Source organism: Pinus tabuliformis, chromosome J (assembly GCF_031772625.1).
Source record: "Pinus tabuliformis cultivar Carrire ecotype Pingquan chromosome J, CPIR1, whole genome shotgun sequence".
Classification (NCBI taxonomy): Eukaryota; Viridiplantae; Streptophyta; class Pinopsida; order Pinales; family Pinaceae; genus Pinus; species Pinus tabuliformis.
The window spans coordinates 53,369,567-53,513,745 of NC_142295.1; the positions used below are offsets into that span (position 1 = coordinate 53,369,567).

Consider the following 144,179-nt stretch of genomic DNA (forward strand, 5'->3'; position numbering starts at 1 on the left):
CCCACCCAGTGGAGAACTTTCGGCCAGCTCATCTCAGCGAGGACATGACATGACTATGGGAGGAGAGGTCAGCTCCTCCGGTCAAACTAGAAAAGGGCAGTCAAGTATAAAACAGCAATTCATTGACATCAAGAGGAGGAGTGATCCAATAAAAGTGCAGCTGTACGATCACTTGTTGAACCTAGCTCCTAGCAACCAGCAGAGACTCATGTCTGCTTTCGATGTGAGCGAAGGCAAAATGATAATGAGCCACTTCATGCCTACAACTTTGCAGCCTCAGTCCACCTCGGACTATCTAAGAACCAACATGGAGGTTCTTGCCAAAGACATACACCCCATGGACAAGATTGAACTACATAAGCAGACTGGTGAAATGGTGTATGCCTCCCTGGCAGATGAAACATTGGAGAATTATAAACTGAAGAGCAGCCTGGATAACACAGCTTCTCAGCTGGAGTTAGAAAGAGCATCATCACAAGCCAAGGACAATAGGATCAAGTCCTTGGAAGAGGTAATTATAGAGATAGGGCATGATCCTAAAGATGTCAAAGGCATCCAAGAGCTCCTGAAGATAAGGGATGCAGATATGGCAGCCCTAAGAAAGAAAATCAAACTCCCGGCCACCATCCATCCACAAACAGATGAAGTTGCCCAGCAAAGGCAAGAAAAGGATGCTACAGATCTGCTGGTATCCCTATACAAAGAGCTGGTTAGGACTCAAGACCAGCTGGGACAAACTGAAGCTGCAAAGGCAGCACTACAGGAAACACTGAAGCAAAGAGAAGAGGGCCAACCCTCCCAGCCTCCTCCTGTGATAATAAATCTTGAGGAAATCCTTCCAAAGACTACTCCTCCTCCTCAGCAAACAGAAGCTACAGCAACAACTACAACATCAGAACAGGCTGCTAGCTTAGACATGCAAAAGCTGCAAGCTGAGATCCAAGCCATGGAATCTCAAATCAAAGAGCTGGATGAGCTTAAGAAAACCTTGACTAAGGTAAATGAAAGGTTTGACAAGAGCAAACAGAATGAGGCAGCCAAGGACAGAGAGGTAAAAGCTCTTAAGAGAAGAATTGCTGAACTAGAGAAGGAGCTTGCACTAGAAAAGGTGACAGCTGAAATGAAAGCAGTGCTATGGAGCAACATTGGAAGGTCCATTGCCAAACAGTGGCAATATATTGAGACCATGGATGAGCAAATGGTGCTCATCACTAAAGCAAACAAAGAAATACAGAGAGCCAGGGCGAGCCTTGGACACATGCCAGAAGCTGCTACTAGGATAATCAATACTCTGAACTATAAGACTAGCTCTCAATTAGCTGTCATGGGAATCACCAACAGGACAGAAACAATTGCTGTAGCCAAAAGAGTCATTACATTGAGGAACTTGGTTGGAACACTGGAGAGGAGGACACAGGATATGCAAACTGAAATCAACAGATTCCTGGAGAAATTCGTGGCACTACAGAACAGAGGCCTCCCCAGCATTTTAAGCAGTGTAGGAAGACTGCTCACCCTAGAGAATTACAATAAGAGAATTGATGCCCAGGCAGTAGCAGAGATTGCACAACCGCCCAGCACTTCAGCAGAACCAGGGCCAGCCACCGGGCAGAGTATGTATGACAGGGTGGAGAACCTGTTTTTCCTAATGAATGAAGTTGATCATCTGTTTGATACACCACCTAACTTCTTCAAATTTACAGAAGCAGATGAAACTCTGGGTGCAATCCTAGCACACCAACTGCCCACACAGGATGCCTGGAGAAATTTAACACAAACAGTTCTGTCAGGCCAGAATCAGTAGCGCTATTTCTACAGGCAAATAAGCATTATGCGCAGGCACAGTTTTGAGGAAAAGATATATACAGGGAAGAGGCAGAGGCTGAGCCAACTCAGCAGGACCATTGACTCACCACAAGCAACAGTCACAATCACAGGTGACAAGTCCAAGACACAGTGTACAAAGCATTGAAGACAGATTTTCCAGCATTTACTCAGAAAATCTCGACCGACTTAGCTGTCTCCAAAGGCTAAAATATCTTCTGACAGAGCATTAAAATGCCTGTACTCTGAAATCAATGCTGCATTAAATTTTGCCCATAATATCTTAAGTAGTTGGTAAGAAAGTAAAATCTGAGATAACTCAGGACTCAGATATTTTGTAAATGACCGCAAGTATATATTCACCCTTCACAGCAGTTGAAGGGGTTGTTGTTATTTTCTTTTGAAGAGCTCTAGCTCGTTGTAATATTTTCAGAGAAGTAATACAAAGGAAGAATGGAATTTCCAAGGCTTGGTGTTCTTTGATGTATTGTGTTGAAAGATGAATGTTACAGGATTCCAGGGTGTTGCATAAAACAGCAAGTATTCTCAAATCTCTTTGTTATGTGTTTTTTTGAGTCCTTTGTTCTCTTTCGTTGTTCAAATGTTTTACACTTGATAGCAAGGTGAAAGGATAGTCCCAGGATTTAACCATGTTTACCCTGGACTCAAACTGAGCTATCATACATGTTTTCCTCAGATACAGTGACAGAATTGTAATTCTTAATTGCTGCATTTCAAAACTGTGTCTTTTACTGTGACAGTCATTCTCAGGGATTCAATTTTTGCCCCTAAGACCTCTGTTTTCTCTTCTTAAAGCTGTCTGTCGGGAACATATTGATAACAAGTGAAAATTCTTAAATGCTTTCACTGTTTGTGTTACCTGTTTCCAGTCTTTTAATCAAAAAATCTGTTCTGTTAAGCACTCAAATGGCCCTGTAAGTCCCATCTTTCATCTCAAAGTTTCAAACACATATAGCCACAGACTCCATTGCCCAATGGTACTCAACCTCTCAGAAAACTACTTCACTAGAACCTAAAAGGATTTTCATCAACCAAAACATAAACAAAAACCAGTACATAATAGCTAGCCTAAAACCCTATCACAAACAGTTACAAATCATAAAGAGAGAGCCCTCTCTGATCACAGTTTGGCTAGAAACAGTGATCCAAAGATTGGTTAGTGGTTACCCCGGCCGTATTCCCTTGGGAGTCATAGGGAACAACCTGGGTGTTAACAGGTGGATAGATTTACATATCTTGGATGATTTGGACTCCCTATATTATGCCTATGGACTGCAGATTGATCTTCTTTTGGGGTAGCTTTATAAGGCACACCATTCTGGTCAAAAATATTTTCTAAGGGGACAAGGCCCTTAGGTATGTGATTGCTGGGTAGTTGCACAATGTTGTTTTTGCCAATTTTGTTTCTAAGCTGGGGCTGGGGGTTTTCTTCCAAGGCTTCATTCTCTTGGTCAATTTTCATTTTAGAGAATTCATCAATGACTTGCAAAAACCTATTCACCTCATCATCATCTTCAAAAACTTTCCAATTCTGGACATTATCAGGCAATGATGGTCTATATTTCATCTGAACTTCATAAGCTAGTTTGGGAGGCATGGGAGGGATAAACATGCTAGCAGACACAACAAGGGAATTAGCAAGCTGATATTTTACTCTAGGGATATATGAGATACAAAAATTATCAAAAGAATCTTTGAGTCTCCATACCTCATCTCTATATGCTTTCAACCTTGGGTGCTTTGCTTGAAATGTTTTGTTCACTTGCTGAATGATGAGATCAGCATCTCCAAACACCTTTATGTTTCTGATTCCCCTATCTTTAGCTATGTTAAGACCCAATATTAGAGCTTCATACTCTGCTATATTGTTGGTGACTTGGAAAGCTAGCTTAAAAGACAGATGTGTGCTTCCTTGATTTGGAGATATCAACACCACTCCTGCTCCTGTAGTTTCCCTTGAACACACTCCATCAAAGAACATCTCCCAAACCTGAATTTCTCGCTCTCCCATGACCTGGGCTATTGGTTTCTTGATCTTCATTGAGGCCTTATGAGATTCTTCAATTTGGAGAATGCATGCCCCAGAGTCAGTGTCCACATCATAAATAGGATGATTAGAAGGATTCTTCTCATCACAGATGATGTATGCCAGTTGTGCCTCTCTATATAATCTCTTGCTTTCTCCCCCAAAAACTGGGACAGTGGCATAAGATAAGTCATTTTGTAATGTCCCACCTAGTCTCTTAATCCATCCTCTGGACAACATCATGCCAAACTTAGGAGGGACATCTGCTACCACAATGTCCATTATCATGCTCTTCATGGACAACTGAATTAGGGTAATGGCCAGGTCTTTGATCAATCCCAGACATTTACCTTTCTTGAATCAAAAGAGAATAGATCATGATAAGCTCTAGTAATATCAAGGCCTAACTCTTCCATGACAGCTTTGGGCATTAGATTATGGTTGGCCCCTGTGTCCAGCAGGCAGTTGTGGAGGATTTTGTCATGAATGGTCAAGGAGACATAGAATGATGGGGAATTATCATCAGTAGGTTCAGTCATTGGACTAAGTACAACTGCAGTTTTTTCATCTTGCAAATTGACATAGTCAGTGGAGGCTTGCGTGGCTTTCAGCTCAAGAGCATCAAGGATAAGCTTTCTAAAAACTTCACTCTTTGCAATTTCTATCAGAGGCAGATATATTTTTAACTTCTGGACTTCTAATTCAAAGTTGAAAGGAGAAGGGGACTTGTCAATGCCTCTTAACTCTTGAGCTGGTGCTTTGAGGATGACTGGCTTAGCTGTTGGCCTTTTCTATTTGATGTTCTGGTGCTCTGTGGGGACAACAACTCTTTGGACAGGATTCTCCTTGACATTGCTTGGTCTCGACCTTAGATTATATCTTTGATGTTCATCAGTCTGCAGAACAACCTCTCTATCCCACTCTTGACTGGTTTGGTCCTGGAGTAATGATTCTTCATAGGCAGCCAATGTCAAGAAGGCAACACTACCCTTATCTTCCATGCAGTGGATTTCATCGTCTTCTTCGAACTGCTCCTCCTCCATGACTACGTTTTGGAAAGGAGCCTTAACCTTTTGTTCTTAACCGGCTTCTTTACCCCTCTGAATGATCTACAATTGATCATTTGCTCTTCTGAATGAACTTTGGTTTCCAGGAGCAAATGTGTTTAGAAGCCTTTCCTTTCCAGAGCTTTGCTCAACCTTCAGCTTAGATATCTCAACAAGCAATGACTCTATTATTTTAGTCATTTTGTCTAACTTAGGTTCTGAAGATGAAGCAGAGGAAGAGGAAGCCTCACCTATCTGCCTCCTTCTATCAGTATGACCTTTGAGCTTCTCTGCAGCGATGATATTAGATTCTACCTCTAGGGCTGCATCTTGCATTTCGACCAAAGTGGCACATCTTATTTCTCTCAATAGCAGGCAAAAATTAGAGTAAAAATCATTGGCATAGGTGAGTTTGGTAGAGGTGGGAGTAGGATTTACTTCGGCTGGTATCTTACTATACATACGATTAAATCTTTTATTAAAATCAGACAATGATTCCCCATTTTCCTTTTTGAGGTTTCCAAACTCAGTATGATAATATAGCAGGTCCTTTTTATCTCCCCATTGCTTCAAAAATACATCATCTAATGCTTCAATGTTTTCTATAGACCAAGGGGCTAGTTCTCTGAACCAATTTCTAGCCTCTCCATCAAGGCTTTGGATGAATACTCTGATCCACACATCATCCTCACTAATATCTAGGTTATCAGCATAACTATAAAAAGATTCAAGGTGTTCTTCAGCAGTTATTCCCTCTGTACCAGTGAACTTAGGCATGTATTTCTGATACTCTCCTGCAGGCATGGCATTCAAAGGAACAGGAAAGAGCAGGGGTCCATACCTAGTGGCTATGATTCTTTCCATATTTGTGGGTGCTTGTTGGCCTGCCATGACTGGGGTAGATGGACGGATACCGGCAGATTGAACGGTAGGGAGCAGTGAAATAGATGACAGGGACAAAGGAATATGATGGACTGTATGGGAGGCTTTCTTTGGACTGAGATCCAAAGGGGAACTTAATGAACAAGGAGCTTTATGAATCTCTAAGGGTATTTCTTCACTAACAATGCTAGGCTCTATATCTTCGAACTGTACATTCTCAACTATAATCTTCTCTTGCAGAGATACATAAGGTTGTTTAGGCTCCTTTTTGTGATGTTCTTCTTTTCTTAACAATCTTCTCAGGGGTCAGGAACTGGGTCAGCTGGTGATTTCTGAGGATTTCTTCGAGTATGCCTCACAAACTGAGCTAGAACTATAATGTGGAGTCGCCACTAGGTTGGTCCCCTAGTAGGGTCGCCAGATAGATGATTACAACCAAAAATGTGTCTAGACTTTGTCTATCATCAAAGCTGGAACTGTGTCATTCTCCCAGGGAAGCTGAGCTTCAATCTCCTCTCCCCGGAAACGGCACCAATTATGTTAGGATTCCGAGAAACTCTCCTAGGTTGTAGCTCGAAGATGCCTGATAACATATAAATTCAACTTATTGTTGCAAATGGATGAATGGAATGAATGATGCTTGTCCAAGCCAGATAACCACTTCTACATTGCTTCACTCCAAACATGCGAGAACACCCTCAAACTACAGGGCTTTAGACCACCAACTACTCACAGTTTAAGATTGGGTGAATATGGAGAATACTGACCACACCAACAAATGCACAAGACCATGTGATGGCCGGCTGCAACCAGTAAAGAAGTCTGCAAATCTAATCTACTAATGCACAGACAAGATGACAGCTCTCTGGCACCAGATGAAGAGAAACCTGAATAACTCATTCAATGATACATACAAGATTTTAACACAGAGATAGGATGACAGCTACTCTAATGCTAAACATCAAGAGTTCAGGAATACAACATATCAGGCACAACTTGGAAGAGAAGATAAATGGAAAGTGAGAAATTAACAAAAAAAGAATCTTGTATTAGCTAAAAATGAAGACGAGACACTACAAGTGTCAAAATAGTTACAGTCTCCAGAAGTTGAACCTTACATCAAAACATCAACCATCAACCCTGATTACATCTTGTTTGTGGGTATATATAGAGTTTCATTACAAAGGCACTTGGCCATTTTAGGTATGGAGGGGTCATAATTGACCACCAACTGCATTTAACTACTTGATGGAGTCTCTGAGTGCGTTTTCTTGTTTCAGTGGATGAATCTGATCTTTTCAGGTGCTCTGCTATCCTCTTAGGCAGCTGGAGTGCTCGTATCAATGAAGTTCCATAATTGTTTAATGTGGTTATCTACTTGTGCTCTATCCTTTTCCTCCTCAGCCATACTGTCTGTTAAATGTGGTTGTTGAGGAGCAACTGCGACTAGTAGTGGTAGGCCGGTCGCCTTCATCCTTCGGGCACATAGAGCAGTCAAAGGGCATGGAATGCATGGTGAGTGGACGGGTTGGGTGAAGGAGAAAGATTAGCCATCGGATCGGGAGGACAGATGGCGAAGATGAGTCGACTGGGCTATCAAAAGAAGCGGGAGTGGGATGAACTTAGGCCATTGGATCTCAGGCGGATAGATCCAACGGTGATCGGATGATGAAAGCGCACGACGGTTATCGAGCAGGGTCGAGAGATTACGTGGTAAGTGGTATTGGTCGCACCGCCTTTGGGGCGTTGGGTGGTAAAGGGCGAGGGTGTGTGATTCCATTCAGTGCGTGACATGTGGCGGTGGAGGAGAGAGGAAAACCACTCTCCATTGCGCGTTAACGTTTCATCACTTTGTGGGCGCGGGGAGAGCGACTGTCGTTGGATCTTCGGTGGAGATGATCGAACGACGGGGAAACGATCGTGCAGGTCGCATAGGCGCGGTTTTATGGGGTTGTGGGTTTTAGCGCTCGGGGCTTAAGAAAAAGTGGTTTTATATGGTTTTTAACAAAAGCACAAGAAATGGAGATGAAGGGAGGATGAGTGGGGCAACTGGAACAAGTGAGAGCGACCATTATGAGCTGTAGTCAAGCATGACTGAGAGGGCCGCGCCTGTTTCTAACCTTTAAAAATCAGAGTTATGTAGCAGAGCTAACAAGTACAATACTAAGAAAGGTTCCTTGGTATAATTGCTTGACAAAAATAATTAAGAACCAATGAGTGATGGTTAGGTACTCCATGTTTTTTTTTCTTTCCTTTGTGCTGGTGGTTTTGCATGATTCTACCTAATAACTTATTTATTTCATTAAAATGAGCTTTGGAGTATGCACTAGTGTTTATAATTGACTTATTGAGGGATAGGATTGAGACAATGGTGCTTCCATCCCACTGATGTATTGGATTTGGTTTGTTCAAAAAAGAAATGCATGTGAATCAAACCTTTGAAATAGCGATTTCACGTGTTTTATTATTACCACTTTACTCCTTGGGTAAATTCATAAACATAATATCTCATTAATTTAATGATGAAATAAAATCCATTAGAGGCAATCAATAGGGAAAGTCTATTGAGTGAAGTGAGTCACGTAGGATGAATATGCTTATTTGGTAGGTTCGAATTTGATTCCTCAACATTCTTGATTGGATTTTTTCCCTCCCATGAGAAGGTTTATCTCTCTATTGTTCTTATGAAACAGGCATCCAAAGTTGGGCTTCAATAGATATTTGATTTGTGAGGATCTTAGGGTTTCTGAAATCACTTTTTGGTCCTCTTGAGAGGGGTGGTTTTATTTTATCTTTGAATATTTCTTATAATTTTTCCATCTTTATCTCCTTTATTGTTGCTTCTAAAAATACATTTTGAGTATCGGGGTTCTATCACATCTTCAAATTATTTTTGTAACTTTATCTTATATGTTTCTTTAATTTTTTTCTATATGTCTTTTATTTTTTTCTATATGTCTTCTAGAATCTCAAGGGCTTCAATGCTATTTTTTTTGTGAACTAGAAGAATTGACAATTATTGTGGGCTCATACTCATTGACATGATTTCAATTCTGACTGCTATTATTGTTCTTGGGAATATGTTATGTTCTTTCCATGTGTCATGGGGTCCGGGGCAACATCCTAGATTTTTATTTTATTTTATGTGGACCCAATAATAGTTAGGTGGACCCAAAGATGGTGGGAAGACTTACCCATGGTTTTGTGCATGGTTTTTTTGGCACAATAGTTTTTTTTTCCATGGTATTTGTAGATCTGGTCAAGGGAACTATGATTATGTTTTGATTTAGGGTTAGTGGATTGGGGTTTATGAATGTTTAACATGTATATATATGTATTGTAACATTGAAAGGAATATAATGAAAATTCAATCTCATATTCCCAGTTTTGAGATCTAGGGGAAAATCTCTATGTATATTTGATTTATGTTCTTGCCATTGTATATTTTTCTATTTTAAGAATCTGTTTGCAGTTAATTTCTGTACAGGGTTAAATTCTACAATTATAACCTCTATCCGTATCTATGCAACCACACACTTAACACACAAGGCTAGTTAGAGGTTTGAACTAACGACACCACAAGAAGTTTGTCAATAATGCTCCCTAACACCAAATGATATACACCATGGGGATAGGGCTTAAATGTTGTTAACATTCTCTTTCGATAGTCATTCCTAAAATTTATTTGATTATTGCAACCTCTCAATCGAAAAATTTATTTTCCTATCATTAACCAACCTACATGAGTTCTACTTCGATTCACTAAATTGTTTTGAAGGTTTGTTTGAGAGAGGTTGACCCTCTTGAATCTTTGTCTAGTTTCTAGCAAAATTCTTGTGTTGATGACAAGAGTTGCACTTTAAGGTATGATGTTCATAGTATATAACTTGATAATGGATCCAACCATCCATACTAATTTGCAACTCCTTAGGGGGCCATTATCTAGATCCACTTACACAAATATTATAACAAAAAATACACTTTTTCTTTTTGTTCTACTTAGTCAATGTGTTGATGTACTTTATCTCGAGTGGATTTTCAGGCGAAATCATCTTAGAATGTTAATGGAACATAAGGAAACTTTACCTACATAGTGGTCTCTTTGATATCATTTTTAGGGTTAAATTCAAGAGACAAAAGTGGTACAAACATTCCTTTAGATGTCATGAAATAAAGTCCAAAATACAAAATATGGACCCAATCCTCCCTATTTTGAAATAGAAACGCAAAATATCCTATATCACTTGTAAACTAAAATACCTAACCTTGAATCTTTGATGCTTAATGCTCTTATATCCATATCTATGTAATTCTTTGACTAGGATAGAGGCTTATGAACTTTCCAATCAATGCACACTTAGAAATAATGAATAAGTTTTCCTTGGTTTTTGGACAAGATATCCCAGTAGAAAATGTGATTCCAATGTTTGATGAATTTTCTTTACAAAATAGAGGTTCCTTTGGTTATATTATTTGAGATAACTAGTAGATTAAATGCTTAAATCTTCAATTAGAAAGAGTGCCCCATTATCACTCCCATGTGAGGACTTGTCACCATCGCAATGAAGTTAAGAATTAGAACTAGGTAAACTCTTGTCTTAAATAATATTTTTGGGACTACATAATAGGTCGTAGTGGAATAAACCCCACTCACGAAAATAAGATTAAACAATGAATCTTCATGGATCTGGGCATGTGATTTCCATCTTGATATTCTTACATATAGTCCAAAAACACTATTATATTTCATTGTGATAACAAGAACATACCATGATTAAGGTAAACCCAAATCATGGGGATGACTTTGTGATATCCTTCATCTCCTTCCCTGGACAAATTAAGATTCTAACTTAAAGTTATTACTAAATATGATTCCTGAGGGATGAGGGAGGTTACGTGAGATAATGAAAGGTAAAGATGAAACCAGGAATATGGGGAAGTATTATAGATTTCATATATTAAACCAAGAGCTCCCTTCTCTATTGTTGCATTTCATTAAGATAAATTACCATTCTTTTCACCATACATTAACTTTGTCCTGTGTTTTTGGAAGATACTTGTGTTTCATGTGGGGAAGATGGGGAGGATATGTGTATTAAGATATTGATTGCTAGAATAATTTTCATGTAAAAGTGAGTTAATAAATAGATAAAAAATTAATAATTTAAATTACACAAATTTTGATTTATTTATTTGATTTCTTTCTTTTTAGCAAGTTAGAGTTATCATTTGATTTATTTATTTTCCAAATTATAACGATTTAGATCGTCTTAAATGATCCGAAACATCTCATGTCAGGTTACATAGTTAAATTTCCTTTTAGCCCTATGGAATTATGAGCTCTCACAAAATTAATTTTACATTCGTGGAGAATTACCAATCATTTGAAATGACGCGGCTTTCTCGACTTCTTAATTTACTCAATATTTACATTATATATTATGACTTATGTCAATTGCTAATACCCGCAACTATTCTAATTTTTGTACACGTTTCTTTTCTCTATACATTTATCTTATCCTTGTGGACTGTAGCACCCTCTTTTTCTTTAACTAGTTTGAATACATTTTGATTGCAAAATGACCCAATTTATTAACATATATTATCAGGATAAATGTCAAACTCTTTTCACTGTTTATATTGAATTTAATTCTATTTTTTAATGAGTTTAGCTTTAATGTTTATATTATAAACATGGGTGACTAAATGATAGAGTTAAATGATGTATTTCATAGTATTATCCACATACTTATAAAACTTTGAAATGATATATTTATCTATTTATAAGATGCATTATTCGATAGATATTGTTGTTATTATTATTTATGTTTTTTTAATGGGGTAGGGAAGTCATATACATTGGAGTGGGATTGCATCCAATATCATACAAAATATATATTGAATTAAAATATTATTATATGTCATGTGATTAATGATATATTTTTAATTTATGGTTATGTGACTATTTAGTGTATTGATTTCAATGTGTATTATCAAAAGGAATATGCTTTCTAATTAGTTTACAGAAGGATAATGAGGTTGTATGTAAGATGTATACGTTGTTACCATGAGAAGAGAAACAATGTATATAACTCCATTTACTAACACTCATTTTCTGTGTTTGGGTTGAGAAGTTTACGATGTTTTTACCTAGATGTTGCACATTGTTGTGAGAGTAGGTTGTGGATTTTCTCCCTCATGAGCCTTAAGTGAGGGACATGCAATAAGGTTTCATCCTTATTCCTCAATTACCATTAGTATATTAACAAGATAGTAACAATTTGAGTTAACTTGGACTTAATTATTTATCCCACCAAAAGTTAGATGCTTTAAGGGCATGCATGAACATGACCCTTTATACTTTATGGAAAAGTAATTCTTGAAGGGAATGGAGGAGCATGACACCCTTGGAATCAATTATAGTTATTATGCATACATGGAAAAAATAATTAACTAACATATATGTTTCATTTAATTTGGGAAAAATAAATAAATGCATGAGTGGTAGCTTTAACATATGTATCATTGCATATATATATATATAGACGGGAAAAAAATAATTATATTAAAAAATGGAATATACATGTTTCGGATTAATGGGATGCTAATGCCAAAAGAGCTTTGATCTCCCATATAACACATGTTCAAAAAATAAGTCCCCAAAAAAATGTTTTACAACCATGGTTGTTTTAAACATCATTTCATTATCTCATGTAGAAAAAATTAGAAACCTCATTAAAAAAAAAAAAAAAAGGGTTGTTTATTCCTATAAACCAATATGAAGGCGACACATAAAGGAAAAAGAAAGGAGTTGCATCTGAATTATTACATCTCTGCTTTATGTATTCTCTCCATTAAAAAATTCTTGTCGATTGAAAGAACCGACTCGCATCTTTAGGGTATTTTGGATGGCTTATCAACATTTTCATTTAATTCCCTATAGATGTGATTGAAAATATCCATTAAAATAATTGAATGGATTCCTAGATGATCTGTATGAGATTGGCCAAATGAGGATTTTCCATTACAATCTTTTTATTTTTGTTCTTGATAACCACCTGTTATTCCACAATGATATGAACCTTGTTTACACCCTTTTCTATTGTGTCTTCTATTAAAGTCTAGAGACCTAGAAATTCTACCTTGTTGTTTGATCTTCTACCCAGAGAATATCAAATATGCATGCTAACGAGTCTTTCAATCACCTTCCTAATTTCTTTATAAAGATGATCAAAATATTGTGCATTTAATTATCAACTCAAGTCTCGTATGGAACTTACAAATTACCATGCACTATATATAGGATACACTCTCTACTTCCATTGGTTTGTTTTATGGTTGTAGTATTAATGATTGATTTTGTAGAGAAAGACAGTTCACAAGGTTGGCAGGGTTCAACAAATTAAAAGTAAAGTGACTAAAAAACTACTTATAGGAAATAAAATTCACTCATGTTGAAAGGAAACACACATGCTAGAAACGAAACACACATGTTGGAAATAAAAGAAACACACTTATGAAAAGGAATGGGTTGCTTGTGTTGACACTCAGTATCGACCAACTTCAGATATAGTCACCTAATTCTTTCCAAGATGCTTACTATTTCTAATTAGAATAAAAAATCAAATCATTGTGTTTAAGGTCATTGACTTGAAAAACATAAAGGAATGAAAAAACAATCTTGAATGGAAGCACTAAAAATAGGTAACTGAAATTTGACATGAATAATCAACTGCATAAATATATAAACACAATATTGCATTATTAATCTAATTTCATGATAAAATTGAATCATATAACAAAAAGTTAATTATAGAAATAAAGAAAAATAACCCACATGAATAAACAATTATATAATTAAATTACACAACAAGAAAATAAAACCTAAATTTCACAACACTTTGTTATATTGGAGTAGGCTTGGTCTCCATAGAATAAGGTGTTGATATTGATAACATAATTAATTAAATTAACTAAGTTTATTAAAATTAATCAATATTACATAAATATGTAAGATAAATAGATATGAAAAGTAAAGGAAATTAATTAATTAATTAAATTACACGCTACAAACATTATAAATTAAAATTAGTACTTTTTCTCAACATCATTCTTTCAAAAGCATGGCTTGGTAGTCACTCAATGGCGGTGGATGCTATAGGAGCCTCATGAGGATTAGCAATAGCATGGAATGCACAGGCCATTGCACTCACAAACTTCCATGCAAACCATCACTTCATTCAAGCTAACTTCCATATCATAGGGACCAATGTGAACAATCACCTTTCCAATGTTTATTTCCCACAAGTTGTTGCAGACAAAACCACAACTCTGGACACGCTCACGCTGCTCAATGCCACTCGGGCCCATCCACTTTGGATTACGGGGGGCGACTTCAATATGATCACTAAATTAGAGGAAAAACTAGGAGGCCAAATCAGATTGGACAATGAAAGTGAGTACTTCAAGGAGTTCATTCAAAGCAATTGGCTAATCGATCTGCCCTTCAACAATGGAATCTATACCTGGAATAACAAAAGATCTGGTCCTCATCAGATTGCTTCAAGGCTAGATAGATTTCTGATCTCAGATAATGCTATCCACCTGGGAGGAGACCTCTCAGCCTCTATTCTACCACTTGCAGGTTCAGACCATTGGCCCATTTCGCTTCAGTGGCAAAGACCGAGAAACTCCACTAGAAGACCCTTCCACTTTGAATCTTTTTGGTTGACCCATCCAAATTTCAAAGATCTAGTTCAACATGCATGGAAAAGTTTTCTTCCCCCTGCAAGCTCCAAAATGTTTCAATTCCAGCAAAAGCTTAGGTTCCTAAAAGCACAAATCAAACAGTGGAACCATGCTACCTTTGGAAACATTTTTCAAGCTCATAGAGCCCTTGCTCAGGAAATGGAGAAACTCCAGCAAACCATCATAAAAGAAGGAAGGACTGAAGCCCTCATTGAACAGGAAAAGAAACTTCAGACACAGATCACAGAAAGAGAAAAACAAGAGGAAATCCTCTGGAAACAGAAATCACGAATAAGATGGTTAAAGGAAGGTGAGAGGAATACAAAATTCTTCCATCGTACTGCCATCCAGAGGTGAATGCATAACAACATCACCCAAATTCACAATCAGCAGGGAGACCGATTGGAAGATCATGGGGATATTGAAAAAGAACTCCTCAAGCACTTCAAAATAGTCCATCAAGAACCTGACATCAACAGACAACCAACAATTGACAAGATTCTCCCACATATCCCAAAGGTGATAACAAATGAACACAATCAATTGCTACTCCGTCTGATCACCTTACAGGAGGTGGAATCAGCTATGAAACAGCTTCAAGAAGGAAAAGCTCCTAGTCCAGATGGCTTTACCTCCACTTTCTTTCACAGATTCTGGGATGTTATCAAAGAGGAGGTCTGGCAGGTAGTCGAAGAGTCTAGAACACTTCATTGGGTGCTACCCTCTCTAAATGCAACATTTATTACTCTCATCCCCAAGGAGGAACACTCTAATACTCCGGACAAATTCAGGCCTATAGCCCTTTGCAATGTCATCTACAAAATCATATCTAAAGTTATAGCTTCCCGTTTGAAGCCGCTGCTTCCCCTGCTCATCTTGCCAAAACAATCGGGCTATGTCGAAGGAAGGCAAATCATAGATGGCATCATCCTCACCCATGAGATCATCCACTCTCTCAAGCACCACAAGAAAGTAGGTATGCTTCTAAAAATCAACCTCTCAAAAGCTTTTGATAAGTTGAGTTGGGTGTACATTCAAACGATGTTAACAGCCTTTGGTTTCTCACATGTTTGGGTACGATGGATCATGAGCTTAATCTCCTCAACTTTCTTCTCCATTCTGGTTAACGGAATTCCTTCCACCCCCTTTCAACCCTCACGAGGCATCTGTCAAGGGGATCTTCTCGCTCCATTCCTCTTCATTCTTATGGCTGAGGGGTTAGGCAGGACCATCAAACATGCCCTCTAGGAGCATCATCTTCGAGGTATATCCCTTCACAATTCCCCTGCCATCACCCAAGGATAATTCAACTCTTAGAATAAGATAACATAAAGGAATAAAAATCACTATATTTTTCTTCAATGAAACAAAAAGGAGAAGAGAAGAAATTTACTCTATAAATCAGCTAGAACCTTCAACAAATTTACAATTAGAGAGTAAATTCCATGGTCATCATTCTGATAAGTACCAGGCTTAATTCCATTGGGATGAGTTTTCCTCCACTTCCTATTATGACCAACTAGGCATTCTCAAAAACTTCTTTCCCCTCATCAAACTCTTGAAGAATATGAAACCTGCTCCAAGGAAGCTTATGTATGATGAACAACTCCTTAGTGAATTAAACATGTTGGTGATGATTGCCTCTTCCAGCTGATCTTGATTTGAATTCATCTTTTTATAGACGCATAGTTGGTGGCTTACACAGGTAAAAAAATATAGTACAGAATTCAATATTTTTTTAGACGCATAACTGGTGGCTAACACAGGTAAAAAACAGATTATAGAATTCAACACTGCTTTCTCGAGGTTTCACTTTTCTTTCAGGTCAACGTTGGTGTGGGTTTACTAGGACAAGGATTCATCATCCACCCTACAAAATTTTTGCACTGAGCCATAAGTTGATATATAGGGCAGGATGGTTCCATTTCTCCTAGGAAGAATTCCTATAGGGTGAAATTTTGTTTCCACTAATGCATATTTATTTGGAACTACAACTCACAACTCCCCTTTAGCTTGAAGCATGCACAGGCCACACGTTTCTTCCACTCCACTATAAGAACTGGATGCATGAAACAACTTGTAGATGCCATATGTTTCTCTTTAACTTGAAATACTCATCAATCACCCCTTATGAGATTGAGGGTAAATAGGATGGCTTGTTATTCTCCACAACAACCCCCATTCTAAGGATCAAAATAAATGACCCTTTATCCATCATGAACTTTCCCATTTTCATTGACGTTAACTAATTTACTATATACATCTCCAATCCACAAAAAAAAATCAATTTCATGGTTTCACATTCCCTCACAAGATATCAATCAACAAATCTATGATAAGTGTGATTTACAACTGCAAGTACAATTTCACCAAACCCTCCTTACTTTAAAACAATAAATGAATGGATTATTAGCCATTTTAAGAGAAAATGAATGAGACATGGGAAGATCATGTCTGTGTGGGTAAATATTAGAGGTTTCATATTTCAATTCCAATAAATTTGGGTACTCTACTGGAGGTTAATGTTACATAAATTTATCAACTCACAAATTCCATTTAGGCCATACCTCCTTTTAGTGTCATGGCATACAATACATTAAGAACTTGGCCTAAATTTCATAAAATAATGAAACTAGAATAAGAATGGAAAAATGTGATATGAATACCAATATTAATTTTCATTGCTTACCTGAAACACTGGAAGCATTCAGACACAATGATCGTAGATCATCTACGTCCATCCTAAACTCTTGATCACAACTTCTGTTAAAATGGAACGAATGAAAGTGAGAATCACTTGGTCAATCTCCTCCTGAAACTTCCTAGGCTATAAATTTTCTTTCTTTGGCCCAGCTTCTGTTTTCACTAGAATTGATTTGTGGATTAATTTGTGCGATTATAGATAGGCGTTCCATTTGGGAAAAATGTGGGTTAGTCTCGTTTTCGACTTCACTTACCAGGTAGAACAACAAGAGTTTCCCAACCTTATTTAGCCACCTGTCAAATTTTTAAAATGCCATAACTTCTTGATATTTATTGTCTTGCTCCCTCTAGTACCACTTCCATATTTCTGAATTATCAGGTTACATGGAACAAGCTAGATTCAAGTTAAAGAACTTGCTAATGCTCCCTCGTATGCCAATTTCATGATCTTATATTATCAGGTTACATTCGACAAGCTAGATTCAAGATAATGGTAGCCTAACGTAATTAATCTATTTTAATAAAATCGACTAATTGTGTTGTATATGGAGATGTGATAAAGGGTTTTATGTTTTCAAAAGTTGAAAATTTGTTGGGAAGTAAAGGGTGTAGTGAGCATTAAATCATCTCTCCAATATGAAGAAAAAAACAAAGAACTCTTATCTAGCTCCAAGAGAAATTAACTACTAAAAATATCACTGGAATGTAGATCCAAAATTTTGCTTACATGCTTACAGAACATGCTTACTACCTAAAAATCATGCCAATTCTACTACATAGAAGGGCAAGCTAGAGAGAGTGTGTCAGTTGAAGGGCAGACTATAAAACTCCAAAACATAAGAGGGTGCCACCCAAAGCAACCAACATTGAGCTAGAAGAGGGGAGTGTAATAAGAGATTACAAAGGAAATGTGATTATGACTTTTAGCTACGGACTTGTATAAGCTTCCAAAAATAAGAAAAACATATTATTTGTAATCACAAGGCTTAGTTTTTTTTTAAAAATCAAAAAAGTTAGAGGAGAGGCTTGAAAATGATATGAAATAATTTATTTTATAAAAATGTTTGTGAGATCATCAATCTATGGGACAAGGGGATTACACAAGACAATTTTTTCTAAATCTAGATATAGAAATCTAAGAGGAAACATAAATCTAAAATCAAAGCTAAATGACAACTAGCATTACAAAGATGGAGATCCCCCTATTTGTTTAAGAATAATAAGAAAAAGAGGTTTGAAAATGATATGAAATGAGTTATTTTATAAAATTTTCCATGAGGTCATCAATCTATCTGATGGGAGAATTACAACATGAGAGAGTTAATCTTTGAAATGTACATGGAGAAATCTAAGAGGAAACATGAAATCAACAAGGTTCATTTGATTTATTCTCTTAAGAGAAACACAGGGCATGGAAATTTTACAGTGAAATAATATAAAAGGGAAAGGAGGTAAGCTTGATTTTTTACCTTAAGAATTGTAGCCCTAGGATCCTACAATAGAAGACATACATTCTAAAACAAAAACTTTGTAACAATGAAATTGGCTACATGGGCCTCAAAATTGGAATACAATAGAATGTTGTTTGACTTTACATCACATTGTATTATAATCTGGCAGCAATCATGGTGAAAATAATAGATCCCTTTAGCTATCTTAATGGAAATTTTGTATCTGGTAGCCAATTGTAAATGCCCACCTTTCTTCCCATGTAGTAACTCTCCTAGGTTTCTGTTTGGCATGTACTCATGGTGTGTTCCAATGCTCATGTGGGTTTTGAAGAAGGGAATCCATGACTTGGTATCCAAGAAGGCACTTCTTCATGTAAGGGTGCCGCGGGCTATAGAAATGGTAATTTCGGAAGCCATTCATGGAGGAAATAGCTCATAGAAACTAATGATTTTCTTTTACACTCAATTCTTCAACAACATAGGAGTTTGGGTGATATTCTAGTTTCGGGGGATATTCTGGCAATCTTAAAGGGGCTATGTGAATTTAGAGAATGAAAGAAGGCCTTGGATGTATTTGAATGGATGAGAAACCATGAGGATCACAAGACAAATGAACAAACAATTGCAGTCATGATCAAGTTTTTAGGCATACTAGAGGCTCAATTCTCTAAAGCAACTGACTTGTTTCATAGTATTCCCCTAGAAGCTTATCCTATGACTACCTATGCCTATACCTCTATAATTTCTACTTATTCTTGTAATGGTATGTAAAGAGAAGTGATATCTCTATTCAAGAGAATGGAGGAGGGTGGATGTGAACTGAATTTTGTCACCTACAATGTAATGCTCGATGTATACGAAAAGATGCGTAATTCTTGGAACAAAGTTGCCTTTCTTTTTGAGGAGATGAAAACTCGAGGAATTAGACCTAATGAAGGCACCTACAATACCATTATAGTTGTATTTGGCAGAGGAGAGTTGTATGAAGAAAAATCCAATATTTTCAAAGAGATGAAGGTAGAGGGACGTCCCTTGGGTAGAATCGGATACAATGCTTTTCTTAATGTCTATGGGAAAGTAGGGTTGCATGGATAATCTCTCAGGATTTTCACAGAAATGGAGAACAACAAAGAGTGCCAACTTGATACTGTCAACTACAACGACTTGATTCCAGCTTAATTGTATTGTTGTATTATGTAATGAAGTTACTACTTTGATGGATACAATGGTAAGAAAAGGAGTGGAGCCTGATGTTTTTACATACAAAATCCTGATATCTGCATTTTGGAAAGAAGGAAGAGAGGAGAAATCCTTGGAGTTCTTCACACAGATGAAGAATGTAGGTTGTCATTCTATGTCTACTTTCAATGCTATCATTGCAATGTACAGAAAAAAATGCAAGATTCCAAAAGATGATGTTAGTGTTTGATAAAATGAAGTCAAGTGGCTATAACCCTAATCAAGTCATGTGGAATACTATGGTGGCTGTGTGTGGTAAAAATGGTATGCATAAGCATGTTGCTAGACTTTTTAAGGAAATGAAGAAAGTTGGATATATTCTAGATCAAGACACTTATAATACCGTGATTGGGGCTAATGGCAAGTGTGAATCAGTTAAGTTATCTCTAAAAACATATAGCCAAAGGATAAAAGCAATATTTTATCCTAATCTCTCTACTTACAATTCTCTTTTGAATGCATTAGCTAGGAAATGGTAGTGGAAGGAAGCAGAGGTTGTTTTAGTAGATATGAAGAATGGGGGTTATAAACCAAATGAAAATGCTTATGCTTCCCTATTGCATGCTTATGGAAATGGTAACTGTATAGTGCAGTTGAAGGCCCTTGCAGAAGATATATATTTGGAAGTCATTTATCCCAATTGGATACTCCTAAAAGCACCCGTGCTTGTATTTAGCAAGTGTAATTTCTAACAGGAGACAGAAAATGCCTTTATGGAGTTAAAAAGACGGGGTTTCCCCCCATACATGCTTACCTACAATACCATGATTGGAATCTATGGAAAGCATGAGTGAATTGATCAATCCCTTGACATGTTAAACAACATGAAACAAAATGGGTGGAAACCAGATTTATTTACATACAACTCCTTGATAAGCATGTATAGTAGAAGGAAACTACAAGAAATCAAAATCTATACTAAGAGATATGGAAGTAGTTTGCGAGAAGCCGAATATCATGCCATATATTATCATCAAACCATACTACAAACAGGGTCTTATGCAGGATGCTTCAAGGATTTTCTCAGAAATGATGGATTCATGAATAAGTCTTTCCATTGTCAAATAAAATGCCTTTGTTGTATGTTATTCAAACCTTTCAATGTTTGAGGAGGCTATGAATGTCATCAACTACATGAAGAAACATGGTTGCATGCCTAATGAGCGCACCTATAATGCCATTGTAGATAGTTATTGTAAGCTAGGCAGATTCCAAGCAACATATGATTTTATTCACAAAACTATAGAAACTGATAACAATTTTGACCATAAAGAAATATGTAGACTTTCTTAATGCATAATAGAGTGTTGAAAAATATATTGCTCTGAATCACTCTCTTTTTTCATGCATTGAGAGCCACTTCTAGATAACTACATTTTTTGGAGCTTCAAATGTTGTTATTTGACAAGAAGGATTGTGAACTTTAGTTGTGCATGTCATAATTTCACCAAATGTCATTATATATATTTATTCTTTCTTATGCCCATTTTTTGAGGAGTTTGTAAACATAGAAAATTTTCTGCAATGTGTACTTAATTTACATATATTCATGTATTGCTATGGACATGGTGATCAAAATATTCATGCTCGGCCTTGAAATTTATTACAAAAGGTTTTCAGTATTATAAGATTTTCACTCAGTCTATGTTGTAAGGATTCAGATGTAGTTTTCTACAAATGTTAGTTGATTGAAACCATAAACATGAAATACACTTTGGTTGGATTGACAATACTCTGCTTGCATCGTGTATTAAACTAAGAGGTACAACATAATCTATATTTTACACTCTTGGCTACCATTTCTATTTAACAAGGTGAGAGATTAATAGAGTCAATGCATAATACATGTAGTTTGGTTGAAAGGATGCAACTTATAGAAATTCAAGTTGTTTATCAATAAGTTGTTCAAACTTGAAACAAAGAAAGGTTTTCAATACACTGTGAAACAAGTGTTTTCTTTATCCATGTTTTTTTGGAGTTTACGTAGCTCTATGTGCTTTCCTTGCATGTGTTGTGCGCCTTGGCACATGTAGATTGTGATCTATATTATTATTCTTACAGTAATTTAATTATCATGTTTTTAATATTTGTTTCATTTTTAATTAACTAGTGTTAAGTTTAAATTTTATATGGAGGTTATAATTGAGCAATCATGGAATTTGTGGTGCAGTGATTCTGAGTCCATTCTGGAAAGGAAATATATTGGAGAAATCATGATCCATCTCTTGACCAAAATAGGATAATAGGCCACCTTCATTTAGGCACCAAATGAAGAATTGAAGTTTAGCTTGATACTCCCTCACTAAATTCCATCTGTTTTGGTCAAGATTATTTTGTGACCAACATAAGCTGATCCATATATCACAAGAAGCAACATAATCATAGGAGAACTTCTGAAGCAATTGTAGCCTCTTGGTCAATCCACATCACCATTTAATTTCCCAAATGATTTAAGATCATAATTCCACATGAGTGCCCAATCCTGCTGATCATGAAAAAATATGATTAAATTTATAAACTCTTATCAACCCTAATCCTACCTTCTTCTCCATAATTCGGTATACAAGTTTAAATCCTTTGAAATTTTAACAATAAAAATCATAGAAATGAGATCAAAAAATTACCTTTCAAACGTATCCATACACCTCAGAGTTCTCGAAGGTTGCAATTTTATCTTCATATGTGGACAACATGTTTTCTTCTTTGAATTGCAGCGAAAACCTCCAAATCCAAATCAGGAGATGGATATCTCAATTAAAGGTCAAAAAAAAAGAGAACCCAGATTTGATATAATAAATTCACGTTTAAAAATCTAATTGAATCAATAGGGAAACGAAGAATGAATATCATAGGAGGGTATGCAATCTGTTGCGAAATCATAAAATATTATGAGCAGAGAAAGAGCGAAGATAGTCCTAAACCTAGCAAGGGAGAATAGAAATAGGTCCATTTAGATTTTAGAATAGCTGCCAAATTAGATTTTAATAGGTAGTAAAATCTTATAAATAAATTGCTATGGTCGCTTAGGTTTTCATTAAGTTTTATTTTTATTTGAGCAAAAGGAGGTCATCTCACATAGAAGTTATAACTAATGATGTTGAAGATAAGTAATAATGTTACTCTAATTAGGGCATCAATAAAAACTATATGAGGTATCTCTAATATAAGTAAGTATATTCATATAAGGAGGGAAAATGGACATGAGATTTACACATAAGGGAAATATCTATCAATCTTTAAGGAGGTGAAAAATATGCTTAAATCTGTAAATAATGTTATCAATAAACTTAAATAGTTATAGGTAGCCCATTATTTTTGAGGAAGTTCACTTAGAGCTTAAAAATACCCTATTAGAAGCTAGCCATAGCTTATAAGGCCTTCACATGTGTTGTTAAGAGAGACATGGGATAAATTTGGACTAAAGGAAATAAGGGGTACAATAAGATCAATGTATATCACCTACTCAGATCACCAAGAATATACCCAAACCATCAAAATGAAACACTTCTATGAAATGAATTATGAAACACCATGGAGCAACTCATGTTAAAAATTATAGACAAAGCATCAAGAGTTAGAACGTAGTGTTTAAGTTAACACAATAAAAATAGTACACATTGGACATACTATCATATACCCATGGATCATACATATCCAACTAAATATGGCAGCTAAAGGAACCTCTTCCTACACCTAGTGTCCTAGATGGCTAAGGCGAGGTGTGATCAAACCAATGATACATACATGAATTACATATAGATTTGTATACCTTAGATGGAAAATTATCAATGTGACAAGAATCTTAGGGGTTGATATGACAATATGTTAATTTTAGTTAACAATGTATGTTCTATGCTTAGCACAATTACTTCAATGTTACTTAAGAAGCCCCATAGAAATTTATTAGATTTCCATTAGCAATCACATTAACCATTAATCACATTGACAGTAAAAGTAGACAGAACATAAAACAATATGCAGAAGACAAGTCAAGACAAGTGGACACCAGATTTGGCAGATGCTAGGGAAAAACCCCGATGTTGGGAAAACCCTTGCATCAATTCTTCTTATTATTATATCAAAAGTTTAGTAGAGAGAGAATACAAAAGTCAATTTGACTTGCCAATTTCAACGTCAAAACAGTTCGGTCAATTTATGCAGTCAAACTTCAACCTAACCAGAAAGTCAATGTTTGTCAAATTAGAAATAAATCATCTCCAAATAGCTCGGTCTTCCCCAGTCAAACTTGGACTGATCAGGAGGTCAAAGTGAGCCTAAAACAACTCAGTCAAACTTAGTGAAAGGAGAGAGAAAAACTGTTACAATTTTCTGCAGTCAACCATGAAGTGAGTGTTGGTCAAACTACCCATATTCCCTTGATTTTTGTGCCCAAAAATGAGGCCTAAAGAGACGGAAAAGACCCTCCAAAAATTGTAGTCAAATATTTTCAATATCTCCTTGGTCAAACTTGGTTTTTTGCCTGAAATATATGTCTTGCAATTCAGCCCAGAAAACGTGTCCTTCTTGGCATACATGTGAGAGAGACAAGTTGCCCAATAGTTGTACGAAACAATGAGAGAAGGAGAGAGAATAATGTGTGAGTGATGATGATGCCAAATGTGGTGTGAGGTCACTTGTATTTATACAATACATTGTGGCTGAAGAGACAGATCCATTGGGCTTCCTGAGCCTATATGTTGATATAGCCGACTTGAACAATTTGTACATGTGTTCGAAAATCACACTTCGCTTGTCTAAATGAGATGATATTTATATAAATTTTGGTCCTCTCGAAAAGAGGAATTTAATGAAATCATCATCTCCATCAAATAAGCTATCCCAATGTGGAATTTGGCCCTAGTTTCTAGTTATAATACAATCAAAATTTTAAAATATCCTCTAAAAGCCAAAATAGAAAATGGGGTAATAGATCCTATGACATCCAACTTGTGATATATGGTGGGAAATCCTTGAAGTATCTCTAAAGAAATATCTCTCGTTTAGGCCAAGGTCAAGAAGAGGTATGATGCCTCACTAATTTTGTAGTTGAAGAATTTTGAATCTTGGTTTGTCAATTTGGCCCTAAGTAGGCAAGGCAACATAGAAGGAGGTGACCCCCTTGGAAGAGTTTTATAGGGAAGACCACATGAGGCCTTATATAAAGATCTAAATCAAAGGACCTCCCTCATAAAAAAGTTCTAGACATGTAATTAAAGAATGTAGATAATGACCCATCCAAATTTTGATAAAGACAATAGAACATCCCTTGAATCTCATAATAAATGGGGGCATCTACAAATGAGGTGATCCTTTAATTCTAGTATCTCATGTATATGGAAAAGCTAGCACATGTTATTAAGAATAGGAAGGTCATTTTGATTAGTTTCAACTTGACAAAAATGTAGACCCACTTTTAACACACCAAGGGGAATCTGAAGGCAAACATCCGGTGCTCTTGTGCGTATGTGGTTAAACAAAAAGGCCCACTTTCATTTGCATGAAGTGTTCCTCGTGCAAATCCATGTTAGAGTCGAGGCCATAAAAAGATGAAGTCTAAGTAAATTAAATGTATGATCTATAAATAACCTCTCTAACAACCTGACACAAACATACAATGATGTAATTTACATTTGAGGTCTAAATCACTTGAGTTGTGTTACAACTTTAATCGCTCCCCCACACAAATGAGTCATGCTTCCTTGTGATGATGCTTCAACCCTATTAGAGAACAACCTCATAATGTAAAATGAATTTAAACGTGATGTAACTCTAATAGTGCCCCACATTCACCCCCTGGCTCACCACTCATGGCTAATTTAAGGCTATTTCAAGCATTGATGTGGATAATATCATTTTATTTTCTCTTAAGTATATTATTCTACATTGACCCAATTGAGTTTATAGGTTAAGGACTTAAGATTTAGGAGATTTAGGTGTTAGTGGTTAAGGGGTTAGTAGTTAAGGTGTTTAGGCAGTGAAGTGTTAAGGGTTAAGGGTCACAAGTTAAGAGGATAAGGAGTTATGGCTTAGGAGTTGGTTCATGGATTATAGGTTAGGGGTTAGTGTCCTAAGATTTAATGAGTCAAGGGGTTTATGGGTTACGAGTTGTGAGTGTAGGGGTTAAGGGATTATGGATTGGGGGTTAAGGGGATAGGGAATTTAGTGGTTATGGCTTAAGGGATTATGGTTTGTGATAATTGGACTCCTAATCTCCTTATCACCACCATTGGGGGTTCCCATATCAATTTATCTTGCTACCTTCCCTCTAGGTCCCCTAGACCCTATGGAATTAAGTCCTAAGTCCCATTATCATTCTCTAATGCTAGGATTATAGATATTAGGGCATGATTTTAGCTCTGATTTCTACCATCCATGCTACCCTTGTGTCCCCATGCCCTGTTCAATACACCATAACAAACCCCCCCAGAACCCTTTTGGTCATGCCATTCCACTTTTCCTAATGTTATGAAACCCCAATTTTTTTCCCAATGTCCCTACAAATACACCCTTGGGCCCCATTGGATAAGGGATTAAACACATTAGGGGTTATGGGTTGTGATAATGGAGCCCCTAATCCCCTTATAAAAACTAAATAGGCTCATGAACACCACCAATATCTACTGGAGGTGTTGCGATGAAAGAAATAATGAACACAAAAGTTGTGGTCAATAGGATAGGGATCATCAAGATGCTAAACCATCCAATGTAAAGATGGTTTTGAATGCTAGTGATCTAGTGACATAAAAGACCCCATAAATTTGTGCTTTGGGACAACCCTAGGATTCAATAATTAATCCAAACTGAGAGGATTCGTTGTTGAGGTAACAATGGAAATGACCTTGAGTTGACGCAAAGTGACACTTTGTGAGCCTTGCACAACTACAGTGTCGGTTTCATCATCAACAAGAGGCACAATTGACAAGTGGAAAACATATCACATTTAGGGCACTTGGTCACAAATATTTATGCATGTTTTTCCATTGAGGGTATCTTTCACATTTCCCAAGGCACAAATTACATATTTGGATGAATTTTGGATAACTTGTCACATTCCACTAGTTTCATGCATGTAGAGGACCTCCCATCCTTTAAGAATATTTTGTTGGATTTCATGGCATGGTCAAGGGTCACATGTATAAAAGAATAACACCATAGCCAAGAATAAGAAAATTGGCATTTGCGCCAGGTGTTAGGGAGTGTTAGGGAGTGCCATGGAAACACAAGGGGGAACTACCTCAAAATGCATGGAAATGAACAAATAAGAGTGTGTGATAGGGAGTGTCAGTGAGTTTTAGTGTGTTAAGGAGGGAGTGACAAGGTTATATGTTAGGCAGTGCGAAGACATGCTAGATTTCCAAGGCATGTCAGGGAGTGCTAGGGAGTGCCAAAGCATGCCAAGGAATGTAGGGGGTGCTAACACGTGCCAAAGGATTGTTAGATGTGCCAAATGCTATGGCATGTCGAGATGTAAACTATGTTTCTTAGTTATTTTATGGCCATAGTTGGACATGAGCATTGAACTGGTAACTTGTAATTTTTTAAGTTGGATAAGTCGAAATTATACATGAGTCGCCTAAGATGAGTTATAGTCAGTTCTTAGGTGAACAAGGCATAGTCTAGTTGTAGTAATTGTAACTTGGTCAAGTTTTTGTAATCGAGGTAAGACTTGGTTGGGTTCACAAGTCCCAAAAAAAGTAAGGGTAGTTGTGAGGGAATTATAGCTAAGGAGTACCAGGGCATGCGAAGGAATGAAAAGGCATGCTAAAATATGTCGATAATTACCAATGCATGTTGAGAAATGTTAGGGATTGTTCGGGAATCACAAGGGATAACTAGGACAAAGTGTATCCTTTAGAAGGTCAGAATATGAATTGTAGGAGGCAAGCCTATTGTTACAATTATAAGGGGCTGGTAAAAGCCGTTTCAGACAAAGGGAGACTCTTGGTTGGGCACAACACTGTTTTTCTAATGACTTGGTTGGGTTCCCAAGTCACAAAAATAGTACAACTATTTATGAGGGTATGACAAGTACGAAGTTCCAAGGTGTGCCAAGGAATGTTAGGAGGTACTAACACATGCTAGAAAATTCCAAGGCATGTTAGGCATGCTAAGTCAAGCCAACTGCTAAGGCATGCCAAAAGGTGCCAGGTGCCAGGGTGTGGCGTGAATGCATGCTAGGAAGTGTTAGGGCCAAGTGCCAAGGAAACACAAGGGAACGCTAGTTTCAAATGCATGGAAATGAAGTGTCATTGAGTTCCAGGTGTGCTAAGGAGGGAATGACAAGGTCTACTATACAGTGTCAGCACATGTTAGAGTGCTAGGGAAGCATATCAAGATTTAACAAGTGCTAAGATGTGCCAATGTGTGCTAAGGAATGTTAGGGAGTGCCAGGGAAACATAAGGGAGAACTAGGTCAAAATGCATGGAAATGAATGAATAAGAGTGTGTGACGAGGAGTGTCAGCAAGTTCTAGGTGTGCTAAGGAGAGAGTGACATGGTATGCTAGCTTACGCTAAGTCATGTTAGATTACTAGGGCATCATGCAACCAAGATGTGCCAGGTGCTAGGGTGTGTCAACATGTGCTAGGAAGTTTTAGGGAGTGCCAGGGAAACACAAGGGAGCACTAGGTAAAATTAATGCATGAAAATGAAAAAATAAGAGTTTGTGACAGGAAGTGTCAGTGAGTTACAAGCATGATGAGGGAGTAACAAGGTATGGTAGGCAGTGCTAAGGCATGCTAGAGGTCAGGGAAACATGCCAAGATGTGCCAGGTGCTACGGTGTGTCATTGCATGCCAGGGAATGTTATGGAGTGCCAAGGAAACAAAAGGGATCACTTGTTTCAAATACATGGAAATGAATGAATAAGAGTTTGTGACAAGGAGTGTTAGTGAATTCTAGGTGAGGGAAGGAGTGAGTGACAAGATATGTTAGGTAGTGCCAAGGAATGCCAGAGTGCCAGGGAAACATGCCAAGTTGTGCCACATGCCAGGGTGTGCCAATGCATGACATTGAATGTTAGGGAGTGGCATAGAAACACAAGGGAGAAATAATTTAAAATTCATAGAAATGAAGAGATAAGAGTGTGTGATAGGGAGTGTCAATGAGTTCCAAGTGTTCTAAGGAGGGAGTGACAAGGTTATGTGCTAGGAAGTGCCAAGGCATACTAGAGTACTAGGGCATGTCAAGGAGTTCTAGGGTGTGCTAGGGAGTACAAAGCATGCCAAGAAATGCAGGGGATGATAGCACACGCCACATATGGCTAAGGAATTGTTAGATGTGCCATATTCTATGGCATGTTAAGATGTAAACTGTGTTTCTTAGGTTTTTTATGGCCATGGTTGGACATGAGCCTTGACTTGGTAACTTGTTAAGTGGGATGAGTTGATATTGGACATGAATAGCCTAAGAGATGTTATAGGAAATTCTTAGGTGAACAAGGAACAGTCTAGTTGTAGTAACTATAACTTTGTTAAGTTGTTGTAGTCAAAGCATCACTTGGTTGGGTCCCAAGTCTAAAAAAAAGTAAGGATAGTTGTGAGGGCATGATAGCTAAGGAGTGTCAAGGCATGCCAAGAAATGAAAAGGTGTGCTAACACATTGAAGACAATGTCAATGGACGCTGAGGAGTTTTAGGGAGTGTCAGGGGAGCACAAGGGAGAACTAGGTCAAAATGCTTGGAAATGAACGAATACGAGTGTGTGCCAAGGAGTGTTAGTGCATTCTAAGTGTCCCAAGGATGAAGTGTCTTAGGAGAAGTTCACAATAAGACTTGCAAGAGGAAAGCCTATGGTTGTGATGAGGCATGGAAAAAGCAATTTCAGAAAAAGGGAGACTTTGGATTGGGCGCAATATTGTTTTTCTAATGAATTGGTTAGGTTCCCAAGTCACAAAAAAATAAGCCTATCTATGAGGGCATGAAAAATAGGGAGTGCCAAGTTGTTCTAGGGAATGTAAGGTTTGCAATTCATGGAAAAAAGTAATGCTAGCTGTGAGAGCATGACTGCCAAGGTGTGTTAGGGAATGCTAGGGAATGCTAGGGCATGCTAACATGTGCCAGATAGTACGAAGGCATGTCAAACAAGCTAAGATGTGCCAAGTGTTAAGACATGCCAAGATGTGCAAGGGTGTGACAATGCATGCCAGGGAATGTCAAGGAAACAAAATGAAGGAACAAGTTAAACTACAGGTAAATGAACACATAATAGGGTTAATAAGTAATCAATTTACCTTTTCCATGAGGGCCATGATAGGCACACCAACACTAGGTGCCAAGTTCCAAGTGTTAGTGCATTCTAATTTCAAAATATTCCTCTCTTTCTTCTCATATACTTTCCAATACGTGATCTCAAATAACTTTAATATTAAACAATGACAAAGCATACCAAGTCATCTCAACACATGTCAAACATCCTAAGACTTACCAAGTGCCAACACATGCCAAGTTACAATGTATGTCAGGGAGTGTGATGCATGCTATGAAGTGGTAGAGCATGTCAAAGGGTGCTAAGGTGTGCTAGAGAGTGCCAATGCATGCTGAGGAGTGTTTGGGAGTACTAGGAAAACACAAGGGAGCACTAGGTAAAAATGAATGGAAGTGAATGAATATGAGGGTGTGTTAGGGAGTGTCAAAGAGTGCTAGTTGTCATGCCAAGTAGGGAGTGAAAATGTATGCTAAGAACGGGTAAGGCATGCCAGGAAATATCAGGGCATTTCAAGAAGTTATAGAGTGTGATAGGTAGTTATGGGGTGTGCTAACATGTGCCAAATAGTTCCAAGGAATGCCAAGACATGACAAGTGCTAAGACATGCTAGGATGTGTAGGGTGCTAGAGTATGCCAATATGCGTCAAGTAGTTTCAAGGAAAAAAAAGGAATAACCAAGATAAAATGCAAGGAAATGATCACATAAGAGGGTTAATAAGTCTTGACTTTATCCTTTTTAAAAGGGGAATTCTAGGAATACTAATAATATGTTCCAATATATTCCAAGTGCCAATGTGTGCCAAGTGCTAATGTATGTCAATGAAATATTATGCCAAGGTGTTCTAGGGCATGCTAGGGACTACAAGGCATGTCAACACATGCTAGGGGAGTGCTATTCTATGCTAGGGCATGCCAACATGTGATTGGGCATCCTACTCATGGAAATATGTTCTAGGTACAAATATGTTCCAGGTACAAAGATGTTCCAAGACATGTGAGGTGCCAAGGAGAGTTAGTGTGTTCCAAAGCATGTTAAGATGTGCCATGAGTGTTGAGGAGTGATAGGTATCTCTCATTAATAGAATTGAAAGAGATTGATTATGTATTAAATAATATAGTTCCTACACACACTAGTGGAACTTTATCTAAAGGGAATTTTCTAGATAATAAACCTAATAGAGATGAATCATGTGTTGACTAATAGGAAAACTATATTATTATGACTTGAGGGAAATGATACACACTAATTACTTCTTAACAAATTGACTGACTCTAACCACTATGGCCTTGGACACATAATGAAAAGGACTCTAGAACAATGGTCTTAAATCATTATCTTTTGACAAAAAATATGGTAATAGGTACATAGCGTCATCAAAAACTCATTGGAATGATCAATGATGATGAAATTTTTTTGACTGTCACCAAAATTAACAAAAAATACCGTTAGTGAGGGTCAATAAAAAATCATCACTAGAAGTGTCACCGAAGAGAGAATTATAGACGGGCCTTTAACGAAACTCACCAAAATTGTCATTGATAATGGATTTGGTGACAAACCTTAAAGGACCATCATTATATACACTTACAACATCACTTTTTTAAAGATTGTCAACATATGCATCATTGGTGATAGACCTTAATGGTTCTTCACAGGCATGACCCTCACTAATGACCTTTTTTCTTGTAATGATGGAGACTTGATGACAAAGCATTTTAATGCCTTTAATACTATGGTAAGCCAATTGTTACCTATTGATATAAAAATTTCAGATGAAGATAAGTGCATTAGTATTTTGTGTTCTCTACTAGATTCGTGGGATAATTTGGTTGTTGCAATAGGTAGGAATACAACTACCTTTATGTTTGATGAAATAGTCTCATCCTTTTTGTTGGAGGAGATGAGATGAAAAAATATGGAGAGCCAAAATGAAGATGACTTGTCTGCGATGATGGTCCCAACATAGAAACAAAAATAAGTCCTTGATTGGGAGATCTAAATCTCCAGGAAAACCTATAAAGGTGTGTTGGAAATGTATAAAGGAAGGGCATTACAAAAGGGACTATAGATCAAAAGCTCTTGAGAAAGGAAAGGGATCTAATTATGCTCCTTTTGCAGAGGTGAAAACCACCTTAGATGAAGGTGGGGATGTGTACTTGGATTCTTATTCAAGTACACATGTAGATCATGAGGCATGGTTGATTGATTCAGGTGCATCCTTTCACTTCACTCCCCATAGGGAGTGGTTCTACGAGTACAAGAAATATGATGGTGGTGATGTCTTCTTAGGGGATGACAGGAAGGATAGAATCATTGGATGTGGAAAATTCAAGTTGAAGTTGTAATGTGGAAGGATTAAAACACTTCCGGTTGTTTTGCATATTCCTGCATTGGCCATAAATCTAATTTCTGTAAGCAATATGGAAGATGCAGGTGTAAACATAGTGTTCGAGAAAGATTCCTACAAGATGGTTCAGGGAGCACTGGTATTGATGCAGGGAGTTCATATTGGAACTCTGTACAATATTTTTGGCAGTATTGTTATTGATGGGTGCAAGATTTCTATGGTTCCTGAAAATGAAGTAGAAAATCTAGTGGTCTCTAGAGAAAATACCATTCTATGGCATCAAAGGCTTGGATATATTGCAAATAACGGCCTTCAAATACTTATCATAGAATTTATGTCTAATTGCTGTCTGGATTTAGATTTATCTTAACATTGTGTATATGGGAAGTAGAATTGGGTGATTTTCCCCTCTCGTGTTAGGAGGGAAAAAGGGATATTAGAGCTTGTGCACAGTGATGTATGTTGGTGGCTAGATTTGCATACTTTTACTCACCCTTTTACCCTATTATTTTTATCCATTTCATGCCAATAGTGGTTAATAGATATCTTAAAACGCACAGGTATACCTCTTGTCATGTATTTATGGATTATTGGTCAATGAAGCATAGTCGTAGGGGATTATTACCTAAGTGGCTTGCTAATTCAATTATTTATGTAGATTTGAAGGGAGAATGACCAGGACCATGATTCACTAGATGATACCATCAAAGCTGGCAGCGCTATCCTTGGATATTGGATGCAACCATGAATAAATCTTTCGATTGACACACTGTTATCTTTTACATTTTGTTTCCTTCTAAAAAATACCATGTAATTAAAGGCAGACAATGCCGTAATTCTAGGAGTTGTATTATTGACAACTTGTATAAATTATGTTACGAGTTGTGAAAGCTATCGATGTTAAGATTCGTTAAGGTTACATGAGAAATACTTTAACTTTGAGTCTGTAACAGCATACTTGTAATATTGCTTTAATTAATGGCAGTTTGGTCTTCTGAGCATATCGTGATTCATTGATCTCGCCACAACCCTGATCAGGGAGTTGGGCCCACTCTCTTGACTAGGTCCTACTGGATTAGATGTGTGTTAGGTTTATTTCCGTGAGTTTCTTATTGTTGTGAATGTTTATCAGTGTGTTGTTGTGAGTCCTAATTGTCGTTATTTTTATTGTTGTTATTTTTATTTTTGCTACATTTATTACTTGTTGTTACTCTTATCTTCTATTACAATATTGCTTGTTGTTAAACATTGATGAATTTATAATTAATGTTCAATTTTGTGTAGGGAAACTGTGGCATGCACATACAATTCATGATAGCCTTGAAACAACTGGTAGAACCCCGCATTGACAATTAAATATGGATTGGGTGAATTGTATGATTCATACTTAGACACCAACATTTTGGCGACGTTTTCGGGGAGGGTATCAAAGGAATGAAATTACAACCAATATTGACCATAGGATTGATCTCTTGTCCTGGGGAAGGAAGCTTACACCTTGCTCTAGGTCCTAAGTATTAGATTGTTTGGTTGTTTGGTTTCTTTCTTTTATTTATTTTTATTATTCTCTCATCCTGGGGAAAGAAGCTCTTATCACCTTCCTCCAGGCCTGGAGCATTAGATTGCTTTGTTCTTCTTTCATAAGTATTTCTCTCTCGTCCTAGGAAGGGAAGTTTTGTTTTTCACCCTATTTCAGGTCTTGATCTTGATTTTTGTGATTTATTTATTTTCTCTCTTGTTTTCTTTAGGGACCACTTGTTTGGTCAATTTAGTGTCCTAAATTGCTCTACATAAATTATCAATCCGGGTATCATAAATTGATGAAGTGTAGTGCACTGTTTGTGCTAGATAACCCTTATTACTTCGTTGTTTTTGTGTTTTATGTTGTTTTGGGGGGTTTTTGGTCTTTTAATTCCTAATGATTTACAATGTAGTTATCGAAATTTAAATCTAACTTTCGTAAAGACTACTCAAAATCGAAAAATGAAAACAGAGCTTATGAAAGAAATGAAAATAGAGCTAAGAAAGACTTGGAAGCAAAGCTAAGTAAGAAATGAAAACAAAGTTTTTATTCATGTTTATCATTATTTCCAAATCATGAATTAAAACTAAAAGTGAAATTTGCAACTTATATCTAACTAATTACATAAATAAAACTAAATGAAATACTTAGTTACTCTACCTCTCAATTTTGGGAGAAAGTCTCCTTGGGATGACATTTGAGGAATCTTTTACTTCATTAATCTTGTAGATTTTTACCCCATACAGAAATTACCTGCATAAGAATTATAAAACACAGAAAATAAACAATGCGAGAGCATAACACATAAAACACATATATACAGAGATTTTACCCTGGATCCCAAAACCGGGACTACCAGCTTGATTTTTCATTATGTTCCTTTCAATGTTATAATACATATTTATACATGCTGAAGCATCCAATACCATGGACCGAAAACCATCACATCCAATACCATGGACCAAAAACCATCGCATCCAAAAAACATGTGCAAAAATCATTCACAAAACCATAGGTGGGTCCGCCCAACCTAACATAGGGTCCAAAACCAAAATTTTCCAGGGCACTGCCCTGGACCCCATCAAATGGGGTTACAGGTACACCTCAAAGCCCCTGTGACCCCCCCCCCTCCCCGGCCCCCACTACACAATCAGCGCAATGAAGGGGGGTTCTGCACCCCCCTCTAACCCCCCGGTTAACTACGTGGGCTAGTCATGGAAAGAATATAACACAACCTAACAAATCTAAGAGAAAACAAATACAGAGATGCAGCAATAACTCATTGCATAAATGAAACGTTCAAACACTTAGTTAAGGATGAATTATCAACTTGAAGGGTTTTCCATAAACATTCATTAATACCATGAGTCAGTAAACTAAAAATAAAATGGCAAAGACATTAAATGGCACTGGTCAATCTAATTGAGAATTTAAACTAGAAAAACAATGAATGACGTAAACTAGATTACATCATTGAGTTTCATCTTCTAAAATAATCATAAAAAACTAAAAAGAGATCAAGCAAATGGAAGCTACTCTAAATTATGAACACTGTTCATTAGAAAATGATGGAAGTTGCATTATAGACATTGTTAGTAAGAAAATGATTATAAGAACTGTGAAAGAAAATGATGAATTTACAATAAACAAGAAGAAGAAAAATAAAATGAATTGAAACCTTCTTCAGTGCAGGGGCCCTCTACAACTGATTAGGCTACGCTTTCTCAATCAACTCCAAGAAAACTCCTTCAGATTTTCATAAAACACATGGTCTTAATATTAAAAATAGGGACACAAAATGCCCAGAAATTACAAAGTCTAGAACTTCGATTTCTCAATAAAACTACTACTATTACCACTAACTTCTTCAGTCCTTTATAAAGGTATTTATAAGAAAAAATATATAACTATTTGTGTAGAAAAACATGCTACAGTCAAACACGTAGAAGACAAATATGCGGAATTTCTTCCTCGGCTGCTGGAGACATAAATCCAAGACATGGTGGTTGTTGGGTTCGGTCGTATAGGTGGTTGTTGGATTCCATAGCTATAGGTAGTTGTTCTGGATAACGCTTCCCATCACTGTGAAATGTGTTAATTAACCATGAAACAGAGTCCTATTACCTTCGATCTCTCTGTGTTTGACTTGTCTATTGATCGTAGTCTTATTCCATCTTCTTTGTCGACCTGGGCTAAATGAATAGGACAGGGTCCATGTCACGATGATTTCCAAGCTGCCCATGTAGCTAGTTTCTCCTTCTGACACCTGGAACCTGTTAGAGCATGAAGGTAGCTGTGGAACAACCGATTAGCTACAGAATAGGCTGCGTTCCATAGCTAATATACAAAAATTTATTCAAACAGCAAAACATAAAATCATAACATGTAAATCACTAAATGTCCTCCTCAAGACAGTATATACTGGTCATTGGTGATGATAATGCATCTTTCTCATGGAAAAACAAAGAAAAGGAATGAGAAGAGTTGCTAGGGAAAGAGTAATTTTGAGGCTCAACACCACTCTCTCGTCCTCGGGAGGGAAGTTCCTATCCTGCTCTAGGTCTTGATATTTTAATCTGTTTGAATGTTTCCCTTTTATTTTCTGATTGTATGAACATAGATACTAATAAAATGGGCAGAGGGAGACCCCCAAAAAGAAAAGGGGTTGACTTGGGTAGAAAAACTTACAACCAAGAGATCATCTCAAGGGCTGAGTCTGGAGCATTGCCACGAGCTACTACTAGGGTAAGAGATCATATGAGATATGGAAGACAATCAGTTTCACAACCAAAACCTCCTCCAATAGTGGAAGTGAAATTCAGGGAAGAAGAAGTAACAAGTAGAGGATTTGAGGAACTGTACCATTTGATTAAGGGAGTGTTGTTAAAAAAATTCCATCACCTTTTATAGAATAGCCAAAGCTAGAACCTGTTGAAATTCTAAGTGAGTATTGGTAGGTATTCATTGCTCCTGCAGCTTCTTCAATTGAATTTCCAATTGGAAATATCAAAGGTGATGCTCCTATGAAGCCTATTCCTTTAACAACGCTACCTAATTTCCATGATCTTACTTCTGAGGATCTAGACACGTTCATTTTTGAATTTGACGTTGTTTTTCGGGGGTATGATTACATTTCTGATGCTCAGAAATTGAATATATTCCATGCTACCTTGAAAGGCACAACTTTAAGATGGTTTATGGGTGTAGGGGGAAAATATATTGCTACAAGGGATGATATGAAGATGATTTTCCTCAACAATTATTAGGACTACTGCAAATCTTAGGATGTAAAGGAATAAATTTTTAAGATTATGCAGAAAGAGGATGAGAATATGGAAGATTTTGTGGAACGCTTTCAATATAATTTGTAGAGATCAAGCCACATTGACCTGGATAAGAATATCTTGAAGATCATTTTTCTCAAAGCACCGAGGGAGGAATCTTTAGAGCTATTGAACATAGTAGGGAAAGGAGATATATCAAAGGAAGAATTTGATACCATCTATGAATTATGAATTAAGTGTTCATCAGGGGCTGCAAGACAGAGGCAGGGAATCTAAACTCTCAAAACATCCAGCGGTGGAGTTACAAAGGTTGAAATTGGGATTTTGCTTGACAACGTGAGAACCGATATCTTGAGCACATTATCATCGGACCTAGACATGTTGTAGGTGAAGTAGAAGCAGATGGAAGCAGAGAATTCTATATCTATTTTCTACCCTCAATGTAGGAAGAAGCATCCATTTAAGTAATGTCCATTAAATTCTATGGAGGCTTGTGCGACGTGTGAACAATGTCATTCCACTAGCACTTGCCCATCTCTTTGTGGATTGAAGGTAGTCTTTCAGGGCACAAATGAAGAAGCGAACCAACTTTATTTTATGGGATCAAGAAAACCATGGAAATCATAGACGCCGAACATGAATCAAGGTATACCACAAGACCCGTCTCAGTATTTTAATAATATGAGTTTTGGTCATCAGTCTGTACCTTTTTCACCTTCTTGGTCGTAGTCTTACCAATATCCAATGCCATGGCAACCCTAGTACCCTCAATTTGGTCCAAATTCTTCATGGTCCCATAATTGGCATGGACCTCCTCCTCCTCTTTCAGGGCAATTCTCCCAACCTATGCCACAACAATAGCTACAACTACCTGCTAATGCACCCACTAGTAATCCTCCTCTTCATCCTCAACTACATGTCCAATCCAATCCAAATCCAAGTAATAGAGGGGCTCAATAGGTGGAGACACTCAACCTCCCTGCATATAGTATTGCTAATATGGAATGTGATGAGTTAAATCTTCGATCTGGTCAGGTGGTCAATACTCAGAATTCACCTATAATTGTTGAGCATACTAATGGTGAAGTCGCAGAACTAGAACAAAGAATGATATGGGATGAGCCAACATAGATTCCTATAAAGAAACAAACCCCTTCACAAACTATTATTACTAGAGGATGTCAAACTAGTCCACCTTATTTGGAAATATTATCTTTGAGCAAACTGTTATGTAAAAATTAGTTAGGGTTATGTAAATTTGGATTAGCTGTAGTTATTAGGCAAAAGGGCATGATCAAAGATCATACCCTTTCTCCAAGAGGCACCTAAGGCTGTATATAGCCGGGCCTCTCTCTAAAATGTAATCATCATTCAGTTCAATCAATTATTAATAAATATTTGTATATATATTTCTGTGGATCGTAGAAGTATTTACTTCATCTGGTATCATAGTGTGTTCGCTCCTCAGGCTCTATTGATTTGCTGCCATCAGTTTCCTTACCCGCTGTTGCATCGACTTCCATCGAATTCACATATTCTGCTCTCCACTGCTATCCATACTTCCACTGACTATTCCCCACCATCCACTATCTTCTACGCTACCTGTCCACAACCACCGTTAGCCACCTCCACCAATTTCCAACTTCCGTTGAACTGTCACATGCCCTCCACATTCTGCTACCATCCACAGGTCACCCATTGACCATACGCCCGCACATAATCACCTTATCTTTTTTTCTACCACATCACGTCCATATACGCTGTTGTGCCACTGCACAGAATCCCGGTGTGCTTGTTGCACCGCGTCCATCAGCCATCTGCTATTCCCCGTCTGCTGTCCACAGCTCGTCCATTGTCTGTCGGCTGTCCATCCGTCATCTTGCTGCCACCTCCATCCTCTATACATCAACCACTACTGCTGGTACCAAGGGTCAAACCCTCTGCGTGATATCCACTCGAAGGTCGAAGGGTCAAACCAAATATGACATTCCGGGTTATATATATATATATATATATATATATATATATATATATATATATATATATATATATATATAATACATAATATAATTATATATATAAGTTATATATAATACATAACTTTAATTTAATTATAAGTTATAAATTATATATAACGTTAATTTAATTAATTAAAAAAAAACTTATGTCATATAATTAAATTAATTAAATTATTTTAAAAAAATTAAGCTGGCAGATAAATATACACCCCCACAAACTTGTTCAATGTCGACAATGTCAATGGCCGATTTCAATAAAAGATTGATTGAAGTGGAGAATAAGGTTACTAGCCACGCCGATGATGTCAATAAAAAATTAGCTGATTTCCAGAATAAGTTTGATGGGCACGCTGACGATATCAAGAGGCTTCAGGATACGACAAATTGAATAGAACTACAGATGGGGCAGCACCATATCCAATCAGAAATGAATCAAAGCCAGACCTTAACATTGCTGAACCACTTGTGTAGAAAGATGAATATTATACCCGAACAACTACTCCAAGAAGATGAAGGAAATCAAGAGAACAACTCATCGGACTCAACAAAATCAATAGATTCTCAAGAAAAAGCTGAATCTCCAAAAAAATCAGTGACACCCCACCAAGAAAATAGTAAAGCGATTTTTTCCAACAAACAACTCTGGGATACATTTACCAATCAACATCCTTTTTTCGCTCAACCATTAGCGACATATAAAAAAAGGGCAAAGTTCGAGATGCCTAAATTCGATGGAAACGAAAAATACAGTGTTGCATGGATAAATAAAGTAGAAGAATACTTCGAGATTTATGACATCAACAATGACAATGAAAGGCTTAGGTACGCATCCATGAAAATGGAAGGAGAAGCATATAATTGGTATATGTGGTGGAAAAAGATGACAATTGCCATCAGTTGGAGGAAATTTAAAGACGCATTCTTTAAAAGATTCCAAGGTGTAAGGGAAGAAGAGTTTTTTCCATCCTCATCAAATTACGACAAAAAGGAAGTGTGGATGGGTATATTCAAGAATGGGAAACCTTAGTGACACGAGTACCTAGGTTATCAGAGTCTCGTCTAGTTCAATCATACATCTCCAAACTTAAAACTCATTTACAAGTAGAACTTGACCTTCATGACATCAAGACAATAGAAGTAGCAAGACGAAAAGCAAAAATTGTTGAAAAGAAATTTGAACAAATACTGTGGTCAAAACCGGAAAAAGTATATTCAAGACGAAGAGTACCCCAGTCTATGGATCCAAATAATACACGATATGTCCCACCACATCGTCGTTAAGGTGAAAAATCTGATGTGGAAAGACAAAGGATTAAATAAGGCAAATGCAAACGCTATGGCGAGAAGTGGGACCCTAAACATAGGTGTGCTAAGGGAAAAGAACCAAAGAACCTATATAATTGTGAAGCAACTAATGATTAAAAAGTGAAGATTCTGACATAGAAGAAGTAGAAGGTGCCCCAGAATTCTCACCAGAATTAGATGATGGAATTATTCCGCAAGTGTCACTATCAGCTATGACAGGTATATCACAACCTTAGACCTTAAAGTAAAAAGGACACATAAAGAAGAACAACATAGTGGTTCTCATCGACTCTGGTAGCGCACACAATTTTTTTGATGCAACCATGGAAAAGAGACTCAATATTTTTTCATTTCCCTTACCAAACATGAAAGTGATGGTAGCTGATGGTAAGAAGATTGAAAAGGTGGGGAAATGCCATAAGGTCAAATTGCAGATTCAAGACTTCAATTTAGAATCTTCGTTCTTCACTGTACCATTAGGTGGAGTAGATGTAGTCTTAGGTATCCAATGGCTACGAACTCCAGGCACTTATGCTGCCAACCATCAAGTACAATTCATAAGATTTAAATGGGGAGGTCAGAGGTACAAATTACACGAACTCCAAGCACCAGAGAATCAAATTGTATCATCATATCAGATGATGAAGATGATTTGAAAAGGAGCACCCGCTTACGTAGTACAATGTCACCAATTAGAAATGTTATCTACAAATATGATCAGTGAAGAATCACTAGAGATACAAGATCTAACTCAGAAGCATGAAAAAGTATTTCAAGAACTACCTATGAAAATGCCTCCTAAAAGGGAAATTAAGCATACAATAGAAGTAAAAGCAAGGTCAAACCCCGTCAACATCAAGCCATACTGATATCCACATCACCAAAAATGGAAATTGAGTGAAAAATCCAAGACCTTTTAAAGTGTGGGATCATCTCAAAAAGTAAAAGTCTGCATGCTGCTCCAGTGGTATTGGTAAGGAAGAAGGATTCTTCATTCAGGCTATGCATTGATTATAGAGGATTGAACAAAATAACAATTAAAAACAAGTTCCCAATTCCCTTTATCGACCAAATTCTAGATGAGATACATGGCACAAAATACTTCTCAAAATTGGACTTAAGGTCAGGGTCTATCAAATCAGAATCAGATTGGAAGACATACCAAAATGGCATTCTGAACACACGAAGGTCACTATGAATTTAAAGTAATGTCGTTTGGGTTAATCAATGCACTAGCAATGTTTCAAGCAACTATGAACGAATTATTTCGTCCACATCTTAGGAAGTTTGTATTAGTATTCTTTAACGATATTTTAATTTACATTAAAACTTGGAAGGAGAACTTACGACATCTAGATAAAGTTCTTACACTATTAAAAGAGCATCAGTTTTATGCAAAAAAATCCAAATGCACCTTCGGAAAGGAAGAAGTAGAATACCTTGGACACATTATATCCCATGAAGGCATAAAGGTGGACCCGAATAAAATCAAATCTATAAAAGAATGGACCAAACATGTTAATGTATCCAAGCTAAGAGGGTTCTTAGGTTTGACAGGATATTACCGAAGGCTTATTAAAAACTATGCACATATAACTGCACCTCTGACAAACATTTTAAAGAAGAATTAATCTCTATGGGATGGGGAAGCAGGAAGGTGTTTTGAAAAATTAAAGGAAGTTATGTCTAATACCCCCGTATTGGCAACACCAGATTTTTCTAAACCGTTTATCATTGAGTGTGATGCTTCTGGATTTGGTATAGGTGCAGTGTTAATGCAAGAAGGGCATCCAATAGCTTTTGATAATAGGAAGCTCAATAAAAGAGAACGCCTAAAGTCCACATACAACAAATAAATTCTCGCTATTATGCACGCATTAGCTAAGTGGAGGCAATATCTTTTGGGAAGTAAGTTCTCCATTCAAACAGACCATAACAGTCTCCAGCACCTCCTTCAACAGAAAACACTTTCTGAAGAACAACAAAAATGGATTGAAAAAATTGCCACCTTTGACATGGAAATACTACATAAAAGAGGAAAAGACAATGTAGTAGCAGATTCCCTATCGAGGAAAGACGAAGAACCAACACTACTTGCAATCCCAATTGTTGTTCATGAATGGTTTAACGAGATTCGAAGTGAGTATGCCAAAGATCCAGAAATGACAACGATAATGAATAATCTTCCCAATAACTCAAAATTTGAGTGGAAGAATGATATTCTATGGTACAAGGGAAGAATCTATCTAAATGAAAATTCCAAGTTTAAATTTAAGATACTTAAGGAGTCACATGATTCATTGTTAGCCGATCATGTAGGATTCTTTAAGACTCACTACAATGCACGTCAATCTTTCTTTTGGAAAGGAATGAGTCGTGATATTCAGAAGCATGTAGCAGAGTGTGACACATGTCAAAGGAATAAAAATGAAAATGTTATGACACTGGATTACTTCACCCTTTAAACATTCCAATTCAGAAGTGGGAAAAAATTTCGATGGACTTTATTGAAGGATTACCCGTATATGAAGGTAAGGACAAGATTTTCGTATTGGTTGACAGACACACAAAATATGCTCACTTTATGGCAATAAAGAAATCATACTTAGCTAAACAAATAGCTGAAATATTTTGTAAAAATATATAAAAGTTACACGGTTTTCCGAAAGTCATTGTGAGTGATAGAGATGCCAAATTCAAGGGTAATTTCTGGAAGGAATTGTTCTACCACATAGGAACCTACCTAAATATGAGTTCTGCTTATCACCCTCAAATAGATGGACAAATAAAGGTTGTCAATAAATGTTTGGAGGCCTACATATGTTGCTACACTACAGAAAAACAAAATAAGTGGGCTCAATGGTTGCATCTCGCTAAGTGGTGGTATAATTATACTTATCATACGTTAGCAAAAATGACACATTTCAAGCTTTGTATGGATATGAGCCCCCAAAATGGAAGGATCTAGCTATTGTCCAGACAAATCTACCTACTGTTAAAAATCAACTAGAAGAAACCCAAAAAATCATCCAAATATTGAAAGAAAACTTGAATAACACAAGGAATCGTATGAAACAACAAGCAGACTGAAACAGAACCGAAAGAGAATTTGAAGTCAGAGAATGGGTGTTTGTCAAGCTCCAACCATACAAACAATTGTCCTTAAAGCAAAAAGGAAAAATAAATTGGCACCAAAGTTCTATGGACCTTATCAGATCAATAAAAAGATTAGCCAAGTTGAATATGGTTTAGACCTTCCAGAGAAAAGTCATGTTCACAATGTTTTCCATGTCTCCTGCCTTAAAAGGGCATTATGCAAGCTTCAATCTGCGAAACAACACTTCCCGCCCTGGATGATGAGGGAAGGGTCATTCTAGAACCAGAAGGTATTTTGTCTACTAGAGAAAGAAAGCTTCGACATCGTACAATCAAGGAACACTTGATTAAGTGGAAGGACTTACTAGAAGAAGAAGCTTCTTGGGAGACTGAAGCATTTTGTCAACAACATCCGTCGTTATGTATGCTTTGAGGACAAAGCATTCTTTCAAGAGGAAGGCAATGTTATGTAAAAATTAGTTAGGGTTATGTAAATTTGGATACATACATACATACATACATACATACATACATACATACATACATACATACATACATACATACATACATACATACATACATACATACATACATACATACATACATACATACATACATACATACATACATACATATATATATATATATATATATATATATATATATATATATATATATATATATATATATATATATATATATATATATATAGATATATATAGATATATATATATTTTTGTGTATCGTAGAAGTATTTACATCACAAACAAAGTCCTCATCCTGAATTTGACTTTTTAGGAGAATTACAACATTTATTTGTTAAAATTACATTACTTCAGGCGATGAAGGATGTACTGATTTATGCTAAGACAATTAAAGAATATTGTTCTAAGAAACCTGGCAAAAAACCAAAGGACCCACTTACTGTTCATGTTATGTGTAAATTATCATATATAATGTTGGGGAAATGCATACCTATCAAATACGGGGATCATGGGAATCTGATTCTGATAGTGAGGATTAATGGGGTGGATATCCAAAATGTACTAGTAGATTTAGGGGTAGTGATTAATGTTATAAACTATGCAATCGTGATTAACTTGGGTCTGAATAACCTTAAACCAACTCCCACCGTCATAGAATTGGCAGATTGGTATAGTATTAGACCGGTAGGGAAGCTGCAAGATATCACTATTTTGGTAGACTCATGGCATTACCCAATTCACTTTTTGGTTTTACATACCCAATCCCCATCCGGTGGGCATCTCTCAACCACAGATGCTTACATTGGGTGTCAATCTAGAAAAATGGTAATATCCAATGGGGAGATTACAAAGAACCTTATCCTTTACCCCCTGCAGAACCAAGTTCATCAAATAAACTCGGATTTACATTGATACAAAAGTCTCTACCTACCAAAGAGCCTAAATTTTAGAATGAATAAGTTAGACCCATCCTTACCATCAGCGAGGCTCTCTATTTTAAGGATGAAATGGAATACGATGACATTAGCACCTTTCTCAGTAATCTCAACTTTGTTTCTAATTCAACCCATCAGTTGCTAGAAACTTTCATAAGCTGCAATGTTCAGGAAGATACTGAACCAGAAATAGAAGTAGAAAACATTCCTGAAATTGTTCCTCGTAATAGTGTTGCTGTAGAAATTGAAAGAGGGAAAACACTGAATATTAATCCTGACCTTTCACATTCCCAATCCAAACAATTGCTGAAAATTGTTCAGGAGCATAAAGAAGCCTTTGCTTGGGAGTATACTAATATGAAACACATCCTTGCTAATTTATGTACTCATCATATATACATTAAAGGGGAATTCCAACCTATTAGACATCCACAAAGAAGAATGAATCCTACCTTAAAAAACATTCTCAAAGATGAATTACAAAAGCTATTAGATGTGGGTTTTATTTATCTGATATCGGACAGTCAATGGGTTTCCCACTGGTCATTGTTCCTAAGAAGAATGGAAAGTGGGGAATCTGCATTGATTACAGGGAACTAAATAAAGAAACTTAGAAAGACCATTTTCCCTTACCCTTTAGAGACCATGTCCTTGATACGTTAGCCAGGAAGGAGTTTTTCTCCTTTCTAGATGGATTTAGTGGATACAATTAGATACAAATAGCTCCTGAGGATCAGGGCAAAACTACCTTCATGTTCCATTGGGGAACTTTTCCTACCATGTCCTTCCATTTGGCCTTTGTAACACACCTGCTACCTTTCAAAGGACAATATTAGGAATTTTTTTCTGAAATGGTTAATGATAGTGTTGAGATTTACATAGACGAATTCACCCCATATGGGGATTCCTATATAGAAGCTTTGAAAAACTTAGAGAAAGTACTCCAAAGATGCAAGAAAACACATGTTTCTCTTAGTACAGTCAAATGTCATATGATGATGAAAGCAGGAATAGTGATGGGGCACTTTCTTTTAGCTGCAGGAATTTAGGTTGATCTTGCGAAGGTAGAGCTAATCTTAAAATTTCCTACGCCTAAGACACTGACATAGGTACACAACTTTATTGGTTATGCTGTCTATTATAGGCATTTCATAGAATTTTTTTCTAAAATAGCATTCTCACTTTTTGAATTGCTACCTAAGGATGCAAAATTTGTGTGCATAGAAGAATGTGAAGGCTTTGATATTATGCGGTTATGATTGGAAACTCCTGTTTCACATCTCGACAGATGCTTCTCAAACAATAGTAGGGGTTGTTTTGGGGAAATAAGAGGACAAGAAACTGTATGCAATTTACTATGTCAAAAAGAATTTGACTCATGTTGAATTAAACTATACGGTAACTGAAAAGGAGCTCTTGGCTGTCATTTATGGTATTAATAAATTTCAGCGTTATATTATAGGGTATCCTACTTTCGTGCACACTAATCATACAACTATCAGGTATCTGATGAACAAACCAATAACCCCTGGTCGTGTTACAATATGGTTATTGTTAATTCAATAATTTGATATTACCATTGTAGATAAACCAGGGAAAGATAATGTAGTTGCAGATTTCCTGTCTAGGACAGACACTAGTGATGAAGGTACACTTGTAGAGGATATTTTTCTAGATGAACATATTTTTGAAATTTCTACTCACACTCCATGGTATGCAGATATTGCTAACTAATAGTGACAAAAGGACATGAGCTTAAGAGGGAATAGGGAGATAAAAAAATTGAAAATATGCATGTTTGTGAGTAGAGATGAGAGAATAGAAGGTTCTACGAGTAAGAGAGAGACCATGCTTTTCTCTAGGTGTTAATACTTTGAAGAAGTCTCATACCTTAAGGCTCATGTGGAGAAACTATGATATCTTGTACCAAGGAAAGGGAATATAATTTATGTTAGCTTTAGAGGGAGGTCGAAATGAACATAATAGAATATGTCTTAGATTAAGAGGGACTTGACCACTAAATTTGATCTTGAATTGATGAAGCCTCATGAAATCTTCTTTTCAAAAGTTTGATGATGATAGGAAACTGATTGGTTCTTTAATGAACTTGATAATTAGCTTAGACTTCTGAAATACTCTGACTTTGATTGGGCTAGAAGTGTTGTCGATGGAAAGAGTACTGATGGAAGATGTTTTTGATTGGGCTTAACAATGGTTTCTTGGATGAGAAGGAAACAATCTTTCATGAAACTTAGTACTGTTGAAGAGAAATACATGGTAGCCTATGCAGTTTCTTGTGAATCAATTTGGCTCTGGAAATTGCTTGCCAAAATGTTTGAGCAAGTGTTGGAATCAGCCATGATATTTTGTGGTAGTTGAAGTTGCATGGTACGTTGAAGCATATTGAGATAAATTACCACTATATTTGTGATATGATACAGAAGTGAGTCGTGAGGCTCTAGTATATCTTCATTGATGAACATATGGCAAACATTTCTCACAAAACCTTTGTCTCATGTGATGTTTGTATACTTCGGAGACAAAATTTGATTAATGGATAAATTCTCTATCCATTTGAGGGAGTATTGATGGATGGATAATGGGAGAATGGCTCAGATTATTAGTGATAACATGAGCATGGCTTGAACTGTTAGTAACAACAAAAGCATGGTTTGGACTATTGGTGACAATAGGAGCATGGCTTAGAGTGTTGATGAGAACAGGAGCATGGCTCGAATTGTAGTGACAACAAGAGCATGAGTCAAACTGTTAGTGACAATAGAAGCATGGCTCAAAATGTTAGTGAAAACATGAGAATCGTTCAAACTTTTGGTGACAATAAGAGAATGGATTGGAATATTGGTGACAATAGAAAGATGACTCAAACTATTGGTGAAAATGGAAGCATGGCTCAGACTGTTGGTGACGAAAGGTCCAACATGGATCACATTATTGGTGATAATAGGGGCATGGCTCAAACTGTTAGTGACAACAGGAGCATGGCCTAAACTCCTAGAGAGGGACAAACATTCTAGAAACAATGGTCCCTGAGGCCCAAACACTCAATAGAGTGGGTGCCTTGGTAAGATAGCATGAGGGACAAAAATTCTAGAAAGAATGGTCCCTAAGGCCTATACACTCAATAGAGTGGGTGCCTTGGTAAGATAGTATGAGCGACAAACATTCTAGAATGAATGGTCCCTCGGGCTCTCACACTAAATAGAGTGGGTGACTTAGTAAGATAGCATGAGGGACGAACATTCTATAAAGAATGGTCCCTAAGGCCCGGGAACTCAATAGAGTGGGTGCCTTGGTAAGATAGCATGAGGGACAAACATTCTAAAGGGAATGGTCCCTAAGGCCTAAAGAATCAATTGAGTGGGTTCCTTTTCAACATCATGGCTTAGAGTGAAGCGTTTGGATTTGGGACATGGGTTTCCCTAAGGTTTCATCATGGGGGATGGAAACTCTAAACTAATAAAAGTACCATGAGGTGAGATGCCAACCAGATCATGGTGATTAGTTGAGTAAGTACCATTCGTTTGGAGAGATAACGTGGGTTATGGTACATATTGATGATGTTGTTGATGTAGGTCAAGGGTATTGACCACGACCTTGATAAAGATTTTATTGATTCTATTTAACTTTATATTAGAAATACCATGTATACAGAATTAGGGATATTGTCCTCGTGTCAATTTGACCAGAATTAGGAAGAATGATCTGATGAATAGAAATCCTCTTGTATCATGTACTGTGACCAAAATTAGGGATGCTTTTCCTATGTTAAGTACATTGACTAGAATTAGGAAATAGTTCTAGAGGCTTATTTGTAGCCTCCCAACATCCTACTCAGATATCTGAGAGAATTTCTTGGATCTTTGAGAGAGTTGCTCGGATATCTGAGAAACCTGCTCAGATATCTAAGAGAGTTGCTTTGATCTCTATTTAGAGAGAGAATGTTTTGGCATGCATGCCTGGGTTGAGTCAGTTTGGAGTTTCACCTTGACTATGTGAACTAGTCATGTGATGGTGAAGAAGCACTAGTATAGACTGGTGAGACTCAATTCGATAGCTTGGGGTCTAAAACCTTATACATGAGAATTTTGAGGCAAAAAATGGTGTTTTCTGGGGGGTAAAAGTTTGTCGCTTTATCCTACCACTGTTTCTCTTATTCCACATATAAATTCCTTTCCAATGGCACAAGAATCGCTTTAATTTGAATCCTTATGCAAAAATTATGCCACGTAGAAGTTTACATTGATGTTTTGACCACCATAATTTAAGAGGATGGAATTTTAGCCCTTATTATTCATGGAGAATGGAATAGCCACATGATCATGATGAAGAAGACTTTAGAAGATTAAATAGTGTAAATCTAGTTAATATTTGAAAGAGTTATAGTCAAAGAATATGGGGGTTCTAATGTAGAGGTTCGATCAGAGGGGATATTAGGAAATCGGGAAGAAATATAGAAGGAGACGAAGAAAGAACTTGAAAAATATCAACCCAATTTGAGTGCCATGAACCATTCATAGACCTTGTTCAAAATGGAAGACAAAGTTAACATCAAGTTGTATCAAGGTGAGATTGATGCTTTGAATCTCAATGATTGGTTGCAACAATTAGAAGTTTATTTCAGTCTACATTACATAGAGGAAGAACAAAATATTTTATTTTCATAGTTGAAATTTGTAGGCCATGCCCAAACCTAGTGGGAAAACTAGATGGAGGCCTTGATGATGGAGGGAGATCCTCTAGTGACTAAGAGGTAGGATTTCAAAACCCTCATAAAGTCACAATTTTACCCTGTCGGGTATGCAGAGGACTAGTGGATTCGGTGGAATTATTTCAGGAAGAAACAAGAGAAAAGTGTACAGGAGTACCTCGTAGAGTTCAGAAATATGGCCATAATGCTGAGTACCTCCCGAAAGAACCCAAATGTACTCCTCAAGTACCTAGGGGGTCTACATATCCATATGTGAAATAAAGTGATGTTGTTGAAGCCAATATCGTTGGATGAGGATTTTGTGCGAGAACAATACATGCAAAACATAGGATAGAAGAAAGGGAAGTCAAGTGGGTCGAAAAAAAAGGAGCACTAGGATGAATCTAAGGCACTAAAGAAGGAGTGGAAAGGGGAAAAGATGAAAAAAAGATAGCCATATCCATTACAACAAAAAAGGTCATTGGTGAGGGTCATGCCTATGACAGACCTTTAAGGTTCATCACCAATGTTGCATATGTTGATGGTCCTTAAAAAAGGGTTGTTGTAAGTGCATATAGTGATGGTCCTTTAATGTTTGTCACCAATGCCCTTTTTAGTGATACTTTTGGTGAGGGTTGTTAAAGTACTGTCACCAATTCTCTCTTTGGTGGCACTTCTAGTGATGATCTTTGATTGACCCTCACTAATGCTCTTTTTGGTTACTTTTGGTGACGGTCAAAAACTTGTAGTCATCATTGATCATTCCAATGGGTTTTTCATGACACGATGTGCATGCTACTATATTTTTTGTCAAAATATAATGATTTAAGACCATTATTGTGGAGTATTTTTCATTGTGTTTAAGGCCATAGTGGTTAGAGTCAGCCAATTTGTTAAGAAGTAATTAGTGTGTATCATTTCCCTCAAGTAATGAGAATATAATTTTCCTATGAGTTAACACATGAGTCATCTCTATTAGGTTTATTATCTAACAAATTTCCTTTTGATAAAGTTCCACTAGTGTGTGTAGGAACTATATTATTTAGTACATAATAAGGCTCTGTCAATTCTATTAATGAGAGAGACGTAGCACTCCTCAACACTCTTTTCACACCTTAACATGTTTGGCACACACTAACATTCCTTGAAACCTCTCATTTCTTGGAACATCTTTGTACCTAGAACATCTTACGATGAATAGGACACCCAAGCACATGTTTGCAGACCCTATCATAGCATAGAACTCTCCTAGCATGTGTTGGCATGCCCTGTAGCCCCTAGCATGCCCTGGAACACTTTGGCATGCATTAACATACATTAGCACTTGGCACACATTGGTACTTGGTGTAGATATTTACTTATAGATTCAATAGCTCATGTGATGTACTAAAACATAAGACAAGAATATACTCTACTCTTTACAGCATAAACAAATAATGATCGATGAAATGATAATCAAACGATGAATATTATCAATCACACACAATGCAATATTTCTCTGGGGAAAGAAACTTCTCAAAAATATCAAAAGATCTGAGTAGAAAATACAATTCTTGTTCACACTAGAACAATCCTAGCACAAGTATGATCTCACTCTTTGCCTCACAAGCTAGCTCAAGCCAACACTTAGCCAATTCTATTACCTACCAAGACCCTAATTCCTTGCGCAATTCCTAGAGGAATCAACCCATATTTAAAGGGAAATCCTTCTTCTATAACTGCACAATCCAAACTTAGGTCCTCAACTGATTGCATGCACCATATGTAAAATTCAAAAAAATATACAATTGATAGTACATTGTCCCTGCACTCTAGTATCAACCAGGTTTTCCTCTGAATTGACATGCATGATTTATTTATGAGTGAATGTTCAATTAACTAGAGCATCACTGAGGATGCACTGGTGAACTCACTCACTACTAGACCTCTACTAGTTCCTCCAACAATTAGAGCTAGTTGAACTTTTAATGTAACTCAGTTAGACCGAGTTATCTAATTACAACTCCAATAAACTCAACCTGGACCCCTAAAATTTAGGGATGACACTTACATGAATCTAGACAGACTCCCAAATCAAAATTTCGAAGTCAATTAAGTCAATTTAACTTAATTAACTATTTACAAGTTTCTATGAGAATATAATTCAATTTTAATTCACAATTTATTTCAAGGACAAATTAAATTGGAATTTCTTATTGCTATTTTTAACACTCCCTCTCAACAAGAAAGGGATTATCAGCTACCCTGATCCTACCTCTATGAAACTTGAATTTACATATTGGAAATGCCTTTGTCAGAATGTCATCATCCTGCTCCTATGCGGGAATATAGTCCAACAACATAATCTGCCTCTGTACACAATCTCGAAGATGATGATGTCAGATATCAATATTCTTGGACTGATCATGAAAAACTGGATTTTCAGAGAGTTTGATACAACTCTAATTATTAGAGTAACTCACTGTTGGATCCATCTGCTGACAAGAAAACCAGCCAAAATCTTCCTCATCTAGATGACCTGACAAGCTACTTGACAAGCATCCATGTACTCTGCCTCTACTGAACTGAGTGCAACTGATTTTTGTTTCTTGCTATACCAAGAAATAATTGTTGACCCAATACTGAAGATCCCTCCTGATGTGCTCTTCCTTTCAGATGGACTCCCTTCCCAATCTGCATTTGTGAAGTCTTGAAGCTTCACTCCCTGTATCTGTCTATACTACAATCCATACTGAGTAGTGCCTCTAAGGTATCTCAACACATGCTTGGTCGCCTTCCAATACATCTTGGTAGACCTAACGATTTCTTGACTAAGTTAGTTAACTAAATATCACATGTCTGGTCGTGTGTTCACAAAATAAATGAGTGAACCCACAAGCTACCTGTAAACAATAGCTTCCACTACTTCACCCAAAGCAGCATCCTCCTTCCTCTAGTTACCTATTAGAGGAGTCTCCATGGGTTTATTTCTCTCCATGTGGAACCTTTTTAGTATCTCGTTGGCATACTTGCCCTAATACACAATAAATTCCCCATCATCTTGCCATACTTCGATGCCCATAAAGTAATGCATAAGCCCCAAGTCCTTAATTTTGAAATCTCTTGCAAGTTACTCTTTGCAAGACTTGATCAGCTTCTCATCACCTGTGAGAATCAAATCATCGACATATAAAACAATAATCAACAATTTACCTTCCACCACAATATGGTAGATCTTCTCATCTAGTTCACTTTTGGTGAAGCCCAACCCAGTGAAGTAGCTCTCGATCCTATTGTACCAAGCACGGGGTGCTTGCCTCAGCCCATACAATGCTCGCTTGAGTCTACAAACATGCGAATCATAGTCAAAGGTCTCAAAACCTTCAAGTTACTCAATGTACACCTCTTCCTTAATCATTCCATTATGGAAGGATGTATTTACATCCATCTGATGTATCTTCCAACCCATCTGCATTGATAATGCCAAAATGGATGTGATTGATGAGTACCTTGCAATAGGAACAAAGGTCTCATCATAATCAATCCCCTCTACCTGAGAAAAGACTCCGGCCACAAACATGGCCTTATGTTTCCCCACACTACCATCCACTACTTGCTTTACCTTGTAAAGCCATCGGGAACTCACCACTTACTTGTTTTCCAGTCTTGGGACCATATCCTAAACACTGTTCCTGACAATGGAGTCATACTCCTTAACCATGGCATCAACCCAAAATGGTTGTTGCATTGCCTCCTCAAAATAAGATGGCTTTTCCTCAAAGCATCCACTCATAAGAGCCATGTATCCAGTGTACCTCTTAGTTGACCTCCTCTGCCTACGTTGTTATGTGGGTGCTCCCACATTCTCTCTCGCATACTGTAATAACTTGTTAGCCTCTCTAGTGTTCTTTCTCCCATCTCTGGAAGATTTTTTTGAGTGGGTGTCTCCATTCCCGAATCCTCTCTATGTGGCTGCTCCATATCAATATGAGGCTCCTCCTTAGGGGGTAAAATCTCCTCAACTGCATGTAGCTAAAGCTCCCTCTCAATGGAACATATGATGGCCTTATCTTCATTGAATTTGACATCCCTACGAACCACTATCATCTTGTTGGTCGACAGGTATGCCTAATAGTTGTGAGGTGTATCTATGTACCCCACAAATATCCCCAACTCTGTTGTTTGCTCAACCTTCTTCCATGCATCTTTGGTCACATGGAAATATATCGATGGCCCAAAAATCTTGAAGCAGCCCACATCTGGTTTCTTCCTTGAGAAAGCCTCCTCTAGTGTACTCATTCCAAGAATCTGATGAGGGCTTTTGTTATGCAAATAAATAGTTGTGTTACATGCCTTAGCCGACAAGTGTAGTGGTAGGCCCTGATCATGCAACATTTCTCGTGTTGCCCCTACAATGATTTTACTCTTCCTTTGAGTCACCCCATTTTCCTATGGGTTATGAGGTGTTGTGACCTCTCATTTAATACCTTCTTCCACACATAAGTTTTTAAATTAATTTGACACATACTCTCCACCATTATCACTCCAGAGAGATTGAACCTTCTTGTTAGTATCTTTCTCGACTAATGCTTTAAATTCACAAAACTTTTCAAACGTTTAATCTTTCTTCTGCGTGAAAAATATCCAACATTTATGAGAAAAATCATCAAAAATATAACATAATACCTGTGTTTGGCTATGGATATTTTCGAGAATAATACACACACATCTGAATCAACTCGAACTAGGATCTCCTATGCTCGACTATCTTTGTTGTGAAAGGAAGCTTTGGTGAATTTTCCCAAAGTACACCCTTTGCATGTGTCAACTTTCTTTAGTGTACCTTTGGGAAGATTGATAGAAATTTGTTGCATGATTTTCAAAGCTCCATGATGCAGGTGACCCAACTTTCTATGCCACAACTCACCAATGTCTAGGCTCTGCATCTTCTCTTATTTCGTGCTCAAGGCAGCACAATCTTCTACCTCCAACTTGTAGATATTCTTCACTTGAATCCCTATCCTCTTTACCTATCCCATGGCTATGTGATGAAGGAACGCCTTTCCCTTACTAAATATCACATCATAACCTCTAGGAACACCTTTATTCTTCAAACCAAGAACATACATAACATCTTGCAAAGTTAGGGAAGCACTTGACTCCCTTTGAAAGGTAACTGTACCCAACCTCATAGCACTATATCTCCCCTCATCACCCATCTTGATATTCATATGGAGATCCTTCTCCTCCAAGTCACTAAAGAGCTCCTTGTTATTAGTCATGTGGAAATAAGTTGAATTATATAGGTACCATACACCAACCATCATCGATGACACTATGTATGTGATGAGGGTAAAGTCCAATTCTAATTGTGAGGCAAGAGCCTCACCTACCGCTCCTCTTGAGGACTTCTTCTTGGACTTCTTGAGTGGGAAATTTGTAGAAAAATGTCCCAATTTGTGACAATGAAAGAACTTGACTTTCGACATGTCCTTCTTCTTGCCCATGACAAGAATCTGATTTGGAATGGGACGCCTTCCCCTTCCCTTTATTTTCCTTACCCGCTAAGGCACAATTTTCCTCATCATCAGTCTTTGATGAGGATCCATCTCTGGTGTTCCTTCGAATCTCTCCTTGCACCAAATCTGACCATAGTTGTTCCCAATTTACGAGCTTCTCCCTCCCATTGACAAAGTCCTGATAACTATGCCAACTCTTAGGGACTCCTAGAAGAGATAGGCTCACCATATCATCCTTAGCAACAGTAATCCCAACACTTCCAAGCTCATCACGAAAATGAGTGAACTTGGTCAAGTATTTAATAATTGAGTTGCCCTTCTCCATCTTGATATTTCTGAGTTTGTCCTTCAGTTCCAGCATCCTATGGTCACTACTATTCTAGAACAGGTTTGTCAATTCTTTCCACACTGAGTATAGAGTTTCCTTGCCATGGAGACTGGAGACAATGTGATCTTGAACTCCCTCAAGTATAATATGCCTCACCTTTGCCACACACATTTTCCATTCAGCCAGATCTTGAGCTTCTAATGTTGGAGGCTTACAAATATTTTGATCAATGAATTCCTTGAGGCCATTATCTTCTAGCAGTGATTTTATCTAACTCAATCATTTCCATGGCCTCAACTATGTGCTCATCATGATCTTTCCATAGTGACTCAATGTCTTCAAATGCATTTCATAAATAAGGTTTAATAAATGTTGGTGGAAAACCAATATATTTCACTTTGTAGAAAAGAGTGTACATTGGTTGGGATAAAATTGTATTGCTCTTACCATGCGATGATGTCATCTAAATCTTGAATCTTTCTCACCACTTATGAAATTCCACCTTCTAATTTTTATTTGACCGTTAAAGAATTCAATGATAAGTGACACAATTGATTCCTCAAATTGTGAAAGTAAAGGACAAATTCAGTCACATTATGTTTGAAAAATTTATACTAAGAGTCTTGATTCATGAAATTTTGTATCCTCTCCTTTTGTTGTTTTAATTTGTATCATCTCAAAAAAATGTTTCTCCAATAACCTATGTTATTGCTACCTTAGCAATGACATTGACATTAGCTTTGCTTGCTTGACATTAAGCACAAATAAGTTTTTAGTTTCAATTGCAAATTTCATGTCTCCATTCCATTTTTATATAGAAGACAAAGATCTCTAAAAACTCTAGATGAGTCCTCGTCATGAAAGCTAGGAGGTAGCTTATTAATCATCTATTCATCCAATCTTTCATCTCCATGTTGTTGGTAGCTTCACCAGTGATGCCTAAGCCTCATGTTAATACATTAATACTTTACATGGGAAACGTGTGGGTACTTTTGTTTAAAGTCGATGTATATTGTCCTTGAATGATACTATATTGAGCCTACATGATGGTCATAATACCTATTGACCCAACCCTTAGGATCTACCAAAATCTCATTGTTGCTCCATATTAATCATCACTTGGTTATGTATTCACCACAATTTTAGGATAATCTATCTTCTTTCAAAATATATCATATTTTAAAATTTTTAGCAATAAGATAGTAATAATAAATCTATCAAAAGAAGTAAACCTAAATAGTAAAATATTTTAGCATAATACAAGATTTGTTGTGATGAATTATTCTAGTGAAATATCCATGGCAATGTATAGGTCATTTTTCATTGCACATTTCCTAGCTTAAGTGATACCCAATAATGTGGACAATTAATGTGAGCACCTTCCAAAATAAGGTGCCTTCAACATGCTTTTCATGGTCCATAAGAAAGGTAAACATTATGCACCCGAAAAAAAAGAAATTAATGTTTTATAAACTAGGATATATATGTTCTAGAAGTACTTCAAATCAAATAGTATATATCTTAGCACTTACAACACTAGTTTCTTTGTTGAAAGGGTGTTTATTGACAACTTAAGTGAAATTCAATTAATATATTTTCTCTACAGAATCTACTACCATAGTCTTCTTTTGAAATTGATCTTGATGCTTCCCTTGCTAGTGGGTCAATAAGAAGTGATGAAGATTTTTTAAACCCAACGACCATATGACTTTTGAGTTGAGAGCCTTTCTCACTAAGCCATACGCTGCCAACCAGTGCCTTGTTCCCTGGATAATTTTTTTTGAAGTGTAACTTTCTCATCTTGTAGATCATTACTATACATGCATACATAAAAGAAAAAATTAATTAATGGCAGAAGTGTCCTCAGACATGTAATGTTATTAATAAGAAAGTAAATTACATTTGGAATTTTGCAAGAGTTTACACCCGAACAACAAAACACTCTTGCAATGAGCTATTTATAAGCTCAATGTCCTAACTACCTCTAATTATGGATCTCTTATAAAATAACAAGTGTCCATTTACAATAAAAGCTATTTAAACAACTCACTAACAATTCTCCTAAATTAGAGCCTAAGATACGACACATTTGTAGAGTTATATCTTTTACAACAATATTCTAATTCTAAATGTCTACATTTAATAATTAAATATTCTAGATTAATAATTATTAATTTAAAATATTAAATTAATAAATATTTTGTTCTAAATTTATAACCTATGATAATATTTTATTTTTGGATCATCTAACATTCCCCCCATGATCCAAAGATACATTACAATATATACCAAGTTCATCCCTAAACTTAGTAAATTTTATTTTTCCAAGAGGTTTCGTAAAAGTGTCGGAGATCTGATATTCTGAAGGACAATAAATTGGCTTGAGGACATCCTTGGCAATGAGAGATCTGATATGATGATACTTGGTGTCCACATGCTTTGTCTTTGAATGAAAAACTGGGTTCTTGGCAAGATTAATGGCTGAATGGTTGTCAATGAATAATGATGTAGCTTCTGCCTGAGAAATTCTTAAGTCCTGCAAAATTCTGCGCAACTAAACAATTTCACCTGCTGCTTCCCATGCTGAAATGTACTCTGCTTCTACTGAAGAAGTGGCCACAGTAGCTTGTTTCTTACAACTCCAAGACACTGCTGCTGACCCCATGCTCATTAAATAACCTAATGTTGATGCTCGATCATCAATACTTCCAGCAAAGTCGGCATCTAAAAAACAACCAAGTACAAAGCTTTTAGTCTTTTTATAAAGAATACCAAAATCTTTTGTTCCTTGGATATATCAAAGAACTCTTTTGGTTTTATTCCAGTGGCTATCTCGTGGTTCCTGCATAAAACATGAAAGAATACCGACTGCATAAGATAGATCAGGGTGAGTGTTGGTCAAATAAATCAATCTGCCAATCAACTGTTTATAAGTAGTGCTGTCCACAATTCCCCCCCTTCAAATTTTGAGAGTTTCAAGTTTTGCTCCATGGGGGTAAGAACGGGCTCGCAATCCTACATTCCAAATTGTTGAAGAGCCTCTGCTGCATACTTCCTCTGAGAAATGAAAATATGATGTGGACGTTGGAAGACTTCAACTCCAAGATAGTAGTGAAGTAATCCCAAATCTGTCATCTTAAAACCTGCAGGTAACTCCGTTTTCACCTGTGCAATATGATCATCATCATTTCCAGTAATGATCAAATCATCTACATACATAACAATAATCACCAGATATTTACCCTATTGTCGCACATTCAAAGTATCATCAGATTCACTTTGTTGAAAACCAACTTTCCTAAGGTATTCATCCATTTTGGCATACCAAGCTTGGGGAGCTTGTTTTAACCCATAAAAAGCCTTGATCAATTTGCAAACTTTATGTTCCTGCCCTTAAATTTCAAAACTTGGTGGTTGTGTCATATATACTTCTTCCTGTGAATCCCCATTGAGAAAAGCACTTTTTACATCCATATGATGAACTTTTCAGCCTTTCTGAGCGGCCAATGCAAGTGTTAATCGAATGGTGCTCCATTTAGCTGTAGGAGCAAAAGTTTCCTCATAGTCAATGCCTTCTTGTTATGCAAAACCTTTAGCCACAAGTCTTGCTTTATAATTTTCAAGTTCTCCATTTTGATTGTACTTAACTCTATAAACCCATTTACATCCTATGGGTTTAACATTTTGAGGACAATCAACAAGTTTCCAAGTGTTGTTATCAATTACTACTCGATATTCTTCAATCATACCCTGTTTCCATTCTTTATGTTTTACCACTTCATTGTATGTGGAAGGTTCAGTAAAATCATTTGCTATCAAGGCAAAATCTCCTTCACTTCTATGTGACTTCCTTGTTCCTGTTTTATTCTACTCATTAGGCCTTACATCTTTCAAAAGTTGAACTGCCCATTTTGGTAGTTGATGCTCACTTGTTTGACATTCTGAAAAGTCACCATCATTGTAAAGGGAATTAATGTAAACTGATGTTTGTCGATCATTTGAATATTCTAGAGGTGGAAAATCATGGCTAGAAGATCCAGATGGTGTTGTTCAAGTAGATGGACTGGATGAATCATCTTCAGATGAAGGAAAATCAAGTTCATACCAATTTGGTGAATTTGGTTGACTTTGCATATTTCCTTTTCTTTGACTGCCTTTAGTTTCTATCTTTTGAAGAAGACTTTCTATTTCTTTAGCACTCTTACTCTCTGTTTCATCAAAAATTACATCCTTGCTCACAATAAATTTTCCATTGGTCAAAAGACGGTACCCTTTCTTCTCATCAGAATATCCAATCATTGTGCATTTCAAACTTCTTGAGTCAAGCTTAGCTCTTTTTTATTTTGGAACTAAGGCATAACATACTGATCCAAAAGCTCTAAGATGTTCAACTCGAGGTTTGAAACCAAACCAAGCTTCATAAGGTGTGATTCTATCTAAAGAAGTAGTTGGAGATCTGTTTCTTAAGTATACAGTTATATGAATTGCTTCTGCCCAATATATTGGACTTAACTTTTTGAAAGTTAACATAGATCTCACCATTCCTAACAAGGTGCAATTCATTCTTTCTACTACTCCATTTTGCTGTGCAGTGTAAACATTTGTAAGATGTCTTCTTATGCCATTATCGTTGCAATAATTTTTGAATTCATTTGAAGTGAATTCTCCCCCATTATTTGTCGTGAGAGTGCCTATCTTTTCTTTGACTTCATTTTCAACAAGTTGGTGAAAAATTTTAAACTTTTCAAATGCTTCTGACTTTTGCTTCAAGAAATAAACCCAAGTCATTCTACTGAAATCATCAATGAACAGTAAGAAATACTTGCAACCACCTAATCAACTTTGTAGTGGTCCACAAACATCACTGTGAACTAGTTGCAGTAGCCTGTTTTCGTGCCATGAACTTGTTGGAAAACTTTCTTGATTTTGTTTTCCATAAATGCAAGATTCACATTTTTGCATTTTCCTTTTTTAAAGTTGGAATTCCCTTAACCATCCCTTGTTTTTTCAACTGAGAAATACTTTCAAAATTTAAATGTCCATATCTTACATGCCACAATATTATAGGTGAAATTCTTGTAGTCACTGCCCCTGCAAAGTCAAAATGCATTGGAATAACTGTCCCTTTCATCCTTAACAATTTTCCATATTCATAACATGTCATCATAGTTTGAAAGCTCTGTTTGACCGAATTAATATTAACTAAACCATCTTCCTTAATTACTTGATGTCCAGCTTGTTGAATCATGACTAAAGATAACAAATTCTTCTTAAAGGTTTGGTACATACCATACATTTGAAATCATTTTTTCTCCAATGCTAGGGAGAGAAACTTTAATTGCACCTTTTCCATGAGTATGTTTTGTATCATCTGCAAGAAAGATGGAATTAAGTTGGCAATCTTGAAAATTCGAAAAGAAGTCTCGTCATTAAGTCATGTGCTGATTTGCTCCTAAATCCAAGATCCAAGCGTCTTCATAATCACTTTTAAGATAGGAGGAAAGTTGTAATTTCGACGAAGAAGTAAAGACATATTTTGAACCATCATCATTTTGATCATTTGCAAATTGTGCTGAGTGCTAATGAAACTTGGGTATTTTATCAATAGAAGTTTGACAATCTTCAGAATAATGTCCAACTTTGTTACATCTTAGACACACAATTTGACTTAAGTCTCTTCCTCTTCCTCGAGGTTGTCCTCTGCCTCTGCTTTGACTTCTATTTTGAGGTTGTCCTCTACCTTGATTATTTCCTCTTCCTTGAAAATAGCCTCTTCCTTGAGAGTTTCCTCTGCCTTGAAAATTACTCCTGCCTGAACCGTTGCCACTGTTAAAGTTGTTTCCTCTTCTTTGGCTTCGACCACGACTTTGTACATTATGTGTTGCTTGATTCTGATTGAAATTTCCTCTTCCTTTGTTTCTAGAACTGTCAGTTGATGATTTACTAGTGCTGGCCTCTGTGAAAAATACATCTTCACCAACTTTCTTTTTCTTCCCAAAGGTTTTATCATGTTTGGTCAACATTTCATAGAGCTCATCAAACTTTAGCTTCTCTAACTTTCCAGTTAATTGTAGAGTTTCCAAAAAAGGTGTGTAGGAAGAAGGAAGTCCAACAATTAAAATTGTGACCAAAAAAATATCATCTACTGCCTAAAAACCAACATTAATGATTTCTTGCTTAATATTCTTAAGTCTGGAGATGTATTCAATGACATCACCTCCTTCAGTCAATTTTTGTTGCAACAATTTTAATTGTAGATTAACTTTTTTTAATTCAGGTTGAGTATCAAAGAAATCTTTAAAAATTCTCAAAGCAGACCATGCATCTGTAGCATTTGCTATATGGACATACATTTCATCATTAACAGAAGATTTAATGAGAGCTAATTCTTTGGCATTCTTAACTTCCAATTTTGATAGTGTAGTTGCATCCATGGGTTTATTTGGCTTAATATCATCATCACATATATCATGCCAAAGTTCATTATAAATGAGAGTACTTTCGATGTGGCATTGCCATGTTTTGTAAGATTTTTTGCCTTCAAGTTTGTCGGAATCAGAAAACAAATTAATCAACTTTGACATTGTAGTGTTGAAGCTTCACACTAAGAATTGGGCTCAGAAAAAATATCAAGATGGGCAACACAACATGCAACACACTACGCCAAAAAAAAAAACGATCTATTGGGGCTTGGCCTTGACCCGCATATAGTCGTTGGAGGAGAAAATTGACTGAGCCTTGTACTTGGCTTTAGTCAATTTCTCTTAAAACTTTACAATTAAATCTTTCAAAATTTGACTGATTTACAATCCTTGCAACGTTTTATGCAAAATGCACTCTAGCCCCCCCTCAAAGCAAAAAATTACTTTGAGTTACAATGTCACTCTTATCTCTCCAAAATAAAAAAAATTACAAATAAAATCTCCTTATTACTCCAAAAATTACAAATGACCTTATTACTCCACAAATATTACAAAATCCTTATTACTCCAATAATAATAAAACATTACATAAAAATATATACCTTATCTCTCCATTTAATTACAAAATTAAAATCACTTTATAAGAGTGATTTAAAAAACTTTACTTTCTCAACTTTGATCACAAATGACACCAATCCAAAATGTAGAAGTAACCAATGACAAAGAGGATTAAGATTCTTGTCATCAAAGAAGTTGCAAATAACTTTTTGTTTTGATTTTTATTTTGATTCTGAGTGAAGAGGTCTTTTGAAAGAGAATTGAAGGGACTTATTCCTGTCAGCCTGCGCAAACTGCATGAAAAATTCTACTCCATGACAAACCAGTAAATGTCCTAAATGCCTTCCTTGCACGAATCTCTGGTATCATAAAATCTTTCCTTCTTTTGGAGTAAAAAACGTTCAATAAATCAAATTGCTTTAAATTCCAAATATTTGTAGCTTTGATGTGTCACATGAAGAGGGAGAAATAGTATTTAAATAAGGCGGTGCCTTCGAACCAGGGTAAGACGTTTTAGTAAATTATGTGGAACCATCCCTCGCGTCTCCAGAAGCTTGTATGTAATCTTTTAGTGACATCTACAAAACATGTCTCTAGAACCTTCGATGTCAATGTGCGCCGACCTTCTTCCTTGATAATCTTAATCTTGGAAGCCGCATCATAGATTTCAAGCTTTGGATCAAAGAAGGTCTTCGCCTGTTTCTCTTCAACTTTCAGAGAAGATGTTGTTGATGTGTTTGAATTGGGTGAATGCAACATCTACCAAGAGGAAGACGAGGAGAAGAACATGGAGATCCCATGTGCCTGCAATGGCAGTTTAAAGTTGGCACATTGAAAATGCGTACAACGGTTCTTCAGACGCAAAATTATCTTCACGCACAGGTTCTGAGAGTTTTAGGCCAGTATGAGAGATATTACAAATTCATTTGATCTGTGGCAGATACACTGGGAACCGCTACCTATATCTCTCGTCAAATTCGAAAAAGGATAAACTGAGGTTTTTCCTCACAAAGACTTTAGTTGAAAGTCTTGCAGTGGTCACTTTCATATTGATAGTGAGTGTTGGTGTACATAAAAAAAAATGTAAGAGAAAAGAGAGCAGGAAGAAGGAAAAGGAATAAAAAAATTCCCTGGAAGGTTAGAAATATTTTGATCCAGACGCTATAATATCTTGATTTTCAGATTTAAAAAAAAAACTATTTCATCAAGCCATAAATATTCTAAAATCGATAATCAAATTTCTTTTCCTGAAAAAAATTAGATACCAAATATTAATTGACCAAATTAATGGAGTTTTCCATGTGCTTGTAGAGTTGGAATCTCCTCCTCACATCAACTGCAACATTATTGGAGCTCCGATACCACAATAATGCAGAAGTGTCCTCAGACACGTAATTTTATTAATAAGAAAGTAAATTACATCTGGAATTTTGCAAGAGTTTACACCAGAACATCCAAACACTCTTGCAATGAGCTATTTATAAGCTCAATGTCCTAACTACCTCCAATTATGGATCACTTATAAAATAACAAGTGTTCATTTACAATAAATGCTATTTAAACAACTTACTAACAATTCTCCTAAATTAGAGCCTAAGATACAACACATTTGTAGAGTCATATCTTTTACAACAATATTCTAATTCTAAATTAAATATTCTAGGTTAATAATTATTAATTTAAAATATTATATTAATAATTATTTTATTCTAACTTTATAACCTAAGATAATATTTGATTTTTGGATCATCTAACATTAGTATGCTAGAAATCACTAGAGAAAATTTAAAACCAATTTACCTGTTATTTGTATGTATATATAAATCCATATATGTTTGTTCCTCTCATTCTGATTTAGAACCGAGTGAGGGAATCCACAAAGGCAAACATGAGATCATGGCTAGGGGATTTTTAGAGGCAAAAGTTTGGATATAGATAAGTAGGGAGGACCAGTTAAAATTAGAGTTGGTCAAATGGGGGTTGTATTGAAATTTACAGTGAGTAAGATACATTCTTTTATTAATGTACAAATAAATAATTCAACTCTAGTAATGTATCCATGATTATAACTATGAAGTTATTAAAAATTATTTGTGTTGGATGATGCAACTCACTCCCAACACTTAGATGGTAGCTAAGATTGCCTCTTAAACCCTTTGTCAAAGAAAATAATCTAGACACCTACACACCTACATCATTAAGTGTTCTTTCTAATAGTAAGTTTGGCGTGAAACTTGTAGTGAGAAAAACTCCAGTGTCTACCATTAAGGAGTCTAATCAAGACTTTACAACAATCAACTACACTGAGAGGGAGCCATCATCACGACATACCATCCCACCATCATATTTCCCATATAATGAAAACTGATGTTGGTTGGAAAGATGTGGAAATTAACCCCAACATATTATCACATGACATAAAGCTCAAAACATATAGATGATATCTGATGCATTTATGTTTCATGTTTTTGTTTCACTGGTATCTGCGTTAGCCATGTCTCGTCTCTTTGCATATGTTTTTCTCCTCCGTGTCATGCCTTTGCATTCTTCTTTTGTGTTTACTGTAGGATTTACACACACCGACGATGGTGAGCTCTATCGATATTGGTCAATGAGAACCTAATAAGTACATTTATTTATGAAAATATTTAACAGTGTTAATGTTGATGTAAGTGGGAAATTATGCATTTCAATGTGTTCAGTGGACACACTGTTGTCGATACAAAAACAATTGGGAAATACACTATCCACATGGAAAGGCTGAGATCCGTGTGGTTTAAAATGGGATGGTGTTTCTTGCATCGGTAACCAAATAACTTATTTGTAAGTATTTTGTGCTTCTTGGTTTCAAATCATGACAACATCTCGTATTCTAAATGATTATCCATGTCGTTCATGGAAATTTCTTGAGATCTATAGAAAACGTTGGGAGTTTCTTCTGATTAAATATTTCCATGGATAAAATTTTACAGGACTCTATATTCAATGAATCTCAATGGAAAACTGTCGATTGAAATTGGGTGGCTTTCAGCACTACAAGTTCTGTAAGTTGATTGATGAAGAAATCACAAGGGTACCATAGAGTTGATACCATCCAAACCCATTTCTCCAATGAATATTGAGGTTGCGAAGTAGAGTTCATTTGTTTGAACTCCCCCATGTATATTGGAGATTTGTTTACTTGGGTGTAATAATATTTATTTTTAATGCAGTCAATGCACTGTGTAAATTTTATCCAACATTTGAACATACAATGTAGTGGGGATGGATCTTGCAGTGCTACCCTCTATACAAAGCATCTTCCTTCTTTAGATGAAATTAGAATAATATTAACAAAAACCCTCTTGGGTTTGCATGGTAAATAAGAGGGTATAATAAGTAGATTGACTGAATGAAGTCATCATTGCAGGGATCTGTCATACAATCCAGGCCTGACAGGACTGATTCCAAGTACTTTGGGAGATTTGCAATACCTTCACACGTTGTAAGCATTTTGAACCTTGTAATTCAATCGTTGGTATTTTTGTTTGAATACTTTATAATGGACTAATTTTTAGCTCATCTTAGAATATTGACAAGTTGTAGGTTTTCTAGGTGCATTCTGAAGGAGTTGGGTAAACTACAGAGACTGGTTACTCTGTAAGAAAATACTCCAAAAAACCCTTGTTTTTATGAACAAGTACACTTTGTGACATCATGAATCATTGTTGATTTTGGTAGGGACATGAATTCAAATGATTTATCGGGAAGTATTCCTCCATCTTTGAGTAATCTTACGAGTCTCTACTTATTTGATTTGTCCAACAATACCATCGGTGGAGAATTTCCTATCGAGCTGAAGGAGCTTGTTAATTGCGGTCACTTGTAAGTATTACATTTTTATTTGGGATAAATTTTACCCATGTACGATGGTTCTGAATAGGATTCTCCTTTGAGCTAACTCTTTGGCTTCCTTTGATTAGACTCCAATTGATGGCTCTATGACTGCATTTTTTCGACCTCCATCTGCTCTTGGCTAGGGTTTCCTCCTCTAGCGAGTTTGGTTAAGGGTCTCTCCTCTTGTCTTCGGTGACTGCTGCTACCTGATGGTCACCGCCCCATCCACTGGCACCTGGGGACCCCTTTGACAAACACTTTTATGAATATTGGCAACTGTCAGCTGGCCCAAATATCTTGTAGATCTTCTGTCGTTATTGGTCAGCTGAGATGGAGGATGATCTGGTGGACTACTCCGAGGATCCCTATGATTTCGTGCCTATCTGGACAGTCTCTCCACCTCACATGGTTGTCTTGACTTCTTTGATTCCTCTGCAACTCCCTTCTACACTAGCGGGTGACCCTAGGGTTTTCTCGGTGCCTGGTTTTCTCAACCCTAGCTTTCCATCTCATAACTGCTCGTCATCTGCCAGTCCTTCATCAACCTCTCTGTCGGGTTCTGGCTCACTGGACACCTCATTCTTCCTATCGATTTTTGACTACTTACCCCCTTCTTTGGCTTCCCTACAGTTTCTAGCCTCCTGTCTGAACCCGACCGTTACATCTTGTCTGCCGGAACACCCGTGTATCCCTTCCTCTATGGCTTCCTATCCTTCTAACCCTCCAGATATGGACCCTCACTGCTCTCTTCCATCGGAATCTGACCATACCTTTCCCCATTTGGCATCCTTTCCCCTTTCATCAGGTTGCTTTGAAGGATCTACCTTGCCGCCTACTGATTTAGGCGCCAAGACTAGGGTTTGCGAAGATCTTGGCACATCTTCTGTAGCCCCCTCCCACCTACCTTCTGGTATAGCGTCCCAGACAGTGAAGAAATATAAGTGCATCAAGGAGGGACACAAAAATATCTCATTAACCTTCAGCGATGGCCTTCAAATGGGTGATGTTATGAACACTGCAAACATAATTCTAGTCAGACAGGTTCGGGGTTGCTCCTACAACTCAGCTCGTCTCAGGCAATGGATCATGGAAATTTGGGGTCAGGTACTTGAATAATTACCTTTGGTGGTTACCTTATCCCATGGATGGTTTTCCCTCTGCTTTCAATGCTCTGAATATGTACCATGGGTACCATCTAAATTCTGGCACATTGAACTGACGTTGATTCTGCTTAAGAGATGGAGCCCTCTATTCGACCTAGAGCGTGAACAATTGGGGGTTGGTCCTATCTGGGTTCATCTACCTGTTCTCCCTCTTCACGTATGGTCCGAGGACATATTCAAGCACATTGGGAATGCGCTCGGGACTTATTTGGACTATGACAAATCCTACATTGTCACTGGAAACATGGCTATGATGTGCATATTGGTCCATCTTGATACTCATGAAGGTTTGGAGGCTAGCCTAAATATTTAGTGGAGGAACACCTCCCGTCTATAGATCCTAGATTATGAAGGAGTACATTTCAGGTGTTGACGATTCCATAAGGTTGGTCACTTGTATAAGTAATGTCCATTGATCATCTCCAGACCTCCTACTGATTCACAGACTGATGATATTGCAACATACGTTCCATTTGGATCTCAAGATAAGCTACCTACAAAAGCTATCGGTCGTCCTCCAAGATCCAAAGCCCAACAGCATGGTACGAGCTCAGGACCTCTTTGGCCTCCCTCACCTCTCGTCACCAAATCACGTACAGCAACTGCTGCTTGTCTAACTTCAGGTAATCTATCCTCTCCTCTCACTCAATTTCATCCTTTTGTTTCTAATACTATATTTTCAGATTCTTTATCACATTGCATCATATCATCTGCATTTGTCTCCCCCCTCTTATTTTCCCCACTGTATACTCTCTTCCCACCTTCTTGGCACCTTCCCTGTTATCCCTGATGATCCTCTCTCTACTTCCCTTTCTGAGACTTCTAATGAATCTCATCCAAGCCATCCTTATCTTCTATATTCCCTGGTCAAATCATCATCCAATGCATATTGCAGTCTTGGTATCGTTCCCCCTACGAAAACTTCCAAATCTTCCAAGGGTGGACATTCTTTTATGTCCAAGGCTATTCACCAACTGAATGTAGAAGTAATACTTTCCACATAAGCATAGGCTCTTTTGCACATTCACTCTCTACAAAAATTCACCCTAAATCTAAGGCTATGATATCAAAAGGATGGATGCTTAGGCCAACTCTATCTCTCATATGAAATCAACCCTTAATATTTCTTTCTTCACACATATACACATTAGTCATAATTACACAATTACTCAACTAGTCCCATGAAAATCTCAACTCCTATCTCTCTTTCCCCCTTTAACCTTCAAAATTACTCAATAGTCCCATCAAAATCTCAACTCCTAGCTCTATTTCCCTTTTAGACTACACAACCCCAAGAAAAGAATCTCCTTCTCTACAATATTTTATTTCCGTCCAAGAATCTAGTGTTACTAGTTAGAAAATATCAATGCTAGAAGCTCCATATACTCTTAGCCATGACCAATTTTATGAGTTATTCCAAAGCATACCAACACTCAAGCATATTCTCATGCTATAATTTACAAGTATTAAAAAACATCCAAGTATTTAATGCTTTAGTTACATGAATATTTATAAGTTCAGTTAACCTGGAAAATTTGTGGATAGTTGTATTATGTACGGTAGAACATGGGTTTCTTGGTTCTAGGTTTAACGTCAAATCGTCGATGCATTTAAAATTTTATCTTTGTGACTAATCTCATCAGTGAGCAATTTTTCCCAGGCTATAGGTTATTTTCTACAACTTGAGAGTACTGTGTCAGTACTGTTTTGGCCACTCCATCTACGGACTCGTCTGACCTCTGAAGACCCAACCTTTTTCTGGCACCGTTCACCTCGCACATTTTCCCAACTCTGTTTGGTATATGTGTACGTCATGCTCTTGGCGGACATGATGTCATACACCATACCATACATGAAACCATCACATGATACCATGGCACTTTAGCTATCACATTTTATTACATATTTTTCTTGCTACAAGCTCAATTCTTCCAAGAACCTCCTCATCCAAATCATTTCCTTGAATCCTTCAATAGTTGAAATATACTCAGCCTCTGTAGTAGAAATAACCACCACCTTTTGTAATCTCAATACCCATAAAATTGTATCTCCTAAAAATGTACAAATGTGACCTATTATGGACCTTCAAGAATCCATAGTGAGGTATTGGTGGATGGCATAGTGATGGTGTAACCTTGTTTCAATGGAGAGCAATGAACTTGGTCAGAGATCTCCACTGATGTAAACACTACAAGACAGAAAAATTCCTCCTTCCAATGCCTGGTGGATGACGTAGTGATGGTGTAACCTTCTTTCGATGGAGAGAAACACACTTGGTCATAGATATCCACTTATGTAAACACTGCAAGATAAACCAATTCCTCCTTTCAAGTCCTGGTGGACGACGTAGTGATTTAATTTTCCACCTTGGTAGTTTTCATGAATTTGAAAGAGGCCTTAATTTCCTTCCTTTTCAATACCTTGGCAATCTTTTGGATGACCCTTTGAATGTAATGTATGTTATCTTGGTGGAGTTAGAATTGTTTGTAGATCAAAGCTCACCCCTTTCCCTTTCCATGGCTCTCCTCATTGCACTTCCAAAATCCTTTTTTTCTAAATCATGTGCTCCTAAAGATCTTAGTCATGTGATATTTCTCATGCTTAAAGTGCTCTTTGTCAAAGACTCTAATAGCTCTTATGGCTAAGGTGTTAAAAACACCAATATTTTTTAGTAGGGTGGTGATGAGATTTCACATGAAGATAATTATCTATATGGGTCATTTTCTATATACTTTGTGGTCAAGGTACCCATCATGGTTCCTAATTATCAACACATCCAAGAAGGGGATTCTTTTCATGGTGAATTTAATGTATTTTGAAAAGAAATTAAAGTGTTCAAAGATTTTGTTGAGTTATTCACTCCCATGGGGCCATCCACACATTTCTTTCATCTTATTGGTTTCAGGGGGGCATGTCTGAAAATATCTTTTGTCAAACTTCTCCATGAAAAGATTAGCGAATATAGGAGATAAAGGAGATCTCATTACTACAATGTTGGTTTTCTCACATAATTCTCCTTAAAAGCTAAAAAATGTTGATCAGATGCACATTTTTCTTAAACTTAGTTGTTTAAGGGTTAGTAACCTCCTTCGCAATATACATAGCCTCATTAAAGAGTATTCTAGTAAATAGAGAAACAATGTTGAAACTGACAAGGATATTACCATGATTTACTCTTTTGTTCTTAATAATGCTCACAAAATCATTGTAGTTCACGACATTTGGCATAAAAAATTGACCTAATCATGGTTGGTCATGGTTACCATAATAAACTTGGCATGTTCTATTTAGTTAGTGACTTAATAAATTAAAATCCCACAATCGTTATTGTTACCTTCCATGGGGAATCTGTTTAGAAATCTCAATTACACAATCAATGTTTCTTAAAACCATTTTGTTTTCATCAACAATTGAGCCTATTCATTTATTATTACCCTGTGACACTAGTTAAAGAGCATGGTCACTCTCACTATTATGAAATTTTATTAAAACCCTAAACAAACCTTAACTAATCTATACTACCACGTGTGAGAACTCTTAAGGTCTTAGGGCTTTGGGAAAAAACCCACACAAAGGTCGTGCATAGTATTTCTGTCAAATTTTCTTAAGTTGAGCCATTTCACTGATGCACAAGTTGCAGGAGCTATCTCTGCACAAATGTAATTTCTCATTCATACAATGATACATCTCAAAATCTATGCTACAATACCCTATTCCATACAATCATTTATACTATGGGTCTAAGTCTTTCTGGTTATCTAGTTTACTTTCTAAAGGTTATATCTATATATATATATAGATATATATATATGTATATGTATATGTATATACATATGTGTATATACATATACATATACATATATATGTGTGTGTGTGTGTGTGTGTGTGTATGTTTATGTGTATATGTATATGTATATGTGTGTGTTCTTTTGACTGGAATTTCTTTTGACTGTCTAGTCTAGCCTCGTTACTGCAATTTGTTCTCTCTTTTATATTAATTTGGAATTGATGCTTTCTATCCTCATATATCATATCCACTAATTATTAGTCACGTTCTTCGATTAAATAGTTTTAGTCCGAGTGTATCTTTCTGGATATGCTTATTTTCGATAAGGGATTTGTTCCTTACATTGAGATTCGAGATGATTTGAATCGATCCTTTGTTACCACCTGGACCGATAATATATATATATATATATATATATATATATATATATATATATATATATATATATATATATATATATATATATATAGATATATATAGATATATATATAGATATATGATGTTCAATTTCCTCATTTAACTTTTTTTCCTATTTGGTGTTTTAAACTCGGAATTTTGTGCTTAACTTGATGATTGGTATGATATCTTCCACTACTTGTGATTAATACAATGAATTTGTTGCAATATGATATTTTTTAATAGAAATAGGGGTAGGGGCAGAGGAGGAGTTAATAGAAACCAACATCTGGGTGTGAGAGGGGAAAGGAAACCAAGAGTCTATATTTATTTTGATGTTGATTCTCAAGAATTAAGGCAGTTGTCATGTACAAGTGTGGTGAACCTATTGGGACAACCTCAGCCTCAACCTGTGGTGTAGCCTCAACCAAAACAACCTCCATTTCCTCAACCAACCACTATGGGCATTCCTATACCTCCACATTGTTGAAAATGGCAACAAGAAATGCTAAAAATAGAAGTTCTAAAAATAACACTGCTATAAATAGAAGTTTGGGTACCAGTGCTCGATTGAGCAATAGAGAATGAAAAATGGAAGTGCTAAAAATAGCATTCTATTTTTAGCAGTTTAATATGGATTCCTATTTTAGTCAGTCTCTGGACTAAACATAGGAAGTAAAATTCAAATTTGAACTTAACAGTTGTTTGAAAATAAATTAATTAATTCTCCATGAGTTAATTAGTTGTGAAAAATCAAACATGAAGTCTATGTGAGGACATGCAACAGTTTCTCTATTAATTGAAGAATTTATCCATCAGTTAAAGAGATAAGGATGAGTTCTAATTTGAGTTTTAATTAGTTGGCTCAGTTAACTGAGTCAAGTCCAGTTAGATTGATTTAAACATTTTGTTCAAATTAATGTGAGTTCAGTTAGTTAATGCATGCTTGCATATAAGTGTTGCACTTCAGATAACTGAATATTCTCTCATGAATAACTCATGCATGTCAGTTCAGACAAAGACCCAGTTGAGATCAGAGGAGGGACAATGTACTATCAGTTGGATGGATTTTTCCTATAAAGAGAGCTCATCCATGGAGAAGGATTTATATCCTTCAGGATTGCGCAGTTGGATCAGAGGTTAGTGAGTGTGTGAAGAGGGAAATTCACACATGTGGCTTCACTAGACCCCAAGGAAAATTGTGTAAAGAAATAGGAGGCTTGGAGAGCAGAGGAGAAGGTTTGATAGAGGCCTTTGATTGTCTATGAGCAATAGAGGTATTGCAGAAAGAGTGGGATAGATTTTGAGCTGATTCTTTTTGTAATACTAAACATATTTCCACTTGTATGATACTATAGAGTTGGGGTTTTAGGTTGGTGCTTTCCCTTGGATATTTCTTCTGTGTTATGTGTGATTGATCTCTTATTATCAGTTATATGTGTTCTATTGATCTTTCTCATGTTCGATTAAGCTTCTTCTAAATTGGTTGTAGAAGTAGATCAAGTATTTTGCTTTAGAATATTTCATTATCAGGTGAGCTACAGGTGGGAATTTCTACATGGTATTGGAGCAAAGGTGATCAAGGAAGAACAATATAAAAGAAGGGAGAAGTTGAAGTTTGTGATTCCTGAATATAGAAATCAATTTCTTATCACATCTCTATTTCACCTATGGCGTTCAATGGTTTAAGACTCGAATATGCCCTTGATGGAAGTTCAAATTAAATAGCCTGGAAGGATCACATGGAAGAAGTAATAGAGGATAATGGTCTAAAGGACTTCATTGATCAAGAAGTCCCCAAGCTGACTGGTGCTACTGAATTGGCTGAATGGAAGAAATGTGTGGCTAGAGCAAGGAGAATCCTTCTAGAGGGAGTTCGAGACCACATAGTCTTGAGTCTCCATGGGAAGGAGACACCGTTTTCAATGTGGAAAACATTGAAAGATCTATATCAAAATAGCAGTGATCAGAGGAAGCTGGAATTGAAAGAAAAGCTTCAGAAAATTAAGTGTGAAAAGGGCGACACGATCTCTATGTATTTGAACAAGCTCACCACATGGAGAGATGAGCTTGGAAGTGTAGGGATCGCGACAGCTGATGATGACATGGTGAATCTTGCACTCCTTGGTCTTCCTAAGAGCTGGCATAGCTACTAGGACTCGGTTAATGGAAGAGAGAAACTGCTAGATTGGGAATGACTTTGGTTGGATCTAATGTAGGAGGAGATAAGAAGAAGCACCAGAGATGGTTCTTCATCCATGGAGGATGAAGAAAACTGTGCCTTAGCGAGTAAGGTGAAGAAGGGGAAGGAGAAGGATTCTCATTCCAATTCGAGTTCTTCCCATGGTGGGAAGAAGTTTGACAAATCGAAAGTGTGATGCTTTTGTTGTCATGAGGTGGGCCATTTTGCTACAAATTTTCCACTGAGGAAATCCAAGAAGGGATTCATGGAAGGATCTGAAGGTGAGGCTTTGGCCTCACAGTTCGAGTTGGATTTCACACTGTTCACATGCATGGTTTCATCCATGGTGGGAAGTGGTTAGTTTCTTGACAGTGGAGCTTCTTTCCACATGACTAGCGACAAGAGTTTGTTCAGTAGCTTGGAGGAGAAAGATCTCTAGATATTCATAGCGATGGGTAATGATGAAAATTATAGTGTCTCAGGTGTAGGCACAGTTGTTTTTCAGAGGGAGCATGGAGCTCGCATTACCTTGACCGATGTCAAGTATGTACCAAGACTGAAGAGAAATTTGGTGTCGATCATGATGCTGGAAGATAGAGGCTATGATGTAATCTTCAATAAGGGAAAGGTTTTCCTTAGACACATCATCACTAGACAGGTGAAGCATATTGGTTCACGGGTCAAGAAGCAGTATGCTCTTGAGGTTCAAGATGCATGCAAAGCCTTGAGTAGTAAGGAAACTGATGGAGACTTGGTGGTTAAGAGGGAGAGTACATTACCTCTCAACATCCATCGCCAGAAGAAGTCTCAGACGATTGTGGAGGAGCCACGATTGGCGAAGCAGCTTCAGGAGGTTATGGAGTAGCCACAACTAAAGAAGCTGAGAGGAGATCGAGTAGAGACATCTACTCATGCAGAGACCTCCAGTAGGGAGAAATTTTGAGCTAGGTGGGCAGAGGGATCACATGCAGCCATACCTCCAAGTAGGAGGTGGGGTGATGTGGAGTGATTATCCCATGGAGGCTAGGGGCAGGATCCTTGAGGTACCTAACCTCTTTGATTTGACTTTGCTACAAGAGCCCCAACGAGGAGTAGCAAGGCTGACTGATTGGGTAGAGACAGATGTGGATGGAGTGGTAGAGAGAGCTACAGTGTAGGAGTCCCAGGACTGTGTAGAGCTAGTAGGCTGTAGCAATGCGAGAGGCGCAAGAGTGTTGCACCAGTTCAGGATGGCACATAGAGATGTGTAACAGTGCGAGATGCATGGAGTGTTGCAGTAGCTCAGAGGTCAGAGAGGGAGAACTTGTCAGTAGCAGATGGAGCTTCAACATCAGAGTATGTTTCTAGCCCAACAAAGAGGTCAGTTGGGATTTTTTTTGTTTCTAGAGTTAATGGAGCAACCATACTTAGTAGAAGTGTTTCATGCAGAATATTCCAAACGTACAGGATTGGGTTCAAGTTGAAGCCTTTCTTGTTGAGAGGGTGTTATAGACATATTTGGGCACTGAAACCCAAATCACATATGTCCATAAACCAAGGGCTTATAAGTCCCTAAAAGTGTTGTTTCATACCCTAAAGGAGCAAGGTCGGCTGATTACATCATCTCCCAAAAGTTCTCCATGAAAAGCTACTCAGAACTGGTCAAAGTAGGACCATACAGACTGCCCAGTGCTAAAGGTGTGATACATCTCACCTGAAACATGCAAAAAGTGTGATGCATATTGGAAAGCCCTTCTATAGGGTGCGATGAGTGAGAGCAGACAAATGGCACAATCAGTCTGCGAGGTAGAAACCCAGAGAATCTTCTAGAAACTGCTCATTTGACACTTGCCTCTCTGAGTTCACCCAGGGATGAGTAAGGGATCTAAAATCTCCATGTGGAACTAAGGACTATCAAAGAGATGACACTAATCAAAATCCCCGAAGCTGACTCACCCCCCTGCAAATATCTATAAATGGATCCCTCATCCAAGAGATCCAAGGGGGTTGGAATTTGGTAATTTGCAAAGAGGTGTTGCTGGTTTCTCTTTGAAGACATTGTTGGGTGATCTTGCTTTGTGTGAGGTGAAGAGGGCTTTCAAGCTAGGAGGATGGTGTTGGGTCAAACCAAGTGGTTGTAATCCTCTCTTCTATGACTTTTACTAATAAAGCTATTTGAGTTTTCCTCCATATTCTTATGTATCTCTGGATATTGTGTTTGTTATATGCACCTATATGGTCAATATATATCTGATACTATATTATTTACAGTGAAAGATCTGCATGCTTTGATGGTATTATGTTGTTGTGAATCTACAGGCGCTCTTTGAAGCTGGACAAGTAAGGAAGCGACGGCGAGATTCTGTCAAAGGGTAAAGGAAACAAGCAAGGAACCAAGCGGAATACTGAGGTTGGTACTCTCTGCTTCTTTCTCATCTCTCTCTCGTAAAGGAAAAACAAGTGGCTTTAATATGTTTGTTTCTAAGATAGCTACTCGTCTTAGTGGGACTAGCAGCTCTGAATAGACACTAGATTTCTCGGTAACAAAATGGCGACTCTGCTAGGGACCAATTAGTTTGATTGCTTGTCTCTATTTGTTTGATTCATAAACCACAGACGGAGCCTGAAGTCAAGCCAACTAGCCTTCGAACTGCATTTTCTATGCAAATGCAAAGTAGATCAACACTGCTTTAGTCAATCTCTAGGTTTGTTTATGAACTAAACAATGGAATTCCAAACATACTAAGTGCCCTAGAGGTAGCTTAAGTAACCTCGTTAGATCATCCCTATACTTTGTAGTTACTGACTATCATTTGCTCGGCCTAAATCCCTGAACTAAACTGCAAACTGTGACCAAAAACCAAGTTAAAGTCTCATTCCCTGACCATCGCACCTTCTCCTTTAGGAAATCTGCATGCATCGCACCTCCTGTGTGCAGTAGGTGGGATGCATCCCTGTTTCCCTGTGTTACAAGTGCGATGATTAGACAAGACTAGATATGCCTCCAGATTTTGGTTTTTTCTTCACTGTCTTCAGTTTTATTCAAGAGTTTTGTTGTCTATGATCAGTAGACCACTGTTGAAACCCCCTTCTTTGCATCATCCAACCTCTATTGTACAAAGAATTGTGAATGTTTTTATGTATTGTGCGCCATTTACAGTTCTCTTTTACAAAATAGTAGCTTAATCGAACTGTCGTCTTTTGATTTGGAAGTGTCGCAAGTGTCGTTTTTAGTCAAAGAAAAGAATACTAATCTTCTTGATAGTTGATTGTACTATTACTCTTGTATTTGATCTGAATTAGTAGTATTTCAAGTGTCGAAAGTAGTTTTCAATTCAAAATTGTAAAGTGTCATTTTATCTCCTTTTTGTTTTTTTTTAAAGAAAATCGTTAGTATTGTCACTTTGAAAGAAGATATAATTCATATTTGTACTTTGCATTCTTTTTGTCATTCACACATTAAGAAAGTGGAAAACAAATACATGCACGTGCATTTGCATTTGGACTACTTGTTGATTTTGATTTAGGACAGTGCATCTAGTGTGTGCTCTCTGCTCTATGTTGAAAGAATTTCATTTCTCTTTCCTTAGTAGCTAGGATTTTCATTGCAAAAAGAAGATTAAACGATTGTTTATCATCTTGGATTGCATTTTAGGAATTGTATATCTACATAACGCGGTGAACCTTAAAGGCAAACTTCTTAAGAAATATCAAATGTAAAATAAATTTAATGAACATAAAAACACTTTGGAACCTAACGCACAAAATCTAGAAGTCTAGGCTGGAGGCGTATTCCAGCGTCGTAAATCCTGGTAACTATCGCTTTCATCGTAGGTTGGGTGATTCCTCCTCTTTGAGACAATAAGTGCCAGTACAGACTTGTGCTCCCACATACCGTCGAGTATATATTGGGAGACCACAATAGGCTATATCCTTTATCCTTAGGAAGCCATGTCTGCTGCCCTATCAATCGTAATGCACTGAACACAACATTCAGGAAGATTGACTGCCGTACCATAAAAAGTATTCTGCAGTTTTACGATTGGTTTGGTAATCCCTCTGTCTAGATTTCCAGAGCAGTCCCTTTTGTTGCTTTTCAGACTCCTTAAAGGAAAAGGTCCATTTGAGCACTTGTCACTTCAGGCTCATTAAAAATTGAAGGCGACTAGAGTCATCTTTAGCTTTTTCTCAACTCTTAAAAAGTGAAAAAGCAAGTTGTGTCAAAGTGTCTAAAATTAATTTAATACGGAATAACATTTCCCCTCTTATTTTGAGTTGATCAAATAAATTTGCAATCGTGGAAGAAAGTCAATCAGAACCTCGTCGTTTGCGGAGACTGATGAGTCAACCATCTTTGACTCCAAAAACCAAACCATTCTGGGTCAAGCGAACTCGTTTAACTGGGTCAAAGTCTCCTATTTTGTTTGAAACTTGTGTTTCAACATCCTCTAAGATTCTAGTTACTCCAACCATTTCTGGTATCCCTGCCACTACAAAGGAAGTTCCGCAGTGACAAGAGGACATTAGAACTGATCCTAGTGTAACAGTAAACACTTCTATTCCTGAACCAGCTCCATCCAGGGTTGATTCAGAGGGTGTTACCCCTCCAACATCTGTCGCTGCAGAATCCATACCTTCTTCAGCACCAGAAATATTTTACGGACCTGACGTTCTGCCTCTTCCACCTAGATTGATTGTTATAGAAGAGATTACGGAGGATCTTCCATCCAGTACTCCATCGCATTTTGGAACTGAGATCCACCTATATCCTTCTACTTCAGAAGTTAATACCCCTTCATTGCAAGTTCCTGTAGAAGCACTGCGAAGTTTTGGATAGACTCGATATGTCTGGACAACCATCGACATCTAGGATTGTCTCGTCCAATACAACGGTAGCAGAACCTCCTGCCACCACTCCGACGATGTTCGCTGGTATACCATCTATCCCAACTAGCTCTCAACCGCTAGAAGGAGTCCACCTAGAGACTATTTCGACAGTATGGTTTGTTCCCATTTGTTCATCCAGAATAGTATCTGGAATCTCTTATGCTGAATCTTAACAAATTGATCCTTCACAACATCAACTTGGGTAGTCTAGTCTCCAAAGACCAATCATTCCCTTGAGCACTAGATTGCCGCCATATGAGAGTTCACAACCGAATTCAGGTCAAATTGGAATCACATCCAGCAGTTGGGTACCAATACTACCTCAACAACCAAGAGTTGTATACTCAATGCAACCGAGTCTCCCTGTGTCAAGCATCCCCACTACACCAGCTATTGTGACGGTGTCGCAAGTACAAGCATTACCTGTTATATGCCAACCTCAAGTTTCTCAGGTCATTGTACAACAGCCTCTTGTCTCCGCAACACAACCGCAATCGCTAGTTAGTGGCTCCTTAACTAGAGCGACTCAAGCTCAAATGGGTACTATTACCCCTCATCTTGGTCAAATGTCCAGTATTGGGCAACAGCAAATGGTTTCACAACCATGGCTAGTGCAATATCAACAACCGCAATTCCAACAAGCTTACCAAGGACCTGAGCAGCAAAACTTTGCAGGTAATGGGCAGCCGTATATTCAAAACAGTTATAACCAATGGTCTCAAATTGGTTATGCCCAACCACCTTATCAAAGTTATCAGCATCAAATGCATTATGCTGGTATGCAAAGACCCACTGCTCAGGCGATCCCATCTTATCCTGGGTACGCTTCACCGAACCTGAACCAACAGTTGCCCTTTGTGGCGACTCTAGAGTTGCCACATCTAAATCAGCTAACAAACGATCTAATCACTTATGCCCCTTGGTGGCTGGTGATTCCTCATAAACTTTCGTCAAATATTCCTAAATTTAATGGAAATCTGGGTGAAGACCCGTCGAATCATGTGATGACCTTTCATCTGTGGTGTTCATCCAACACTCTCAATGATGATTCGATTCGGCTTCGCCTTTTTCAGCGAACGTTAACTGGTCCGGCAGCAAAATGGTATATCGAGTTGCCTAGAGCTTCATTTGATAACTTTAGCACCCTTGCCACAACCTTTTTAACCCATTTTCAATTACCAATAAGGTATGAAATAGGAACAAAGCTTCTTACCAATTTCAAGCAAACGACAGCCACTCACATATCCAATCATATTCATGAATGGTGACGTCGTCGTAGAATGGTGAAAACATATGTTCCTGATCAACTGCTAACTGAATGGTTTATTAAGTCATTGTTACCTTCTATTACAGAAGATGTGGCAAAGGGAGGTGTCGTCACTGAAGAGTAGGTTATTGCTCGTGCGCAATATTTAGACTTGATCTATACTGAGTCTGGAATGCTCTACGACAAAATCCTCAATGCTCTCAGACTGGATTTTTCCATTCCTCCTCCTCCTAAATCAAACAAAGACTCTCACGCCAACGATGGCATGATAGGTAAGACGAGCACGAAATCGACAAAGGCTACATCCAAGAAAGCCCGTAAGATCTCTGATCAAAATGCAAATGAAGAATTCTAGCCTCGGAGGTTAATGTCGTGTCAACTGACAAAGGCAAAGAACCGAAGTAACCAAGGGGCAAGAAGAAAGGGAAGAGAAAAAAGAAGAAACAGGATGATTCGTCTCCTGAAAAATCTTCTGCAAACCCTTCTGGGCAAAAGAAACCTACTCAACCATGCCTCATATGCGACGAGGATCATTGGATGAGAGATTGTACATATAAAGCCGAAGTTAAGAAATTCTTTAAGAATTCAAAAACCTCAGCAGTATTGACTGATCCGTTTCCAAACCCAGGAACCAATCTGGTTGCTAGTGATAATGCTTCCCCATCCCAAGTCCTTATACTGTCCATTTCAAAACAGCAAAATGATGCTTTGATATCAACGAGGAATAAAGATTACGGGAATCCATAGCTGTCGAACAACAAGGCTACTGATCAACCTAGTAGTTTGACAACAACTTCGACCGAAGTTGTGCTGCCCATCATTCCTGAGCTAACGATAAAGCCGCCAAAGGGAGTAGTACACAAATCGATGTTTAATCCTCGTGCCAGAGTAGCACAGAATTATAATATAATAGAGGACTTGGCCCAATCGCCGTCCGCTATGTCGACACTTGAAGTACGACAAAATTGCCCCTCCCAAAAGCAGGCTCTATTATCAACAATAAGTGGGATTGACCCAACGGATTCCAATCTTGTGGCCCTTAATCATAAAGGATATGAACCTCAGTTACCATCTCAACTCGCTTTCTTCATTCAAGTGAAAGCCCTCAACAAAACTGTTCATCGAACAATTATTGATGAGGGGGCATCTACATGTATTATGTCAATGACTTGCTGGAAAACTTTAGGCTCACCACCCTTGTCATGATCATCAACAATGTTAAAAGCATTTGATGGATGAACATACACTCCATACGGGATTTTAAGTAACTTGCAAGTCAAACTGAGGGGGAAAACAGTAGAAATTGATGTTGAAGTTATCGATGGAAATATCGATTATAACATCCTACCAGGAAGGCCTTGAATTTATGCTATGGCCGCTGTTGTGTCGACAAACTTCAGAAAGATAGCATTTCCCTTCCAAGGAGGAATAAATAAATAAATTATCGTTTCTAACCAACCATTGAAATTATTAATCCTAACTTTTATCTTAATAACCTAATATTATAATTTTATTATATCTATATATATATATATATTAATATTAATTTAAATAAATAGATAAATTCCCTTTTAAAACCAACCATTTTACCTAATTTAACTTATTTCCATAAGAAAAAAAATAATAATAATAATACTAAATTAATAAATAAGAATTTGACCTGGGTCCTAAGGTCAAAATTAGTCGTTAGTCAATTTAGCCGTTGGAGACTCTGCTCAGACTATTTATCATGCTAAGCTGGATCTGTTTCTTCAAGTTGTCCTGACGATGAACCACACTAGTTGGTTTGAAATGCGTCGACAAATGTATGTCTACATGTGATTTACGCCGAAGTTATTCTTTCAAATATTATGGATCACAAAAGCCTCAATTCAACTAGGAATTACAATCGTCAACCAACAAACATTTCTCCCCAACAGTTCACAAGTTACGGGAAGCATTCCAATGATCCATGGAAGCTCTTAATCGCTTCAAAATGTCGGAGTAGGCCTCCTAAAGGACACTGCCTTAATGGGTACTTTCGCCCTACTGCCTCCGAGTAATCTGGTGGAAGTGACCATGGTGGGAACCTGCAATATGACATATTCTATATCTAAAAGATTCGGAAGATTACTGAACATTTTGTCAGCATGGGTCATCACCATTTTAGAAATATTGTAGCAATCAATTTTCTTGGCCTCGGGGGAAAACCCAAATCAATGCTCATCGAGTGTTTGGATAGATAAGTCTAAGGAATATGGAACCTCTTTAGATCCTTGGTTGCATTTACATTCTACAGACGAAGGAATTTTTCGGTGAACATAGAGGTGGCACCATGGGAAGATTACCACCATCATTCCCATCTTCCGGATTACCGTGAAGATTATTCCAACAACCTTAATCATCCTTCAGTTTTTGATTTTCTATCAAATACTATAAATACGGTGGATTATGAGGATAGTTCTTTTACTGTGTCAACCTCATTAAAAAATGAAACAACTCCCTTTCCAAATCGAGTCTTTGATTACGATCTTGTAAAATCCAAGTCGAGTCTTTCAAAGATTTCGAAGGTAAACCTTCATTCCAACCACCGCGATGAATGCAATGAAGCTTGGGGGGCATGCACCTCGATTTGCGTCATTATGCTGGGGGCATGCGAACTTATAACAAGCATAGTTTCTCGTTTCAAGCTTGTGTAAACATGAAACCGAATCTGAGCATATGTTGTCGCATGGTTCAAGCTCATTAAAAAATGAACCAGGCCATGAGCAGATTTACATGAAGTTCAAGCTCGTTAAAAAATAAACCTAGCAACGAGTAGTTTTACACAAAGTTCAAGCTCATTAAAAATTAAACCTAGCAATGAGCATATGTTCCGCCAAAGTTTAAGCTCGTTAAAAAATAAACTCGCCTCCAGTGAATAACCCTTGTGAATGCATTATTATCAGCCTTTGAGCCTTGGTCGTGTTCTTAGCATCACCTCCACTCTTTTTCGCTGATCATATGCCTCCATTTGATTGTTTACCCCTTTTGAGGAACAACTGTGACGAGTGATCCTATTAGCCACCTTCTTTACACTGCCATGATTGAAAAGTTCCAAACATTACCTGGAACCAGCTGCTATTTGAAAACATCACTCATTCCTCAAAAAATGAGTCTCCTTGAGCTCTTTTCATCTAACTCGTAAAACATGAAAATATTGCCGAGCGATTGGCCTCTCCAGCTCGTTAAAGTGATTGGAAGTGTTGTCCCTCATCTAGATTTTAATCTTTATGGACCTGAGGGATTATTACACAAAAAGATTGAGCGTTTGTCTTGTTCAGCTCGTTAAAACTATCGAAAAGTCATCCCTTTCGCATTGTTTTATACTTTTTCAGACTTAAGGGATTATATTACAAAAAAGGAATATTGGAGTCTTCTTTCCATCTCTTTTCAAACTCTCTAAAATTGAAAAGGACCGAGTTATCCTTGTCGTTAAACTCGTTAAAACAATAGTGACAAACTTGTCCATTCAAACAAGAGCGAGTTTCATTGTCGCTAGGCTCATTAAAACATAGCGACGGGTTTGCTCGAAGGGAAAATTATAGAACAAGCATATGTTATCCTCCTCAAGCTTGACAAAAATAAAGAGGTACTGGTCAGAAATGACTGGGGAAAATTGAGAATAAAACTTGAAGAAACTTTGTTGGTAGCAGGTCGCTCTTGAACATGACACTTTCACCATGATTGAGTCGGGTTGGGTTATTCCATTCACTGGTCATATCACCATTGGTCCACCGTACCATCCACTTTTGGGGTTAACGCTACCAATCCATTTCAGTGTCGCCGATATGTTCAAGAGAATTCGCTCAGAAAATTCACCGACCCAGCTTGTGTCTCATCTGCTACAATACCTTCACGCTTCATTCTTTCATGACCGCCACCCTGAACCTTGTATCATCAGATCGTTTTCACCTCTACAAAATCATTTGCTCTGTTCCGTGTCGTAGATGTGGGATTCATTAAGGCCCTCCTACGACGGGTCACTTCTTGTTGACATCAACTCATTATCCAAGAAGCTGAACTATGGACAACCCTTCCAGTACTTTGAAGCTTGCATGCCTCAATGGCATGTTTCTCACTTCTGGCGACAGGTTTACACTAATGGCCTTCAGCCTAAATATTTTGCGTGGTGTTCGACATCAACTCATATATTCACAGCACATGAATTGTACTGTAGTACCTTGAGGGTCATCATCATCATCGGTGATTCCTCTCGCGTCTGTTAACAGCTTACATCATTGGCTGGTAATCAGATGATGTCCTTCCATGTTCGACATCAGAACATCTTTTTCACATGGATCGACTTGTACTTTCAGGCGAATATTGAACGCGTTTTGAAGACCCCGGATCTAGTTTCATCCATCCGAGCTACGATATAATAATGAAAATAAAGACATCAAATGTACGTCATTGCTGCACAGATAATCATCCAAACTAAGGGATGATGGCTCTACCAGAATCATCAGTTTGCACACAAACGGTTGTCTGTCCTATGTACATGAAAATGAATTTATCAAGCTGAGCATGGGAATGCCCGCCTCAGCTAGATCATGAAAATATTATGAAGATAATGTATTGTATTGTATCTTATTACAGGTCACCTTCCAGTGCGAAAAACCTCGGATCCTCATTATAAAGCATTTCACCCGACATCAAAAGATTTATGACCTCATGCTTTAGGGGGCAACTGTTATAGACATATTTGGGCACTGCAACCCCAATCACATATGTCCATAAACCAAGGGCTTCTAATTCCCTAAAAGTGTTGTTTCATACCCTAAAGGAGCAAGGTCAGCTGATTACATCATCTCCCAGAAGTTCTCCATGAAAAGCTACTCAGAACTGGTCAAAGCAGGACCATATAGACTGCCCAGTGCTAAAGGTGTGATGCATCTCACCTGCCACATGAAAAAAGTGTGATGCATACTGGAAAGCCCTTCTATAGGGTGTGATGAGCGAGAGCAGACAAATGGCACAAGCAGTTTGCTAGGTGGAAACCCAGAGAATCTTTTAGAAACTACTCATTTGACACTTGCCTCTCTGTGTTCGCCCAGGGATGAGTAAGAGATATAAAATCTCCATGTGGAATTAAGAACTATCAGAGAGATGACACTAATCAAAATCCAAAAAGTTAACTCACCCCCCTGCAAATATCTATAAATGGATCCCTCATCCAAGAGATCCAAGGGGGTTGGAATTTGGTAATTTGCAAAGAGGTGCTACTGGTTTCTCTTTGAAGACATTGTTGGGTGATCTTGCTTTGTGTGAGGTGAAGAGGGCTTTCAAGCTAGGAGGATGGCACTGTGTCAGACCAAGTGGTTGTAATCCTCTCTTCTATGACTTTTGCTAATAAAGCTATTTGAGTTTTCCTCCATATTCTTATGTATCTCTGAATACTGTGTTTGTTATATGCATCTGTATGGTCAATATATATCTGATCCTATATTGTTTACAGTTAAAGATCTCTATGCTTTGATGGTATTATGCTGCTGTGAATCTACAGGTGCTCTTTGAAGCTGGACAAATAAGGAAGCGGCGGCGAGATTCTGTCAAAGGGGAAAGGAAAAAAGCAAGGAATCAAGTGGAAGACTGAGGTTGGTACTCTCTACTTCTTTCTCATCTCTCTCGTAAAGGAAAAACAAGTGACTTTAATCTGTTTGTTTCTAAGATAGCTACCCGTCTTAGTGGGAGTAGCAGATCTGAATAGACACTATATTTCCCAGTAATAGAGGGAGTGTTGAAAATGGCAACAAGAAATGCTAAAAATAGAAGTGCTAAAAATAGCACTGCTATAAATAGAAGTTTGGGTACCAGTGCTCGATTGAGCAACAAGGAATGAAAAATGGAAGTGCTAAAAATAACATTCTATTTTTAGCAGTTCAGTATGGATTCCTATTTTAGTTAGTCCCTGGACTAAACATAGGAATTAAAATTCGAATTTGAACTTAACAGATGTTTGAAAATAAATTAATTAATTCTCCATGATTTAATTAGTTGTGAAAAATAAAACATGAAGTCTATGTGAGGACATGCAACATTTTCTCTATTAATTGAGGAATTTATCCATCAGTTAAAGAGATAAGGATGAGTTCTAATTTGAGTTGTAATTAGTTGGCTCAGTTAACTGAGTCAAGTCCAGTTAGATTGATTTCAACAGTTTGTTTAGATTAATGTGAGTTCAGTTAGGTAATGCAGGCTTGCATATAACTGCTGCACTTTAGATAACTAAATATTCTCTCATGAATAACTCATGCATGGCAGTTCAGACAAAGACCCAGTTGAGATCAGAGGAGGGACAATGTACTATCAGCTGGATGGATTTTTCCTATAAAGGAATCTCATCCACGGAGAAGGATTTATCTCCTTCGAGATTGCGCAGTTGGATCAGAGGTTAGTGAGTGTGTGAAGAGGCCAATTCACACATTTGGCTTCATTGGACCCCAAGGAAAATTTCGCAAAGAAATAGGAGGCTTGGAGGGCAGAGGAGAAGGTTTGATAGAGGCCTTTGATTGTCTATGAGCATCAGAGGTATTGCAGAGAGAGAAGGATAGCTTTTGAGCTGATTCCTTTTGTAATACTGAACATATTTCCACTTGTATGATAATACAGAGTTGGGGTTTTAGGCTGGTGCTTTCCCCTGGATATTTCTTCTGTGTTATGTGTGATTGATCTCTTCTTATCAGTTATATGTGTTCTATTGATCTTGCTCATGTTCGATTAAGCTTCCGCTAAATTAGTTGTAGAAGTAGATCAAGTATTTTGCTTTAGTATATTGCATTATCAGGTGATCTACAGGTGGGAATTTCTACACACATATGTCTGCCCCTTTGGTTAATCCAAATAATGATGGTTGGGGACCTGTCATTTCTGCACAACCTTTACATTTAATAAAGGCTTGGCCTACTATTTCTCCACACAATTTTCCTCCTAAAGCACACATGTCACATCTACAATTAGTGAAGGTGATTCTTAGATAATTATTCGAGGAACAAAGGATATCCATTCAAGATCTCCTCCCACGAAGTGCTCCTCCAGATGGCATTTGGATCAAAGCATGCAATAACTAGCTCAAATTATTTCTCATCAAGAGGCAATAATTTTCTCGCATGTCATGTGAAAGAAAATTTATTTAGTGGAATTTCTAGTGAATAAAGGGATAGAGGAGCAAGCTCCATGTGTTGACTTGAACCTTAATTTCCCTCAAATTGTGACATGGGTCTCTTAGTGCTTATACATGGAAAATAGAGATCTCAGAGCCCTAGATCTAAGTGTAGAAGTGGTTACCAAAGGTATTTAAGGCCTTCATGATAGCTAGATCGAGTGCATTAATGATTGAATAATGGCAACAAACCCTTCCTACCATCACCACAGATCTCATTCATTGCATGAGATGTTTGGGTTGGATAAAAGTCTATTGGCATTTAATGTTGAATCGAGATGTTAAATATTATCTCTATAAGTAGTTGCTTGTTCAATATTCCATTAATATTGTTGAGAATGAAGAGGAGGATGTCAGTGTTGGAAGGGGAAACTCATGATAACACAAGCTAACAACCATGGTCCATGAGCACGATTGTCTTAAGAGAGGAGAGAGGGGAAAATGTTTTCAACCTCCTTTTCCATGGCATACTCTAGGAGTAGAATGGTTTGATGAGGATCTTATATATCACATTAGAAGATTGATTGTAGCACTGGAAGTGAAGGAGATAAGAAATACTAGGGACTTTCAATAGGCATTGAGTAACCTACTCAAACAACACATGCGCGACTAGGAAGAGACTATGTGTGTGTTGGAGGTCCAAATCATTGATCTAGACTTTCATCTCGTCCAAGCTAGAGCGACTTTGCGTGTTCTGGCTAGTGCTCTAGGAATTCAGCTCCCTCCAGTACCCCTGCCTCTAACACCCTCTAACTCCTCAAATGGCTCAAACCCTTCTTCTTTGAGTTCTCAGACTTAATTTCTCAAGATGAACAACCACCCAACCCTGAGAAGTCATGGCCAATTTTCAAGATGGAGAAAGCCTTTTCAAAACAAGGGTCATTGAGCAACAATGTGAAGGAATAGGCCACCAGTGGTAGGAAAATATTGAAAGACAAGCATACAAAAGAGAAACTGCAATAGGATGTAGACACCAACTTCAACAAGATGCTTATCAAGTGGGAAATACCACTATGGTTGAAGGAAGGTCATGACGATCCCTTCAATTAACTCTTGGCATGGATTTGACTACTACGAGGAATCAAGAAAATAATTTTAGTCTTTGCTACTCATTTGCATATTAGTTGTGTTTTCTGCATTTATAAACTAGTTTCATGAGATTTATGAAAGTCATCTAGTTTCCCATCTATTGGCAGATGGTCACCCCCAAGACATGCACAATGCTAGTCACAAATTAGATATGCATTTTTTTTGTTTTCATATTCTCAATTTAGACGTTGTCCACACAAAAATCGATATCGACATATTTGTACTCTATGTAAATTCTTAGTAATCTAATGAAATTTTACTTACAAAAATAATATGTGTGTGTGTGTCTGTCAACTATGTATATATTATATAAAACAATTAAAAGACATACATTCTTGTGGTTAAAAATATTTCAAATAGTTTAGCTATTCTATATTTTTGCACAATCTAAGTGCCCAAAGAGATTTTGAAGTAGTTGAATCCATTTATGCATTCAAAAATGCAATTAAAAATGAAAAGTTATAACACCCAGGTTCATTGGACGAGGATGATGTATGACTTCATCAGTGATCAACATAGAGTTGACACATGTGCCTTTTAAAAATAAAGGTAAAATATTCTCTAAATAAAAAACAATGTCAATTATAATTAAAAACAAAAATGAATATACATAATTGGTTAGTTTTAATGAAAATCATTATAAAACATCAATAATCCTAATTTCACTTAGCAAATGTGATAAAAATATTTCTCTCTCACTCTTAGCCATAAATAAAATATTTCGATGTTCATGTGAAGAAGCATAGTTTTATATAAATTTAAAAGAAAATAAAGTAATTCGAAATTATCCTAATGATGGATCCCTATTGGGATTTGAAACATTGACAAATATGGTTATTACTATGAAAACTCCCAGACTTAACTCAAAAGTAATTAAAAGTTAAAAAAATAAAATAAATAAAATCTTATATTTTCCCTTTTAAATGTGAGAAATATGTATAATTCTTATACCTCTTACAAATATTTCAATTTAAAACTTGAATAAACTATTTTAATATCAATTTTAGTATATGTATGTGATATTTCAATATAAAATTTTAATAAACTATTTGAATATTCAAATTAGTTAATTTATTTTAATATTAATTTTACATATATGTATATATAGAAAAAGAACATGAAAAAAAAATATTAACCATAACAAAATATTCCAATACCCAAAGAAATAAAGTAATTGAATTTGTTGAAAGTAAAATAATTCAATAACTTTTATATGTATTTAAAAATATATTGATTACAAAAAAATATTTTAATGTAAATAATGTCATCTATTTTAAGTGGTTTCACTATTTTACATTTTGGCCTTTGATATTCTTTCAGTTGATTTTATTTAAAATCCAACGGAGATTTGTTGAAATTGAAAATTTAAACTGTCTAATTTACAAAATTGAAGTGCCTAAAGGATTTCCAAATCATTGAATACATTTATGCATTTAAAAATGCAATTGTGTGTAGAGAGAGAATGAATATAGATCCATTATAACCATGGATATATCAAGCATCAAGAGGGATCAAATATCTTGACGTGTAAACTTTTTTCAAGTGTTACTCTCTAAAAGAGGTTTTCTATCAAGAAATTTGATCCTCAATGCTTACTACATCCATGGCTAAGATATATATATATATATATATATATATATATATATATATATATATATATATATATATATATATATATATCTATATCTATATCTATATATCTATATATATATATATATATATATATATATATATATATATATATATATATATATATGCTTGATCCTCAGTGTTGCTTGCTATACCCGTGGCGATAATTTTATATTAATGTTGTTAGTTGAAATTAAAAATATTGCAATTATTATAATTTTATTTGAAATTCATTTACTATTATCACGATAACTTCATATAGCTGCTGGCTCAATTCCGTCTACTTCTGGAGGGCCAGCTCCTACCCATATCATCAATGAAGCCCCAGCTCCCACTGTCCAGTGGTCTAGGCCTCACTCGATGAGGCTTTGAAGTTTTCCGAAAGTGCCCTAATCTACCGGTTCAATGGTTTTTGGCCACGGCTGACAGCTCTCCACAATTGGGTCTCGGAGGTATGGAAGCCTGTCATTTCTGATGAAATTAATATCTACCCCTGTGTTAGGGGTTTCTTTAGAGTAGATTTTTAAAATCCTGAAAGCTGACAATGTATTCTAAATTCTCGCCCTTGGTTTTGGGAAAACTCAGGCCTATTCACGAAGCCATGGAACCCATCATTCGATCCCTCAACAACAATCATAACCTCAACACCAGTTTGGGTGAGATTGCCAAGCCTACCCTTGCCTCTGGAATCTCTCCTCACTAAAAGCCATTGGAAATGCAATTGGGAAATTTTACTGTAAATGCTCAGAAACAGAGAAATATGCCAGAACCACCTATGCACGCATCTATGTGGAAATGGACTTCAACGTCGGATTCCCAGCTGAAATAAACCTAACAAGTAAAGACTATGTGTGGAGCCAGAAACTCGATTATGAAAGTGTTCTCTTCAGTTGTCGATCCTGCTTTGAGACAGACCATCACATTATTATAAAAATTATATTAATATGTTTATAAAATTATTATTTTAAATTCAATATAAAATAAACTAAAATAAAATTCAAAATTAACTAATTTGACTTTTGATATTTAACATTCTTTTTTTTATAATTCTTTAAATTTTATTAATTGAGCTTTGGAATTTATCGTTGCATTTTTGGGATTTATATATTATTGGTCTGTCGATCTTTCTCCTCATCCTAGTCCTGATGATGAACCTAGATCTAAGTTTGAAATAGATCGACCCTTTGTCATCTATGTGATCTGAGCATTATATCATGAATCACAGAAGCATATAATCTGAGATTAAAAACTTTATATATACTTTCGTTTTATATTTTGGTTTTGAAAAACATTGCATGTATATTGATATATTGATAATAAGAAACATAAACCATTTGAAAAAACTTGATAATTCCTTATATTTCGATCTTAAATTTCAAATAAAATAGATTACATATTTTTGAATTATAATAAAGTGTATATTTTATATTAATCCAAAATAATTTTTTTTAAACAAGTTAAAATAATATATTTTTAGTTACACTATATTTATACTTTTAATTATAATATTCAAATAATTTTTTTTCCAAGTTACTTTAGGATCTTTTCATGTACTTGAAAAATATATTAATATGTAATTATAAAACATTTTTGAATTAATTAAAATTTTAACCTTTTAATATAAAACATAAATGAATGATCATTTATTTTTATAAATAATTAATAAATTATAAATATAAAATTTGAAATTCTTATAAATTTCTTTTACTTTAAAAATAACTCAAAATAATATATATATATATATATATAACCTAAAAAAATAAAACTAATAAAAACAATAGGACAAAAATACATTGCCCTCCCACTTCAATATAAAAAATATAATATAATATACATTAAAATTATATACTAAATATGATATACCCCTGCTGCAAAATATGATCTACCTGCTGCATCCTTCTGTTCAGTGAATCCGGAAGTAGGCAAAGTTCTACACTGAATTTTGGAGCCTCATGTAGTATCATCTCCTCACCCATAACATCAAGCTCATGGCGCGAAATAAATTTTGAATTTTAAATTTGCCGGTATGCGTTTTATGGATGACTATGTGATGGTCATAAGCAGGGATCAAAATTGAACACGTCAGAGCCCTTCAAAGGGTCTCTGGCAAGTCAGAGAAGTAAGAAGAAAATTTTACCAGTCAAAAAAAATTTAAAAATTGATTTTTGTCATTTAAAAAAAAAATTGGAATAATATCTTAAAATTTTTTAAGAAGTGCTGTCAAATTGTTAATTTTTTTTTAAATTTCATTTTTCCTGAAATTAGAATTTTAGGAATGAAAAAATTAGAATTTTAGGAATGTTGAATTTGTAAATTTCTTTTCATGTTAAAACTTAAGTCCCATTTTAGAAACTCCCATTTGAAAAACAACAGTTTCCTTTTGAGTTGTTTTTTCTAATTGTGCATATGATGCAAGTTCTTATTACGCCGTAAGGCGTTTCCCTCTGAAATCAACTCCCCTCTCTGCTTACCTGTCATCGTGTAAGCCACACGATTATATGTTAGACGATTGCAACAATTTCAGCCGTTGATCGTTGATTCAAAAGGGTTGCCCAAACGGTTTGGGCATTTCATTTGGCGGATCGAATAGTTTCATCAGGGCAGCTGAACCGGGCTCTCTAGTGCTACATGCGTCCCGACTCCCACTAACCCTGTTGGCGGGCTTTTCTTGTACTGTCTGTGGGTGGAGTTGATTGATCCCAAGGCTGTACTGAGCAGGCAGCACATTCTCACAAATCCCACATTCTCACAAATCCCGGTGTTCTCAAATCCATCGTTGAGAAAGCGGACATGAGAGAAAGCGATACCGTCCTGGAAATCGGCCCGGGTACTGGAAATCTAACCCTAGAGTTGCTGCAGGCCGCCCACAGAGTCATCGCAGTCGAGATCGATCCCCGGATGATCGAAGTAGTTCACAAACGCATAAAGGGGACCGAAATGGCTCAGAGATTGGAGGTGAGTTCCAATTTCCTTTGCATCTTGTTTTTACATTCATTCACCTTATTTACCTCATTAACAATATGTCAATTCCACATGGATTGTGACTCTTCATGCCCACCCCAAGTTTCAAATCCTCAGAGACATGTTTTCCCTTCATGAGCTGTTGCTTCTATGCACCTGTGTAAGCAGCGGCTCAGGCTCCGGCTCCATGTGGATGGGGCAAGGTGTAGGTCTTCTGCCACAATCACTGAGACATATGTTTTCGAATATCTGTTGTCAACCTGCTATAGTTCGTTGTGATATTCACATAATGGAAATGGGCATGCTTTCTGCATGACCTGACTTCAGTTCATCGTGATAATCCCATAATGGAGAAGGGTGCGCTTGCTGCATTTGTAAACTGGAAACATCAACCAAAAAAAAATCCTACATTGACAACAATACTGAAGAAGGTTTATTTGTGAAATACCACATACATTAAAACTTTTTCAAATCTTTGCCAATCTGAAAACTGGGTTTAGGGTGAATTTCTCATACCTATGCGATGAAAACTGGCTATGGGGTGAAGTCCTCATGATTATGTGATAGCAGCCTTCTTTTCTTCAGTTACTACCTTTCTCCAATCTAATGATGCTTAAAAGTACATGTGTGCTTTGGGAAGCCATAATCTTGTAACGTACTGCACTTTCTGTCTAGCAATGAAAAATGCCAATTTTGGCAATAAAACACTTCTTCTTTTTGCAAATTTGATGTTGCAGATGGATTCCCTACCCCCTTATGTCCAATTGGGCACCTCAGTATTAAATTTATGCAATTCAAACCTGTGATTCCAAGATTCTGGCAAAATTTCTGCCATATTTACAAGGAAAATGCACTGGAAAGAGATTCTGTTTACTGCAAGGTTAGCCTAAGCTATGTGCTTTGCAGGTTCCCTTGTGATGTCTTCGTAATTGTCTCTTGCAATTCCTTTTTTGTTCCTTGTGATTGCTGTCTTTGGTGATACCTTATTAATTTTTGGGATTACAATAAATCAAAGTTGCTCTTCTCTAATATGACTATCTCCTTTTTCTTTTCTGTTATGGACAGTTGGTGCGAGGGGACATACTACGAACAGACTTGCCAACTTTTGACATATGTGTAGCCAATATACCTTACCAGATATCATCTCCGCTCATCTTAAAGCTTTTGTCCACCATGCCCAAGTTTCGAAGTGCCACCCTCATGCTTCAGAAGGAATTTGGCCACCGCCTCGTGGCAAAGCCTGGTGATTCCCTTTTCAATCGCCTGGCTATCAATGTGGATCTTCTGGCCAGTACCAAGCTCCTTATGGATGTGAGCAAGAGGCATTTTACGCCATGCCCTAAAGTGGATTCCTCTGTTGTGAGAATCGAACCAAGGGCATGGCCTCCTCCAGTCGACTTGAGTGAATGGAATAGATTCACTCTGATGTGTTTCACCAGAAAGAATAAGACTCTCGGTGCAATCTTCCTGTTCATCAATTTTAATCTTGAAGGCATATATCCCTGCTATTGTTTATTTGCTCCCCAAGATTATCTTCTTTAAAGGCATTTAGAGCATGGATGGCAGCAATTTCTCAACAAACAGTATAGGTACATTTGCATTGTATGAGCAAATGGAGGAATTTTTCCTTTTTAGTTAAAAGGACGAATCATCTTCGGTTTTTCTTTGCAAGCAATACTTTAAGCAGACAGGCGTTTCAATATGAATTAGTTATGTTTTTTCGATCTCTTCATATTTATTTTCTTCAACATGTTTGAAACCTTTTCTTCTGGGAACTATTGTTTTTGCAAATATTTTACCTTGAATCAATTCGTCTCAGCATGCATTCAAGTTAGTTAGAATGGAATCACATAGGTTTCAGCAGTTTAGCCTAGTCGGTTGTCTCATTAGTCAAGACTTATGAGATGTATGTTAAAAGACTGAAACCTGCTTATGTTAAGGTGAATTTGTGCTGAAAACAGTTTTCAATACTCACGGATCAGACCTTGATCCGAAGAAACTTGTGGGTTAATGGAAACTCATGATCACAGATATAACTGAAAAAGGGAAAAGGAAACCCTCCTATTGAACGATTTCCTCTGCGAAGTTTTTCTCAAGCTCTTGTCAAATACAAGGCAAACTCTTACATTCCAGCTTAACAGAGTTCTTCGCAGAACTGAGGTTTTAAACATTTTGTTCGTAACTGACAGGAAAAATATCTTGAAGATGGATCACTTTCAGCTGCATAATTTTTTTAGTGTCTTGTACTCTAAAGTTGGAGTACGAGGGAAAATATTCCTTGCTCATTAAATAAAGCCTCATCTGTGACTCCGTCGGTAACAACCACTCTTTAGAAGGTAGGCCCCGATATAAATACCAACATTTTGAAAGAGAGTCTAAAATCCTGAAAGGCTCTAAAGGATCATAGTGTACAACGGTGACTTCCCCACAAAGATTAGTCTTGCACATTACACAAGACTTGATCGAAGGATTTTCTGTGTAATGAAAAAGGCAATATGGGAGATTCCAATCACGTTCCAAGGCATTTTTTAAAATGTGGATGTGACAAAAGGTTGTTGTGGAACGTGCTGTTTGTATATTTTAACACACTAACACCTTACAACAATGAACTAACAATATTCATGATGAAAATAGCAATAGGGAAGATTTATCTGCATAATGAAAAAGACAATATGGGAGATTCCAATCATGTTCCAAGGCATTTTTTAAAATGTGGACGTGACAAAAGGTTGTTGTGGAAGGTGTTGTTTGTATATGGGAAATTTCTTGATCATTGTGTATAATCCTAATGTTGATAGATATGTCTACTAAGTGGTTCCAGTTAATGGGGCATTGATTTGAGTGGTCAATATATTTTTATTATTTATCAAAGTAATCTTATGTTGTATTTGCGTTCTTCAATTTATGCCTTACGGCGTTTCCTTTGCAACATCTGATGCAAATGCTAGTTAATTATTATGTCACAATTACCTTTTGATACCATTACATTTGGCAGTTGTTCCCATTTCAAAAACAACAGTTTCTTTTCGAGTTGTTTTTTTTAATTGTGCATATGATAGAAGTTCTTATTAATTATTATGTCACAACTACCCCTTGATACCATTACATTTGGTAGTTTCAATTGAGAGCGACTAGATGTCAATATGGGCCATGTATTAGGTCTGTAATTTCACTGGGTCGTGCTTGAAGGTTGCCTAAAGCAAGGTTTGATGACGATTTAAGTTGGAGAGGAGCATAGATTCATCATTCAGCAAACGACTTTCAAGCAAGGTTTAAGCACGATTTATGTTTGGAGAGGAGCGTATTCAACAAGCTTCCTAACATACTGGATTTGATTTGTTTGCGGATTCCCAATTCCTGGTATGTTTTCATATTAAAAAAGGAGATACCAAAAACATATACACATTTGTACATTCGTTTGTTGAATCCTAAACCTGTTTAGAATTTTACTAAATTTTTTCGTTCATGCAATAAACTTAAATTTGATTGAGCTACTTGTATATTGGCTTGAACGTTTTGGTCACAAAAATTTCCTACAAAATTAATCCTTATCTAAACTGAGCAGGAATATAGGTCTCCTTTTTATCCATTAATGGTAAATGCATTCGATATATTAGTTGTGGCTCATATCAGCCCTGCCTTATATACAACATCCATGGGGTTGTTGTTCCACCATTTTCCTGTGGCTCATATCAGACCTGCCTTATATACAACATCCATGGGGTTGTTGTTCCACCATTTTCCTGTGAAAAAATAAAAAGAAATTTGAAAATACTTTACTGTTGTCAATTGAATTGCTCTTTTTTTTTATGCTTTTCATTATAGAAGTGCGACCTGAATATGTGCCCTTCTAAATGAAATTAAGACCTGCCCTTCAAATTTGATCACTGGTCATAAGGCAGATAGCAACATGATGCATATGTTTTGGATGGACCAGAAACGGAGATATACTTCGCCGGAAAGCGGAAAGAACGTCTGATGGATGCACTTATCAAGGAAATGTTATAGATAGATAGTGGTGTATTAAATATCTTATAGCATGGTAAATATTGGTTGTTTAAATTTAGGAGAGTTAGTGTACTATACTGAGTGTAGTAAATATCTTATAACATGGTAAATATTGGTTGTTTAAATTTAGGCAAGTCAGTTTATTAAGTAAGTCAAGTGAGTTCTAATTAAGTTATAGTTTGGGAAAAGTAGAATTTAGAGTGTGTGTATGTTAAGTTATTTTAGGGAAGTCACTAGTATTAAAAGGTTTAGTATGTGCGTATGTCAAGTTATTTTAGAGAAGTCGCTAGTCAAAAAAGGTTTAAACTTAAACACCCTTTAGTAAGTTCATTGTAATAATGAAATTTGTGAAATCAATACAAAAGCAACAACTCCTGTGATTTGTGTGTCTTAATTTTTATCTTTCTCCGCTCTGCCTTACCAACAAATTGATATCAAAGCTAGATTTAAGGAAGCGTAATAATTTATAGCCGCAACTTGCAAAGCCATATCGTGTGAACGTTAGATCATAGCTAGAATCTAAAGTTTGTTTTTTCCACCCCGCAGCAAGACGCCGTGACTTATTAATTTTCTCCCAGCCCTCAACGCCACAAGCTAAACCTTTGAAAGTTTTCACTTACCAGAAAACTTGTTTCCCCTCGGCATCCGTGCATTGAATAAGAGTCCCAGAGCAAATCCGAAGACAGCTCGTGGGCAAGCTTTGGAATTTTTTATTTTTTATTTTTTTCAATGGTCGTGCCCATACACCCAGCCAAAGATTAACATTTCTGGTTGAAGAAGATTTACAAAATTTGGAAACGTAGAGATTTAAAAAAAAAAATCCTTCCGAGGGTGAAGACTTAAATCCTTCCGAGGGTGAAGACTTAGGTCAAGTGATATAATTTGGGAGATATTATATTCGAAAAGTGTTTTATTTATTTCAAAAGGATTCATTAAATGAATGGTTTAAAAGACTTTTTACTTGGAAAGCCCCTCAAATATATTTAGTGAGTCATTTACAAAATTCTTTTGAAAAAGTCTTTATATCGTATGAACAATAACGTTTGTTATATAAAGGATTTGATAAAGGAGATTTTTAAAGTGATTTCTATTGAAAAGAGATTTAGGTTTTGCAAAAATAATTTTATTTGTAATTTTGTTTTGGTGTTTTGTTAAGTCCAAAACACTGTGTTTTATGGGGTGTATATCAAAAATCATATTTGTTTTCAAGGGCGATATGGAAGATAGCTTCATGTAATTAGGGAAACATCTATAAGACAAAAGAAAGACAAGAGTCATGGGTCGAAAAGCGCGACTGAAGAAGACTAAAAGAAGGGATCAAGAAGAAGAGGCAAAGATTGTTGCCATATTTAGAGAGGTTGAGGCCACAGCCGAGGAACTGAGAATTCTAGAGAAAACAAAGAAGAAATAGAAGGTGATTGGTGTAGTTTTGATCTACTACCACCTCCTATGCTTACTCATAACCTAGCTTTGAGTTTCATTCAACAAGAAATGGATGAAACAATTATGTGCAAGGTAGAAAAAGCCACAACTTCCAAGGAAGCATGGAAGACCTTGAAAGAAGAATTTGGTGCAAGGGGAAGTGACATGCACCAACAAAATGTGTCACAATTTGTTGAGTCAACAACAGATCTAAGAGCAAATGAACAAGACTCTAAGAGGACGACAGAGCTTGGAGAATCCAAGTCAAAAGTGGATGATGGTTGTGAATATTATAAAAGTGAAACCCATTATGCAAGCATGCATATGGATGAAGAAGATGCAACAAATATTGCAAAGAGAGAAGTTGAAGCCTTTGTATGTGAAGCAGAGCAAGAGCATATAAATGCTTAAGGACTCCACTGTAATGTTGATGGTGAACCCCACTATGAAAAAACACATGTGGATGATGAGTGCAAAGCAAGATGTGAATTAGTGAACCCATTCGTAGCTGATGGATTTGGTGACGCTGAAATTGTTAATGGGCACATGCATGCTCAAATATCCCACCATAGTGTGGATGAACATTATGTTGATGTTATGTGTAGTTTCTTTTTCGAAATAAGGATTGATTGTGGCAATATGCTGAGTGCCATGTTTGATGAAGAATTGAAGGTTGAAGTTGCCATTGTAGCAGCAAGATATTAGAAATTTGAACTGCTCATGAAGCAATATGTTATCTGGCAGCGGTTGATGATCAAGAACAGGATAAAGTGATTAAAGAGTTTTTTATGAGAATATTTACTCACCACATAATAGTGGAAGATAGTTTCGTTGAAGTTGAAAAGAAGGCAGAGAAGGAAGAGGTAGAGAAGGAAACTCTCACTGAAGAGCATAACAAAGATGCTTTTAACATTGTATTTTAATATGCAGGCCTTCATAATAGCATGGGCGAAAAAGTTGAAAACAAAGTTGCTAATAAGTTTGATGCAAAAGCTCATTAAAGAATGGATTCATAAACCAATTGAAGAATTTGATGAGTCTTAAAGCAACAACTAAGATAAAAGAATTGAATGAAATGGTGAATAATGATTTTGAGTGTGCAGATTACACCAAGAAAACAACAGTACTGGATCATGAAAGTGAAGAGAATGATATGAAAGTTTTTGAAAACAAAGAAGAATACATTAAAACCATTTTTCAACAATGGAGTCAAGAAGAGATAAGATTCTGCTATCAAGAAATATAACAAAAAGAAAGACAGAATATGAAGCACAAACAATAGAGGGAAGAAGATAGTTTGAAAATGGACAGTTGTGGCACCAGTCCATAGTTGAACGAATCCTTGAAGAAAAAGGTATAAAAGACCGACTCAGATCAAATAAATAAATATGGACCCTACAACAAGAACGTGCAACAGAGAATGAAGAAATTTGGTTGATACAAAATTTGGAAGAAGAGAAAAAGAAAATGCAAAATTGTAAAAGTTTTGAGTCATTGTAAGAGCTAAGACATAGACCAACAACAAAGTTTGAGTAATAATTGAGTCAATTTAGTTAAGTCATGTTGATTCATGTTAAGTCATGTTTGAGTTATGTTGAGTAATATGATCATAATTAAGGGGGGGCGTTAGAAATTGTAATTACTCTTACATGTCAGAGTTGGCTAAATTTAGGAGAGTTAGTTAACTAAGTCAAGTTGAATGAGTTAGAGTTAAGTTATAATTTGGGAAAATTCGAATTTACAGTATGTGCATGTCAAGTTATTTTAGGCAAATCCTTAATAAAAAAAAATTTAAATACCCCTCATCGAATTCATTGTAATAATCAAATTTATAATATCAATACAAGAAAAACGACTCCTTATAATATGTGTCTCTTATTTATCTTTTGTGTTTTTCCTCCGTGCTTTCCACCAAAGCCTTTCCAACAAAAATGTATGGGCGATACTATACCAGGAGATCATCGACGTTATTGGTAACAGTAAACCAGTGGATAAAGACGACCTGGACTGGATGCCTTACCTCGAGGTCATGGTGAAGGAAAGCCTAAGACGCCACCCTTGCGGGCACTTTGTCACCCCCCATGCCATCACCCGTCCCTGCGATCTTGCCAGCTACGAGGTCCCAACCGATGCGTCCGTCAATTTCTACATTGCTAGTATGGCGAAACCCTTCGGAGTTCAGGCCTAAGAGGTTTGCAGATGATGGTGTAGAAGTGGATTTGACGGTGCCTAAGGACATGAAGATGATGCTGGTCGAATGATGTCTCTGGGCTTAGGGCTGGCTATGGTCCATTTAAATACATCGTTTCAAGCCAGAAGAGACAAAATCCGCGTGGGAATGCAAGCCAGGGGAGACGGTTGATCTCTCCGAGATGCTGGGACTCACTCTGGTTATGAAATACCCTCTGGATGCAGTCATCAAGGAGAGGGAGAGGATCCATAATTGACTGGTGGAAATTTACGAGGGATAACAGGTTCGATCCTTAGTGCATTCCCGACTGAAAATTTAATGTCACAAACAACTAGCCTCACAAAAGCCACGGTAGTTACTTACTATGTGAAACAAATAAATATGGCAAATTGAGTTAAAATTGTCTGTTTTATAAAGGTCTTTCCATGTATATGACTACTTAAATATTTAATATTATTGAAACCTTATATGTATGATTTTTAAGTTAGGTATGGTTTATATTGATGTACGAAATAAATAATAATCGTAAACTGAATTAAAATGGTTTGTTTTATCTTTCCTTTTATGTAACTACATAAATATTTAATATTTTATTGGACCTCTATATGTTTGATTTTTTTAAGTTTGGCATATCATTTATATTGTAATGTTAGTGAACTAATTGCGTATAGTGCGATAAATAGACAGGTATTATTTTATGAAAAGCATGAATATGTTTAAAATTTAAAAAAATAGACGAGTATTATTTTATGAAAAGCATGAATATGCCATATGGATGTGCGAAATAAATAATAATCGTAAACTGAATTAAAATGGTTTGTTTTATCTTTCCTTTTATGTAACTACATAAATATTCAATATTTTATTGAACCTCTATATGTTTGATTTTTTAAAGTTTGGCATATCATTTATATTGATTGTGCAGTTTTAATGTTAGTTAACTAATTGCGTATAGTGCGATAAATAGACAGGTATTATTTTATGAAAAGCATGAATATGTTTAAAATTTAAAAAAATAGACAAGTATTATACGATGTGCACAGATGAGTCTAGCATGATGATGATGATGATGAAAACCTGCATACATGAGTCTAGCTAGTAAAGGTTGATGATGATGATGATGAAGAAGAAAACCTGCACAGATGAGTCTAGCTAGTAAAGATTGATGATGATGATGATGAAAACCTGCACAGATAAGTCTAGCTAGTAAAGGTTGAACACACAGCTTTGCAAAGAAAAAACGCTGAAAAGAAAATCGAAAGAATAAAAAGAATTATTGATTCAGAAAATAAGTTACAATGCTCATGATATAACATTACTGGGTGAAGATCCCAAGGTAATGTGCCAAAGTGGTGATCAATGAGAGGACTCGACACCTACAGCAAGCTTCGAAGAGAACTAGCCAATTGCGGAGTGAAAGGAGGAGCAAATCAGGGAGTAAATCATGCAGAAAGGATCTTGCATGTAGTCCCACAGCAAGTTCTCGAGAGAACTAGCCAGTTGCAAAGTGAAAGGAGGAGAAAATCAGGGAGTAAATCATGCAGAAAAGATCTTACATGTAGTCCCATGCATGCATGGACAGTCAAAGGTGCCAATCTAGTGAAGATTCCAATGTTGAAGCCTTGCATGTCAGTGAATGCTCTAACTAAGTGTCCGCATGTGCCAGTAATGAAGGTCCTAGGTGTGTGGTACCTCCAACACCCCCCATGAACACCACTATGGGGAAAAATAGAAAATGGGCCCTAGCAACTAAGGCCAAAGGTAACCCAAAATATAGTGCAACTTGTACTAAAATTTAGGAAAGAGGGAAAATCTCGTGGGAAAACCCCCCCCTCAAAATACAATGTAATCAAAAGAAAAGAGGAAGAAAAGACAGTTGCTAAGAAACTGTGTCCTTCACTCCAAGACGATCACACAGAGAGTGAAAATTTTGCTCAATGAATGTCTTAGTGAAGATGCTTGCAGTTTGTTCTGCTGAAGGACAGAACTGGAAATCAATGACTCGATCATGTACTAAGTCTCTAATGTAGTGCATATGGATCTCTATGTGCTTTGTTCACTGCCATTGTACTAGATCCCTGCAAAATTTGAGAGTGCTTTGGTTGTCACACAAGATGACAGTGGGCTGGTGGAACTGGACGCTCAACTCAGTGAGGAAGTGTTGAAGCCGCAGAGCCTGAATGGTGATGTTGACTACTCCTCTGTACTCTGCGTCAGCTGAAAAGAGAACAATAGCAGCCTGCTTCTTGCTCGACCAACAGATAGGGCCAGACCATAGACTGAGTGAATATCCGAAGGAATTGAGGTAAATGGACGTTCATAAACATCGTTATAAATTATTTGAAACTCAACAATCATAACAGGTGATTAACAAATTTCTAACACACTATATAAATGATCTGGCAGTGTTTGTTGGGTAACAGAGAAAGAGAAAGGAAACCCTCTTCTAGAGAACCATGAGGGGAATAATCCCCCGTGTTAATCCATGAAGAAATGGTTCAATAAGAAGTAGTTGTTTGATTACTTTTTGAACATGCTCATTCCACAGTTTAACTATTAGTTTTCTCTTAGCTATTAATTATTAATCTAATGGCCTAAAAATCTTCAATCCTCTAATAGTGCATATATGAATAACTCAGGGAGTTGTTCTTAAAAAACACTTTAAAACATAATAATTATGGACCTATAATGTAATTATCCCAGGAAAAAAAAAAATATATATATATATATTAGAGAGGAAATCCCCAATGAAGAAGCATTATATTACAACATGATACATACAATATCTGTACATATGTTGCGTCAACCGATAACAACCCAACAAATCTATACAATCGTTGCATACAGCAACCCGACATATATATGCGTATTTTGAATGTGAGTAAAAAAAGACAATATTGCACCGTCCCAACCACTGGGACAACAACGCAGTATCGATATATATACATATAAAACAAAAAAACATATTAAAAAGAATTGGGCAGCGGCCGAGGGGGCGGCGACGACGACAAAAGATGTGACAAAAACCATTGAAGTGTACAGGCCGATGGCGAACTTTTACATTTTTGTATTGCATATCGTGATAACGAAAAAAAGATGATACATGCGTACATTTCTTATGTTAGCTTTCACAAAAGTCAAAATAATAAAGTCAGGCCCGTTTGGAACTTCTACATTTTTGTATTGAATATTACTGTATTTTCTAATAAAATCTGATGGAGTGAGGACAGGTGGGTTGATTTGGAACTTATTATTTATAAGATTTTATTGAAGATCAAATAAAGATGGTGATGGCAAGATTCCATTGACTATCAATAAAGATAGTAAGTGAATCATTAATTAATTGTATGGAGCTCATTATTTTGTTAATGCTATATAGTAATATTTTGTCTTTTGAATATTTCTTTTATCTAATAAACAAGATTTCATTAGTTAATGGCAAGATTCCATTGACTATCAGATAAAGATAGTGAGTAAATCATTAATTAATTGTATGGAGCTCAATATTTTGTTAATGGTATATAGTATTTAATATTTTTATCTAATAAACAATATTTCATTGAATATCAAACAGGCAGTGACTAAATTTAATATTTTGTTAATTAAATATTTATTTATTTTTATTATTAGGTAATCAAAAAGATTTTATTAGATATCATTTTATTTAACAATGATTAATTTATTTTATAATGCTGAATATTTTCCAATAAAATTAAAGTTAACATAATTTTAGTTAAGTGCAGGGCAGCCAACGTTCCCTTTTTCACGTATAAAGGGTTGCCGTTTTTCAGGAACATGTATCCTCACACTTCGACTTTTTCATTCGTTCGGAATTCCATGGCGATTCCCTGCGATGTTCAGTCGTTTCTGTTTCTCTTCGCTTTCGTAATTTCTCTAATCCTCCCTCGATTGATCTTAGGGAAGAAAAGCCGACGGCTTAAGAACCTGCCGCCAGGCCCGTTTGCTTGGCCGATTGTAGGAAACCTCCCTCAGCTAATATTTTCTGGCGACACATACGAGGTATTCGCGAAGAAGGTCCATGAAAGATACGGCCCCATCTTCACCATATGGATGGGTACCACCCCTCGCATATATATTGCCGGGCGCGAGCTCGCTCACAAGGCGCTCATCCAGAGCGGCCCCGCTTTCGCCTACCGCCCGGTCCTCACCGGAACGCGCAAAGATTTCAGCAGCAACCAGCACAACATCAACACGGCCACCTACGGGCCCCTGTGGCGGAGCCTGCGCCGGAATTTGGTGAGCGAAACCCTCAGCTCTTCGGCAATCAAATCCTTCGATGTCGCAAGGAAATGGAGCATCGGGCGGCTGCTGGGAAACCTTAGGAACGAAGCAGCGGAAAACGGCGGAGCGGTGAAAGTTGAAGAAAAATTATATTCCGTCATATTCTGCATCATCGTGTATATGCTGTTTGGGAGCAAGCCCGACGAGGAAACGATTAGGAACTTGCAGGACCTTACGCGGGAGATCACCAAGAGTGGCCACGTGGGTCCGAGGTACTTGCTGCCAGTTCCGAGCATTTTTGAGCGACGCCGCCGGCAAGAGCTGCGGAGATCCGTCGGCGGCAGCGCGACACCATGCTGCCGCTCATACACGGCCGCCGCGGCGCTGCTGGCTGCGCGTACGTGGACTCGTTGTTCGCTCTGACGTTGGACAACGGCAGGAGACTAGAAGACGACGACATCGTGTCGCTCTGCACGGAATTCATCCACGCCGGCACCGATACCACGGCCACCTCTCTGCAGTGGCTGATGGCGAATCTGGTGATCCGTCAAGACGTTCAGGCAAGATTATACGACGAGATCATCGGCGTCGTGGGGAAGGGGAGACCCGTGGAGTCGGAGGACGTGCAGCATATGCCATTTCTTCACGCCGTTGTGAAGGAGTTGTTGAGGTGTCACCCTCCGGGCCACTTCGTCATGCCCCACGCCGTCTCTCAGCCTTGCCAACTTGACGGTTACGACATTCCGACCGAGGCTTGGGTCAACTTCTTCATTACGGCCATTGCTACCGATCCGGGAGCATGGCAGAAGCCATTGGAGTTCAGGCCGGAGCGGTTTGCAGACGAGGGCGCGGAAGTGGATTTGACGGGAACGAAGGAATTAAAGATGATGCCGTTTAGCGCAGGGCGGAGGATTTGCCCCGGTATAGAGTTGGGTCTACTTCATATGCATCTCATCGTGGCAAGGTTAGTGCAGGAATTCAAATGGGAATGTAAGGCAGGGGAGACGGTCGATCTTTCTGAGGTGCAGGAACTGACGAAGGTTCTGAAACATCCTTTGCCCGCCATTATAAAGGAGAGAGCCCGTGATGAACAGGAAATCAGAAAATAATGGTACGAATAGTCTACAAAATGTAATAAGTGTCATTGCATACCTCGTATGTGCTGAAGAGTTTAGTATTGGTGTCTTTTGCGTGTCAGTAATCCATACTGTCTTCACGCTTGTAATTGGTGTTGCAATAAGTTAAATAAATAATCATCTTCAGAGGTTGTGTCGCTATGTTGGCCAGTCTAATTTCGATGTGTTTGACCCTGGATAGAGATCGAATGCTTATGTCATATGACTTATGACTTAGATGGGAAAAATCTTCCAAATTATTCAAAAAAATCCAAAAAAAATCTATATGTAAGGGAGTGGGATTCTTTAGCCTGCAATTTCTATGCTTTCTTAGTTAAAATAGAATAAATTCTAGCAATAAATCACGTTATTTGTAACAAAGTTTGTAAAGCATGCTTTCTTTGTATCGGATAAGGAGGGAGAGGATAAATAAAAAGGCAGCAAAGCTCTCATAGGACAGAGGAGAGGAGCGATCACCTTAGCATTATTTTAAAGAAGAAAACCATTCTCTCAGCGTCTCTTATTAATGACTCTGTAATATGCATGCATAGATTATTGGATAGTGCCGACGGTGTTGAATGGTTCCTATTTCCGCACGCTGCAAATGATGTATATTAATCATTGAAACCGTTTTCCCTTTCGTTTTATGTTTATACAGGCTTTGATTGCGTATATGTCTCTGCTTATTCTAAGAACTCTTGCGAATTCCCATCGGATTTGAAACTTTATAACTGTAAGTCCTTATCATCGTGGTCCTGAGAATATATCGGCGTAGGGAGATCCTTGGAACTGTAGTCGTGTGCCGGTTTTCAAAGTCTTTCGGTTCGAAGGGAGCCAGAGCGCAATAAGGGCGAGTTCCGAATTAAGGAGCCGAAAGGATATAAACTGTGATGTATATATATCGTTGAGTCCGTCATCTCGGAGGTGGGGAAGGTGCTAATTGAATCAACCGGCGAAAAGCGGAACTGGCGACATATTAAGGGCTGCATATAAGTGTATCGGTTCCGGAGGCAAGACGATCATTGTTTGGGCGATTGCGACTTGTATATATATCGACCCGAAACTAGCATAGAGGCGGAGATATATAACCGTCGCAACTGCGATATATATATACGAGCCTTTGTCCATGGTAAGGTCCTACCTATAACCATCGCCGATGCGATCGCGCATCAGGCCAAGGAACATAACGTGGCATATATGTATATTGTGTTGCGTAAGTCCGTCAATTGGGTATTTCTTTTAAGAATTCCCGGAAGCCACTGTTTGTTAATAAAGCCTGACAGTGGTTTTTTATTTTTAAAGAAATGAAATATCAGTTTAATGACTGATGCGCCCAGAAGAGGAGAAGGGGAAGTTGATGAAGACATTGATGAGCTTGTTGGCAGATTAGGGAGATTGTCTCTAACGCCTGCACCCCCGCCATCAACTTCTTCTTTTTCTTTTTATTCTCTTTTGTTTTGTTCGATGTAATGGTTTAAATGGTTTCGGATTAGTGGCACTCTATCCCACTACCGCACTGCGAATCAAGCCTCGCACTGTTCACTACTCTTCAAAAGACTGAGCACTAACCATAACCAAAACCTTCCTGGACGAACCTCATCAACTCGTACAAACTCTCTTGTAATGCTTTCACTTTAGTACAAGGGCCGGACAGGGTGTTGTCCGGACACCATATCTTTTGAACACAGGAGTCTCTTTTAAATAACCGAGAGTCGCGACACTTCAAAAGACCGAGCACTAACCAAAACCTTCCCGGACGAACCTTATCAACTGGTACAAACTCTATTGTAATGATTTCTCTTTAGTACAACGGCCGAACCGGATGTTGTCCGGTCACCGTATCTTCTGAACACTGGAGTCTCTTTTAAGTAACCGAGAGTTGCCGAGAGGCCGGAGAACATGGAAAACGGTGAAGAGCTAAGGTATAACATGCCTATGGGAAAGAAGTTGCTGCCAATACTAAAAATGGTAAAAAAGTTAAAAATAACAAGGAAGTCTCAGATTTTGTGGAAACAAATCATTTGGGTCAAGTCAAAATTGATTCAAGAGACAACACAAGAAAGTGGATTTGGGTAAATGCAAAGCAATATGAGGGCATTTTAAGGCATATGCTTGCTCGCCTTAAATGAGAACAAATGAGAAGAAAACTGATCGAGAGAAATAAGATAAATAAGAGAAACAAAAATAAAGAAGAATCAATCATTTACAGTCCCACATCTACACCTCTTACTTTGTCATCAGATCTATATATCCAAAAACTGATGAAGGTCAGGACTCGCAATTTTGGAAGCCAAAGAACAGAAAAGGGACCGCAAAATTTTAGAAATCACAGTTGCAAACCAATGTCTAATGGAAGGTAATATAATTTTAAAAGAATAACAAGAATGGCAAAGCATGAAGATAGTGTGGCAAAGCATGAAAGAATTAATAACATCAAACTTGGATGTGATCATTTCTAAACAAACTCAGGTACATACACAAATATCTCAGCAAACAAACAGACATTTCCACAGAGAAGGCAAAAAAGAACATTGGGAAAGATAGTCCAAAAGAAATCAAAGCTAGAGATGAAGACCCTAATGGTTACACAAGGAAAGAGGAAGAAGAAAATGCAAGTGCTAGTAGAGCACATAAAATAGAACACAAAGAAAGACAGAACATGAAAACAAACTTTATTATCAGGTGAATAAGAGATTATGAGAAGAATGAAAGTACTCTCAATTTGAAAAGAGACTTTCTGAATGAGAAATTACATTGGAAAGGGGAAATTTGCCAAGCAAGGAGAGTTGGGACGATATGTGAAGAGAGGCCTTAACCCATAAAAGTTACCATAGCAAGCATATAAGACAAACACCAACTTTTGGGGTAAAATAAACTCTTGAAAGGCTCACACTTCTTCCTCGATGAAGATTTAACCAAAAAACAATAAGAGAAGAGAAGGGATGAAGTGGAGAAAATTAGAACAAGAAGAAATGAAGGGAAAAGGGCATGGTTGTACAATGGTAAAGCCATTATTGCAGTGTTTGGGTTTTCGAGCAAAACTGGGCAGCAAGCTAGAAGTAAAGAAAAAATAGTGAATTCAATAATAGGGATAAAAACAACAAGAGCAGCATGGACGAAAATGGGTGAAGACACAAATTTGAGACTTATGTGCCAAACTGCGCAGCAGTCAAATCCTACCCAGGTTCACCTAAGTTTAGTTTGTTGGAATTGTAGAGGTTACCCTTGGAGGAGGGGACCTGGGTTAGGGCCTATTGCGGAAGGTAGAGACATAGTTTGTCTCACAGAATCTCATGAGCGTGTTGGCTGCAAAACTCCTGTGTTTGACGATTATTTGAAGTTGACAGTTTGGAACAAGGTAGCAGAAAATGGCAAAGGGTGTGGGGGAATACTAGTTTTAGTGAAATAAAAAGAAGGCTGTCACATTCAGTTAATTAAAGAAGATGAAAATAAACAATATTTATGGTGGAAAATATCAGAGAATGAGAACCACGTAAGAATTGCAACATGCTATTTTGCCCCTCAAGTTTTAAAAACTTACAAAAATAAGGGGTTTGACAACCAGGATCTCTATGCAGTTTTGAAACAAGATATTTTCGTGTACTCTCAGCAGGGATAAGTTCTTTTAGTGGGAGATTTCAATGCTAGAACAACAAATAATCAAGTTAGAATTCTTTGTTGCAAAGAAGATAACAATCCTATTTGGCTCACTGAAGAGGAGAATCCCTAATGGGTGAGGTGTTCAGAAGATGCCAAAGTTAGCAATCATTTTGGAGAGGAATTGCTTACACTGTGTGGGACTTTCAACTTAATTAATTGCAATGGTCTAGACAGATGGAAAAGATGTGGGAACTTCACTTGCAACACATACAATGGGGCAAGTGTCGTTGACTATGTGATGTGTTCAAAAAGCTTGATAGAAAAGATATACGAAGTTAATATTGGAGAACATATTTGGGACTTAAAATGAGACCATAACCCAATTTATATAAGGTTATCATGGTGAGAAGAAAAACAACATAGGAGGAAAACCCAATGCTCTCGACAATCACTATCAAGGGGCAAAATTCTTCTAACACAAGAAAATTGTACTATCTTCAAGACAATGTTAGAGAGATTATTTTGGAAAGAAAAAACCCGTTTCAAAAACTTTAACAATCATGAGTTAATGTTAAGAATTTTAATTATCACTTTTTCATTAGATATTCACATCGTGGGATCATCATGTTTGTACTATTTTAAGTTGATTGTTTTTCTAGGGAAAAATATTGGTCTAGTCTAACCAACCTCACTCGACATTCTATGTCCATTATTGATGTACTATTTTTTCACATTTCGTAAGTCAAAAAGTTAATGAATGAACAATTTTTGTGTTAATCATTGATTTAATGCTTCCACATTGTGTTAATGGAATAAAGAGTCTGTAAACCAATTATTAATTTACTATATATGTAGTATTTTTTCTATATTTATAATTCAGATTGTTTTACCATTTTCTCTATCATCTTCAAGAATAAATTTGAGATTATATTAGCACACTCGCATTAAAAAATGTGGTTGATTTAATTAGCATATAAAAGATGGAAAATGTTTTCAATTGGGACAAATTCTTAGACCATGGTTAACTATGGTTTAAGTTAGTTGACTATGGTTAAAAATGGTTGTCAAGAATTGACCATGATTAAAGAGGTTCGAGGAGGTTGATTGTAATCAACCATCAACATAACTATGAATTTATTTTACATTAATGTCACATTTATTGTTGATGATTGTTACATCATTACATTCATGTTACGTAATTAATGTTGACAATGGTTGACCATTGTTAACCATAGTTGACTATTGTGAAGCATAGTTGAGGTTACGTTAATATTAATGTTACCTGATCTAAATCAAATTTAACTTTGGATCTACCAAATTAAGAAGATTAAATTTCTAGAAATATAAACCTTTTTAAAAATAAAATAAGATTTAATCTCTTTAGAATCTCACAAATTATCTGGAATTAAAATTTCTCTAAATTAATATATAATCTTTTGATAAATATAAAATTTTAAAAATATATTATTTGGTAATCTTTTTTATTTAAATTTTATCTTAATTATTATTTTTATTGTTTTAAACAATATACATATCATTTTTTTATTAATAAAGAGTTTGACAAAGATCATTGTTATTTTTATCCCCTCTTAAAACTATAGTTCATCCTTTTATTAATAATGAGTTTGATAAAGATTATGTTTGAGTAATTCTTTTGTTTAAATTTTATTTATTACTATTTTTATTTTTATTTACTTTTCACAGTGTTTTTAAATTTTTAATTAAACTATACAAATAAATTATGAAAAATTAATTAAAATATATATATTTATGAATTGACTTGGGCGAACACAAAATAAATTCACATTATTTTTTAATATTATATTAAAATTTATTTTTTATTTAAGAAATAGTGAATTCACATTATTTTTTAATATTATATTAAACATTATTTTTTATTTAAGAAATAGCATAGGTAAATCACGTGACTACTTTCTTATCATGTTCCTATGGTTAATTTATGAGAGTATTTAGGTAATCCATCTAGAAATTATGTTCTTCCCTGTGAAGGCTTTATCAATCTTTGTTAATGGAAAATGGCTTTACTAATCTTTCCCACAAGTTGCTTTTGCACATTTATTCGAGAATTTTGACATGTAGTTCGCTGAAAGTCTGCAAAATCCATAATTTCGAAATCTTCAAATAATGAAGTATAGTTCATCAATATATAACATATTTCTAGAAATCTATGGGATATTCATTATATTTGGGTTCTAATATATAAAATATGGTTGAATATTGTTGTCAAAATTTTAAGTTGTATTGTTTTTTAAAACATGTATCAGGGTTTATAGTCTTATCAATATTATTTGAGCATCTAAAGGAAAATTTTAAGGCTCCATGAATTTTCTAGGTAATGTTTTTTATTTTGAATTAGTGAGGCTTATGCTAAAATATAACTTAGTAATAGTAGGCACTCCCATTCTCACCATTGGATGGGAGTGTAACCACCCCTCCACATTTACCCACTTTCATCGCCCTGCCAGGGTAAACAAGAGAGGAGGAGCTAATATGACATGACTCAACCTCCTAAGTGTAGATAAGGAAGTGGAATCGATAAACCAAAACTTTACTGAGCTAAATAACAACTCCAAGTGCCCAAACCTTGATCCAACTTGCCTTTTTAGTGATATGGTCTCTTAGTCGCTTGCATAACAGGGCAAGTCAGTGGCTATAACCCTCTAGTCACATTGATAACCCTACCTCCTAGCAACGACAACCCAGATTTCCCCATTCTGAGCATGTGACCTTAGAATTAGAGCCACGTTTTCAAGGCTAGCCTCCATACCACTGCCCAAAACTTGATGAGACTTTCCAAAAGAATAAATAGCACAAAGAAAAAGTATTTAACACAAACCTTGATCAAGGACTTAACCTAACCAAGCCTAACCATGAAAATCATTTTGTCAAACATATAGTGAACATGAATTCTACAGGTCATGAATGCATAATTAAACATAGGGGTCTGATACTTATCTAATAATGGTAAAGAAGGTCTAATGCCCTCTCAAAATAACTACAATAACATATATTGGGTCATGCATTCAATAACCATTCATTTACCAATCAAAACATGAGAAGAGAAATAACTTAAATATGTCATAAAACCATGCTTTAACCAACATATAACTAGAGTAATAACAATGAAAGAATAACCATCAAAGGCACATCATAACAAGCACATTTACTCATAAAATATAAGAGGAAAAGAGCTATACTTATTAACATATGAAAAAGCCAACCAAGTCAGGGACTTCCACATACCACCCGACCATAGATTGGGTTGAACCAAATCTCTATCTCAGCCAATCACCCCCGCGCCATATTCCAAACATGAATGTGGGATTTCATGGAATAAACAAAACAAAACCAAACCAAAGCTTCTAGAGGTCAAAACACCTCAACCCTCAACCAATGATTCCACCTCACAGTTGGACATCACTAACACCTACCAGATTGGTCTCTACCCACGTTGTTTAGGGCTCCAACGCATTTGTCCCAAACATGACTCCAGGAACTAATAAATCAACCCACAACCTTACAAGGATCGAGAGTGATAACTTGTCCAACTAAGGCTCCAGGACTAGTAACTCAACCCAGCAAGGGCTCCAAATTGTTTTTCCAATAAAGGATCCACGAATAGTAACTTAACCCACCAAGGGCTCCAGAGAATTTGTCCAACCAACGCTCCAAGATTAGTAACTCAACCCACCATGGTCTCCAGAGTGTTTGTCCAGCCAAGGCTTTAGGACTAGTAACTCAACCCACTAAGGGCTCTAGAGCATTTGTCCAACCAAGGATCCAGGACTAGTAACTCAACCCACGCTATTCTAGGGCTCTAGAGGGTTTGTTCCAACCAATGACTCCACGAATTAGTAACTCAATCCACAACCATAAGGAATCTAAGCACCAATCAGAAACAACAAGTGGAAAAACCCACAACACCATGGTTATCCAGGAAATGGAAAGGCTAGGAAAAACCACTGTTAATTCGGGAAATCCTCCATGCTAATAACAGATCATAACCAAATAACTAGATGCATATACCATGCATGATAAAATTAGTAAGGAAATCACACATGCAATTCGATACCTACAAAGAAACCATGTTGTGGATGTTGATCCCACTGTCCACTTGCACTTTCTTGCTTTCTCGTTTCCTTCCTTCTCCAAATCCAATGAAACCTAGAGTGCTCCAAGCATGCCCCAACAATGCTCCATTTTTTTTCCAAGTGTGCAAGAGTATGAGAGAGAGAATAGAGAGAGAGATCAACCATAGAACTATCAAAATATTCAAATAACAAAAGGTGTGAACTGATCCTCAGAATCCTTTTTATCATTATGGCCTCTATTTTCTTCATTTTTCCTTCAATTTCCTCTCATGAAAATCTGTGACTCTTCATCTTCCTTTTCTCCTATTTTACATTATTTCATAAATAAATGCCAATTAATGTCTCTTTTCCTTTGCCAATGCCTTTTCCAATTTCTTTAGCCATAATAAACCAAAAGTGGCACCCGTAAGGATGTTTTTCCCACCATTCAACTTGGAATACATGTTCCATGACCTTGGTCTTATATTTTTTACATGGAAAATCAATCAGGTGCTATTACAGGGAGGTTTAATATGGATCTCACAATTGATTAAGAAGAAGATTTATCATGAGGAGTTTGAATTGCAATAAGGAAACTTAGTTACTAATCATATAAGAGAGACAACATTTTATTATAGATTTGATTTATCCATTATATATATGGCCATATTTCTATAGTTCATCCCAAGATGTTATATGGTCATATTAATGGGGATCAAATGTTATATGGCTATATTTATGAATTTTAATTTCAATACTCAAATACAGCCACTATTGTTGTAAAATGTAAATTTATTTCCATCCAGCTTCGCAATGATTATCTTTGCTATTTTCTAGCAGACATGCAATATCATGTGCCACACTAGATAAATCTAGCTAGATCCTATTCTTTCTTACAATATGGAGAATATTTTAGGCTACAATAATTTACTTATGAGGATTTAAACTTTGAATACATTCACGATCTTCCAAACATTGATGTCTCATCTACATTGAGTAACTAACTAATATGAATTTTCAAAGTGAACACAAATGCTACTGTGATAGTCTGTTTTGTCCCTAAAAATACACAGATATATTCAATAAACAATGTGATGGCTTGTAGTTTGAAATTTGTTCTCCAAATATTTCATGACAATTCATGTTAGCAGAAATATGTATGGTTGGATGATGCATATGTTGACATTAATGATAGGTATGGTACACGACAAGATATATTATGTTACCTTGTTGTTAATTATTGTTTTCAACATATTTAGGGTTCCTAACATGCTCGACCACCTAATCATTCCATAACTAAAGATATGAAATATGACATCCGCGATTGCCCATAACTGATTTCTTCATGGAATGTATAACTCATATTTTTTTGGTGGAATCCATATTTTGCATTCTTCATTTATTCATGGCCACATATATTCCTATTTCATTATACTATATATTAGTAATATGTAATTTGTAATAGATCTTACATTAAAAAATGTTTAAGCCTAATGTCTAACATATAACACCTACACATATCTCCTATATTGAAAAATGTTTACATTTAATTCCTACACATCTCCCCTATATTGGGTTGTATAGTGCCTCTTGGCATAATAATGGTTGGAAAGGCTTGAAAAGGTTGACCATTGCTGATAAGGTTGACCATGGTTGATTAAGGTAGACCTTGGTTGAGTATGGTTACTTATGGTTCACCATGGTCAACCATGGTTTACCAAGGATGTAGATGATAGATTATGGTGGACCAAATGTGACCATGTTTAACATGGTGACAATATTTGACAATGTTTAACTATGTGTGGCCATGGTTGAGCTTATTTGACAAAGATTATCTATGGTTAACTATGGATGGCCATGGGGACCATGGTTGACCATGGTTGTTCATATTTAACTATAAATGACTATTGTTGACCATGTAGACCACCCAACCATGTTTGACCATTATTAATTATGTTATCCATGTTGACAATGGCCAAGCATAATTTAACTAACTTCATCATGGTTGACCATGTTGTATATGGTTGTTTATAGCTGATAATAGATGAACATATTGACCATGTTTAACCACATTAAAAAAAGTGGTTGACTATGATTGACAATAGTCACCATGGTTAATTATAAGTGATATGGTTTAAGCATGGTTGACTATGGTTGAACTTGTTGACTTATGTAAACTTAATAAGCATATTAAACCTCTAAAAATTAGGCAAACCCATGTGAACCTAGGTCAACCCAATAAACTTAAGTAAACTTGGTAAACCTAGTAAACATAGATCAACCTAGTAAACCTAGTTGACTATAGTTGACCATGGTTGACTATGGTTGTGCGATATCCCCTATTTTATAAAATATCATATTTGTAACACTTCTATAATTTTAGCATTAAAGGTAAATTTTGGAAACTTTAGTGACTTAGGAAAAGTGGGTGGAGTAGGCCCCATGATATTTTTGGAGACAAAAGGAGGCAATGCACTCTAGGAGAGATAGAAATAAAAGTTTTAGTGGAGTGTGGGGGCCACCAAGGGAGAAGGGTCGAACTAGTGGATTGTGGGGACCACCAAGGGAGGTTAAGGGGGTTTGACTACTTAAGGAAACAATGTAGAATATCTCACTATCTTTTGACTATCTCACTTATGCCATTTGACCTCCCTTGGAGCTATTTAGTGCAAGAGCCAATGTTCTCTTAAGAATAGGCATTTCAAGTGAAATTCCACCCATCCCTTGGAGAACCTCAAGTGTCTCCCTAGTGGGGATAGATGGGAGCCTACTTCCAAGCTCCAATAGGGATATGTTGTAGCAAGACATCTAGTTTTAGTCACTTCTTAGGCAATCCGTGTGACATATTCTAGGTTTGCTTCAATGACTTGGGTGAGCCAGAAATTTGTAGGAGAATTTCCTAATTTGAGACCAAAGTTTTGGTTCCATTTTGTAGGGCTAGAGTTGAGGCAATATTAAGGACCAAATTTTACTAATTATGGCAGTATGAAGGGGTTTTTGGGCAAAGCTTATGCAGGTGTGGGAGAGGGGTTAATTCTTGGGAGTGAAGGGCTGGACAAAATCGAGCTTCCAGAGAGGATTCTACAATGGAGCTTGGGGGAATTTTTAGTAGAACATTTGGGGCATTTAGTAGTAGATTTCATTCAAAAGTTCACTCAGCCAGAGAGGAAACCCACTCACACCTCTTGGAGGATTTCTTAGTCATATGAAACTATCCCAAACCCGTTGTGATTTTTGTTGGTATTTGGAGGAGAGATGGTAGTTGAAGTTTCAAAATTTTGTTAGTAGTGTGGTGAGACATGATATTGTACCAAGAGTGCTGCAACTCCCAGGGACTCCTCAACTCTATTTATCAACCTGTGGTTCATACAAACTTTGAGGTGAGAGTGTTACATACACAGTAGATGGAATTATACTCATTCCACCCTCAACTAGGTCATTTTTCAATAAGACTCCAAGACCATTCTTATGGAGAAACCTCTCTTGCTGTGCTTTGGTGACATATAAGTCCAATTGGGCTTGCATTCTCAAAGTATTATACTCAAACTCAATAGAGAGCAAAGCTTTCTTTCCATAAACCAAATCATATGGAGTAAAGCCAGTAATTGTTTTCCAAGTTGTGTTATAGGCCCAAGTGGCCTCCATTAATTTGTCTTCCCAATCCCTCTTGCTGCTGCTCACAACCTTGGTGAGGATGCTCTCCAATGCCCTATTTGTAATATCTACTTGTCCATTTTCTTTAGGCTGATAGGAAATAGATTTTATGTGTTTGATATGATGTTGCCTTAACATATTCTCGATCAAATGTGATGTGAATTGATCTCCCTGATTGATCACTATCTCTCTGGGGTACCCAAATTTGTAGAAGACATTCTCCCTTAAGAACTAAGCTACTTTCATCTATGTTGCTGCCTTAACAACCTTTGTCTCAACCCACTTTGTCAAATAGTCAGTGCACACAATGATATACTTTTTCTTCCCTCATAGTGGATCAATTAGCCCAATGAAATCCATTCCCCACTTGTCAAATGGCTCCAAGGCCACTTGGGGTTGTAGGGGCATTTCATCCTTGGGTGTGGGTTTCCCCAACCTTTGGCACTGATCACATATGTTGGTATACCTTCTTGCATCTTGGTGGAGAGTGGGCCAATAATAGCTAGCTAGTGGAGCTTTGAAAGTTATTTTCTTGGCAGTAAAACGACCTCCACAGGGCCCATCATGACAGGATGAGAGGATGTAAAATACTTCATCTTCCTTAACACAACTCCTTAATATTTGATTGGTCCGATCTTGAAGAGATTTCACCCAATCCAAGTGAAAGGGGTGCTCTTCCTTACAATTTTTCTCTTCTCCCTAGATGACAAATTTGGAGGAATTCTTGTAGCAACTAGGTAGTTGGATATGTCAGAAAACCATGGAGAGAGAATTGAGATTGAAAATAAGTGCTGACATGGAAGCTGATCATCAACCATACCTTCATCACCTGCAGGCAAAACAAGTCTCTACAAAAAATTTGCAACTACATTTTATTTTCCTAGTTTGTCAATGGTAATTAAATCAAAATACTATAACAATAGAAACCATATAATGATTCTAACATTCACATAAGGATTATTCATCGATTATTTGATAGCTGCATGGTCAGTAAGCACAAGATTTTGATATCCAGTGATGTAGTGTCTGAATTTGTTCAAGGAGTGTACAACAACTAGGAGTTCTTTCTCAGTTACAATGTAGTTCAATTCAGCCTTAGACATATTTTTAGTAATAAAGTAAATGGCATAAGGTAACTTACCATCTATTTGTCCTAAGGATACACCCACATATTTTTCGGATGCATCAACATGGATATGTAAAGGCAGAGCCCAATTTGGGCTGCTAAGTATGGGTGCAGTGGTTAAATTCTCTTTCAATATCTCAAGGGCTTCTTGGCAGCTATCTGTCTAGCAGAATTCTAAGTTCTTGGCTAGCAATGCAAACAATGGTGAGACAAATTTGTTAAATTCCTTGATAAACCTCCTATAGTATCCAGATAAGCCCAAGAAACTCCTAACATCCCTCTATTTTGGAGGAGTACATACCCCTTTTATGATGGCAATTTTGTTTGGGTCCACTTGTATTCCCTCCTGAGGTATCAAATGGACAAGGAAAATCCTTGCATTCATTAATAATTCACACTTCTCAGGACTAAGTGAGAGGTTCATTTCAATGCACTTCTTTAGGACTTTCCCTGGGTTAGAGAGAACCTCCAGGAAGTCACACCCATAGGGAGTGAAATCATCCATGTAGATATCTATAGATTCATGGACCAGCTCAAAAAATATGCTTAGAATTTCCCTTTGAAAAGTGGAAGGGGAATTACATAAACCAAAAGGAAGGACATTATAAGAAAAGGTACCCCAAGGACAAGTGAATGTAGTTTTGTCTTGATCCTTAGGGCTGGTTTGGATCTGATTGTAACCACTGAATCCATCCAGGAAAGAAAAGAACTTCTTCCCTGCAAGACCATCTAAAACATGATCAATGAAAGGTAAAGGGAAATGGTATTTCTTGGTGGCTTTGTTCAGTTCTCTGTAATCCACACAGATCCTCCACTTCCCATTCTTCGTTGGGATCAAAACTAGAGGGGAAACCCACTCGCTATCTGAGATGGTGTATATGAACCTTGCATCCAACAACTTTTGTAACTCTTCCTTTACTATGTCCTTGAGGGCTAGGTTCATCTCCTCTAAGGTTGGCACATAGGTTTGAATCCCACCTTGATGTAGATGTGATGAGTACAAACTTAAGGATGCACCCCCTTCATTTATTTATAGTTCCAAGTAAAATCATCTAAGTGATATCTCAACATTTTGCACAACTTTTATTCTTATTTGGATGAGATAGAGGGGTTAATATTCAAGGTTCTAGATGGACCAAATTCTACAACTTTGACATGGGCAGGACATGGGTAAACTAAGAAAAATTCAATCCAAGGATTACCCTCAGATTCTTTTACAAGCTCAACAAGAGGCATGGAATTGAGGGGCTAGTTCTGGACGATCTGGTCAATGAGGTCATCTTCATCAGGTTTGCCCCCTCCTATAACAACATCTAGGGTACACATTGGATGGGATGTTGTATGATACACTTAATATTCCTCCTCCTCTTCAAACCATAGGGTAATTCAGCCTCAATAATACCAATGGTTTGGACAAATGTGCATTCTTAATGATCATGTTCCCGTCCTTGTAACTAATGCAAGCATCAACAGTGGCTAACCATGGCCTTCCCAAGATGAGAGGATAAAAATTTAATTTTCTTTTGGTTTGGAGAACCAATAGTTCGGTAGGATACTCCTAGGAGTCAATAGAGGCCATTACATCCTCAACAACTCCCTTAGGAGCCACTCTGGATCTATCTGCAACTTGTAGCACTATAGTGGTATTTCTCAAGGATCCTTGTAGGTTTTTTTTTAGCATGGTTTCTTTAGTCATCACATTGATGGAAGCCCTGAGATCAATGAGGGTGTGAGGGACAATGATTCCATCAATGTGCACATCTACCAATAGACTTCCAGAGTCTAGATATTTTGGACAAATCCCTCTCCCCAGCATCAAATCAGATAATTGACCAATAACATTGATGGTGGGGGTGTCTCCTTTTCTCCTCCCATGGTGTTTGAAACATTTCTCTTTGATAAGATTATTTTAGATGGTAACATCCTTAATAGCTTAGAGGAGGGGTATTTTAATGCACATATTCTTCAATTATCCCATAAGTTTAGTTTCTTCTAGGGTGTGTTGGTTTGGATGGATCAATCTCTCAGGAAAAGGAGGTGGATTTACTTGAGGGTTACTCTCTTCCTTTTCCTCTTCAATCTCCTTAGGTGGAGACAGAGGTTGGTTATCTGGGGACACTCTTCCAAGCCTGAGGTTGATTTCTTGAATCTCCACAACATAGGTAGGGTAAGATGTCTCTTCATTGTAGACTTGTTGTGATTTATTTTTATTCGGATTCAGATTGGGTTGAGAAGGCATCTGAGGTTGCTTGGGTGGAGCAGGATGAGTGAGTTGTGGTTGAGATGGAGGTGGATGGAGTAAAGTAGGATGATGGTTGAGTTGAGGCCTCCACCCTTGTGATGGGTTATTCCATTGAGGATGTGGAGAAGCATATGGTTCAAATTGTTGATTGAAAGGTTGGGGAGGATATTGAGGTGCATAGTGCCAAGAAGAAGGTGTGGACCATGATGGATGAGTGGAAGAGTCCCAATGTCACAAGGGTGAATTCTGGTTGGTATGCTAATAAGAGTAAAAAGCACCTTGCATGCCCTACTGGTATGGTCGAGGTCCTTGAGGCCTCCTCTGATTGATAAAATAATGTTCCTCAACCCCACCTTCTTCCCCTTGGTATACAAAGTTTAATCCAAGAAAATAAGGAATTCTATTTGTGGCATGGTTTTCCTCATATACTGAGCAAACCTCTATGACATTTAATGGATATTCATTTATGGGATGCCTTCCAATGCATTTAGGGAAAAAAATAGCTAAGGCCCTCTCTGCTTCCTCTTGTCTCCTCTTAATCTGAATGGTATCCATTTTCAAAGAAAATTTATGTAACATTTCACTTTTAAAGTCCTCCAACATTTTTCCAATTTTGTTCTTGATGGATGTTGTGGAGGGAGAGGAACTGGCCAAATCTTGACTAACCATACCTTTCTTCCTTGCATCCCTAGAGTGGTTCTTGAACAATTTTTTTTATCTCTTAATAGGATAACCAATAGATGTCTCCCCCAGATAAAATGTTGAGGGTTTCCAGCATGTCCTCCCTCATCCCTCGGAAAAGAACTAACTTGAGTGATTTAGGATCAAGGGTGCATCTGGCCCTCATATAACTCATCTGGAATCTCTCCTCATAGTTATCTAGGGATTCATCAGGTCCAAGATTCATTATAAAGATTTATTCTTTGGTTTCTTTGGATCTACAGTAGTCCCTGCACTTGTTATTAAAGGCTTGTTGCATTTGAGCCCAGGTAGTGATGCTATCCCCAGGGAGACCCATAAACTAGCGCAAGGTTGCATCCTTAAGGGTAGATGGGAATAACTTCAACTTCTAGTCATTAGAGGTATATTCATAGGTCCTATAGACAACAACAAGCTCAAACATAAAATTATCAAGGTCCTCAAAGGTTAAGCCATGGAAGTAAGGAAGGGCAGTAGGGTTTATATTATTCATTCTAGCCTCCCCATTAGTCTCTCTAATAGGGAAAAACTTCTCCTTACTATTTTAAACCATGGTTTGGGTAGGTGAAATGGATTCTTCTTCTTCCCCAATAGGTTCTTCAAAAATATCATGTTGTTCACCTAAGGGCTCTTCTAAGTCCCCTGTAGTTAGAGAGGGAATATGACAGTCACCGAAGAAGAGTGAAGGTTGACTGTTTGAGGGTGTAGGGGTGTTTGGTAAGAATTTTCCTTGAGTATCTGTATTCTTACGAGGCATGAAAGAAATTTTTTCTTCTTTTACGTCATTTTTTCAAAACTAAATGCAAAATAGAAAGAAATGTTTACGCAGAAATAACATCGACCTAAACACTTCCCCAACGACGATGCCAAAAAGTGGTGAACCCTGGTATTGCACCAAGAGTGATGCAACTCCCAAGGGCTTATTAACTCTATTTATCAACCCAGGGTTCATACAAACTTCAAGGTGACAGTGTTATATACATAGTAGATGGAACTCTACTCATGCCACCCTCAACTAGTTCATTTGATCAGTAGGGCTCCAAGATCATTCTTCTATTGAATTAGGGGGAAATTAACTACTGAAAGTGAAATTCAAAGGCTAGCTCTAATGTAGAAACTGTAAATGCTTTTAAAATATAACTTGTAGATTCTACCAAGTTGTAAATGCTACTGAATCAATTCATGAAAGAACACAAGAGCTATACTACCTGCAGAAAGGAAACTACACTATTTGCAATCAACCATATAGCTATCAAATTCACTTGTAAATAAAAAATTATCTTACGAAATCATAACTCAATATTTCATGCATCATCTATCTAATTCACACTTGAATATAAATTAATGTTCTACTTGTGCCAAATCTGTGATAAAGGAACTAATGTTATTCTCTCTTGCAGTGAAGGAAAAAGGATGGTTGGAATGGCCTAAGTGTTTCCTCTGATCATGGAGTCAAAGCTTGGGGATCAACCTACTTCTAAACAAAGTCAAAATTGAATTATAGGTCAAAACAAAGTCAAAACATGCTGCTACGGGCATGATACAGGATCCCTGTATTGCTACACAAAGGCCTGTAATGCTACAGGAAGGCTGCCTAGAGGGTTTGGCAAGTAAGAACGATGAGATCAATGGATGGCAAGGTGGATGGAGGTTTTTGTATATGGATGAATGTTGTGAAACCAACTCACAAAAACATAGTAGAACAACGCCTTATAAATCAACCTCTTCAAGGGGGAAACCTCCTTTATATTACACAAATGAACAATTCTCAGATGATACAAATGAAAAGACCTCCTTTCTATATATAGGAGTCTAAGGGGTCATAATATAATCAGAGTAGACATAACAATAATAATTTAAGGCCATAATAATAACAATAGTGGGCTTTTATGGGGCACAATAATAACAATATAGAGACTACATGGGCACAACAATATAATAATGGCGTTGCACTAATAAAAATAAGGGGTTACACTAGTAGTATAGGGACCTAACATGCCCCTCTCCTTCAAAAAGTATTGTCCTAAATTCTTGAGTAGTTCTTGATGCTTATGTATAAAATTCTTGTCCTCCAATGTGGAATCTTCAGGGGGTAAGTTCTTCCACTTGATGAGATCCTATAAAATTGATCGATTTCGTAGTTGTCGGGTTCTTGTTTCTATGACCGCTCTAGGTTCCAATATGATTTCTCCTTCCTCGTCAAGTTCTAGCAATATTGTTTGAACTGGGATCTTCTCATTATGTAAGGTCACCATTTCTTAAGTGCATGTAGTCTTGCCAACGTTTCCTTCTCATAAATATCTTTTTGTAAATACTTTCCTTTGATTGGACGACTTTTGAAAGCAATGGGTCTTTCTTCTTGCATTAAAACATCACCAATTCCATTTCCTGATGCATCATATTCCACAATAATGGTTTTTGTGAAGTCTAGCGTAGCTAACACTGGTGCTTGGCACATTGCCTCTTTAAGATGTTCAAAGGCCTTCGTTGCTTCTAAAGTCCATGAAAATGCATATTTCTTCAATAATGTTCGTTTCGGAATGTCTTCAGTCTTCATTCTTATTTGCTGATATCCTGAACGAAGATCCAACTTGGTGAAATAAATTAATCCATGCAATTCATTCAATAATTCATCAATGATAGGAATGGGAAATTTATCTTTAATAGTGAGTTTGTTGAGCTCTCTATAATTTGGACACATGTTCCATGACACATCCTTCTTGTGCATCAATACTATTGGAGCAAAGAAAGAACTTTGACTAGGTTGAATTATACCATCCTATAGCATTTCTGCAACCATACATTCAATTTCACTCTTTTGGTCATAGGGATATCTGTAAGGCATGATGTTTGGAGGAACAATTCCTGGAATCAAATGAATAGAATGATCATGATCACGAATAGGTGGGAGGAATTTGGGAGCCTCAAATACCTTGGAATGATTGTCCAAGACTTTTTGGAGATCTAGAGAAATAAATGATTTCGATGTGGGAACCTCTAGCGAACATAATTGTGCAATTACGCCTCATTATTCTTTCTTTAGAAGCTTTGTCATTTCGTTAGCGCTGATTATCTTTCTAGGTTTCCCTATGATGCCCCTTAATTCAACTTCCTTTCCTTCTGAGGAAAATTTCATTAAAAGTTCTTGAAAATTAAAAGCTATTGTACCCAAGGATTGTAGCGATTGGACTCCTAGTACAACATCAGCACCACCCAATGGAATGGAAAGAATTGGGCTATTAAATACATATTCCCCCATGGATAGCTTGATATTATGGCACTTTCCAGAACAATTAATGGTTCCTCCACTTGCAACCATCACTTGACACTCTGTTGTTGGATATATGAAGCAATTCAATTCCTTGGCTATCTTACAATGAATAAAATTATGGGTACTGCCCGAATCAATCAACACTGTTACCTTTTTCTTCTTGATATGTCTTTCTATCTTAATATAGTTTGAGGAGTAGTAATTCTGGAAAATGCATTACAATATATGGTTGGATTCATTTCTTCTTTCTCGATATGATCTTTCACTTCTTGAACCTTTTTCTTCTTGATATGTCCTTCTATCTTGAGAGTTTGAGGAGTGGTAATTCTTGTCAATGCTTTACAAGATATGGCCGGATTCATTTATTCTTTCTCTGGGGTTGGTTCTTGGTGTATATCCTCTTCTTTTGATGTTTCTTGATCCTTTTCTTCCTCCTCTTCACAATCTATGTAAAATAATTTCTTCTCAGCACACTTATGATCTTTAGTGTATTTTCTATCACAAATGTAACAAAGCCCTTTTTCTCTTTTTTATTCCAATTGTTGTGGTGTAAACCTTGCAAGTTGTGGAAGACTAGGAGAAAAAACACTTCCGTATTTATAGTTGTGAGTTGTGGGATTCCTTGCTTCCATAATTCCTCTTTTAATTTTTCTTGCCAACCTGAATGCCTTCTCCAATGAATTAGGTTCCCAAAGACGAACCTCATGTTGAATGTTATCCTTTAAAGTCCCTATGACGACATCAATCCTTTGCTTCTATGGAATATCATTTACCCTTATATTCAATTTTTGAAAGTCTTCAATGTGCTATTCCATTGAACCCTTTTGTTTGAGATTTATCATTTGGCTAAAGAAGGTGTTTCTCTTTGTATCATCATAATGTGCTATCATTTCCTCTATGAAAATTGACCACGTGACAAGTGGCTTACGAGAACAAAGCCATTCATACCATAAAAATTGATTTAGCTCTAAATATAAAGATGCAATATGTACGTTTTGTAATAATTTCACCTCATGTAGATCAAAATATTGCTCCATCTATAGTATCCAATTTATCAGATCCTTGCCATCAAACTTCCTCATATCATTTTTTCTTGTTTTTAGGAGCTCTATCTTGAAACAGTTGTAACTCTGTAATTTTGAATCTTTAAGTTCTGATATTTCGATATGTGATATCCCTCTAAGTCCTCTTTCTAACCCCAAAAGTATGATCACAATTGGATTCCCGAAGAAAGAGTTATGTCCAATCTCCCGTGATGACCTAATTTTAGACTAGTTTAGTACAACGCACTTCTACGACGTGCCACATGTCACTAGTTCGACCTTAGGTTCTGAAAATGATACCCAACAAACTACAGTATGTCTGATATTTTTCACTTTTTATGAAATTTGAATTAGATGCTTAGAGAGATAGTTATGATGATTTTCCCAAGGTCACCTATTTGGGGTGTAATTCAGGAGCTTGCAAAAACCCTAAATGTCTCGGACCATATCTCTGAAAATATAGCGAAACAAGATCTGCAATTTGGGCTTGAGCTGCACCAAGATTTCGGCTCAAATAGGTTTTAGTTTCAGAATCCAAAATTTTGTAGAGAAAAATTAGAGCGAAAATTCCAAGATGACTTGTTTGAGATGGAATTACAGAGCTTCTAAAAACCCTAACTTCCGCAGATCATAACTCCAAAAATATAGCGAGACAAGATTTGAAATTCATACTCGAGGTTCAGTTAGACTTCAGCTCAAATGGATTTTTTTTTTAGCTTTTGAAACATCACAGAAATTTTTTTTATAGCGCAAATTCCACGATGACCTATTTGGAGCAGCGAAACCCTAGAATTCAAAGCTCTAATACCAAATGTTATGAAACCAGCTCACAAAAAGATAGAAAAGATAGATCAACACCTTATAAATCAGCCTCTTTGAGGGAGAAGCCTCCTTTACATTTACAAATGAACAATTCTCGGATGATACAAATGACAAGACCTCCTTTCTATATAGAGGAGTCTAAGGGGTCATAATATAATCAGAGCCGACATAACAATAATAATGTAAGGGCATAATAATAACAATAGTGGGCTTATATGGGGCACAATAATAATAATATGGGGACTACATGGGCACAAAAATATAATAAGGGGGTTGCAATAATAACAATAAGGGGTTACACTAGTAGTATAGAGACTAAACAATCAAATGTGAGCAGCACCCCTATCCAATCTCAGCACTTCAAGAAGGCCAGTTTTGGACTAAGAGGACTACTCACTGTGACCTAAGACACAAAGCTCAGGAACAATATTTGAGATTCATCAAAAGAGGGTGGAGAAGTCTTAGATGGAGATGGTGAAAAGGAATATTTTCTGTAGATTCAACAATCCTACAACATCACATGCACATGCTCTCTTATCATTCACAAAATATCATAACCAATGGTGGAAATGATGAGTTGAATTTAAAAACTATCTAACTTATGCCAAAAACTTTGATCTATGCAATAAATCAACTTCTAAGCTACATCAAACATATGCAAACAAAGATAACTAATGTAGATTTTTTCCAAGAAATCATGAACATAGTGTTTTTGGGCTGTGATTGTAGATTCCTCTAGCCAGGTTCCCATAAGAGAGATGAGATAGAGGTAACAGTCATAGGATTTTTGAGGAATTATATTTGAATAAAATGAAGCAAACTAACAAACACTCTAAGATAAAAAGGAAAACCAATACACAAGAGGGACCTAAGCTACTAGGGTTGGACCCAAACCCAAGAGCTTCATCCCTTTGAAACTAACCCAGTGATGGATCAATAAGAAACTTCTCATTGTCATTGTAGAAATGTCAAATACATCACATAAAAAGTAAAAATAGAAGTAACAAGTGCTTGAGCTAAATAACTTCTCAGCTAAAAACAAAGTTTAAATGCTAATGAGATCTTTAGCATGTTTTTCATACAAAAGGATAGCTACTAATAACTCCCTAGAAAATATAGATTTTGTCTCCCAAAACTCGAGAAAGGGGGATCTAGATCTTCTTTGAACTGCACTGGCTTGGCTACCAATGACTTCAAGTTTATGAGAGATAAAGTGGTGATCTTGGTTGATTGAAGAAGTTAAGGAGGTGAAAAAAATCCTATAATCTACTGTCTACTTCAAGCTCCTGCATTGAAATTATCTCAAAATTGCTCCAATTCCTGCATTTAAACCATATTATGCCACATGACATAGCAACACATCTTTCACCCCTATAACTACGCATAATATAACAAAAATTGTAAATAAATGTGAGAAAGAGACAATTTTAAAGTTGGAGGATGGAATTAGGACCCTTATATATACCTATTGATGAGCCTCATCATAGTGTATGGGGCATAATATTTAGTTCATTTGACATTCGACAATAAAATTTATGGGAAATGTGCATTCCCAATTTGGAGCCATTTCAGCATTTGGGTCAAAAATATTCCACGTGGGTTTTGCACAACTTTCTTAGAAATCTCAAGTTCCGTTGTTCTTACCCATTTCAATGTACTCAAATTCCCATGATTACTAAAATACCTCATTTTTTTTGCCCTATTTTATTGTCGTTATGATTTATGTGGTTGGGATTTAATTTTGTATTGTTGTTCCTAGTTCATAGTTGTGTTATTCACTATTAATTTCCTATTAGAAATATTACAATGTTATCAGAGCATGTTCTTGGCTAGCTATGGGTGCAAGGAATGGTGATGCCACCTTGGTTTGGGGGTGTTGTATTTCACAAACACAGGGGAAGAGGTAGAAGAGGGCATGGTAGAGGCCGATGGCCTAACCCTTTTTCAAACACTGAATTAGAGCACACTAGAGGGTGTGAGGATTGGGATGAAGAAAATATGGAGAACAAATAGTAGCCTCAATAGGGAGGAAAGGAACCACCAATTGTAGAGTTGCTTAGAAAACAAAAATTCATGATGGATATGCTAGCACAATTGGCTAGTGTGTAGTTGTAGCTTTAGGTTAGGAAGGAAAAAAATGGTGAGTGTGGATCCCAAACTGGTGAGGGGAGTGAGGAATATGCACACACAAACAATCCAAAGACCCCATACATGATTAGGCCTTCTATCCATCCCACCATGCAACAACTTATTGACGGACCTACAAGAGAGCCAAATTCCTTCGCAACCCTGTTGAGATCATTTTCAATTGAGATTGACGAGTATGATGAATTAGACCCAAGGATCAAAATGGTTATGTACTTTGGGGAGTTTTGTCACCTAAAGGAGAAGCAGAGAGGTGTAGCTAGGTCATCACACTGGGTAGGTTAGCAGAACCAGGATGTGTAAAGGACAACGAGGAGGATAACCATCTCCAACTTTGATGGATTATCCAAGAGTTTGGCTAGGGCATGGGTGCAAACGCTAGACACCTATTTCTAGCTTTACCCCATGGGGGAGGCATAAACTATTAATTTTTCCACCATGCACTTGGATGGGGATGTGAAAGAGTGGTGGTACCATAGAATTATTACTTTGGGTTATCCAACCATTACTTCCTACATGGAGTTCACTAAGAGGCTCATAGAGTGTTTTGATAGGAAGGACCTAGAGTAACACTTACGGGAGTTGGTTCATATGAAGCAAGCAAATAGTGTATAAGATTACATGGCAAAGTTCCAGAGGCTGACTATGATGCTTTTAGACATTTCAGGGGTGGGGTTGATCATGTTATTCATTGAGGGGCTGTCAAACCCATTACATGGATGGGTGAGGGCTTATAAGACCATATATTTGCAAGATGTTATTACTCAGACTAGGGGCATGCTAGATGTAGTCCCTAAGACTAGAGAACCACCTAGACCTACCTTTCCTAATAAGGGGAAGGACACTAAACCTCCATAGAGGGAGTTGATGGGACGGGGGGAACTTAATGATGAGACCATGAGAGATCTCTATAGGAGGAAGCTTTGCTTCACCTATCAGGAGCCATGGTCCTAGGCCATAGATGTACTAAGGGAAAGACCAATTATATAGAGGTATTTTTGGATAGTGAGCCAAAGAAGGAGACATCACATGAGGCCACTAGAGGGGAGGATCAACCCCAAGATGTAGGAGGAGAAATGTGCTTCATAATTCCCACATGAAGTGCCATTGTTTCACTTACAAGAGTCCCAAGATACTTGACATTATGGATAGGGGTATTATTCAGGGGAAAATATTATCTGTTCTAGTAGGAAGAGGGGGCCACCCACGACTTTATTTTTTTCACATATGGTAGAGCGAAGAGGGCTACACACATAGTCCTTTGAGGGATTCTTGGTATTTGTGTTGGGGAACCAAACCATGTAGTTTAATAGATATGTCCCCATGTTGACCTTGACTATGGGGAACTGTTTAGTCACTGATCATTTCTTTGTGGTGAATGTGCCAGACATCAACATGGTGATGGGTGTCTAGTGGTTGTACTCTCTTGGGCATGTCACTATAGATGATAGGGTGTTGGAGATGGATTTTAGTGGGCCTAATGGGAAGATGGTAGTTTTGAGGGGCATGCACTCCTATCCACCACATGTAGTGTCAACCACTTGGATGAAGGAAGACTTGATACATGGGGATATAGCTTGGGAATTGGGTCTCACATTTCAGATTCAGTTAACTAAGCACGACAACCACACCCAAACATTATAGAATTATTGGAGAGGCACTTGGTAGTTTTTGGAGACATTCCTCCAAGTCATCCACTATATATAGGAATTGTGCACTCTATCGATATGGAGGAGGGGGTCCACGCAGTCATGAATACCTCTACAAACATCCTAATGCTTACTAGGATGAGATAGAGTAGGTCATACATGAGTTGCTAGCCCTGGGCCATATTAGACTGAGTTTTAGTCCTTTTTCTTCTTTCTTGGTGTTGGTGAAGTAGAAGGATATAGGGCAATGAATAAGAAGACATTTAAGAACATGTACCCAATTCCCTGCATTGATTAATAGATGGATGGGATTAGAGGATCCATGTACTTATCTAAGATAAACTTGTATTCAGGGTACCATCAAATTCATGTGAGATAGATGAGTATCACGCAGACAACATTCAGTTGCCGCTATGGGAATTTCAAGTTCCTGGCTATGCCCTTTGGTCTAACCAACACTTCGTCTACCTTATAATATTGGATGAATCATGTGTTCCACAAGTAGCTATGTAGATATGTTTTTTTTTATTTGATGCCATATTGATTTAGAGTCGGACCTGGGAAGATCACTTGCAACACTTGGAAGAAGTGTTGTGTATTCTATAGGAGTAATAGCTGTATGCTAAGATGGCCAAGTGTGAGTTTTGCTTAACTGATATGTTTTATTTGGTCTGTGATTAGAGATGTGGAGTGTGAGTACATTAAGAGAAGATTTGGGTCATTTTGGATTGGCCTACCCCCAGGAATGTGATGGAGCTATGAGGATTCTTGGTTATATGCACTTATTGTAGGTGGTTTGTGAAGGGTTTTTCACAATTGGAAGCACCCCTCACAGATCTCACAAATAAGGGGATGTTTGAGTAAATAGATGTAGAAAAATATAATTTTGAAGGCCTCAAGGTAGTGATGAGTTAGTGTTGAGTCTTAGCACTACCATACTTTTCCCATCCCTTCATATTGGAGTGCGATGCATCAGGAAAGGGAATTGGGGTAGTTTGATGCAGGGAGGGCACCCGATAGCTTATAAGATCTAGGAACTTCAAGATTATGGAAGGTTGTACTCCATTTATGACAAGGAGATGTTATCCATCAAGCAGATATTAGCTAAGTTAAGATAGTATTTTTTTGGGAATCGATTTAGGGTGAATGTTGAACACATCAATCTACAATTCCTTTTAGAGCATAAGGAACTTAATAACTGGCAGCATAAATGGGTTCGTAAGATCCACGCCTATGATTTTGAAATTGAGTATGTGAGGGGGAAGCATAATGTGGTGGCTGATGCACTTTCCAAGAGACCACCAACACTCTCTCTCATGGATGTTAAAAAGGATTGGAAGGCACAACTCTTGGTAGAGTAGTCATAGAACTATCATGTATGTGAGTTTTTGGACAGGGATTTTGGAGATGATAGGTACAAGGTCATGGATGAACTAATTTACTACAAGGATCAAATTTATCTACTTCCTAGTTCTCAGCTTCAGGAGAAGATCCTGAAGGCCGCACATGATTCACCTCTAGTTGGTAGGGAAAATTTTAAGGATGGAAAATTATCTTGAAGTTTAAAAATATTGGTGAATCTCACTAGTCTCTAATATGAAAACTATAACATGTTTATTGATATTTTTGTAAAATTAAAATTTTATAATGGTTTTATATATAGTCTCTATATAATGTTGGCGATTTTAGAGGTAAAATAATTTTATAGTGTAAAATTTGGGCAAACCATTTTTATAAAAAGTGGAAATTCATGAATTTTTTGTGTGTGGAAAAATCATGGAAAATTAGCCCACTTGAAAATGTTAGCCCCTAAAATTTTCCATGTTAGTTGGTTATTCAAGATTTCTAAAGACTTACATGTTAGTTAGAGAGTGTTTGATGTGGAGGGGCCTCAAGGAGGATGTGCTGCGATATGTGAAAGAGTGCATTATGTGTTAGAGGAATAAGGTAGAGTGCACACACTTGATTTGACTACTTCATCCTCTACTTATTCCGAAGAAGAAGTGGGAGAATATCTCCATGGATTTCATCACAAGGATTCCAACTATTCAAGGATGAGATTGCATATATGTGGAGGTGGATTGATTGAAAATTTTTGTTGGGCAGCAGATCCCCCCCACAACATGTTTTTGGGGCTTAAAGCCTGAGTTTTGGTCAATGTCATGTAAAGACTCCGTGAAGTACGAGCACAGAGCGCGAAAGTCTAGGATGAGTCATAGGGTTGTCTGCCCTAAGAATTGTAAAATAATGTAAATTTGCGTCGGCCTACCCATGGTCTGCAGACCATGGGACTGTATAAATAGAGAAAGGCTCTAAGTGTAAAGGAGGAGATTTTTGGAACAACTAAGTATATAAATGCGAAGGCATGGTTAAATGATAGAAGTGGATCTGGAGTGTATTGGGTCGTAGTAGTAGGAAGAGGATGTGCAACTGAGTGCGGAGAGGCCTAGTAGAGTCCACAGCTGAGTGCACGAACCTATGTAGTTGAGTGCGTAAGGCAGAGTCGGGTCTATAATTGAAATGAATTTGAAAAAGATCATTAACAAAGATAAGTTGGATTTGGAATATTGTGCATCTGGTTGTGGACCTATATTTTTGATATTATGCATTAAGTGTTATCTGTTTAGTTATATGCGCGCACTTGATAAACACTTGTTTGAATGTTTATGTATGAAAATATTCTAAGTAATTAGCGAACATAACCTAATTAATGAAGACTTGGATAATCAACATGGGTCGCACTGTAGCTAGAGTTGTGCGAAGGTAGTAACACAGGATGCAATGCGCCCGCGGGTGCACGTAGCCCAGTAAGCGCTAAGTTTGGATCGTGTCCCTATCGCCACATATCAGACATCCCCAGGGTGCAGAAACTTGGTTCTAGCACCCTCCCATACTACTTCGAGTGATACCTAAGTCCGTGCTCCGCGGACTATTGCCGAAAGGGCCAGTAGTACTAGTATTTGCTTGGCTAAATCACTTCTGAACCTGGGTCAGGCCCCACGTAGCCAAAAAATGGTTCTGTTGCTGAGACTAGGATCTACCTAAGGGATGTCTGATGTCATGCCACTGAAACCCAACAAAGAAGGAATTGAATAGTGGTTGGACAAGAAGATTCATGATTTCGCGACATAAGAAAACAAAACTCTGCAAGTATCTGAGAAAAAGTGGTTGGATCGCTACGTGTATACGAAAATCCACGAGATTTTCTTTGCATCCTTCGCTTCTGAGCTATATGAGTGGATCACAAAGTTAGCGACAGCCAGGGCAGGTGTAGGCTCGACAAACCAATAGTGTGGACTCCAGAATTAGTGCACAGACTAGAGGCATCAGAAGATAAGATTGTGCGAGCTGTGGGCCATTGGCTTGACTGGATAATAGGGGGATTTATCACTGAGTTTGTGGTAGACATGACTATGAGCTACAATGAAGAAGAAAGAATCTTTCTCAAGGGACCACGAGGTAAGTATATTAAGTCTTTGAATACTTGGATTAAGATGTTATTGTGTGAAAAGAGGGTCATGCGAATACATTAATGTTTGGGACAATACGAAGTGGAAAGATCTACAAAAACAGTGAGGAGTTAGAAAATAGTCCCTTAATTTCACCTTTGCAAGAGAGCAAGGAAGATCTTTCCAAGGTCTCTCCGAGAAGCGTGGTCAGTCTGATAAGGTAGCGCATTCTGCAGTTACCACTTCCACCCACACCACCACCTGCTTCACCTCCCTCGCCTCCATCTCCACCCACTCCACCTCCACCACATCCACAGTTCAGTATGGCGAGTACGATCAAACTACCAGTATTCAGAGGGGTAGGGAACGAAGATCCAGACCAATTCTAGTTCGTGGTAAGAGCAGTATGGGAAGCAAAAGGTGTCATGGACGACAATATTAAGAAAGCTACATTGGTAAGTGCACTGTAGGATTGCGCGTTGACATGGTATATCAAGCACTCTAACAACCACCGAAACACAGGAATAGTGGAAATCTAGATCGCGGTAAATAGGGAATTCAGCAGGCCAAAGTCAGAAACACAGTCAATCGTCGGATTTAAAGAAACCGTGATGCTCCCAGGTGAGACCTTCTGGGATCTAGATCAACGGCTGAAGAGTATGATCCGCGAAGCCAATATGACGCTGACAGACGAACAACATCATGCATGATTTGTGGTGCCTCTAACACTGCACTTGAGGATAACGCTGTCACAACAGAAACTTTCCACCCAGGCCGAAGCGTTGGAAATGGCGATGAGGTTGCATGAGACCCCGATACAAGACCGTGGGTTGGGAGTTCAACAAATCCACGTGCAACTACAAAATATATGCCTAGAAATGCAAAGTTTGAAGCAAGATAGGGCACCGTGGCTAGAGGCGCGTGAGGAGGTATGGTGCATAAAATGAAAATGCCAGGGTCATGACAAGGATCACTGTCCAGTGTTCGCAAACCACTTGGCAAGAGGAGGGCCAATGCTATTGAGACCAGAGGCATAGGCAGGCCCGAGTGCGACACCTGTGTTATGGTGTGCGATCTATTAGATAGGAGGAAAACACACAATGGATAATTGTCATTTGTTGCAGAAGTATACACAGACTCCCCAGCAGTTGTTTTGTAATATCTGCAGGTTGGTAGGCCATGACGAGCGCACTTGTCGTAGCTACGAGATAATGATGGATCAAACCCCAGCCTATAGGATGCAGAAAGAAACATGAGCCCTTGACCCAGCTGTAGGGATGGCACACGTTGGATTTCAGGGGTGAGGTCGAGGACGAGGAGGAATGGGACCAGGAAGGGGCCGCAGACAATTAATTTGTTACAATTGCGGAGGACCAGGGCACTATGCCCGTGATTGCACCAACCCGATGAGGATATCCTATTCGTATTGTGCCCAGTTTGATCATGAAACAATAGATTATCCTATGTTGATTACACAGATGTGTGAAAAAGGGGTATTCCAAGCTCCTCCGACTCAGAATATACAAATGATGAGGTCTGAACTGCGTGAAGAAGACCCGAATGTAAGCATGATTCTCAGAAGCAGTGCGACCATGGGAGAGGATAAGGGGAAGCACCCAAAGGAAGATGCATGGGTTCGCAAGGCTCCTACAAAGGAACCTGAGATTGACTTAGAACGCGCAAAGGAGACATTCATGGAAGCTAAGAAGAGCTTCACGGAGGCCTCCACTTCAGGTTGTAAGGATCAACGAGAGCCAGGAATGGATCCTTCAATGCTTACTACCTTTCTGGAGACATGCATGAAACTGCTGCATGATACAAGGTAGTTAAGGGACTACAGGAGTTGATAACTAGGTGCATGGGGTCAGCAGAACTGCACATAGTCCAGAAATTAAGGAAGCATGCATTGCACACCAGGAGGGAAATGAGATTAACTGCGCATATTGGTGAGTATGAAATGGATCAGGTAATCCTAGATTTGGGTTCGGATGCGAATGTGTTACCAAAGCAAACATGGGAAGGCATGGGCAGGCTCGTGTTACAGTGGTCCCCTATTCAATTATGAATGGCGAACCAACAGAATATTTTTCCCATGGGGAGGTTGCAAGGGGTAACAGTTGATATTGAAGGCGCAAGCACACAGACGGATTTTGAAGTGATGAGATTGTCGATGATAATAATCCCTATCCCCCATTGTTAGGAATAGATTGGGCCACCAATATGAACGGAGTCATCAATTTGAAGAAGCGCAAAATGATCTTCGAGAAAAATTCACTACGCGTAGTAGTCCCACTGGACCCGGCCAAAGGAGCGCGCTACACTAAACTAGTGCATGACGATGAGCTAGATTGTATTTACAAGATAACTGTGCGAGACTAGGATTGGGTAAATATGACTGCAGATGGGAGAATCTCATGGGAGCGCGAAAGCTCTTGCACTTCGGATTTAGATGAAGAAGTAGAGCGCTGGAAGAATTGGTTGCACGAAGTGACAATGCTGAATTGCAACATGATGATTAGATCACTACGTTGCATGACAACAGAGGCACGAGAGCTGCCGACATATGATGGATTGACAACGGTGGATGAATTCTTGAGAAAATTTGAAAGCACAGTACTGGAACAGCAGCGGTTCGATGCATTGAAATGGGCACTGTGTGCAACACCCACACGATGGTGGGGTACACATCAAGGCAAGTTTGAGGACTGGCGTGGATGTAGAAGGATGATACGCCTATGGTTTGCAAGCCCCCAGCCTCGAACAAGAGTCAGTCAGGCAGGGTGGGGTAGCTTGCACGCCCACCTGTCTCGATGGGTACAGACATGTGCACACGCACAACCCAAAATCGAGATCGAAAATAGGAACACAACGCAGTGGCAGGAAGGGTGACACACACCACAAATTTTCCATGTGAAAGCATTCCAGAAGGTATGAGGGATCCTGAACAGAGTTCACCAGGCACGATGATATGATTGGGACTTGCACGTACCAGTGGTCCGATGGGCCTATAGGGCCATGTAAAAAACCAGAGTGCGGAAATGATTCCAAATCTGAGGAGCAGAGTCGAGACCATAGTTTTGGCAGGAAGGAATCCTCACGCAGTAGCTCCCAGAGCTAGGATAGTATGCGAGGACCCGGATGAAGGAATTATGCAGTTATAGGAAGCCATTCGGCGAGGGGACCTTAAACTTTGCAAACTCAAAGAAGATCGGGTACGACTGAGGAGGAAAAGCATGTTAATGGATGCAGAAATCAACAAACTGGAAACCAAAATCTCACAATCAGGCTGCGCCAAGAAACTAAGAATGACAGGAGAAGATATGGGCAGCCATATTACTGCATTAGAAAATTTCCGTCGAAAATTTGTGGCCCTGCTACCATGGCTACGATCGCACCTTACCAGGCAAAGTAACCAAGGGAGCGCACCACATAAGGAAGAATGCAAGGCACTGACTGCCACGAGGGTAATTGAGGAGTCCCCGCGGACCAGGATGGAAGGTAAATTAAAGTTTCCCACAAGTGGTGCGACCACTTGACTATATGTAGGAAGCACAGTCTCAGCACTCCAAGTAGTTGAAAGAGAGCGTGGGACTATAAAAGAGTCTGTTAGGGAGTTGTGCGACAAGGAGGTTGTGTGCTAGATCAATATGCCACAAGGGACGCGCCCGTGCATAGGAGGCTGCGCTACCACATGGGTAGGCTGGGAAGTGACCGTTGGTGTCATTGTTCATGACAAGATGTCTAATTTAAGGCAACGAGGAGTAGGCAGCGGGCAATTAAGACATGAAGTCAGAACTAGATTTGGGATGATCTGCCGCCAATCTCGCATTAATAAGCTGAATAAGGAGGAATGGTAGAATTTAAATTCAAAAGGGCCTATAAATCACCAGTGGTTATCCACCAAACAACCCTTGGCATTTTGAGAATTCAGTTGTTGCGCTATCAATTGGGTTTGGACCCTACGGATTTAGAGGCTATGAGAGAAAGTTTAGTGTTTGAGACATTTTCGAAGGAGACGCAGGACTTCCTAAACAGAATGATGTTGACAACCAAGGGAGCCACGCAAAGCCCTACGCCACTGATGGGGGATGCACCAGAAATTCCAAAATCGCCCCAGACGCTGAGGCCCAAAAGGGATCCACAGGCAGCAGGATCGGTTCGTGTGTCTCCACAGAATCCGCGGTTGGGTAAACTGTCTATGGAAGACAAGGGAGAGACTGTTAATCTTGAGAGAGATGACAAGGAGGAGGATCTCTAGGTGTTCATAGAAGAGATCGAGGTGGGTGAAGAAATGGAGGAAGACATTCAACTAGTGCGCGCTACAGCAAAACTTCCCAAGTATGTCCCTCCGCAGAAAGGAAGAGTAAAAGTACCCAAAGATTTGGATGTCATTAAAAGTGCACTCCAAACCCCGCTCCTCCCAGAGGGAATTCTGTTTGAAGGCTTGGTTCTAGGCCACGTGCCCACAATGAAATTTGAATATTGGGACCTCGCGGATAGCGAAAATTTCCCACATTTGGAGACTAGCCAACTCATGAAATAGAGTAAGGAGGGGTTGGTTACATCACTAGAGCCACGGAAATGGCTATGTGGTGTGGAAGAGGCCGGGCTACTCCACCTTCTATGGATTCCACACTTTCACCGAGCACTGATCACGATATTTGTCATCAGGCAACTGCTTTTCCTTGTGCATGATGGGTACTTGTGGCTGGAGGAGCCTATTCCCATCACTGTGGAGCTTATTCACAGGATTTATTGGCATCCCTATATGGGAAGGGACCCTGCAGAAATACCTGGCAAAAGCAGATATTTGGCACTCGCAAAGGCCATGAAGAAGAAATACAAGTTGGAGAAAAATTAGAGGGGCTACGTAATTAGTAGCATTCAAGACAAAGGGGTGCTTGTAGCCACCCAGCTGCTGGAAATAAAATTGATGAGAAAATGTTGCGGCAATGAGGTACCAGCAACAGTCGTCGCACTGGCTGAACAATGTGCAGAAGGGGTACAGTTCAACTGGGTGAAGTTCCTCTGGGAGGAGTTTCTGACAAACTACAAGGAGGCCTAGGAGCAGGGTAAGACCTTCCACTACGCGTGGTTTCTCTTATCCATCTTGTTGGTTGCAGGGGAATTACCTAAGGATATTCAGTTTCCTCCTCTTGAACAAGACTTGCCAGAGGTGGCAAAATACGCGTCGCTTTGGGTGACAAAGGATGCCATGCGAATCTGCGAGACCAAGATCTTCTGGATACTCATGGAGGCAAGCATCTGGATGTGGATCAACAAAAAGCCTCGCCTATCCCCCACGGTGTACGACAATCTACAGAGATTTGCAGACTTTAAGGCAGATATGTACAATGTGTATATCAAGGCACGAAAGGATCCGGAGCAGAACCAGAGCAAACTCCCTTTTATCACGATCGATGACACTGTGTTCGACTCATGGCCACTTGAGTGGCGCACCCCAGATTTGGCAGCGCACGATGAGACAGCGATACAAAAGCAGAAGGATGCCACCAAGCTGCTGGCACAGTAGAAGCGCAACGAGCAGTTCGTTGAGGAGGTAAGGGCTTCCCGTGAGGCATTGAAGACCACTGCAGAACAGACCAAGGTTGCCGAAAAAGTAGCAGCAGCACTGGCAACTGGGGCCACCACGATGCAGGAGGAAAGAAGACCAAACCTGGCCATAGGATAGGGGATAGACGACACATCGGAAGGCACGGACCCAAGCATGACATCTACACAACTGAAATGGCCACACGGTACGGAACGAACAAGGCCTCGAAAGAAGACCAAGGCTTCCAAACTGGATGGTGAACCTATTACACTGACAGAGGGTGACCTATACGACATTGGTGACACAGTTCGCGAGGTCACCAGGGAAGCACTCCAGGAAGCAATGACGGAGCAACAGACTGTGTTGGGGGCCCTCAGGGTGCAACTGCAGGGACTTTAGGTGTGGTCCCCATAAGAAGGAAAGTAGTTACCTACGTTGCCACGCATACATCAGCAAAAAAGTAGTTGTTGTGGGCCAAAATGGCTAACACCGTCGTGTTGCCGGAAGGAGCACTAACTGCAGACAACATAGAGGACAGAGCCACAGTGGGCCGGATCAAGGGACTTGGCCTCAACTTGGCTGCCCTTCCATGGGATATATTATACTAGCTGCAGGATGGAGCGACAGTAGAACTCTGTGCTAGGGAAGGATGCGTAGTGAAAATACTCAGTGAACAATGAATCAACATCGAGCAGCTTATCCTACAATGTGATGAAGCACTGGCGCAGAATCAACAGCTGGAGCAGATAGTAGGGGAGGCATGTCGCTACGCCCCAGAGCTAGAAATTGCGACAGGCCTACCAATAGGAGTGTGGATTCACAGATTGGCCAATGGATTCCGCTAGGAAAAGGAGGAAGCAACAAGGATCCAGCTGGACCTCAACCTTCAGATTGCTGAACTGCAATTAAAGACGCAGTCATTCACACCCCCGGAAGTTTGGGAACAACGTGCTAGTGCTATCCAAAAGGGGTTGGAGGAAATAGGACAGGCAATGTAGACCTGTACCACTATGTTGGAAGAATCCTTTAGGGTCCTCACTTCCTTACAGGAGGACCCCACCATACAACGCTTGGAAACAAAGCTGCAGGAGCTTCAAATGCAATATGATAGTGTGCGTAGGATGGTGTGGACAGTAGTCCTGACCCAACAGCTCAGGAAGCTGCAACAGGCGAGGCATTGAAGGAGAAGGTGGATGAAAATCACCAAAAAGAGGCAGTAATTAAAGCACGCGTCCAACCTTTGATTTATGAGGCCTTCCTCATCACTGTCGACATTGAAAGAAAGCTCGCACAGATGAAAGTAATGCATGCTTTAAGATAGGGATTTTCCCCTGACAGCAAGCATTCAGCTGAGCGAGTATAGCAAATCCAGCAAACGGCAAAGCAGTGTGTTGCAGACCTTTGCGTAGCCGAGACATAGTTGGAAGGGCTCCGTGCCAGGATCGCCGCACAGTGACTCGGGACGAGTCACAATGATTATGTTGGGGGCCTGTTGGGCAGCGGATCCCCCCCACAACATGATTTTGGGGATTAAAGCCTGAGTTTTGGTCAATGTCATGTAAAGACTCCGCGAAGTATGGGCACGGAGCACAAAAGTCTAGGATGAGTCATAGCGTTGTCTGCCCTAAGAATTGTAAAATAATGTAAAGTTGTGTCGGCCTACCCATGGTCCGTGGACCATGGGATTGTATAAATAGAGTGAGGCTCTAAGTGTAAAGGAGGAGGTTTTTGGAACAAGTAAGTATATAGATGTGAAGGCATGGTTAGAGGATAGAAGTGGATCTGGAGTGTATTGGGTCGTAGTAGTAGGAAGAGGCTCTGCAGCTGAGTGTGCAGAGGCCTAGTAGAGTCCGCAGCTGAGTGCGCGGACACCTGCAGCTGAGTGCATAAGGCAGAGTTGGGTCTGTAATTGAACTGTACTTGAAAAATATCATTAATAAAGATAAGTTAGATTCGGAATATTGTGCATCTGGTCGTGGACCTATATTTTTGATATTATGCATTAAGTGTTATCTGTTTAGTTATTTGTGTGCACTTGATAAACATTTGTCTAAATGTTTATGTATGAAAATATTCTAAGTAATTAGCAAACAGAACCTAATTAAGGAAGACTTGGATAATTAACATGGGTCGCATTGCGGTTAGAGTTGCGCGAAGGCAATAACATAGGACGCAACGCGCCCGCGGGTGTGTGTAGCCCAGTAAGCGCTAAGGTTGGATCACGTCCCTATTGCCGCATATCAGACATCCCCAGGGTGTGCAAACTTGGTTCTAGCACCCTCCCATACTACTTCGGGTGAGACCCCAGTCCGTACTCTGTAGGCTGTTGCCGAAAGGGCCAGTATTACTAGGATTTGATTGGCTAAATCACTTCCGAATTTGGGTCAGGCCCCAAGCAGCCAACAATGTTTTCCCGTTTCTTTGTTATTCCAACTTGGTATTCAAATTCACAAGTAGACAAGCTATTCTTTAGGTGGGTGTTTGGAACCCATGGTCTCCCCAACACCATTATTAGTCACCAAGAAAATAGGTTCATGCGGCGATTTTGGAAGGAGCTCTTCATACTGGCGAGTACAAATCTCACTCCCAACACTAGCTACAACCCTCAGACAGATGGGACAGCAAAGGTGGTGAAAAAATGATTGGAGGCATGCTTGAGGAATTATGTTATAGGGAAAAAATGGGCATGGGTGAAGTGACTAAATTGTGGGGAGTACTGCTACAACATCGCCTATGATATGTCCATTTCTATGCTCCCTTCCTAAGCTCTCTATGGTTATGATGCTTTATCTTTTGATGACATAGTTTTTGGAGAGAATAAGGACCTAGGGGCTAAGGATTGGGTCTAAGAGATCTAAAATATAATCAAGGCTCTCAAGGACACTTTGCATAATGCACAAAATTAACATAATATTTATGCAGATCAGCACTAAGTTGAGAGGAAATTTTAGGTTGGGGACATGGTCTAGTTGCACCTACAACCATATAGGAAATCAAATCTCAAGAAGAAGGGGGATGAAAAACTCGAGCCTTGGTTATATGGACCCTACAATGTGACTAGGAATTTAGGAGAGGTGGCATATGAGTTGGAGCTTCTAGCAGGGAGCATAGTGCGTAATGTGTTCCATGTGTCTTGCTTGAAGAAGGCACTGGCACAATAGGTAACAAATTCAAAAGAGCTACCACCCTTGGATTAGGAGGGACATATTGTGTTGGTTCCTTAAGCCATTTTGGAGGTTTGGGAAAGGAGGATCAAGAACAAAGTAACCAGGGAGTTTCTTGTCAGATGTAAGGCCTTACCTAAGGAGGATGCCACATGGGAAGAAGAGAAGGTGTTTCAACACCTAACATTGCATTTTATTGAGGAAAAGAAAAATTTGGTGGGGAGGACTATGATATCATCTATTTTATAAAATATCATGTGTAGGGCAATTTTACAATTTTAGCATTAAAGGTGAATTTTGGAAAACTTTGGTCACTTAGGAAAAGTGGGTGGAGTAGGCCCCATGTGATTTTTGGAAGTAAAAGGAGGCAATGCACACTAGGAAAGAGAAATTTTTTTTTTTTTACTAGATTGTGGTGGTCACTAAGGGATACCGTTTGAACCAATAAGGGAGAAGAGTGGAAATAGTGGATTATGGGGGCAACTGAGCGAGACTAAGGGGGATGAACTTCTTAAGGAAGAAAAGGAAAATTTCTTGCTACCATTTAACTATCTCACTTATACCATTCGACCTCTCTAGGAGGTTTTTAGTGCAAGAATTTGAGTGTTTTTTTAACACATGGATTTAAAACGAAATTCCATCCATCCTTTGGAGAACCTTGAGTGTCTCTCTAGTTGGGACAAAGGAGAGTCTATTTATGGGCTCCTACTAGGATATATTGTAGCAAGACATCTAGTTCTATGGATTTCCTAGGTGGAAAGGAAATTCCTATGACATATTTTGGGTTACCTTCAATGACTTGGGTGAGCGAGGAATTTGTAGGATAATTTACTACTTTGAGACCATAGTTATGGCACCATTTTGTAGGGTTGGAGTTGAGTAAATATTGAGGGATGAATTTTGCTAATTCTGGTAGTGTGCATCGGTTTCTAGGAAAATCATGTGTAGGTGTGGAGAGTATATGATTCTAGGGAGCTAAGGGCTAGAGAAAATTTGGATTCCAGAGAGGATTTTGCAGTGGAGCTTAGGGGAATGTCCAATGAAACATTTTGGGAATTTAGTAGCAGATTTTCTTTGGAATTTTGCTTAACCAACCAGGAAATCCACTCACACCTCTTTGAGGGATTTTTAGTCATCCATAACTAGCCTTAACCCTTTCTAGGGTTTTTGGGTATTTGGAGAAGAGTCAGTAGCTAAATTTTCAGAATTTTCTGAGCAATGTATAGGGAATAATCTCAATTTCAGTTGGCAACTGACAGAAAAATTTGTAGGTTGTGTGCATTCCCAGTTTGAAGCCATTTCAAAATTTGGGTTAGTGAGATTCCACTTCAGTTTTGCATAGCTTTTTTAGAAATATCAGGTTCCATTCCTCATGCCCATTTCTATGTACTCAGATTCCCATAATTAATAAAATGGCTCAACTATTTTTCCCTATTTTATTGGTGTTCTAATTTATGTGCTTGAGATTTAATTTTTCATTATTGTTCCTAGTTCATAATTATGTTATTCACTGTTAATTTTGTAGTAGGAATATTAAAGGTTGACATAGTAAACATAGATCAACCTAGTAATCATAGGTCAACTTTAAACCTAATAAACCTTGGTTAACCTAGTCAAGCAAGTAAACCTAGGTCAACCTAGTAA

At 37.6% G+C, this 144,179-nt stretch overlaps 1 protein-coding gene and 1 pseudogene across 1 annotated transcript; both read left to right on the plus strand.

Annotated features, from left to right (window-relative positions):
- Window positions 1-47,924: 47,924 nt before the first annotated feature.
- LOC149225457 (uncharacterized) lies at window positions 47,925-94,630 on the plus strand. The gene is made up of 4 exons (XM_089379939.1): window positions 47,925-48,119; window positions 92,152-92,206; window positions 92,792-93,042; window positions 94,114-94,630. The coding sequence occupies exons 1-4, from the start codon at window positions 47,925-47,927 to the stop codon at window positions 94,588-94,590; spliced, it is 978 nt and encodes a 325-aa protein (XP_089236065.1). The 3' UTR covers window positions 94,591-94,630.
- A 9,876-nt stretch (window positions 94,631-104,506) lies between these two features.
- LOC149225458 (cytochrome P450 77A3-like) lies at window positions 104,507-106,058 on the plus strand (annotated as a pseudogene).
- Window positions 106,059-144,179: the final 38,121 nt, after the last annotated feature.

Coding starts and splice junctions, on each gene's coding strand:
- LOC149225457 (XM_089379939.1), top strand. CDS start 47,925: ATGGCTCAAAATGTTAGTGAAAACATGAGAATCGTTCAAACTTTTGGT. Junction 92,207..92,791: donor GTCTCTGGCAAGTCAGAGAA/GTAAGAAGAAAA, acceptor ATTGATCCCAAG/GCTGTACTGAGCAGGCAGCA. Junction 93,043..94,113: donor AAATGGCTCAGAGATTGGAG/GTGAGTTCCAAT, acceptor TGTTATGGACAG/TTGGTGCGAGGGGACATACT.